The 144,179-nt window shown below is 42.7% G+C and overlaps 6 protein-coding genes across 16 annotated transcripts; 5 read left to right on the forward strand and 1 right to left on the reverse strand.

The window, feature by feature from the left end:
* The first annotated feature begins 1,047 nt into the window (after positions 1 to 1,047).
* On the forward strand, positions 1,048 to 51,198 carry LOC121586497 (protein MTSS 1). 8 transcript variants are annotated; one of them, XM_041903217.2, is made up of 16 exons: positions 1,048 to 1,539; positions 7,389 to 7,450; positions 9,622 to 9,695; positions 32,201 to 32,285; positions 32,528 to 32,619; positions 33,299 to 33,373; positions 33,904 to 33,915; positions 39,371 to 39,528; positions 40,121 to 40,228; positions 40,438 to 40,535; positions 41,063 to 41,273; positions 43,946 to 44,074; positions 44,450 to 44,701; positions 45,049 to 45,204; positions 47,993 to 48,152; positions 48,433 to 51,198. In XM_041903217.2, exons 1-16 carry the CDS (start codon positions 1,468 to 1,470, stop codon positions 49,065 to 49,067), a joined length of 2,379 nt encoding a protein of 792 aa, XP_041759151.1. In that variant the 5' UTR covers positions 1,048 to 1,467; the 3' UTR covers positions 49,068 to 51,198. The 8 variants fall into 8 exon arrangements, with proteins under 8 accessions (XP_041759151.1, XP_041759152.1, XP_041759154.1 ...); XM_041903218.2 differs by having other exon boundaries at positions 47,996 to 48,152; XM_041903220.2 differs by lacking the exon at positions 43,946 to 44,074 and having other exon boundaries at positions 1,049 to 1,539.
* Positions 51,199 to 51,384: 186 nt separating this feature from the next.
* Positions 51,385 to 59,516, reverse strand: LOC121586498 (NADH dehydrogenase [ubiquinone] 1 beta subcomplex subunit 9-like). The gene is made up of 4 exons (XM_041903225.1): positions 59,381 to 59,516; positions 58,857 to 59,049; positions 52,489 to 52,602; positions 51,385 to 51,824 (listed from the first exon to the last, which is right to left on the reverse strand). The coding sequence occupies exons 1-4, from the start codon at positions 59,467 to 59,469 to the stop codon at positions 51,693 to 51,695; spliced, it is 528 nt and encodes a 175-aa protein (XP_041759159.1). The 5' UTR covers positions 59,470 to 59,516; the 3' UTR covers positions 51,385 to 51,692.
* Positions 59,517 to 59,753: 237 nt separating this feature from the next.
* Positions 59,754 to 65,064, forward strand: tatdn1 (TatD DNase domain containing 1). The gene is made up of 12 exons (XM_041901908.2): positions 59,754 to 59,834; positions 62,293 to 62,358; positions 62,623 to 62,672; positions 62,949 to 63,012; positions 63,138 to 63,281; positions 63,442 to 63,484; positions 63,616 to 63,701; positions 63,792 to 63,832; positions 63,959 to 64,035; positions 64,140 to 64,210; positions 64,318 to 64,444; positions 64,686 to 65,064. The coding sequence occupies exons 1-12, from the start codon at positions 59,768 to 59,770 to the stop codon at positions 64,786 to 64,788; spliced, it is 939 nt and encodes a 312-aa protein (XP_041757842.1). The 5' UTR covers positions 59,754 to 59,767; the 3' UTR covers positions 64,789 to 65,064.
* Positions 65,065 to 66,409: 1,345 nt separating this feature from the next.
* On the forward strand, positions 66,410 to 71,020 carry rnf139 (ring finger protein 139). Of its 3 annotated transcripts, none has more exons than XM_041903226.2 (2): positions 66,410 to 66,786; positions 68,197 to 71,020. In XM_041903226.2, exons 1-2 carry the CDS (start codon positions 66,624 to 66,626, stop codon positions 70,044 to 70,046), a joined length of 2,013 nt encoding a protein of 670 aa, XP_041759160.1. In that variant the 5' UTR covers positions 66,410 to 66,623; the 3' UTR covers positions 70,047 to 71,020. The 3 variants fall into 3 exon arrangements, with proteins under 3 accessions (XP_041759160.1, XP_041759161.1, XP_041759162.1); XM_041903227.2 differs by having other exon boundaries at positions 66,411 to 66,555; XM_041903228.2 differs by lacking the exon at positions 66,410 to 66,786 and adding an exon at positions 66,797 to 66,973.
* Positions 71,021 to 77,204: 6,184 nt separating this feature from the next.
* Positions 77,205 to 97,280, forward strand: tmem65 (transmembrane protein 65). 2 transcript variants are annotated; one of them, XM_041903230.2, is made up of 8 exons: positions 77,205 to 78,436; positions 85,021 to 85,095; positions 89,071 to 89,115; positions 90,990 to 91,057; positions 91,527 to 91,581; positions 94,206 to 94,248; positions 95,535 to 95,640; positions 95,900 to 97,280. In XM_041903230.2, exons 1-8 carry the CDS (start codon positions 78,178 to 78,180, stop codon positions 96,014 to 96,016), a joined length of 768 nt encoding a protein of 255 aa, XP_041759164.1. In that variant the 5' UTR covers positions 77,205 to 78,177; the 3' UTR covers positions 96,017 to 97,280. The 2 variants fall into 2 exon arrangements, with proteins under 2 accessions (XP_041759164.1, XP_041759165.1); XM_041903231.2 differs by lacking the exon at positions 85,021 to 85,095 and having other exon boundaries at positions 77,210 to 78,436.
* Positions 97,281 to 127,873: 30,593 nt separating this feature from the next.
* LOC121585585 (piggyBac transposable element-derived protein 4) lies at positions 127,874 to 140,626 on the forward strand. The gene is made up of 2 exons (XM_041901909.2): positions 127,874 to 128,096; positions 138,863 to 140,626. Exon 2 carries the CDS (start codon positions 138,974 to 138,976, stop codon positions 140,123 to 140,125), a length of 1,152 nt encoding a protein of 383 aa, XP_041757843.1. The 5' UTR covers positions 127,874 to 128,096; positions 138,863 to 138,973; the 3' UTR covers positions 140,126 to 140,626.
* Positions 140,627 to 144,179: the final 3,553 nt, after the last annotated feature.

Below are 144,179 nucleotides of genomic sequence, written 5' to 3' on the forward strand. Positions count from 1 at the left end.
ATGTGTGCAAACCTGGTGGCCAACTACAAGAAATGTCTGACCTCTGTGATTGCCAACAAGGGTTCTGCCACCAAGTACTAAGTCATGTTTTGCAGAGGGGTCAAATACTTATTTCCCTCATTAAAATGCAAATGAATTTATAACATTTTTGACATGCGTTTTTAGATTTTAGATTGAGATTTTAGTCATTTAGCAGACGCTCTTATCCACAGCGACTTACAGGAGCAATTAGGGTTAAGTGCCTTGCTCAAGGGCACATCGACAGATTTTTCACCTAGTCGGCTCGGGGATTAGAACCAGCGACCTTTTCTGGATTTTGTTGTTGTTATTCTGTCTCTCACTGTTCAAATAAACCTACCATTAAAATTATAGACTGATCATGTCTTTGTCAGTGGGCAAATGTACAAAATCAGCAGGGGATCAAATACTTTTTTCCCTCACTGTAGGCTGCTGACAATGGCTAGAGGTTTATGGCTCTGTTTGACAGAGTTGTCTCTGGCTCAATCACAATACACATAGTTGTTGGACATGATGTAGACCAGGGTTCCCCCCAAGTATTCTGAGCATATATATATATATATATATATTATTGTTGGACATAAAAGACAGTAAAAACACCAGCAAATCAGCTCCAAGTGATTTTAATTTCAGCAATCTGTTCCAAAGTATTCCCACTCATAATAGAGAGATATATGTGATTGTATACAAATGTAAGCAAAGTTTGAAATGATTATGTTTTAGTCAAATATTATATATGTTTGGGCTTCTTGCAGTCAATTTGCAGTCTACAAATGATTTGTAATTAGCCTATGTTCCGGCCCCCTGATCATCTGCTCAAGAAAAAATCGTCCCAAGGCTTAATCTACTTCATGATCCCTGATGTAGGCAGGCCTACTGTGCGTTTATGATATGTGAAATCTAAATGTCACATGACATCTAAGGATTAGGCCTACTGTATAAAATATGATATCATTTTTTTTAAATCCATAGGCCTACAGTAGCCTAGTACTAGCCTCAAAAGGAGGGGCGACGCGGGCGCGCGCTCAAGATTTGCATGCTCGCGCGCATGGGTAAAACACTTGCAGTTCGCATGTCAGCTGTGGCAAGAAACTTCATGAAACCTCGACTATGCCGTGATAGTAGTCGAATTGTTTTCGTTTTTATCACACGTTTTTAAACAACTAGTATATTCTCTAGGATTTCATATTTGTATTCTTCTTTCAGTATGGTCTTAAACGCAAAAACATGGAATGTATGTCTGTGTGGAAACTAACGTGGGGTTTAAATCTCACCGCTGTTTTGCTTTCCATCGTTCGGGAGTGCTGCATACAGGATACTGCAGCAAGTCTTTGAAAGGATATTTGCCCTTAAAAGAGACTTTACCATTGAGTTTCTTTTTTCAGTCAGTATTGGAGGACAGAATACACATTTTTACTACAGTTTTGGCGAGATAATACATTGCTGAAAATGGAGACTGTCATTGAAAGAGAATGCAGTGCGCTCGGAGGACTTTTTCAAACAGTGATAGGCGACATGAAGGTAACACCTCGGGGACTAATTCATTAATTGTGTATTTTAATATTTATTTAGGCTTCGTAGGGTATTGTTTCTTTTTTATTTTCTATAGAATAATACGTTTTGTTGATATGGCAGTAGGTGCCCTTATATGTTTATACCTAATCGATGTTACATTGACTGTGATAGACAAAGGGCATGCAATTACATTTGATGTTGTAGAATACCATAACAATTCAGAGTGGCAGTCTGTCAAATTATTGTGTACAGCCTAGGCTACATGCATTGCTCATTTTACATTTAGGCTAGCTACTAAATTGCATATAATAGAGGTCCGCACGGTGGGTGTGTTCTGATTTATTGATAACAAACGGGTGCATATAAAAGGCTAAATGATCCAGGATATGGATTAGAATATAATGTTCTAAAACCACGTCAATCAAGTAGCAGTAAATGCATGTCCTGTAGGTTTCCCCTTGACTTTTGTTCTGGGGAGAGCAAGAAAATGTGTCACTGTTGAGATGTGGAACTCATTTAAGCTACGCATCAGTTTTATTTTGCTTTCTCATAAACTCAACAGTTGGAAATGAAAGAAATACTATTTTTGCCACAATGTCATCTCAGAAGGAAGCATGACAATTTGTATTTTCTATGCTTAGCCTATTAAGCAGTGATGTATTTTAGTGTGTGCATATTGTCGCGCGCGCCTCCAGTCTGGCCGAAAGTGGTGGAGCGCCTATTCACACCTGTTCCCACCTGTTCCTCTGACAACGGAATGCGGTGAAATGGTGGCAGGTGACTTCAAACGGGTGTGAACTGTGAAGGTTTGTCCTTTAGCTGTGGCAGAGCACAACAGATAGCCACCCATTTTGGGGTTTGTGGTGGACAGTAACAGTGTGTGGGTAAAATCAGAGGTGAAGCCAAGCCCTATGTGTTGTGATAATTGCGTTGTTTGCTCTATAACCGGTTAATTCACAAGCCTTGTGACCGTGATATATAGGCGTAAAGGCCGAGACAATAACAAGACACAGTGGCAGAATAAATTCAACCACACCTTTGTTTTATCACAAAACCGGATAGCAACCTCTGTCAAGTGAAGTCCACAAAGCATATTGCATGTACAGTAACAGATAGTTACATGACCTACAGCATGGTCAAGCAAGTTAATGTTTCCGACATTTTCGGACTACTAAACAACTATTGATTTAGAAGCACTGAGAGTTACCACAAGTCGCAAAGAAACAGGAGCTGCCTCAACTATTCCAGCACCATTTCAACTTCAACATTTCAACATCATCAAATCACCTCTGCTTAGTCTAATACAGTGACAACTAAAAGATACCAAAAAACGATTTAGTCCAATCAACGAAAGCTAAATATGATGTGGCTGTCCATGTTTCTGATTTCTCTGTGCGTGCATGTGTGTGAGTGCGTGTTCGTGCAAGTAGAAAAACATGTTGACTCACCCTACTTGTAGAGAAACGCCAATGCCATCCTTCTCTCTTTCATGTTGATGAAACAGTCTATCACTCTGTCATACAGTACACGCTTTAATTTTTTGTTGTCCTAGGCTACCTGGCTAAAATGCTTGCTCGCTAGCCTACCTTCCATTCATGGGCAACGTTAGCTAGTTAACATTAGCCTTCTACATCAAGCTACATGTTGAACTTCCATCCTCTCAGGCCAGGGGCACAACAATGTATGAATTAATGGTTGGATCAGAATCACCATTATAATCATTGGGCAGTACGGAGAATTAAGTAAAACCAAAAAAAGTCAAAATCCCTATCTCCATCCATGGGTAATTTAGGAAAGGGCCAATTTGAGCTAGCTGGCTATCTAGCCACCAGAGGACAACAACACAACGAGATGCAACAATTCAAGTTTTTTGTCAATGGAATTTGATAGGAGTGATGCCAAATCCAAACTGGCTTCCCTTTACACTTTTTTTTGGTGTGCCAGGACCATTCACAGTTGAGCTCGCTCAGTTTAGTTCAACGGTGAATGGCTAATTTTGTATATTTTTTTTTGTCAAGGGAGGCCAGATGCTCGCTGGCTTCCCTTCCCTTCAATGCTACTGGCGGCAACAATGTCTTACTCAATTGGACCAGACAGCATCAGATAGATGGCCTACACATAGAGAGACAGAGGGGGGCTATTTCGCTTGCTCGGATGCTTTCTCCGGTGAGATAGCCTCTTGCGAATTGAAGGAAAATTATGAAACACAGAGAGACTAAAGATAATTGTATTTTATTCAATTTTTTTGGGAAGCCTGGATTCCCTTGGCATCCATGAATACACGCTACTGGTGGTGGATAAATGTTTGATGTAGAAGAATATAGTTTTTTAGATTGAGATTCCAACCAAATGAAAACCATGATGTCCATGATCTGGTTTGAGAAACTTTTGCAAAGCCATGTGATTAAGTCCACTTAACAAAACATTTATTCTGAGAAATAAAGGGACAGACATTCAAAAAATAGGCTACTTTTGTAGATTCTGATGGCAACAAATGCTTTCCAATGGTCTAACATTAGGCAGAAATATGTTCATTCATGATAGCCTTCTACAGCCATTTCAGACATAGGTTTCTCTGGACCTGTGTAATAAGCCATGTTTGTAGGTGAAGGGCTTTTCCAAAGGGCACCATGAATTTCACTCTTGTCTGCTGGCTGTTGTGTATATTTGTGTGGGTGGGGATATTTGCTCGCCAATGTTTGTGCTTAAATTGAATCAGCGTGCTGGTTGGTGTGCGTGTGTGTGTGTTTGTGTGTGTGTTAATACAAAATTCATTTATATACTGTTAACACATCCCTTATTGTGTAAGCAGACATATTACCATTCATCTGTTTATCTGGAACCAATCCTCCATGCCTTTCCTGAGCTCCAAGTGTTCTTTAAACTGAGTAAAAATACTGCAGTATGAATGTCAAAAATCATGTAATTCAGTTGTAATTGAATAATTTCAGAATTTGTATGAACTTAAGGATCTATAAAGGTTTACTTTTAGGTTTTATTTGTGAGTTAAGCTACTTCATGGATCTGTTTTCTGGACACAAATTAAGCCTAGTCCTGGACTAAAACACATAGGCTACTCAATGGAGAGTCTAGGACTCGGCTTAATACTGTATGTGTCTGGGAAACCAGCCCATAATGCTTTATTGTTTACATTTACGTCATTTAGCAGACGCTCTTATCCAGAGCAACTTACAGTTAGTGAATACATTATTATTTTTTGTAATACTGGCCCCCTGTGGGAATCAAACCCACAACCCTGGCATTGCAAACGCCATTCCCTCCCCTACCCTGGGCCAATTATGCGCTGCCCCATGGGTCTCCCAGTCGGCAACGAAGGGGCCTGGATTCGAACCAGGATCTCTAGTGGCACAGCTAGCACTGCAATGCAGTGCCTTAGACCACTGCGCCACATGTATACATGTTTGAGCACCATTACATTATTAATATGTTGGCTTGAGGTTGAAGGTAATGCTATTGAGAGCATTGGATGTAGGCCTACTTTGGTTTATTAATCAGTATTTCTATTAAATCAGAGTGGGCCATCACTCTGGCTAAAATAATCCTCTCACTGGGGGGTTGGGGTGAAATTACTAGATGAACCATAGAACTGAAATTGATGGAAAAGATAACCAGATGCAAAGTAGAGCTCTAGGGTTTATCACCATAAATTGATGGATCCATGAGAAGTCTTGTTGAATATAGAGCCATGTTCTTCCTACCCATTTCATTTCTGAGATGAGCACCATGCATTAGAATTGCCCGAGTCAAAGCCTGATATTTTTGTTTGCATGATTCAATGCATTTAAATTAACTGCATTTATTCAGTCATTGCATTGAATCTGAAATGCCATTTACGATGTTAAAATGATGATCTCTCAATAGGAAATCAACACATAGAAGCCATATAAGTGAGTGGCATGGTGAATTCCTGCAGTGTATATTTCATATTATTCCTCACCCAGTGATGTAAATGATCTTGGCGGGTGCCAGGGAGATTGAAGTGCAGCGTCATTGCCTCAATCGTGTTGTCACGGTAACCAATGTGGAGGACTAGTGCTGTGGATGTACAAAAGGGGCTCAGTGAGGCACTGAGAGACGGCAGACGTCACACATATTCCTCCTCTCAGGGGCACTAATCAATCATTCAAGAAATATCACTTTGACAACAACAAGTCTGACAGTGTGCTATCTGGTTAACCCCACTGCCCCGTAATCTGATTGTTCGGCCCCATTATCAACTCATGGTTGTGAGCCTTTGCTATCACAGTAAAAAGGCCTACAGTATATATTACCTACTGTATTTTCTATGTTCAAAACAATAGGGATGGGGGCAGTTATTTGAATTGAATAGTCTATTCAGAGAATAAAGAGTGGAGGAAATTGAGCTGGAATTGAATTGACCCACCTAAGTGGTTTAACCCCTGTCTGTCTTCCTGTGCAGATCTCTTCATCAGTCATGGACACACTTATGCACACACACACACCTCTAAGAAGACACTTGTGTTTGTCCACTCAGCGAACATGTCACTCCCAGATAGAGGTCGTTCCCTGTTGATTTCCACAGTCTCTAGCCTTCCAGCTGTGGTGAGGCCTTGTTAGCTTGACTCAGACTGCCCTGGTGACAGATGTTTCCTGCATGGCCCCCAGACCATAGCTGGCTAGCTACCACTCTGGCCTTTCACCACCACAGCCCTGAATTTAGACGTTAGAGGCCTGGGAGGGGAGGACAAGGAGCTTCAACCAGAGGCCAACAGGTCTTTAGACAGGCAGGCTAACCTACAGTCACCTGCTTCTCTGTGATGGAGAAAAAACAAAGAGTAGTGTCAGTTCTATATGGTACATTTCAGGTCCCGTGTGGCTCAGTTGGTATAGCATGGCGCTTGCAACGCCTGGGTTGTGGGTTCGAACATGTATGCACTCTACTGTACGTCGCCCTGGATAAGAGTGTCTGCTAGAAATGACTAAAATGTCATGTAAAATGTTTAGGGCGGCAGGTAGCCTAGTGGTTAAGAGCGCTGGGCCAATAACTGAAAGGTTGCTGGTTTGAATCCCTGAGTCAACTAGGTGAAAAATCTGTCGATGTTCCCTGAGCAAGGCACTTAACCCTAATTGGTCCTGATAGTGGCTCTGGATAAGAGTGTCTTCTAAATGACAAAAATGTGCAATGTTCATGCGTCTCACACTGAATAAGCCTTCAAGGTCTTAGCACTAGCAGCAAAGGCAACTCTCACTCAATCGATGGGATTCTTATGATGTTTGAAGTCTATTTAAGCAATGAGGCCTGAGGGGGTGTGGTATATGACCAATATACCACGACTAAGGGCTGTTCATAAGCACAACGCAACGCATAGTGCCTGGGTACAGCCCTTAGCCGTGGTATATTGGCCATATACCACAAACCCCAGAGGTGCGTTATTACTATTATAAACTGGTAACCAATGTAATTGGTATACGGTCTGATATACCACGGCTTTCAGACAATCAGCATTCAGGGCTCGAACAACCCGGTTTATAATCCACTTTTTAGAACTCTTTGGTTTACTGTAGTTCAACTTTGCTCATGGTAGCCTACTTTCTCAACAGATATACCGCATTGCAGTATTGGGACTTTGAATTGAACCCAATTTGATCCTAACTGAATGCATAATGCCTGTGGGCTATTGTTTACATACAGTGAAAGTGAGAGTGGGGTCTACAATCTCAGTATGGGTGTATGGATTTACTTTATTGATCTCTCCCATTGTTGCTCTTGTATATCTGAGATTTATCAGACATGAGCTTGCGGACATGTTGCATTATAAATGTGTTTGTGTGTGTACGCCTCATCCTCACACTTTCTCCTTTTATCTCCTCAGAGCAGTTACCCAGTGTGGGATGACTTCATCAGCAAGGCCGGGAAGCTACAATCACAGCTCAGGTAAACAAACAAACAAACAAAGCAAACAAAAAATACTTACTGCACGTCTCTACACACACGCACACTCCATTTACCCAACCTCATCAAAAAAACAATTCCTCTTCTTCTTCTTGTTCCTCGTTACCGGTGTAGGATTTCACACACACCCCGCCCTGGTCTTGTCAGCATGTTTCTGGATCACAGTTGTACACAGCTGAAGGTCATGAGTGAAGGGAGATAAAAAGAGGAAAACTCTATTAACCTTTCATCAACTGAGATGAACGATCAAATCATAAACTCATTATCTCAGCACGGTAGATCAGCGCAGTGCGCCAGAAGCTTTTATTTTAGGCCAAGGGTTATACTGGGTTAACCCGCTGAAAAACATCTCTACTTCCTTGTCCCGCTGTGGTTTGTGGGAAAAAAGTGTTCCTGAGAAATCCTGCCACTGATGTGACAGAAGCCAGCTGGAAATGTCCTCCTCCTAGCCTCTTGGCCTTTTTCTCATTTAACAAGTCTTCTTGCATCCATAGCTCTATATTCTCACCCTTACTCTCCACAGGTAAAGCAAAACATGCAAACATTACAAACAGCACATGCATTTTTCTAATTTTCTAGTTGAATATTCTTCAGCTCTTTCTCACCACATGGTAAATGGTGTGTCTACAATAGCATGTGTGTGTGAAGCCATGTTTTTCATCTGTGTACTGCACTGTGCATGGACGTGCTTATGCGACATACACCTCTGCCATCTAGAACAGTAGCAGTGGCACGGTGCACCAACTACATGCGAAAGGGAGTGAGTTCCGGAGTGCCAAAGGGCAGATACCCATACCCTCTGAAGTGCCAATTGTGTGCAACCTAATCTGGGTGTTTTCCTAACACCATTTTAAAGGAGAATTTTGCTTTTTTTAAACGGCATGTTATAGAAGGGTCTAGACCCCTTTTTTAGCGATTCACTTCCTCATCCTCTTTGTGCAGTACGGGGGCTCTGAAATAAAACATGAATAAATGATCCGAAAACAGCCAAGTAAGTCCTTTTAGAGCCCCCATACTGCACAACAAGGATTAGGAAGTGAATCGCTGGTTGGGGTAAGTTTCTCAAAAACAAGTTAAATTGCTAAAAAAGTGTCTGGACCCTTCAACAACCTTCCATTACATCCAAAATAGAAATTGGGTGTAAAAAAGCAAAATTCTCCTTTAAATAGCTCATCTGAATTTAGAGTAGACATGCCCACTCTTCTGCTTTAAATAACTAAGAATGCATGCATCCACTTAGCCTTATGTTTTTCTGGCCTCAAATGAATAGTCGTTACTTCATTAAGAATAAGAGAAAAGCAACCTTTCGATTGCAAATTGTACAAAAGAGTACCATCATGCAGCATGTGTCTAAATTGCATTTCCTAACCTGAGATTATTTATGACATCAAATTGGTTGATAATGTCTACCTACTGAATTCAATTTCAGCTCAGTTTCTTGTCAACAAAGGTCAGTCTCTATTTTATACAATTCCAGGGAGGGCTGGAACAGACAATTTAGTAATGGATTTGTTTCTCTGGCTGCATGGTAATCTCAAAATGCAGAAATGCAAGGTTAAAAAAAAAGCCTCAACAATAATCCAGATTAAATCAACCGTGACCCGTTTATCCATACCTTTTTACCCCCATGCAGTGTGGTTGCTTATGGTTACCACCTAAGGGGGTTTGAAATGGTGTAAATATAGGGATGGTTGAAGGTTAACATTTTCATATTGTTGGATGGTGAATACTCATGAAGGAAATGCAAAAGATGTGAATCTAGTTGGATGCAACCCCAGTCTTTCCCCAAATTCAATTTCCATGCAGGGTGCAAAGGCCCCTAAAGCAACATCCATCCTCCATCCTGGCCCTCTGGCATCAAATTGTCAATTGAAACCAATAGAAGCCTATAACTCTTTTAGGTGGGGAGCAACAGAGCTAGATGGAGGGACCCACCTCACCTATACAATTGTAGGGGAAACACTGACCCAACCATGACCAGAATACTAACTCTGTCCTCCCCTTTCCCAAAGCATATGGGGCTACTAGTGAAGTGATTCAAACCATGGTAGATATGGGTGTTGTATGGTTGTATGCTTATGTTGTACATACTGTATGTTCTGCTGCCAATAATAATCAGAATGGTCACCAGCTGTGTCTTTCTCGTCTCCCAGGACGACAGTTGTCGCGGTAGCCGCCTTCCTGGACGCCTTTCAGAAAGTGGCTGATCTGGCAACCGGCAGCAGAGGTAAGCAGATGTACCTCATAGTCGGGGGGCTATGAAGTGTGTGTGTGGGTGTGTGTGTGGTTTGGAGGACGAATGACAGTGGGTTATTGTAGGGGCTGGTAGTGATGGTAAGGACAAATATTGACAGAGGAAATCACGTTTTCTCCTGGTTGCCATTGTAGTCTTTCATGTTCTATACATGTATAAGAGTCTGGTTGTCTTAATCATTTAGAATGATTTACAAAGATCCACATCACAATAATGTATATGCCCCTCTTTAGCCAGCTCTCTGCTTAGCCTTTCATTTGGACTTCAAAGAGCCACTAATAGTAATGCTCACTCACCCTCCTGTTAACTTCTAACCTCTAACCTGGCTTTCTGGCAGACACTTGAGCCTTGAGGTGTCCACCTCATTGATGGATGCATGTACAGTATATTCATATCTTGGAAACTATGTTTTATACATACCCTATGTTTTCTACATAGTGTTTTCGTCAACAAACAGCAAAATGTAAACATAACTGGAGCTGCCTTGTCATTTCTGAAGGCATAATACTACCTAACTGGCGATGTGGGGAATATTTTTGCCATACACACTTATATGTGGTAATAGTGAGTCTATTACATTTATGACAGCCTTACGAATGCTATATGAATGTCTTCTGAAGGAGTAGTCTCCCTCACCCTCAACAATCAGAACTGTCAATGTAATACAACGTCATGCTTCCATCAGCAGGATTTGTGGTCCTAATGTTGTTGACAGAGTGGTTGTAACATGCAGGAAGAGAGGGTTTGTGGTTAGGTTGGGGTTGGTCTGTCTGCCCACTACAGAGCGCTGTCATGGTCACGGACTGTCACAGGGACAGAGCGAGCCACAACCAGGCATTCACTCATCGCTTGGCTAATTTAAGGGTTAGTAGGTCAGTGGAGCTTTGTCATGTAATGTGAGGGGTGTCACATCTTAAAGTGGTTCCTAGAACTGTCATGTTCCCTCAAACACTTTAAGTGTTTCAAGTGTAAACATGAGAAGATGGTTCAAATACACGACCACACCTTCCTGGGCAGTTGAACCATGAACTGTGGTTGTTGTCGCTTCAGTGACGGTGCAGGTTTGTTTTGTGACTACTTTTATGTGGTGGGTTTACAGTTGAAGTTCACAGGGAGTGCATGTCCTGAATAGAATGGACTTCCTTTGGAGACTTTTGTCACTTGAAGTGGTAAGGTGTGATACATGGCAGTGGACAGAGGGAAGTGAGAACGGTGACCTCCTTTCTGCTCCTCCTTTTTCCCCTCCTTTCTCTGTCAGAGTCAAGGCTGTTTCAATAACATTTAGGCTCCTACCCACAGTGATTTCCAAGGTTTTAGGACATAACAAAGGAAACCCATAGGCCTTTATTATCAATATGTCAAATGTAAGCGAAAAAGCAGAATTTCTAATCTCCTTTGGCTTTCATTATAAAACCCCTCTGATTCTTCAGGAATATGATCTCATCCCTTCCAATCCAAATACATGCTTTTCAATACCTGAGTAATGACATATTGTAATGCCACACGCTTTTATTCAGTCCTATAATGGCTATTGGATCTGGCTGCCATAGATTTAGTTCAATCTTACGTACTGTAAGGTACATAACCCTATTTATACATTTCCGCATATTTATATCCTCTGCTGTATATTATCGCAGCTTGACAGTCAGACACTCACAACTCAAAGGCCACAGTGGGAGGCCTTTCAACACAAAGGATGAAAGGTCAAAATCTGACAATACCTTTCAACTGTGTAGGTGTATGGGAATATCAACCCAACACAGGGAGGAGTCACAGTGGAAATAGCAACCAGTGCTAAATAAAAGCATTTTCTTATTCTGAGCACCGCAATCCAGTTTGTCTATGTCATTTCTTAAACCAGGTAGAAAGTGTGTAGAAATGATAATGAACTTCCATTTTTAAATAGTTTAATCTTTGAACAATATTTCTTCAATCACATTCTTTTCAATATAGAGCTATTAGCAGCACTATTTTGATTGATTTTGTGGTCTTAAACCAGTGAGTTTATTAACATTCTTTATAAAGAATATGGGCAAAAATGTATTATTGACAGCGAAAGAGGTGGGAATGTTGTTCGCTTGTCATATAATTGCTACATTTAATATCAATATAGCATTAAACATAGTTTTCCCGATTGTATTTTGGCAATTATTTTTCGTGATGCGAGTGTTGGGTTGCAACTGAGACAACCTGGTTCAATTTGGGTCCCGAGGCAAAACCAGTTGAGAACCACAGGCCTAGGAGAGGAGGTTGAAGAATGAGATTGTCTGCCACAGCGTATGTATGTTTACAGATGTTTTTGTTGTACGATAGGGCTGTCTTTGCTTCATGTCAACATACATTGTCATATAGACATGAAAACGTCATTATGGGAGGTTCCATAGTTAGCCACACTGCACCGTTATTAGCCATTGGCTGTCTTTGTGTGCAAGTCCCTAGACAGGAGAGATTGACTGAGTGTAGGGAGGGCCATTTAAAATGGAGGACACCTAAAATAGCAGAGCTTTGCCCTCCTTTTCTTCTTCTCTTTCATTACTCGGTCTGACTGCCTGGGTGTGGTGTGAGACAGGCCGTATGATGACCATATATGGTCAGGTCCCAACACAATGTCCAGTCGGTTTTGTTTATGCGACACACAAGGCCACGAATGTTTGTCTCTTTTGTGCCCTTTGTTTGTGCCTTGTGTGTCTTTTGTTCCAATACGTGCTACATAGAGTATTATCCACTTACGCAGTCGCACAGCCTTTGAGTAACTATAAGGTTCCTAAAGGATAGGCCTACAATTGTCAGTGCACCGCCCAGATTGTTTGAACTAGCAACTAAGACAGTCACACTACTCCAGTCCACACCCCTATCCTTTATCCTTAATCCAGGATAAACACTATGCTATAACCCCACCTCATTTTCATATTAATCTGCGTCTCAAAGAGGCTGTCACGAACCGGTGGCCATATGTGATTGGCTCCTGTCCTGTCCTGTCCTTCCACACAGCAGCTAGTCACAGCCAGACCGGTGCTCATGGCAACAAGTATGGAAATCAGGAGGGCTGGTCTCACCTCTGGAGCCATGCTGCAGGAGTCCTTAGCAGCTCAGCAGTGGGAGACGGCATAAGCAATAGACAGGAGTAGACCATTATGAAGAGCAGTGCATGATATTAGTGTGTGATGACACCTGACATAGGACTTTGTTAATGTTGATGAACCCTTGTTCAGTGTGATGGAAATGTGATTTCAATTTCCAATGGATATGAACACAGTACAGTCTCAATGAGGTTTGCTTGTGTCAGATCATGTGATCAGCCCTTTGTGTTAATTAATGGACATTTGGCACTCAACTCTATGGCTAAATGCACCATAGAACTAGAAATTACAGAACAGTCATCACTGCCAAAAGCAAGTGTTAAACACGTTTGCTACTCTAGCACACTCACATTGATATTTCAGTTTGTATGCAACAAGCATTCAACAGCTAAATCCGTCCTACTTCCTCTGACACAGCACCGTTAATGTCTTTATATGAAAACCAGGAGACGCACTCATTCTGCCTACTCTATTTCTACATCCAGCACCTATTTGCTATGTATTGTGTGGCTGTGGTTGCCATGGCACCCCACTGCCAGGAAGGATTCCTTTCTTTAAGAGCTCGGAGTGTTGTGGCAGATGTCAGCAACTCTTCTGTGTTGCCTTTGAGAGAATTAGATCCTGCAGGTAAAAAGGGCTAGCCTGGTCCCAGATCTTTTTGTGCTGCCTTGACAGCTCACTCACGTGACAGTGAGTATAGGAGTTGTCAAGACAGTACAAATACAGTGGCGTAGTGCAGTTTCGCGGGGCCCCCCACAAGGTCCGAGCAAGGCCCCCCATGGGGCAGAGAGAAAAATGTGCAGTATTATAGCTTAACTCATGCTACAGTATTTTACATATTTTGCCATGAGGCTGAGAGAAAATGTTGCTGTTTTAGAGCTTAGGGATTCTTGAAAGACGGGACAATCTAAACTTTTTTCCCACAAATATTTGTCTTAATATTAACCCAAACATGTATATATATTTTGATAGACCAAAGCATCAGCTTTCAAACCATGTAAAGGAACAACCTTCTATTTTTCTTTATTTTATAAAATACAAGTACCGGTAAATTGATTTTTGTCAGCTCCATCAGACACCATGAAAGGCATTTCATTTTTATAATTATTGTCCAACAAGTATTTAAAGGCCTTAATTGTTTAATTCTAACATTAGATTATTCAAATAAGTAATTCAAATCTCCAAACTTATTTTTGTTTTGTTTTATAGCACTATTATAAGCTCCAGGGCAAATTAGATTTAGAACATAAAACAACATTTATAAAGCAAACATTATCCCTTAGCACAGCAAATTGTTTAAGCATATGTGCAGAACAGTTATTACAATATTTGTTCAGAATATGAAAGAAAATATATTGACTCCATCAGTGACGCAGTTGACAAGATCTAACGGAGTTGACAACATACTCAAAACAGACATTCTTGCCTCTAAAAGTAAAAGTTCAATACAAACATTTGTAAAATATGGAAAATGATTAATTTGAAAATCCCCAATAAAAACAACAGTTGACCAAATCTCCAGACACATCTTTTAGGAATCACAGTTTTGAGATACATATTCTTTAAAGTCACAAAGGGCTATTGCAAGAAACTACATAAGATCATTTTTCAGTTAATATCCATTATTGCCCGTTTTATTTATTTGTATACAATTTTTGGGAGTTTGAAAATGGGATCCTTTGTTTCCCCTAAATGTACATTTTATAAAGCAACAAAATCCATAATTTTCAACTATAAAAAGAAAGTTTCCCTGCCAGACAAGGATTGTCCCGACTTTCAAGAATCTCATAGGTAATTTCCTGCTATTCTAGCTTTGGGGGTTGGGGGCCGCCAAAGCTCGTGGGCCCCCACCTTGCGGGGGCTGTAGGGGTGTGTGCTACGCCAGTGCACAAACAGATCCAGGACCAGGGTCAGAAAGAGCCTGAATGTAGGTGACAGGTGAAAGGGTATGATGATTCACTAAGATATACTGTAAAATCAAGGGGTATGGAGAAATTACTGTTGTAGCAGGACTTGCATTAACGTCACATGCAGTGGCTAAATTTGGAGGGAATGTAATTCCACTTAGGTTTAGAGACGACTGTTAAAAATGGTCATTGAAAAACAAGTCCTACTGAGAATATGAAAATTAGAAAATTTGAATATCCACATCAAACCATATGCTAGGCCCCAATTGATGATTGTAAAATGTACTACAACATACATAAAACTTTACGTCAGATGATATGTAGTGATTATATAGATCAATTGGTGGCCCACGGTTTCAAAACCGACCCATGAGCCGATTTGATGTGGCCGGCCAAGGCCTTTTTGTTTATATCCCTTGGAGAACATGCAAGTGGGCAGATCACTAGAGGATGCAGCAGTGAGTGGTCCCCACACAGACAGAAGGACAGGCATGCCAGTCAGGGGGAAAGGCCTCAGTGCCATCAACTGTACAGATGGACTCCTTTGGCAGCTTCTGCTTTTATGATCTCATCTCTGCTAAAGGGAGTAATCATATTTACTGCATTGCGCAAGACAGGGCATTTTTATTATCTAAAGGGGTTGATTTGTTGAATTGTTTGTGCAAAGATAGCACCAATTATTTTCCAAAAGAAATATAACAAAAAGGGTTGATCAAAAGGTTTACTATAATACCAAAGGCTTATTACTAAGGGAATGCCTGAGACCTAAAGGTAAAATGTAAGTCGAGGCAACTTCATGTTCTAGCTTTGCTTTGTTTTTGTTAGGTTATTTTATATCAGTGCAACTTTTGAACTGGTAAATCGCATACCAGTAAATCACATTTTGTGGGTTGCTTTTGCTGAATCCACTTCCTTAGTAGCTAGCAGTGGTGGAAAAAGTATCCAATTGTCATACTTGAGTAAAAGTAAAGATACCGTAATAGAAAATGACTCAAGTAAAAGTGAAAGTCACCCAGTAAAATCCCACTTGAGTAAAAGTCTAAAAGTATTTGGTTTTAAATATACTTAAGTATCAAAAGTAAATGTAGTTGCTAAAATATAATTAAGTATCAAAAGTAAACGTATAAATCATTTCAAATTCCTTTAATTAAGCAAACCATTTTCTTGTTTTCTTTTAAATTTACGGATAGCCAGGGGCATGCTCCAACACTCAGACATAATTTACAAATGATGATCAGAGGCAGTAGGGATAACCAGGGATGTTCTCTTGATAAGTGTGTGAATTAGACCATTTTCCTGTCCTGCTAAGCATTCAAAATGTAACGAGTACTTTTGGGTGTCAGGGAAAATGTATGGAGAAAAAGTACATCATTTTCTTTAGAAATGTGGTGAAGTAAAAGTTGTCAAAAATATAAATAGTAAAGTAAAGTACAGATACCCCAAAAACAACTTAAGTAGTACTTTCAAGTATTTTTACTTAAGTACTTTACACCACTGGTAGCTAGGTCTGTTAGACAGAGACTTGCCTGGTACTTTGGCCACTGTCCAATTTTAACAACAGTCAATGCCAACGAATCCAGCAGCACCCTCAAAGTAAACCTCCCAAAAGTCCCCGCAGTCTCTTTTTCTAAGCCCACAGCTTCGCCTCAAACCTTTGTAGCTTTACGAAGCTCTACTCCCGTCCCGCCCACCACTACCCCGTGGGTGAAATCTACAGCAAAGAGGCTGTTTCTTCCTAATAATTCTGCATGAGTTGTTTACCACAAGGTCATAAAATATTAAATTAGAGAAACCTCAGTAGATTATATTAGATAATTAAGTCATGGTTGAGGGATAAATCCTAGGCGTTGCACTCGACCTACAAGTGTATTCTCCCTGCAGTTCACTGAAAAGTCGGTTTGTGGCAATGGTGTGGCCAGGTCTCTTCCTGTTGCGTGCCTAAACTGCCCTATAATGTCATGGCTGGCTCGTTCCCCCCTGAACCCATGTCCAATAAGGTACTCTGGGAAATACGAGACCGCTATGTGTCTACTCTACTCTCAACTCAGTGGCCACGTTCCAACAACTTATATATCCTCCTAACTTTGTCTCCTCTCCTTCAGTGCCACTGATCTGAAAGGACTTGTTCCAAACGGTATCAAATGTCCTCCTACCTTTGTCTCCTATCCTCTACTGCCACTGATCTGAAAGGACTTGTTCCAAACAGTCTCAAATATCCTCCTTCCGTCATCTCCTCTCCTTCACACCTACTGATCTGAAAGGACTTGATAGGTGAAAGCATCAAGGAGGAATCATATTCCATGCATTCACATGTCAGAGGCCACAAAGGAAAGGAGATGAGGAAAGAAAGAAAGTGTGTACCAATGTGTGTGGTCTGGCTGAGTTAATAGGTCAACGATCCCCACCTGTCCCTCTCCATATAGATTATACTGCCATTAATTGAGAGTGTAATAATATAATTACAAGCGGGCTGACATGGTATGCAGCATAGCAAAAGCCAGCAGAGTTACTGACGTCACTGTGCACTTGATCCACTGTTAGTATGTTTGGAGGAGAGGGAATGTGCTCTGCCTCTCTAGATGCATACATGAAATGCCTCCCGCAGATTCAGTGCTATGTGTATGATGCAATTTACCTGGTTGGCTAGGCTAGTAGAAGGAGTGATGGTAGTGGAGATCTGAGGCATAAAGAACAAGTATTCTCAGACTGCCTGTGATGTGTGAAGTGGTCATTGGTAGCCTATATGAAGGATAGGAGTGTTGACATAAACCCATAGCTTATGGCACCATATGATATACTGTAAGAGGGTGGCATAACAAGTCCTGTGTTGCACACTCTGTCTCTCTCTCGCTCTCATCTATGCATGCATTTAGCCCAATCCGGTTGTTATCATTCAATACCCTGAATTGTGACACCCCCAAACATGTTGCTATCTAATTCCCTTGCAAGCAGTGTGTCACGCCCTGACTTATGGGACTCTAGTATGTTGAGTCAGGGTGTGGAGTTCTATGTTGTATTTTCTATGTTCTCAGTCTAGGTGTTGTATTTCTATGTTTGGCCGGGTGTGATTCCCAATCAGAGACAGCTGTCGCTCGTTGTCTCTGATTGGGGATCATACTTAGGCAGCCTGTTTGCATTCATTAGTTGTGGGATCTTGTTCCGTGTGTAGGCTTGTTTTGTGTTTAGCCTGAGGACTTCACGTTACGTTGGTTTGTTGTTTTGTTTGTGTGTTTATCGTTGAAATAAACATGTACGCATTTCATGCTGCGCCTTGGTCTGACCCATCCTTAAACTAACGTGACACAGTGTGTGATTTTGGTAGCTGGCGAAGCACGCTCAACATATGTAACAAAACAGCGACTGTTATTCTTTGTAAACAAGCCGTTAGTGAAAATAGCTGAACACCTCAACTATTCACATTGCCCTTTCTCCTGTAGCGTGTTTGACTGTGTTCTCCCCCAGCTGACCGTACAGCCAGAGTACATGAATGAATTATTGAGTAGAATCACCCAGCAGGTGAGTCTCTGTGTTCTTTCATGTGCTTCACAACGCCCTCCCGTTTAATTAGTTATGAAGCCCTGCTCGTCTCTGCTTGTTAGCGTGAATCAAACAGCATAATGTACCGCCCTTGCGTCTGTTGATAACTACTTTATTGAGGGTAATTGTACTTACTATGAATGTGATATGTGGTTGTCTCACCTAGCTATCTTAAGTCGCTCTGAATTAAAGCATCTGCTAAATGACTAAAATTGTAATGTTAAAATGTTGGTCTGTTATCAAGGCCCAGTATAGCCCGGTACCTGTAGCCACAATGGAGTAGATGGTAGAAGTTGGTGATAGAACTGGTCCAGGGTCAGATATTATATTTAGGTTCCTAATGTTTGAGGTTAAGGTTGGGGGTAGGGGAATCTGATCCTTGATCTGTGGTTAGAGGTATAGATGTATGGGGAGCTCCATATCATGGTAATGAAAGAGGGAAGCACATTCCCCCAAACATGCCAACCTCTACAAGCCCTTACAATCACCATTGGCACTTGTCATGAAATGTGCAGCCCACATTTTCAGATACTACTACTTGTCTATTGTTTGTTGTCTGAAGCATGTAGTCACACAAAGTAGTAATCTACATGTGGAGTCCTATTGTGAAACAGCCCACAGAGAGGTGAGATGCCAGAGGATCCTAAGGGAAAGCTTAGTGGTCACCAGGGGAGCAGAGCATTTGGGAGCAGAGCATTTTGTAAATGTTGAACAAGTCTTCAATAATTCACACTCATATCATGCTGCAAGACTGACTCACAAAGACTCACAAAGACTCACAAAGCAGTAGTGGACTTGTTGGCCTTCTTGTTTTGCTAGTTTGTGACTTTTGAGTTGCGGGATGAAAAATAAAAAGTGATGTTGAATTTAGGTCAAAACAAAGTTGATAGTAGGTCACTGATCTCTTGATTGACTCCCAGTTTTACAAATATTTTTGCTATAACATGTTTTCATTGAACGGGAACTGGATGCACTGCTATCCAATGAACATAGTGCTTGGGTGGCGTGTAAAAGAGAGAGGCTACCCTCTACCTCAGAAACATTATGTTCCATTTATAATATGTGGGATTCGCATCCCACATTGGGACAGTTTACAGTAAACTCAGTACAGTGTTTGTGTTAACTCTCACGGGGTACCATTTCCTTGAATGCACTGTTGTTGTCTCACATTAGCCTAAATGCACAATGTGCCTAGAACACTGCTTCATAGCATTTAAAAATTAGAGTACCTCAGGGAGGGACACAGTTACTGTATGGGAGGGGGTAAGGTTGTCTGACGACCTTTTCTCAGTGCTTTGTTGCACACCACAGTACAGCCGTGTTCAAAAGTTTTGAGAATGACACAAATACTAATTTTCACAAAGTCTGCTGCCTCAGTTTTGATTATGTCCATTTGCATATACTCCAGAATGTCATGAAGAGTGATCAGATGAATTGCAATTCCTTGCAAAGTCCCTCTTTGCCATGAAAATGAACTTAATCCCCAAAAAACATTTCCACTGCATTTCAGCCCTGCCATAAAAGGACCAGCTGCCATCATGTCAGTGATTCTCTCATTAACACAGGTGAGAGTGTTGACGAGGACAAGGCTGGAGATCACTCTGTCATGCTGATTGAGTTAGAATAACAGACTGGAAGATTTAAAAGGAGGGTGGTGCTTGAAATCATTGTTCTTCCTCTGTTAACCATGGTTACCTGCAAGGAAACACGTGCCGTCATCATTGCTTTGCACAAAAAGGGCTTCACAGGCAAGGATATTGCTTCTAGTAAGAGTGCACCTAAATCAACCATTTATCGGATCATCAAGAACTTCAAGAAGAGAGGTTCAATTGTTGTGAAGAAGGCGCTAGCCCAAGAAAGCCCAGCAAGCGCCAGGACCGTCTCCTAAAGTTGATTCAGCTGCGGGAATCGGGGCACCACCAGTGCAGAGCTTGCTCAGGAATGGCAGCAGGAAGGTGTGAGTGCATCTGCACGAACAGTGAGGCGAAGACTTTTGGAGGATGGCCTGGTGTCAAGAAGGGCAGCAAAGAAGCCACTTCTCTCCAGGAAAAACATCAGGGACAGACTGATATTCTGCAAAAGGTACAGGGATTGGACTGCTGAGGACTGGGGTAAAGTCATTTTCTCTGATGAATCCCCTTTCCGATTGTTTGGGGCATCCGGGAAAACACCTTGTCCGGAGAAGACAAGGTGAGCGCTACCATCAGTCCTGTGTCATGCCAACAGTAAAGCATCCTGAGACCATTCATGTGTGGGGTTGCTTCTCAGCCAAGGGAGTGGGCTCACTCACAATTTTGCCTAAGAACACAGCCATGAATAAAGAATGGTACCAACACATCCTCCGAGAGCAACTTCTCTAAGTACAGTTTGGTGACGACCAATGCCTTTTCCAGCATGATGGAGCACCTTGCCATAAGGCAAAAGTGATAACTAAGTGGCTCGGGGAACAAAACATCGACATTTTGGGTCCATGGCCAGGAAACTCCCCAGACCTTAATCTCATTGAGAACTTGTGGTCGATCCTCAAGAGGCGGGTGGACAAACAAAAACCCACAAATTCTGACAAACTCCAAGCATTGATTATGCAAGAATGGGCTGCCATCAGTCAGGATGTGGCCCAGAAGTTAATTGACAGCATGCCAGGGCGGATTGCAGAGGTCTTGAAAAAGAAGGGTCAACAATGCAAATATTGACTCTTTGCATAAACTTAATGGAATTGTCAATAAAAGCCTTTGACACTTATGGAATGCTTGTAATTATACTTCAGTATACCATAGTAACATCTGACAAAAATATTTCATAACACTGAAGCAGCGAACTTTGTGAAGACCAATACATGTGTCATTCTCAAAACTTTTGACCACGACTGTACATAATAATTAAACCATTTACTACTTTTGTGGTACTTGGCGCACGAACAGCACACACCTCGTCTGACACAATTTCCACAAACAGCACCACGCTTTTACAGCTCAGGAGAAGACCCAGATGCAGACAGTTCGAAGTAACAAAAGTTTATTACAAAAACAGGGGGCAGGCCAACGACAGGTCTAGGGTAGGCAGAGGTCAGTAATCCAGAGCAGAGTCCGAAAGGTACAGAACAGCAGGCAGGCTCAGGGCAGGCAGAGGTCAGTGATCCTGGGCATTGTCACAAGGTACAGAACGGCAGGCAGGCTCAGGGTCAGGGCAGGCAGAATGGTCAAAACCGGGAAAATTCGAAAACAGGGACTAGAGAAAAAAACAGGAGTAGAGGAAACCCGCTAGTAGGCTTGACAAGACAAGACGAACTGGCAACAGACAAACAGAGAACACAGGTATAAATGCACTGGGGATAATGGGGAAGATGGGTGACACCTGGAGGGGGGTAGAGACAAGCACAAAGACAGGTGAAACAGATCAGGTTGTGACACACTCACATGTTGCAAGCCTTCAGGCAGCTAGCTAGAGAGAGCATGATTCTATAGATACTGCAGATTGCCCTAGATCCAAGATATACTAGATAGCTATACTAGATGCTATCAGCAGATCAAAGCCATACGTTTGGCAGTAGACGCCCAAACAGAGAGTGGAGCGGTGCCCAAAGCAGCCTCTGTGTGGTAAACATAATGCAACGGTAATATGAATCACGGTGTTAGCACAGGCCTCCCAGTCAGTTTTGTGTGTGTGTGTGTGTGTGTTTGTGTGTGTGTTCATATTGTTGTGGAAAATTTGATCCATAGATTAAGGCAGAGACTATTTAATGATCTAATAGAAAAATATTTAATACAAGCACAGGGAAGAACTCAAAGAATAAATGGTTACATGTCCCTTATACTGTACAGTGGGAGGTGATAGTACAATCATATTGTTTACACAACAGTTATTTCAATACAAGCAACAGTTCCGGAACACAATGGCCTTGTGTTAGGGTGCAGACATACCAGGAGTCTATGACAGGCATAACATCACAGACCAACACAGAACATATCCCTTGAGAAGTTACAACAATTCTGCCACCACAGTATTATCCAAGTGCTTTCTCTGGGTACTGGGTATTCAGAAAATCAGTTGAGTAACTTTGTATGCATTTAGTTTTCTTATTTGATGGGACTACATATAGGGAAACATGGTACAGTATATTGCTTCAGAGATACTGTAGTAGGGTGAATTGGCTACAGAGTAGAAGAGTAACTGAGTTCCTTTGATCCTGGGAGAGCCGTGCCTATAAGGGCATACATGTTGCTCTTTGCCACTCTATCATGCTCCCAATGTTCCTAATTTCCTAATTGTATCTGCTAATGTTTATGAAAGCGTTATAGAGCATGGCCTCAACAGGCTTCAACCATGCAGACCACACACACTTTGGCTGTGGCCCCATTCTCTTAATAGACATAAAAGCACTTGAATACAAACACTGCTTGGCAGTTATGCCCCCCCCTCCCCCTCCCACTCCTCTCTCTCTTTCTTTCTCTCTGGTCTGATATTATGAATTCATGATGGCCGGTTTGTTTAGTAGGCGTTTTACTTTCGTGGCTAGCCAGCGATCCAGAAGCCGGCCGGTCAGAAGTGTGTTCCACTCCGGAAATTGGGCCTCATTAAATCCATGCTACCCCGAGGGCACGATCACCCCCGATGCGCCAGCCTGATATTTCCATATCAGACACACATGCGTGTGTATGGGCATAGACACACTCATGTACGTGCTTGGAAACACACACACACACACGAACACACGTGCATGCGTGCATAGACACACATTAACACATGCATGCACACACAGACGCACACACACACTATGACGATGGGGCAGGAACTGATTAGGAATCTAGCAGTGCTGATTGGTAGAATGCCAGAGCGAGAGAGATGGAGAGATGGAGATGGAGAGAGAGAGATGGAGAGATGGAGATGGAGATGGAGAGATGGAGATGGAGATGGAGAAATGGATAGCTGGACGTGACCTACATCCCCCCTCATCCTGGTTCTCTGTCTAATTTCAAAGCCCCAACAGAATTAATGAAACAGACAGGAGGATATCTGGCTGCACTACAGGTTGAAGGAGAAGAGGAGGAGGAGGAGGAGGAGGAGGACGACGACGACGAGGACAGTGGCACATTTTTCAATGGATCCTCTAATAGAGCCGTTTCCATTGGGGGATTTTTGGCGTGTAACAAGTTGGCTGGTGTCTTCTTTGTGTCGGCGGGCCTTTTTATTTCTAACTCTCTGAGAATCACCTCAAGGTTTTTTCAATAAATTAAAGCTAATTAAAGGCGAGCGGCGTTCGGGAAGCGGCCCCACCGGTACCGCCACCGCCTCACTCACATTTCAAAGTGAATAAACATGCCAATTAACCGCCTCCCCAAAAATAAGCGCACCACGCACCAGCCCCAGCCCCTCGTGCGCCTCACCAAATAACTACGCTAATCACAGCTGATTACGAAGGCTAGGTACAGTACAGTGGCTTTGTCTCGGTAGTAAAAAGAACAACCTACGTTTAAATGCTCTCCTTTCAAACCTCCATTACTCCATAATCTTCAAGGCTGTAGCCTCTTTCTCCTTTTATTTTCTCCCTCATTTCATCACGTTTTCTCATCCACTGACTTTTATCTGGCTATAGCTCAATGTAGGCTTATCATCATAATGGTGTCCCTTCTGGTTCAGATTTGGCCTGGTAATGTGGGAAGGCCATAAAAGACTTGAGCAAGATGGGGATTAGGAGGAAACTTATTTTAGCCCCAGAGGCCTTTCAGCCGCGGCCCGGGTCGGCTCGCAACTAGGACTAAACGGTGTCACATTGTCGCGCATTAAGTCCGGTGAATAATCCCAGACCCAGATCCAGATATGTGTGTCAAAGACGGTGGGATGAAAAGAAGAGAACTAGGCCTCTGTGGCAGGGGGCTGGAAGACGACAAATGGAGTGGGAAACAAATGAAGAGATTGAAGAGAGAGGAGTGTGTGCGTATGTTGGATACTATGGGGCTTATTCGTTTAGCATTCAGCTGCAGCACACACACAGGAAACAGAGCCATGAGTGTAATGCCAATGGGTAGTAGTGACTGAGTCTGCCAGTGGAAAAGTGTTTTCCTGTCCTCACTGGGGCTTTAGCTACAGATTACTGAATTGATTTTGGTTAGAAACTAGTGACAAGAACTGGGTCATATTCATCAGGGCATGCCGTAGCAAAATGTAGCAAAAACGTTTTGCAACAGAAAACAAAAACTAGTATTTCTTATTCAGGTAATCGCTCCCTGTCCATTTTCTTCTATTTGGTGCATAATGAATATGACCCTGGAGTGAAATATGATGGGAGGGAGGAACTGGATTAATAAATGATGTTGTCTTCATTGGTTGACCCGCATAATTATATACTGCAATTCGGAAAATGTCAACAGAATCCTATTAACCTGAATGTTATTTTAAACCACACCCTAACTGCTGTACTTAACATAGATGGAATTTCATATTAGTTCCACAGTCTTCCAAGTGGCCTGCTTTGGTTTTCACAAGCCATGCCCTCACAGTTTGTCTTACGCTCACAGTTTGTGAGGCCTGTTCTGTCTCTCATAGTCATGAGCCATCCTCAAAAGCCCTTATGAGGAAATACCAAGAGGCAGTGTCTCTCGAACTCCTTGGCCCAGCCGACCCTACCCTTACTCTAGGGCTGTCTGTCTGCCTGCATTCCCATAGCCGTCCTGTCTACCACTCCTACTCTCAGCTGTCAGTAGTAATCCAGTCTCTATGCCCCCCCAGCCCTAGGCAGCTATAGGACCACCAGGTGCCAATGTACCTAATATAGAAGGGAGAGCCTTCTTCAATCTGATAGTCTGCACAGTCGCATAGACACCAAAACCTGGGTTCAAATAGCCTAATATTTGTTTTATTTCCTGAGCCTTGGATTGAGCCTGCGGGCAGGGTTTGAACTTTTGAATTTTTGGGACTAAGTACCATTGGTTCCCTTGTGCCAGATGAGCTCGATCAAGCTCAGCTTAAGTATTTGATAGATTTGTTATATTATTTGAACCCAGTTCTGATATAGACTGGACTGCAGTTTGTCTTGCAGATTCTGCACAGTCATACAAACACCACCTGTCTATGGCATGAAGATTGACCAGGCTCTACAGGGCTATAAGCTGGACTAATGGGGTGATAGGATGTGTGGGAGGGAAGGAGGTTAGGGGGTTCTTTGGGTCTTATTTAAAGAATCTTGGAGGAATGTGAAGACTGTGCCCCCACCCTTGAAGCTATTCGGAATGTGTAGTTCATTAGTTTCCGCCCTCAGTGTTTTGATGAGGAACACCCTGGGTAAGGAATTTTTAAAAGGAGTTAAGTTGACCTTGATGGCTGTAAAGAACTGATGTAACACCATGCAAGACTGTCGGAGTGATTTGATATCGACAGCTTTCAGATACTCCACCGTCTCATGATTGGGCCTGCCCATCGTCCCTCAGCCAATCAGAGCTTCCTCAGCAATAATTGTGACATGATCACAATGAGGTGTTTTTGTTGACTTCACAGGTTGTCACAACAGCGTAGCGGTGTCGCTGGCGATTTGGCAGTAGAATTTGCTAACTTTAACCTTCCTCAAATGTGAACTTCTTTTGGAAAAATAGTTATGTTTAGCTAAGAACTTAGAGCCTGTTTTTTACAGTGGCTCATATTCCTTACTTTGTCATGGCCCAGTTAACAACGTTAATAAAATGTCCGATTCCGAGGAGGAAGGGATTAGTACCACAGTGCTCTATCCATTTCCCTTGCTACAATAGGCCTCATGACAATTGACTCCACTTAAAAACAAAGTCAAAGCCAGACACATAAAATCTAAAAGAGTTAGCTTCATGGTGGTGCACTGAATCCAACCGTTGCCACGTTGTACCATCCTCATCATTTCCACTGTAAGCATGGGGTCTTTGCCGCTGTCTGGCCTCATCGCTCAGCCTCGGCCATGCCCTCATCCTCATCTGCTCCAATTCCCCGTCCCGGTTCTCTCCCTCCACCACAGGCCCCTGCGGCGCTGTGGCTGGGATGGCGCTAGCACTAACGTAGCGTCACACGCTAACACAGGCTAACACAGAGGGACAGGGACAGTTCTGCCTGCCTTCCCAGACTCCCGTCTCAGTAAAGGGTGATTGTAGGACACTGCTGTATCTAAGCAGATAGATAGGCAAGTGGTATGTTTCACTATCATAAGAAAAGCTGGGTTGTTGGTAGCTGAAATTTGGTGGTCAACAAGGAGATTATTTAGTCTTCAGTTTCAATTTCAAGTTTCCCTCCAATCAGAGCCTTCCCACTTTTACGCCCACTGACACCCACAACAATCCATTCAAAACAAACCACAGACAAAACAAAGTATACATGACTGTTTCTCATCTACAATATGCTCTTGACTCTGTTTGTATTTTCCTCCCTGAGTGGGCCTCTGACTGCCAGTAGCAGTGTGGTGAGTCTTCATCCCTGCGTTCTGCGCTTGTTTGTGGGCCCTGCCCTTGCCCAGGACACACACACTCACACACACACTCACACACTCCACAGTATCCCAGAGAGACACCACACATTCCTCATGCCCTGTCACATTTTGTGAGCAGTGGGAGAGGGAAAGGACAGCTCCATCCCTGTTACCTACTCAGGGGAAGGCTGATGCACTGACATATAGAGACAAGTGGTTGAATGGGCTTTCAGAGTAACCTAAAGAAATACATCGCAGATACTGTAGAACAACATTTGAAATAGCTAGAAGAAGAATGTGCCGTAAAGTATCACTCCCTCTGATTGTCCCATGGATCTTGATAAAGTAGTCAGTGACATACTACAATTTTATAGTAAGTAGTATGTAGATTTGCCTAATTATAAGGGCACTTCGCCATTTTTAACATCATATTCATTATCTCCAGCACCACACCAGTGTCGACATGTGAAAACGGCAATTTTCTACATTCTGTTGTCAAAAAGATAGGAAGTAACTGTCTGTTTAGAGTTAGCTAGCTATCACACGAAACATATTTGGTCACTGTGGTCACTGGGCCAAAAACATACATTAACATGCCTATCTACATTTTGCTGTCTTGTCTAGACCAGACAGAACTATGGCGACACACGTTGGTAAACACATTGGACTGTTAGCGCTGGTCTGGACAAAGAGGTGAATCGATCAGGCTGATTGTCATTAAAATGCCATCAACTCTGCTGAGGTCAATACGTGTCTGACAGATGTGGCCTGTTTGGCCAGAGGGCGTTGGCCAGCCTGCAAAGTCAGTATAGCATGGCAACACTAAAGTGTATCCAAAATGGCACCCTATTCCCTCTAGAGTGCACTACTTTCCATAGGGCTCTGGTCAAAAGTAGTGCACTATATACAGTGAGGGAAAAAAGTATTTGATCCCCTGCTGATTTTGTACGTTGGCCACTCCAGGACCTTATTGTGCTTCTTCTTGAGCCACTCCTTTGTTGCCTTGGCCGTGTGTTTTGGGTCATTGTCATGCTGGAATACCCATCCACGACCCATTTTCAATGCCCTGGCTGAGGGAAGGAGGTTTTCACCCAAGATTTGATGGTGAAGTTGTCCTGTCCTCTTAGCAGAAAAACACCCCCAAAGCATAATGTTTCCACCTCCATGTTTGATGGTGGGGATGGTGTTCTTGGGGTCATAGGCAGCATTCCTCCTCCTCAAAACACGGCGAGTTGAATTGATGCCAAAGAGCTCCATTTTGGTCTCATCTGACCACAACACTTTCACCCAGATCTCCTCTGAATCATTCAGATGTTCATTGGCAAACTTCAGACGGGCATGTATATGTGCTTTCTTGAGCAGGGTGACATTGCGGGCGATGCAGGATTTCAGTCCTTCACGGCGTAGTGTGTTACCAATTGTTTTCTTGGTGACTATGGTCCCAGCTGCCTTGAGATCATTGACAAGATCCTCCCATGTAGTTCTGGGCTGATTCCTCACCGTTCTCATGATCATTGCAACTCCACGAGGTGAGATCTTGCATGGAGCCCCAGGCCGAGGGAGATTGACAGTTATTTTGTGTTTCTTCTATTTGTGAATAATCGCACCAACTGTTGTCACCTTCTCACCAAGCTGCTTGCCGAGGGTCTTGTAGCCCAATCCAGCCTTGTGTAGGTCTACAATCTTGTCCCTGACATCCTTGGAGAGCTCTTTGGTCTTGGCCATGGTGGAGAGTTTGGAATCTGATTGATTGATTGCTTCTGTGGACAGGTGTCTTTTATACAGGTAACAAACTGAGATTAGGAGCACTCCCTTTAAGAGTGTGCTCCTAATCTCAGCTCGTTACCTGTATAAAAGACACCTGGGAGCCAGAAATCTTTCTGATTGAGAGGGGGTCAAATACTTATTTCCCTTATTAAGATGCAAATCAATTTATAACATTTTTGACATGCGTTTTTCTGGACTTTTTTGTTGTTATTCTGTCTCTCACTGTTCAAATAAACCTACCATTAAAATTATAAACGGATCATTTCTTTGTCAGTGGGCAAATGTACAAAATCAGCAGGGGATCAAAGACTTTTTTCCCTCACTGTAAGTAATAGGGTGCCATTTCACACAAACTCTACCAGCTTCCATTGCTCAGTATATTTCTAGCACTCTGAGAGCCTATACTGTAGCTAGCTATGTAGGTCTCTTTCTGGTTTGTAGTATATTGGAGTCATGCTTTATGTAGGTCCCTTTCAAACTAATCTGGGCCGATTGTTCCGCAACTAGATCAAAACCTTCCTTGTAAAAGCTTTCCATATGAAGTTTGTTGTTAGTGTCTGTCTATTAAGTTTATTAGCATTTGGTGAATAATTTGTAATCTACAAATGATACATCAGCATAAACAGTTACTATTTGTTTTCAATAGGAATAGGCTATGTCTATAGGTTTCTATTGAAATGCTATGTCATACTACAAAGACCTGACATATAGATATATCAGAGGCAATCTTCCTCCTGCATCAAAGAGGTGGAGAGAAGAGGTAACTCACAGAAGGCGAGTGAAGGGAAGTGGGAAGGGGCGTGAGGAGAGGGTGAGAAAGAGGGGAGGTGTTGCTGCAATGCAGTGTTCACCATACCACAGTGCCCCCATGTCACAGCTATTAATAAGGAGTGCTATTCCATACATCAGCTATTCAGGAGGGATCCTGGCAACCAGAGCCCCCGCACAAACCAACTGGGTTATTTATAGATTTGGGGGTCAGGAGATTTTTTAGAGACTGTCAGTGTAGGGGTGGGACTTCACATACTAGGAGTAGGAGCAGTGTGTATGTGCGTGTGTGGTGGGGGTGTGAAGAGATTGGTGTGCGTGTTTGCGTGCCTGCATGTCCACGTATGTGTGTGTGTGTGTGTGTGTGTGTGTGTGTGTGTGGAGCAGGAAATATGTCCGGAATTTTCCAAACCTCTTCTGGATTTCAATTAGATGTAAACAGACCACCACCAAAGTATTGTAGCATATAAACACTGCTCCTTATGTAAGATAGTGAACAAAGGACAGTGTAGAGAAAGATTTGAATTGTAACAACTGTGGCATAATGTGTTAGGGAGGAGCTGGAGCTTTATTACAGATGGATGCCGTTCAGCAGAGGAAGTCCGATACATTTGTTCTGGAGAGAGAGAGAGAGAGAGAGAGAGAGAGAGAGAGAGAGAGAGAGAGAGAGAGAGAGAGAGAGAGAGAGAGAGAGAGAGATTCATTCATGTTGACTGCTGCTGTCTCCATGGCAACTCTCGAGCATCATGGGGTGGAAAAATTGTATTTTCCCTTTTGTTGCTGTCTGGCCTTTTGCAAGAGACCTGTCATATTGACAAGGCACTGAGGTGCTTACATTAGAAAAACACAACTTTTCACTGCTTCTACAGCAATGCACAGATTTTAATGGCAGTGGAGCAAGTGCTAGGCTAGGATAGGATATAACTTTATTAATCCATCTGCAGCTAACTTCTGAGTTTGGCAGCATAAGCTCCTATAAGAGAAAAACCTTACAGTTATAGATCTGAATGTCCAGTGGGTACTTGAAAATAAAGAGCCCCATGTTACACACAGACATGGACGATACATAATAGGAGAGGGGTGAACAGAAATCCCCCTAACAATTGTTGAGCTAAAGGAGCACTTTACAGATGTAGGATCTTAATATGAGCCAGTTTGCTACAGCAGGAAAAACATCCTGCTGCAACAGGAAATGTGAATTAGTGGATTATAATTCATGGACATTTTTATAGGGGTTGATACATTTTTCGTAAGGGAAAATCAAGTCTGAAATTTCAAATTACAAACTTCAGAAGCCTTTTTAAAAGTGATCCTGCAACAGGCTGATCTAATTAAGATCCTACAGCTGTACATAATACTGTAACACAAAACCCCAACCCCCTTAAAATAATGTAACTCCCCCATTTTCAATTGCTTTACATGGCCAATCTCTGCAGATGGAAATATCGGTTAGAAATACCATACCATACAATAACATATGGAAATATCATACCATAGCACATTATTATATTTATTTTAATGCAATAGTAGATGGATGGTAGAGTGGTTATACAAACATAGTGATGACAGCCAGACAGCCAATACACAGAAACCTACTGAATGATGGATGAGGAAGATATGAAAAGGAGCTTAGAACTTGAGAAGGGATAATGTGAACCATGGCTGATGATTGTGAGCGCCAGTTCCTGGTTGGATGAATTGACATGAATGGTCTTTTAATAATTAAACGACTTAACCCTAGCTATGGATATTGAAATACTTCCTAGGAGATCAGTGACAGTCCGATTAAATGTATTTCGAGTATGAAATGGATTTGAGAAACATCATCAGAGCTTGTACTGAATTGGGTAAAATACTGTAGAAAAACTCACTTATTTTACAGTAATGACTAAATGCACAAGCTCTTTTCTGCATTGCCCACGGTTTGAAATGATGGTCATCAGCAGTGGATGCAAGTGCAGCAATACAATACAAAACCCAATAGATTAGTTACAGTGTGTCTGGCCATTCCATTGTCCACTGCACCATTGAATCACACACCCACTTGTTATAATGGGATGTTTCTGAAGAACTTCCTCCTCCATAGAGCAGCCTGGGTCTTTACTGATGAGGCCTGAAGTCCGAGGAACAATAACCCAGGAGGGAGTCTCTGTCTGGGGAGAGAGTGGCCATCTGTCCCCTGGTGCCTGCATAGCTATTAGGCACTGCTAGTCTGCTACTGTTGAGTGCTATTCAGTCAGTACAGGGGGGTCAGGAGGGGGTGTGGCTTTTTTACTGTCCCAGGGGAAATGTGGAAGATGACACAACTTTTTCTTCTGGCGAGGAATTTTTCAACACTTCGCACCCTCCTCTACTCCATCCTTTTTTTCTGGAGAGGTGAGGTCATAGGCTTTGTTTGCTTTTCACTAAAAACCCTAACGGTCACACTTAAGTGATTAGGGCTCTGTGTGTGTGTGTGTGTCAGTGAGTGATGCAATGAAGAGTGTGCTACCTCTCCCCCAGCAAGCTCCTCCTGATAGTCCTAAACTTAGACAGACCAGGCCAAATGGGACGGGTGTGTTTAAAAGTAGTAGCAATTTGAGAAACCTAAGTGATGTACGCTGACTGTCTTTTGACCCCTGTCAAAAGGACATATCACTGCCTCTGTTGCTTCAGCCTTCCACTGTGAAACTAACTCTCCTGTTGATGTACATATTTGGACACTGTAGGAGTCATAGACGGCGTACTGTTATGTTGTCCTCCACTGCCCAGGGATACAGCATCCAACTACTGTACGTTATGAGATACTTATATTTCACTTACAGCGTTTTTCACAGTAGCACTCTTACGGCTCTACCAGTTCTTTGAAACTGTAACACAAAGCGAATTACAATGGAATCGGTTGTAAATGTTCATACTTCTATGCATGCTCTGAATGTTTGTGATTTAGCTCACAAATACAGTCGTGAACCCTCTTCAACAGACTCTGCCTGACAGATTGTGTTGTTGGTCTGGTTTCAGGTGGCACCAGAGACATCGGTTCAGCCCTCACCAGGATGTGTATGAGGCACCGGAGCATTGAGGCCAAGCTCAGGCAGTTTTCCATGTGAGTCCCTGTCTCCTCCACCTCTCCATTCTGCCTTTTCTCTCTATTCCACCATTAGCTCATGTTGTGGAGAGAGTGAAATAAGCAGAATGAAATGAGGAGATTAAATTGTGTACATAGTGCCTAAACACACACCACACACCTAGAGGAATACACTAAATAATTAGTATTTTGTAGCAATTTCTCTGCTACAGATCGTTATTCTCCGCTCTGTTTGACTTGAGTTGTAATCCCAACCCAAGGGTTTTCATCGACTGCCTGATTAACCCTCTGCAAGACCAGATGGAGGAGTGGAAGAGAGTGGCCAACACTCTGGACAAGGACCACGCCAAAGGTAGGGGCTGTAACACACACACACACACACACACACACACACACACACACACACACACACACACACACACACACACAGTATACTACCTCCTACCACTACAACACACACATACACTTTCTCAAACCTCTCCATATTACACTCTATACTCCTTCACCCCATTATTGCCTGCAGTGCTACAGTATAATGGTTAGCTAGATATCTCCCTTTATAATCCATTTAGGTCAGAACACGCCGTTTCCCCTTCAGCAGGTAAACCTTCAGAGGCTCTCCAGAGCGAGCCATCAAATCACAAAGATACTAGTCTTTTATCAGTTCAAAATAAAAGCTTCCATTGTGTTTAAAGGCATTATTTTGCTTAGTCAACAGTTCAATAGTGCTTTTATGTGCTTCAACTAACCACCTCAAACCCAATCCCCCTCTCCGCTCAGTAATACCCAACCTAAGAGTTCAGTTCTCCACTTAGAGAAACAACGAGTGCTCCCTCGTTGCAGGGTTTGTTTCCAGCCACAGCTTATCATAATGAAGTTAAGATGGAAAGCGCGTCCCTCAGAACAAAGATCAATGAGATGTTATTCCTTTTTAGGAGTCGCCCCCATTTTGGGTGTGCACCGCACTTCAAAGCACTGACAATGGCAATGTGCGACACGTTGTGTCCGCTGTGTTTCCCTTCCTTCCGCAGAGTACAAGAAAGCCCGTCAGGAGATCAAAAAGAAATCCTCCGACACTCTCAAGCTGCAGAAGAAGGCAAAGAAAGGTACTGTGACTCTGAGGATGCCTGGTGTCTGGTTTGGACTTCTTATGACTGGAACTAGAACTTCTGAACTTGTGACTTTGACTTTGAAGCTAAATCCGATTTTGGGGTGGCGGAAGGAAACAAAAGTGTTGATACTGAATTCTACCAAGACACATCTCATACTGTCCCAGGTGACTTGCCAAAGGGCCAGAATAGTAATGGGTTGAGAGGCAGCTGAGCCACATATTTTTGGTAAGTTATGTGTCTGGATTTAAGGAGGGACTATATTGTACAAATAACAGGATAGGATAGAATAGTACTCCTTGCTGCATCTTAGCAAATCCATTGGATTTTATTACAGACTTTATGTCTTTACGATTTTGGGCCAAAATATAATATACTGGGCAAGATGATAAGGAACTGTGACCATTCTGCAACCTGTAGCCATTCAAGAACAGGTCCCCTTCTCCTGGGTCTAAACTGACTGAGATTTCTCCTCTCTGCTCCAACAACTGCCATGTTGCATCCGATCACGCCCCTGTTCTTTCCAGCTGACGTGTTCGGTAAGTCGCTGCCCCCTCTAGCTCCCTTTGTGTCACGGTTCTCTGTTGACCTGTTGACCTCCGTTGACCTTTCCCACCTGTGTGTGGTCTCGTCCCCGTCCCCCCACACCCTGACCCCTGTCACATTGTTTACTGGTCTGTTTCATATTGTGCGGTCACATTCCTCACTCAAGGGTTAAAAATCTCCTGAATGCCCAAAATAGTTCATCTCCTTGCTTCTCTTACTCTTCCGGTCTCCCCTGAGGTCCCCTCCCCCACCCACTACCCTCACTGTGTCATGAGTTTGGTCTGCTTCCAAATATACCTCACTGACTCCCTTGGGCTTTTGGCTGCAGCTTAATTTTGTATCATCAGGGGAGATCGGGACTGCGGCAAAGTCACTCAATAATTGTGGAGTTCATTATTTGTCTGGCTACAATATACAGGTAAATGCCAAAATAAAGGAAACACCAACATAAAGTGTCTTAATAGGGCGTTGGCCCACCACAAGCTGCCCGAACAGCTTCAATGTGCCTTGGCAAAGATTCTACAAGTATCTGGAACTCTATTGGAGGGATGCGACACCATTCTTCCACAATAAAGTCCATAAGATTTTATGGTGGTGGGAAAACTGTCTCAGGCGCCGCTCCAGAATCTCCCATAAGTGTTCAATTGGGTTGAGTGTTCAATTGAGTGTGTGTCTCTGGTGACTGACACCCACACACACACACTATGCTCCTTTGAGACCCCTTTTTCAAAGTCACTGAGATCTCTTCTTCTATCCATGGTAGCCAAAATAATGGGCAACTGGGCATTTTTATACATGACCCTAAGCATGATGGGATGTTAATTGCTTAATTAACTCAGGAACCACACCTGTGTGGAAGCTCCTGCTTTCAATATACTTTGTATCCCTCATTTATTCAAGTGTTTGCTTTATTTTGGCAGTTACATGTAGATCTCCTCTGAAACCCAGCCAACAATCAGGGCCTCTTCTTTGACAGCTCTGATATGATCTAGATTTGGGAGAAGTTTGTCAAGAAAATATCTTGTTGTTTAGAGTCATGTTTTGATCTGACTCCTGCACTGTCTCACCCTGGCCATATCCTGCCTGTTATGAAACCAAGTACAGCTTTTGATCTGACTCCTGCACTGTCTCACCCTGGCCATATCCTGCCTGTTATGAAACCAAGTACAGCTTTTGATCTGACTCCTGCACTGTCTCACCCTGACCATATCCTGCCTGTTATGAAACCAAGTACTGCTTTTGATCTGACTCCTGCACTGTCTCACCCTGACCATATCCTGCCTGTTATGAAACCAAGTACTGCTTTTGATCTGACTCCTGCACTGTCTCACCCTGACCATATCCTGCCTGTTATGAAACCAAGTACTGCTTTTGATCTGACTCCTGCACTGTCTCACCCTGACCATATCCTGCCTGTTATGAAACCAAGTACTGCTTTTGATCTGACTCCTGCACTGTCTCACCCTGGCCATATCCTGCCTGTTATGAAACCAAGTACTGCTTTTGATCTGACTCCTGCACTGTCTCACCCTGGCCATATCCTGCCTGTTATGAAACCAAGTACTGCTTTTGATCTGACTCCTGCACTGTCTCACCCTGACCATATCCTGCCTGTTATGAAACCAAGTACTGCTTAGTTTGTATCTTGTATTGTGATATATGTGTTTACAGAATTTTTAGAGTTTAGGAGTATATCATTCTTGTTTGAAGAGGTTTGGAATGTTGTTATATTCAATGTGAGAGAATGATACAACATTGTGAATGGTACCCCTTTGCATGCATTCGCCAAACACAAATAATTTTCAAGTACTATGAAAAACTAGACATTGGCCTTTTGAACCAGTCTGTTTGTCTGTTTTAGTAGCATAAAAGGCCTATTATGATTATAAACAAGGCCATATTATCCTGACCGTCAAAAGAGTTTGATTTCCAGCTTCAATCTCACCTGTAAGACAAAACAAACAGGACCGAGAACTGACCCCTGAGGAACCTCAGATGTGGTCAGAGCTCTCTGGTTCAATAGTCTCCCTAGCCTGTTATATAGCGCAGGGAAACTCCCCCAGTGCATTGCTATGAGTGCAATGAGAGCAATGGAGAGCGGCAACATGCCGAATGTGATCCTTCAGCGCACAGTAAATACTGTGGGAAACCAAACGTTGCATTCTGTGTCCCGTGAAGGAATTCGTCTGCAGTACTTTCCCTGGAAAATAAGAAGGGGTCTCCATCTATCTAGCCTTAACCACATAACTAGTACTGGCTCTTCTGAGAAATGTAAAACTTTAATTGCATGTTTATGTCCGTAAAGCCTACAGAGGAGATTACTGAACGTTTCTCTACCAGTTCAGACTAGAGTTCTATTCTTTTAGCACACAATGTCTTGATACATAATCTACTTTGATTGTGTTCTTAAAGGCCCTGTGCATTCAAAAACGTGATTTTCCTGTGTTTTATGTATATTTCCACACTATGAGGTTGGAATAATACTGTGAAAATTATGATAATGCCCTTTTAGTATAAGAGCTGTTTGAAAAGGCTGACCTAGAATTTCAGCCTGTTTTGGTGGGATGGAGTTTTGGCCTGCCTGGTGACATCACCAGGTGGTCAATTAGTTAAAAGACCAATATAATATATAATAATATAATATAATATGCCATTTAGCAGACGCTTTTATCCAAAGCGACTTACAGTCATGCGTGCATAAAAAATGTTTTGTGTGGTCCCGGGGATTGAACCCACTACCTTGGCGTTACAAGCGCCGTGCTCTACCAGCTGAGCTACAGAGGACCACAATAAGAAAGAGTAAGAAAGAGTTCCAAACAGGATTGGAAATGAACACCCGCTACCCGCCAAATGCGGGTAGATTTTATCATTGGCGGGTAACAATGTCTATTTCACCAGCCATATTGGCGGGTGGTCACACAGAGCATTTGGGAATTTATTTTGTAGAATTTTATTTGTTGGTCGAATTGACAAGAAAGGATACTAAAGTGTGACTTTGTCCTCGTGTTTCTTGGCCAGTTACATTGTTTTGTTCACACGCTAGGTTAGTTGCTGCAACTGTCTGCTGCTAGGAAGGCATCACAGTCAGAGATTTTTTTCATCACAGACAAACGAGTGCCCAAGTTATCACAGTAAAGGTCCGTCCCTTAAAGGGGCGGCTGGACATTTTTGTCTCACCGAATGGTTATGCTTGATTGAGCATGGATCACTCCTAAAAACATTTATTCATGAACTTTTAGTAATTTCTTATTATTAAAACACTAAAATACTTAAATTGTTCTCCTAGATTTATTTGTGTGCTTTTACATTTTTACTTAGTGATGTACTCCTTGTAGAAAACTGTCCACGTAGACCGTAGAGCCCTGAACTATAATAATGAATAAGCCATATCACTCAGCCTTTTGTGGCAGGGTTGGAACTCTGTTGATTCTTGATGATCGGTTGTAGAACTGTTTATATGTTTTTACTATTGGGGCGGCAGGTAGCTTAGTGGTTAAGAGCGTTGTGCCAGTAACTGAAAGGTCGCTGGTTCTAATCCCTGAGCCAACTAGGTGAAAAATCTGTCGATGTGCCCTTGAGCAAGGCACTTAACCCTAATTGCTCATGTAAGTCGCTCTGGATAAGAGTGTCTACTAAAAATGTAAAATGTATCTATACTGAACAAAAATATAAACGCAAGGTGTTGGTCTCATGTTTGATGTGCTGAAATAAAAGATCCCATACATTTTCCATACGCACAGAAAGCTTATTTAGCTCAAATTTTGCACACAAATTTGTTTATATCCCTGTTAGTGAGCATTTCTCATTTGCCAAGATAATCCATCCACCTTACAGGTGTGGCATATCAAGAACCTTATGCTGGGGAAAACTGAAGAATTTCTGCACAAACTGTCAGAAACGTCTCAGGGAAGCTCATCTGCGTGCTCGTCGTCCTCACCAGTGTGCGAAAGGTTTGCTGATGTCAACGTTGTGAACAGAGTGCCCCATGGTGGCGGTGGGGTTATGGTATGGGCAGGCATAAGCTACGGACCATGAACATAATTGCATTTTATCAATGGCAATTTGAATGTACAGAGATACCGTGACGAGATCCTGAGGCCCATTTTCATGCCATTCATCCACCGCCATCAACTCATGTTTCAGCATGATAATGCACAGCCCCATGTGCATTACACAATTCCTGGAAACTGAAAATGTCCCAGTTCTTATATGGCCTGCATACTCACCAGACATGTCACCCATTCTATTTTTGTTCAGTGTAAATTATTTATTTGAACATACATTGGTTTAAAGACACAGGTCATAACAATTTAATGTAATTTAATTAAGCAATATACCCCATTACTTTTTACTCGTAATACAATTTTTTTGTTGTTGGGAAAAACAGAAAGCATGCTCATCCATTTATATGTATATATTTTTTAGTCCTAGCATAATTCTCGCTTGAGAAATTGATCTTTGCTAAGAAGCTATTTTTGTTTCTTTTTGACCATTTTAATTGAAAACAATCACAAGTCATTGTTACCAATAAATAATTTGATATTGAGATAAAAAACGGCTGCATTGGACGTTTAAATAACAAATGTGACACTTTTATATTAAAACACGGCTAGATTTTTGAATGTCAGTAAAACCAAAAACACTGATTTGATACGTTTAAGCGGTTGAATTTGAGAGGGTAAAATGTCCAAATCAGAACAATGCTCCATTTTGTGAAGAGCGATTACTTAAGTGGGGGGGGGAGGGGGACAATATCCTGCTATAACTGTACCTTGCCTAGGGCAATGGTTCTTCAGTGTGTTCCTGAATCCTAAGTTTGTGTAATATTGTGAGGGTGTGACCCTGATGTAAACACCAACCGGTTCCACAGCATGATTTGATTTGTGCTTGAGATAGCACTGTGAGGATTGCACTCATAGATATAAATTGTCTATGATTACACTGACCATTAGTGATCAAAAGATTAAGCGTGAAGTAGTACAAGGGATTGGTGGGAATTGTAATTACAAAGAGGGTTGGGACTGTGGTGATGGTTATATCTATATTTTTACATTTTAGTAGACGCTCTTATCCAGAGCGACTTACAGGAGCAATTAGGGTTAAGTGCCTTGCTCAAGGGCACATCGACAGATTTTTCACCTAGTTGGCTTGGGGATTAGAACCAGCGACCTTTCGGTTACTGGCACAATGCTCTTAACCACTAAGCTACCTGCTATATATCTAATGATGATGATGATGACGACTGAAAACCACAATTCAGTTAAAACATATCTTTAAGAGTCTTTTCGTGCTGTTTTCACCTCAGAATTCCTTGTACAGTCCACACAAACATCTGGTTTGAGACTGAATGTAGATTATGCTGCTGTGTACTTAGCTGTGTACTTTGTCTTCCTAACCCTAAGTTAGCATAAAACTAACAAAGATGGTTGTTGTGTGTGTGTGCCGCAGGTCGGGGGGACATCCAGCCCCAGCTGGACAGTGCCATGCAGGACATCAGTGATAAGTACCTGCTGCTGGAGGAGACAGAGAAGCAGGCGGTCAGGAAGGCCCTGGTGGAGGAGAGGAGCCGCTTCTGCACCTTAGTCTCCATGCTGAGGCCTGTCGTGGTGAGTCCCGACCAACAGTCTGTGTAGTCAAACACACATCATTTGTTAGGGGGTTCTGGGCTGAAGAAAACATGTAGAAATGAAGTAGGACCCGCTTAACAATTGCTCCAACACATTATTACCAATCATGTTGTTCCAACAAATTAGTTCCAACCAATAGTGTATTTGTTTTGGACGTTAATATACAGTACACTTTGTGCGCCCAAACAACCATCTCATCCTTTAAGGTGAACTATTTGGCGATTTTTGATGAAGGTGTATGTGACCCAAATGTTGCATCTGAGTAAATGTTTATTCTGTAAGTATACACAATCTGCGGTAATCCATGCTGGTCAGTTTACTTTAGTTTTTGCTTCTCCCATGCACCTGTGAACGTGATTAATGTAGTCTATTCTAAGTTTTTCTATTGCCATTGAATCTTGCTCTCCAAAGAGATTTTGAAAATCCCAGTAGAGAGGGATGACCTGCTTCAATTCACTGAAGTCTAAAAGTAGAGCTATTGTCAATGGAGAACAAGCTCTAATTTTAAATGTATACCACATTTATAAGCTAGCACAAGCCCTTACAGCAACCCGCCATTCTTGTTCATCAGGAAGAGGAGATGTCGATGTTGGGGGAGATCACTCACCTGCAGACTCTCACTGATGACCTGAAGGCTCTGACCATGGACCCCCACAAGCTGCCCCCTGCCAGCGAGCAGGTCAGTGATTTGGTCCGCACTCTCAGGACAGGGCTAAAATAGTCCTCTTTTTGTCCTGGATAACGGTGAGTGTCTCTGTGTTACTGATTCACATGATTGGAGGTACAATGGTAAAGAAATCAATTTCCCTCTAGAAATAGGGCTGCCAATTGCTTTTTTACAAGATGTTTTGTTCATAAATTCCCTTGTTCTGATGTTCTTCCTCCAAGGTCATTCTGGACCTGAAGGGATCTGAGAGCAGCTGGTCATACCAGACCCCTCCTTCCTCCCCCAGCACCACAGCATCCAGGAAGTCCAGCATGTGCAGGTTAGTGAGCATGCCCAATAATCACCACTACTACACTACTACACCCAAACCTCTCAACTGGTTGAGAACATAGTAGGGATTGGGAGTGACGCATCAGCCTCGCATTCAATCCTCCTACGCCATCTTCTGTATTGGAGGTGGTACTGCAGCTTTGTCATTATTGCCATAATTGGGATGTTTACAAATGTGAGGCCGCAGTGGCCTTTCCGAAATGAATGAGTCAACTGTCTCAATACTTTTCGAAGAGGCGTGTTGTGTGAGGCATTAGGGCCAAAGAAACCATCCAATTTGTGTTCCAGGCGAGCTTGTTAGCGACCTCTGCTTGTGGCTGGCGCTGTAACATATTCAAACTGTAGCTGTTTGAAATTACCTAGTAACAGTCTTAAAAAACCTTAAAATGTAAATATTGTTTTGAATCAATATTTTTGTCATCTATTTACATAGTTTAACCAGGCATTTCAGTTGAGAACCAGTTACCAATATCCGTTAGTAACCAAAAGACGGTGTTCTCTCCTTGTCTCTCGCAGTAGTCTGAACAGCGTCAACAGCAGCGACTCTCGCTCCAGCGGCTCTCACTGCCACTCCCCCACCTCCCACTACCGCTACCGGAGCTCCGCCCTCCCTCAGCAAGGCCCCGCCCGCCTCTCCAGTGTCTCCTCCCACGACTCTGGCTTCATCTCCCAGGATGCCTACCAGTCCAAGTCGCCCTCGCCCATGCCCCCTGACACCCACCCACAGGTACTACAGAGAGACGAGCCTGAGAACAGGAACTTGTGGTGACAATATGACTCTGGTCACATTGGTGTGATGGCTGCTTTATCTACACCCCTCAAACAGACATATTACAGAAACATTAAACCACTAAGAAGCAGTAACATACTGTATGAACTAAAACATATGCACACACACAGTAACAGAGGCATTGTATTCCACCCGACACTTCAGACTCCCCACCTGGGCTCTGTTACTGGTCAGAGACAATCCTCCCAGGTTGCTAGGTAACGGGGCTCATTAGAGACAGCAGCGGTGGCATCACTGTGATGAGTCACCCTCACATTCACAGCCCCATTACCTTACATAGACCACTAGAACCACAGGGGTGAGCAGCTGGGAGCTAGCCCAACAGCCAGGCACCCTGCTCACAGACCCAACACACAGCTGGGTCTGATTGATTGCGCACCCACGCATAAACACAAAGTGTGTGTTTAGTCACTGATAATGTAAAGACCTTATATACTGTATACCTGTATGACAACTACAGTGTTGCTTAGATACAAGATAAGGCTTGTGTGGTCTTAGTGGTGGCTGGAAGTACACTACCGGTCAAAAGTTTTAGAACACCTACTCATTCAAGGGTTTTTCTTTATTTTTACTATTTTCTACATTGTAGAATAATACTGAAGACATCAAAACTGGTAGAGCACGGCGCTTGTAACGCCAAGGTAGTGGGTTCGATCCCCGGGACCACCCATACACAAAAATGTATGCACGCATGACTGTAAGTCGCTTTGGATAAAAGCGTCTGCTAAATGGCATATTAATTAATTAATTAATATTAATTAATGTAGTAACCAAAAAATATTATTCAAATAGCAACCCTTTGCCTTGATGACAGCTTTGCACACTCTTGGCATTCTCTCACCAGCATCACCTGGAATGCTTTTCCAACAGTCTTGAAGGAGTTCCCACATATGCTGAGCACTTGTTGGCTGCTTTTCCTTCACTCTGCGGTCCGACTCATCCCAAACCATTTCAATTGGGTTGAGGTCGGGGGATTGTGGAGTCCAGGTCAACTGATGCAGCACTCCATCACTCTCCTTCTTGGTAAAATAGCCCTTACACAGCCTGGGGGTGTGTTGGGTCATTGTCCTGTTGAAAAACAAATGATAGTCCCACTAAGCACAAACCAGATGGGATGGCGTATCGCTGCAGAATGCTGTGGTAGCCATGCTGGTTAAGTGTGCCTTGAATTCTAAATAAATCACAGACAGTGTCACCAGCAAAGCACCCCCACACCATACACCTCCTCCTCCATTCTTTACGGTGGGAAATACACATGCTGAGATCATCTGTTCACCCACACCGCGTCTCACAAAGACACGGCGGTTGGAACCAAAAATCTCCAATTTGGACTCCAGACCAAAGGACAAATTTCCACCGGTCTAATGTCCATTGCTCTTGTTTCTTGGCCCAAGCAAGTCTCTTCTTATTATTGGTGTCCTTTAGTAGTGGTTTCTTTGCAGCAATTCGACCATGAAGGCCTGATTCACAGTCTCCTCTGAACAGTTTATGTTGACATGTGTCTGTTACTTGAACTCTGTGAAACATTTATTCAGGCTGCAATTTCTGAGGCTGGTAACTCTAATGAACTTATCCTCTGCAGCAGAGGTACCTCTGGGTCTTCCATTCCTGTGGTGGTCCTCATGAGAGCCAGTTTCATCACAGCGCTTGATGGTTTTTGCGACTGCACTTTTTTCGTATTGACTGACCTTCATGTCTTAAAGTAATGATGGACTGTCTTTTATCTTTGCTTATTTGAGCTGTTCTTGCCATAATATGGACTTTACCAAATAAATTCCACAAATTAACTTTTAAGAAGGCACACCTGTTAATTGAAATGCAGGTGACTACCTCATGAAGCTGGTTGAGAGAATGCCAAGAGTGTGCAAAACTGTCATTAAGGCAAAGGGTGGCTATTTTTGAAGAATCTCAAATATATAAATATATTTTGATTTGTTTAACACTTTTTCGGTTACTACATGATTCCATATGTGTTATTTCATAGATTTATGTCTTCACTATTATTCTACAATGTAGAAAATAGTAAAAATAAAGAAAAACCCTTGAATGAGTAGGTGTTGTAAACCTTTTTACCTGTAGTGTATAGCTATGCTTGCTTTGTGGGTGCTCAATTCAAACAATGCCCTCTTAGTTCTAATTACCACTGAAATGGCTGTGCTATGTGGAAGGCTTTTAATGGCTGAAAAGCTCTGATGTTTTCTGCACTGTGTACATAAGCTCATAGGTGCTCACCCCGACCCCCCCACCTTAGACTCAGCACCTATGACTCTACTATTATTAATACAGTCCATTGTAATCTCTGCATCTGCATACTGTTAGCTGTTTAGTGTGTAACAAGTCACGCTTATTTGCATAACTTTCATGCTTTGCCGTAGTGCTTATAGCTTTTTCATGTTTTCCTTCTTATCGATGTTGCAAACCCAGAATGTTTTTCTTCTGTTCTCTTTCTCTGTACTTCTGTCTGTGCATCTTATCTTTTTTACCTGTCTCTTCGTGGCTGCTCTGTTTTCAACTGCTTCTTTACGTGTGTGTGTGTGTGTGTCTGTCTGTGTGTGTGTGTTTGTGTGTGTGTGTGTGCCTTTCTGTCCTGCTGCACGGCTTTGCTGTAGACCTCTGGCTCTTCATCCTCGGCCGTCTCTGAGACTTGCCAGCCTGTCAGTGAGGGCAGCTCCTCCTCGTCCTCCTCTTCCTCACCTGCCTCCTCTAAGGAGACCTGCTCCAGCACTATGGTGGAACAGGTGAACACACGCTTAAACACTCATAGACACGTTCAAAACAGGAGCAGAGTTATTAGGTACACTTTTGCTGGTTGATCAAACCTCCCTCATTTCTGTCACATAGACAGCTGCGTCATGTTCAGTGGGCCTCAAATACAGGAGCATTCTTATTGGACAAGTTCAAGTAGTAGCCTATCTTCTGCATTTGGCTTTGTTTCAAATTGTACCTACTGAACATGACACAGGTGTCTGCTACCATGATTTGATGTTATGATTCAATTCCATCTGATTTCAGTCGTGTGCATTATTTTGACCTTCCTTTTTCATCACCAGCAGCCGCCATTTTGAATTATGATTTCTCATTGTTGTGTCACTTTGTCCTCCACTCACATTCAGCTGTCAAACGGGTACGATCATCATCATCACGGGCCCTCTGCCGCCCCCTATCTGTCTGGCGGGGGCATGCAGGAGGTCTACCCCGACCTCCCTCCATCTTCCCCCTCCACCCCTCTTGCCTCGCCCTCCTACTCTCCCACCTCCCCCGAGTGGGAATGGTCGAGACCAGGTTCCGCCCTCCTGGTGGACTACCCCCCCTATTACGCCCTGGGACCGGGCATGATCCCCTCCTCCAAGGTCCTCACCTGGAAGGTGCGTCCGTTCTGTCATCGACCGCCTCCTCCTCTTCCTCCTTCCTTTTCTCCAGTCTCCTCTGTGGATGATCAGACACTGATGCAATCACTTCTCACAATCACTTTTCAAATCACAGGGAGATTGCAAACACTCTCCGGTTGCATTATGCAAGTATTTATATGTGAAGTCATACAGCATAAATGTAATTCATAAAGGCATGAATTCTATAAAAACACAATCAGTTTCAGTCCTTTTTCTTCCGTTTCTTGCGTAATGAACACAACAGAGCTATCAGAGCTACACAACAGAGCAGAGCTATTCTTGGCAGGCGTTGCTCAAGAGCTTTGTCTCTCTGTGTTTTGCAGGACTGGGCCAGGCCGGGGCCCTACGACCAGCCCATGGTGAACACCCTGAGGAGGACCAAGGAGAAGAGGGTGACTCCAGATCCCAGCAGCCCCCAGGCCACCACACCCGGGGAGGAGCCCCAGAGAGCCAAGGGCACCAATGCAGTTATACAACGGGTGGGTCTAATCCTGAATGCTGATTGGCTAAAACCGCATTCCAGCCGGTGTCTATTCCGCAAGTTATCACCAGCAAAATCTATTAAGTTAAATGCCTATTTACTCTGTTCCAGTAATGTATAAACTTGATCTCCATAATAAAAAGCATCTAGACATTATCTCACATTTCTTTTAGACTAACATTTAGTTTTCAACAACGGAGATTTTTATAAACCTTGCAGTCTGTCTCTCCGACATTGTTTTAACATTGTTTCAATATTCAAATGCGATCTCCAGCTGTCCCATAGTAATGAACATGTAAGGGTCGGGACGAGACAGACAGGCAGCGTTTCTCAGCAGGCTAAATCATGAATCAGCTGGTATAATTTTTATGGATATATACAAAGAAATGTAAATTGTAAAAAAGGTAAAACGAAACCAAGTGCAGCTAGTTTGCAGTCTTTCCAGCTTCAGTTTGAAGTGATTGTGTTAGCTGTGTTGTTGGCTAGCTTCTCTGAACAACAGTGTCGTGATGAGTGAGCACATTTTCTATGTCAGGCGAAATCGCTCCTCATTAGCTCATTGTTATGGATGTATCCAAATAAATGTCACTAGAAAACAGCTTAAACAAATGCAAATGCAGCTACTTTGCTGTTATTCTGGCTGTTATTTTGACGTGACTGTAAGTTAGCCGTAGTTGGCTAGCTAGCAAGCAAGGGATAAGAACGTTACCAGCCAGTATGTCATTGGAATATTTAGAACAAATGACTGGGTCGCGTCCATAGATACAGAACAGAAAGACTGAACGACTGGGTCGCGTCTCTAGCAACCGAACCAATAGAACGAACGACCAGCCGGGTAGCAACCCTAGATTTGTATCGGGACTATATCTTGTGGAAGTATGAAATAGTATGAATAAATTCATCAAAATAACGCTTTTAATGAAACTATGTCAATCATTATTTGAATATGTTGGTAACCCATTGTATAACAGGGATAATGCCCTCGAAGCCAGTGTTTGGAGGATATATTGGCACGGTTTGCCGGCCCGAGACAAACATATCCTCCAAACACCGGCTTCTCGGGCATTATCACTTAAGTAACTACACCCATAATTACAGAAACACATGGATACTTATACTTATATCCCCAATGTAGAGGTGTACAGTATATGAATGTGTTTTATGACCATGTGAATGCCATGTGTGTGTTTTTATTTTACAACAGACCTGTCAAATATTTACTGTATACTATAAGGAAAACTAAATCAAGCACAGCTCAAGTTTTTGAAAGTATTTGACCCAGGTCTGTTGTGTGGCTGTTAAATGCAGTTGTCTGTATGGTGTGAAAGATACATTTTAATGTATATTTTGCTGTATGCTTGCTGTTATAGGGCCTGATTCAGACATGAGATAACATGGACTTAATCAAATAAATTTGTATTTGTCACATGCGCCGAATACAACAGGTGTAGACCTTACAGTGAAATGCTTACTTACAAGCCCTTAACCAACAATGCAGTTTTAAGGAAGAATACAAAAAAAATCACACAAAAATACAATATAAAATAATACGAAATAAAAGTAACAAATAATTAAAGAGCAGCAGTAAAAATAACAATAGCGAGGCTATATACAGGGGGTACCGGTACCGAGTCAATGTGCGGGGGCACCGGTTAGTCGAGGTAATTGGGGTAATATGTACATGTAGGTAGAGTTATTAAAGTGACTATGCATAGATAATAAACAGAGAGTAGCAGCAGCTTAAAAGAGGGGGGCAATGCAAATAGTCTGGGTAGCCATTTGATTAGATGTTCAGGAGTCTTATGGCTTGGGGGTAGAAGCTGTTTAGAAGCCTCTTGGACCTAGACTTGACGCTCCGGTACCTCTTGCCGTGCGGTAGCAGAGAGAACAGTCTATGACTAGGGTGGCTGGAGTCTTTGATAATTTTGATGTACTGGGCCGTACGCACTACCCTCTGTAGTGCCTTGCGGTCGGAGGCCGAGCAGTTGCCATACCAGGCAGTGATGCAACCAGTCAGGATGCTCTCGATGGTGCAGCTGTAGAACCTTTTGAGGATCTGAGGACCCATGCCAAATCTTTTCAGTCTCCTTAGGGGGAATAGGTTTTGTCGTGCCCTCTTCACGACTGTGTGCTTGGACCATGATAGTTTGTTGGTGATGTGGACACCAAGGAACTTGAAGCACTCAATCTGCTCCACTACAGCCCCGTCAATGAGAATGGGGGCGTGCTCGGTCCTCTTCTTTTTCCTGTAGTACTTAGGTCAATTTTTTTTGACTTAAGTCCATATTAAAGGGCAACTCCACCACTTTTCAATCTTTTCAATCTCATTTTCATTATCTCAGCACAATACCATTGCCTACATACTGTATGTGAAAACGGCGCATTTCTACCCGATGACATCACCAAAATGTTAAAATTTTATTAACATTGATTTGCGAACACTCTTGAGATTCACGGTGACGTGGGGAGCAATAAAATATCCTCTCTCTGGCTAGAAACTCGTTGCAGGTTTTGAAATCACAATTTTGTAAAAACTTTTAATCCTACACTGTGATGTCACAGAGAAGCATTTTTTAGGACCTTTCTTCTTATCTTTTTAACCACAGATCATAGACCGTGCCGTTTTCAGATATGTAGAGACTGGTATGGTGCTGGAGATAATGAATATGAGGTTGAAAAGTAGCAGAATTGTCCTTTAAGTCAACTTATCTCAAGTCTGAATAGGGCCCATATTGCTAGGTATGATAGGTATGTATAAGCTATATGTCTTAATGTGTGTGTGTCAGCAGGAGGAGGCGGAGGCCCATGAGGAGCTGGCCCTGGCTCTGGCCCGGGGGTTGCAGCTGGATATCCAGCGCTCCAGCAGGGACTCCCTGCAGTGCTCCAGTGGCTACAGCACCCAGAACACCACGCCGTGCTGCTCTGAGGACACCATCCCCTCACAAGGTACTGTAATGTGTATGTGTGTCTCCTACTGCATGTTAGGGGTAATCCACATTAGTCCTTAATATATACAGTAGAAGGTCAATGTATGGATATTTGATAGGGGTCCACTCAATTTGAATTAGAGTGAGCAATAATAGGTGTTAGTCATGTTTTGACTAAGGATCTGAACCTCTTGTCTAATGGCATTTTCTTATCAACATCCATAGGGATAAAAAATGTGTATTTGAAGTGTACTGTATGTGTAGGTGACAATGATCCTCATATTATCTCGTCCCGCCAGTGTCCGACTACGACTACTTCTCCGTGGGTGGTGACCAGGAGACAGACCAGCCCGACTTCGACAAGTCCTCCACCATCCCCCGCAACAGTGACATCAGCCAGTCCTACCGCCGCATGTTCCAGGCCAAGCGGCCGGCCTCCACAGCGGGCATCCCCTCCACAGCCCCCTCCCCCGCCAGCATTGTCACCCCCGGGGTGGCCACCATCCGCCGCACACCCTCCTCCAAGCCCAACCTGCGCCGGCCCTCCGGAGGCCTGGGTCTGGGCCCCATCCCCATCAAGCCCCCCATGATCCCCGTCAAGACGCCCACTGTGCCCGAGCACCCCGGGGTGTTCTTCAGGGGAGAGAGTGAGGGAGGGGGACCACTGAGCCCCCGGAGCCCACTCTCTTCAGCGGGGGACAACGGGTTGGTGTCTCCCAAGGCAACCTGGGACACTCAGGTCCCCTCCGATCCGCCCACTCCCCCACCTCAGTCTGGTAGTAGGCTGTCGGAGTGGGACCGTGAGGCCCTGCCGGAGGTTCAGGAGGAGGAGCCCGGATGCGGCGAGGGGGAAGATGTGCTCTTGGCCATACGGCGAGGGGTCAAGCTGAAGAAGACGACGTCCAACGACCGGTCGGCGCCGCGAATAGTGTGAGAGGCTTAGCTTAGTGTGCGAGGTCTGGGTCTGTAGCAGATTGAATCACATACAGTAACTCAGTGTCTTCACCCATAGGTTTAAGAAAAGGGTGGGAGTCTAGATGCGTGAAAGTACGCGGGAAAGTTGGGAAGGAGGGAAACGGAGCGACAACTGCTTTGACTATTTTCAAATGACGAAAAATATCTAATATTTTATTTGTATGTACATATTTATATTTTGATGCGTTTGTATGTTGTGTTCAATGCACCTCTTCGTACTTTCTCCTTTTACCTGTCCATTGTCATGAAAGGTGCCAAAAGGCTTAGAGCTGAATTAACTTAAATTACTTTATTTTACTGAATATGATTAATCTTTTCTGTGATAACACATAAAAGGTAAAGCAAAACAATTGAATAATGGAGGGAGAAAGATATACAAGGTAAGATTGTGTGGAGAAGAGGGGTACACAGGGAAATAACCACAATGGAAAGCGGCATTTTACTTTCCTGTAATAGCAAGTATTTTATCTATTTTCTTTTATCATTGAAAAATTAATCAATTTGCATGTTCTACCCCAATTAATTGCGCCTTAATAAACTAGACCGCCAAAGATTCAGAAAGAGAATAAATACAACCCACTGTTAATAGGAAGCTTCTTGGTCAGCGAAGAAGGACGCAAGGACTTGCCACACTTGCAATCGTTAACAATCTAATGAGTGGTTGTCAATGGGTGTCACATCATTTGTCAATAGAAAGATGTTGCAAAGGTTTCGACCTTGAATGCAACTCAAGTGTCAGTGGAAGCACTCATTGATTGGTGGCTATAGAATAGGAGTCTTATTTACTTTCCTGTTTATCTCTAGAATTAGAGAAGAAAGTTTCCGTTACGTTGAGATTGATAATTTATTTCAATACAAGTGATGCTGTGCTAAATGGTATACAGAGGATTCATACGCAAATATAACTGGAAAACGTAACAAGTGCTCGTCCTGCTGTGAAAATACTTGTACAGACTCTGTGAAAGCTATTCTAGTGGTGATCACTGGTAACTAGAACTCATTCGAACGTGAAAACAAACTAATAGTATTAGAAAATGTTAAAAAAAATATAAAAAATAAAGGAGTTGTAGAGAAAGGTAACATAGTCGAGTTTGTGTTAGCTTGTGTTCAGCACCGTGAACTGAAGACAGAATTCAGTATTGCGACTACCTAAAGTATTTCACAAGATGACATGGCCTAATATGTATAGACATCCAAAACATTGTCATTTCTTCCATTATAATGTTTCATGAATGCCATACCTTAGTTTGTGGTGTAGAAGTTGTAGCCCAGCTGTACTGTCAAACACACATTTCAAGACATCCTGTTATATGAGATCGAGTAATGCATGGTGTTTTTAACTCTTAAAAGTGTTAAAGATAATTTTTATACTGAACCTATTTATCCCAATACATTTCCCCCATTTGAGAGCAGTTTGACTTTGTGCATAACGACTGAAGCCTGATTATTTTTCCAGTCAAGACAGGTAAGACAGGCGAAACTTAAGTGTGGCCGATGCAACGACATGCATATGACGCTGAAAATCCTATATAGCTCCCGACTCAATTATTCTAGACAATGGTCTGATATTGTCCATGTAAAACTTAGCTGTAATATACTGTAGTATTTTTCGAAAGTACAGCCGTTGGTGTAGAGATACTTTGCTAAATCTTATGTATGCTAAAATGGTTAGAAGTAATCGAAGTTAGTTTTTGGTCATGGTCAAAGACTCACTCCTTGCAAATCCGAGGTTTTGTCCCAATAGTCTGCAACGGTTTCGCCTACTTATATGTGACAGGTAAAAGTAATATGATGTAAACATATTGTTAATCTAATGTGTTAATCTTGAAGTTCATTAACATGAGGGAAAAGAGGCGAGCATTGGGCCGCAGATTGTGGGCTAGATTGACATACACTAGTACTCTAGCCTTGTGAGTCTGTTGCTGATGACCTAGAGACATGTTTGGACAGAGTTGACCTCTTTCTGTACCACTGACGTTCTCTAAGATAATTATTATTCATTTCCTGAATTCTGTCTCCTATTTTCTATGTAACAGTTGTTTCAGCTAAAAATAAAGATGTAGCAGAATGTGCGTCTGTTGAAAAAGGTTCTAGAAGTGTTTCTTTGATTTTCTGCTTTCTACATTTCTTATCAAAAGTCTTATCTTTGTTGTAGTATGATTTCCTGACAATAAGTGGAGATCATAAAATCGATATCACTTGCACAAGATACGCAACACTACAATGCCAATACTGCATATCAAAATACTGCATATCAAAAAGAGACACATGAAGCATTTCCCAAGAATTATACTCATATTTATTTAAACAGATGTCCTTGTATAGGAAAAGATGTACATCTACATTACATTTGAAAGTCACACACTTTTACAACTAAATAATTACTGTCAATTCACGCAGGGTGGAATACCATCTGACAACGCATACTGCAAATTGCGTACAACAACCTCTTCCAAAACAACTCCATTATATCATTATCTTTACAGTAATTCACAAGGAGGTGAATCCGCATGCTGTTGTGTGGTAGTAGGTACCGTGGTGAGCTGTTATGGAGTTATCACCAGGTAGTGTCATCCGGGGGTTCTTAGACGGGGCGCTCCCTGGGGCGGGTGACGTACTGCCACCACAGAGGGGGGAGGTCGCCGTCCTTGCGGGCTGGGGGGAGGGCCTCGGAGATGGGCCCAATGGCAGGGGTCTCTTCCTGCAGCTGCTGGACCTGAAACGAGAGATGACAACACCTTAGACTCAGAACTGTCCAAATTTCAACAATTCATGTAGATTGATTAATAAGGTGGTCTGAAGTGAGTATAATCAATTGATTCATACATTTAATTAATATGAATGTTTGTTAATCTGTCATATTTCTAATCCAACAGGAAGGAAATAATTAAAGAACTTCAAAGAAAATATGCCAGGTCCCTGATTATGCCTTGACCGAACATTACATAATCAAATGTTCCCAGACGTCCAACTCCTTTTTGGAGGATTTAGGTTCTTGGGGAGTGTACTTGTTGGCAAAGATATAAAAATAAAACAAATAAAAGTACCTTTCGTAAACTAACACTTGGCTTTCCCCCCCCTACTAGCACTGACTTTTCTGATAGCTACTTTAGAGGAAAAATGTACTTACTATGACTGAGGTATGTGGTTGTCCCACCTAGCTATCTTAAGATGAATGCACTAACTGTAAGTCGCTCTGGATAAGAGATTGTGCTAAATGACTAAAATGTACAGACAGACTCATTGGTGAACATCAAACCTTGCATTCTTTCTTAACTTTGATGCTTTGTTTAGCACAGAAAATGTTGTTACTGTCACAGGAACAAATGAGAATGGACAGAATTCTTCACTTTATGGAAAAGAGCTGTAGCCTAACCTACCTCTCCTGCCCAGCTCTGTTCTCGCAGCTTCTTCCACTGCTCCCTCTTGGCAAAGTAGTCAGGATACATGGCCTTCTCTGACGGATGCCAGTGATCTAGACACCATTCGGGGACCTGGAAAAACAGAATACAAGAAATCAGAAACAGCCGATGCATGGCTTCAGTATTGTAGCATTTGAGGGTCAACAGCAAAGAGAGGGTTGAATCAGCAGCCCAGTAGTTACAGAGCAGACACACTGCCTCCTGTACCGTAAGGTCCAGGCCTTTGGCAGAAGTCATAGTAGGCTACCATACTAGGTACTTGTGAAGCTCTAAAAAGGATTGGAAAAGTATAATCAAAGATTGTACAGTATGAATATTCCTATAAACTGCTTCTCCAATAGAATTCCCAGATCACGCTTGTAGGCGAAGTCATGGCGACGTTGGCTAGCTAATGCACAGAAAAACGTCATCAGGTCTAACGGTCGTCTCGCGCCGAACTGCGCATGTGCAGGTCGTCAAATCAAATGCATTCCTTCGATATCAAGTAGTTTTTTGAAAATGAAAATGTGTCAGTTTGTCATGTTCCCGATGTTGGAGTAATAACATGTTCAGCAGCAGCTACTTAAGACATTGGCTTGAATGTAGATTGTGCCTTTAGATTGAAAAAATTAACAAGGAAGAATTTTTCACTTCTCCCGTTGACTTCCCAAACCCCGGTCTGCTTCGAAGCGTTCCCGGAAGTATGCGACATTGGGCCTCTGGGTTTAGAAACTGTGGTATAAGTAGGGTGTCCATTCAAAAATGCATCTTTTGACCAATGGGTAAAGTAATATGTTAATTGTGTAGATAATCCTATAAGAAAACCAATGATACAAACCTCATGTCGCTATCTAAATCCGTTCAAAAGTTATTGGAGAGACATAAAGTAATCAAAAATCTGGAAAATTGCATTGCGTCAACTGGATTCTGTGCCAGAATGAAGGCTACTGGCTACTTGACAGGCTCACTTTCCAATTGAACTCGTCATCTTTCTTCTTGAATCCGCATGACATAAAACAATATAGAGGTAAGATGGATATTGATTTTGAGACATGACGACATGTAGTATTTTGATATTTTAGTATACGCTTCTCATTAGGGATGTGCATCTTCCCCTTTCAAGACGATTCGATACATGGGCTCCGATACAGGAACAATACGTTTTAGTTTGAAATTATTCGGTGCGATTCAATTTCATTAGAGCAGGGGTTCTCATACTTTTTGGGGCCGGTCTCAAACTTCTCATACAGTTTTCAAGCTAATTTCCTGCAATTATACAGATTTTGTCATGTGGCAGAGCAATTTTTTTGTTTGTTGCATCTTTAAAGCTAATATCCTGCAATTCTACACATTTTTCCATGAGGCAGAAAGAAACTTAGCAGTTTTAAAGCTTAAATTACAGTCCATTTATGTTTCTATAAAACATGGGGGGGAATACAAGAAGTAGTGAGGTGAAAAATCAATAATTGATGGCGTATAGGTCTACTGTGGATACCATTATCCCTGTGAGCCTTCCAGGCCCATGTTGCCCAGGGTTAAGAACATACATTGTAGATTAATAATATTATATTGTATTGTATTACACCCTCTAAACTTATTCCACGGATCCATTGGCCAATTTTTTTTTTTATATGTTATTGTTAGTAATATTATTATTAGTTTAATATTTTGTAGTCCCCGGACCCTACTTTGAGAACCCCTGAATTAGAGGAATGAATCGATACAATTCGGCTGGATGCAATTTGGTTGGATGCAATATGATTCAATGCACTAATATTTGTTGCATAAACACATCCAAACCTCTCAGATCTACACAAGTGTCTATGGGCTGGGGGTAGATTTGAGATTCAGGGGATTGTATCCGTAATAGGCTTGGTTGGTATACAGTATATACTGTGAGGGAAAAAAGTATTTGATCCCCTGCTGATTTTGTATGTTTGCCCACTGACAAAGAAATGATCAGTCTATAATTTGAATGGTAGGTTTATTTGAACAGTGAGAGACAGAATAACAACCACAAAAAATCCAGAAAAACGCATGTCAAAAACGTTATAAATTGATTTGCATTTTATAGAGGGAAATAAGTATTTGACCCCCTCTCAATCAGAAAGATTTCTGGCTCCCAGGTGTCTTTTATACAGGTAACGAGCTGAGATTAGGAGCACACTCTTAAAGGGAGTGCTCCTAATCTCAGCTTGTTACCTGTATAAAAGACACCTGTCCACAGAAGCAATCAATCATATTTCAAACTCTCCACCATGGCCAAGACCAAAGAGCTCTCCAAGGATGTCAGGGACAAGATTGTAGACCTACACAAGGCTGGAATGGGCTACAAGACCATCGCCAAGCAGCTTGGTGAAAAGGTGACAACAGTTGGTGCGATTATTCGCATATGGAAGAAACACAAAAGAACTGTCAATCTCCCTCGGCCTGGGGCTCCATGCAAGATCTCACCTCGTGGAGTTGCAATGATCATGAGAACGGTGAGGAATCAGCCCAGAACTACACGGGAGGATCTTGTCAATGATCTCAAGGCAGCTGGGACCATAGTCACCAAGAAAACAATTGGTAACACACTACGCCGTGAAGGACTGAAATCCTGCAGCGCCCGCAAGGTCCCCCTGCTCAAGAAAGCACATATACAGGGCCGTCTGAAGTTTGCCAATGAACATCTGAATGATTCAGAGGAGAACTGGGTGACCAAAATCGAGCTCTTTGGCATCAACTCAACTCGGCGTGTTTGGAGGAGGAGGAATGCTGCCTATGACCCCAAGAACACCATCAAACATGGAGGTGGAAACATTATGCTTTGGGGGTGTTTTTCTGCTAAGGGGACAGGACAACTTCACCGCATCAAAGGGACGATAGACAGGGCCATGTACCGTCAAATCTTGGGTGAGAACCTCCTTCCCTCAGCCAGGGCATTGAAAATGGGTCGTGGATGGGTATTCCAGCATGACACTGACCCAAAACACACGGCCAAGGCAACAAAGGAGTGGCTCAAGAAGAAGCACATTAAGGTCCTGGAGTGGCCTAGCCAGTCTCCAGACCTTAATCCCATAGAAAATCTGTGGAGGGAGCTGAAGGTTCGAGTTGCCAAACGTCAGCCTCAAAACCTTAATTACTTGGAGAAGATCTGCAAAGAGGAGTGGAACAAAATCCCTCCTGAGATGTGTGCAAACCTGGTGGCCAACTACAAGAAACGTCTGACCTCTGTGATTGCCAACAAGGGTTTTGCCACCAAGTACTAAGTCATGTTTTGCAGAGGGGTCAAATACTTATTTCCTTCATTAAAATGCAAATCAATTTATAACATTTTTGACATGCGTTTTTCTGGATTTTTTTGTTGTTATTCTGTCTCACTGTTTTATTTATTTTTTTCACCTTTATTTAACCAGGTAAGCCAGTTGAGAACAAGTTCTCATTTACAACTGCGACCTGGCCAAGAAAAACAACAACACAGAGTTACATATGGGGTAAACAAAACATAAAGTCAAAAATACAACAGAAAATATATATACAGTGTGTGCGAATGTAGTAAGTTATGGAGGTAAGGTAATAAATAGGCCATAGTGCAAAATAGTTACAATTTCGTATAATACTGGAATGATAGATGTGCAAAAGATGATGTGCAAATAGAGATACTGGGGTGCAAATTAGCAAAATAAATAACAATATGGGGATGAGGTAGTTGAGTGGGCTAATTTCAGAAAGGCTGTGTACAGGTGCAGTGATCGGTAAACTGCTCTGACAACTGACGCTTAAAGTTAGTGAGGGAGATAAGAGTCTCCAGCTTCAGAGATTTTTGCAGTTCGTTCCAGTCATTGGCAGCAGAGAACTGGAAGGAATGGCGGCCAAAGGAGGTGTTGACTTTGGGGATGACCAGTGAGATATACCTGCTGGAGCGCAGACTACGGGTGGGTGTTGCTATGGTGACCAGTGAGCTAAGATAAGACAGGGATTTGCCTAGCAGTGATTTATAGATGACCTGGAGCCAGTGGGTTTGGCGACGAATATGTAGTGAGGGCCAGCCAACAAGAGCGTACAGGTCACAATGGTTGGTAGTATATGGGGCTTTGGTGACAAAACGGATGGCACTGTGATAGACTACATCCAATTTGCTGAGTAGGGTGTTGGAGGCTATTTTGTAAATGACATCACCGAAGTCAAGGATCGGTAGGATAGTCAGTTTTACGAGGGCATGTTTGGCAGCATGAGTGAAGGAGGCTTTGTTGCGAAATAGGAAGCCGATTCTAGATGTAACTTTTGATTGGAGATGCTTAATGTGAGTCTGGAAGGAGAGTTTACAGTCTAACCAGACACCTAGGTATTTGTAGTTGTCCACATACTCTAGGTCAGACCCGCCGAGAGTAGTGATTCTAGTCGGGTGGGTGGGTGCAAGCAGCGTTCGGTTGAAGAGCATGCATTTAGTTTTACTAGTGTTTAAGAGCAGTTGGAGGCTACGGAAGGAGTGTTGTATGGCATTGAAGCTCGTTTGGAGGTTTGTTAACACAGTGTCCAATGAAGGGCCAGATGTATACAAAATGGTGTCGTCCGCATAGAGGTGGATCCGAGCGTCACCAGCAGCAAGAGCGACATCATTGATATACACAGAGAATAGAGTCGGCCCGAGAATTGAACCCTGTGGCACGCCCATAGAGACGGCCAGAGGTCCAGACGAACAGGCCCTCCGATTTGACACATTAAACTCTATCTGAGAAGTAGTTCAAATAAACCTACCATTAAAATTATAGACTGATCATGTCTTCGTCAGTGGGCAAACGTAAAAAATCAGCAGGGAATCAAATACTTTTTTCCCTCACTGTACCATATATCGGGGTATTTGGAAATAGCCACGGGATGGTTTTTCAATACCGTAAATTCCTTGAAACTATTTATTTGAATTTTTTCAATACATGTTTATATTTGTAGCTACTTTAAATAAATACCTGCAGTCAACTTGTGCAATACGTTCGGAGATAAAGCAGATCGCGTTCTTCATTTCACCTGTCACATTATGAAGCTTACCGTTGTTCCCCAGAACAGTTGAGCCAGTCACGTGTGTTTGTAAATAGCACAACGGCAGAAAGAGGGAGCAGGTGAGTCCAGCTGTATATTGACAGGGGTCGAGTTTTATATTGAAAGTCAGTGTTTATTTGCTTCAATAGAATGATAAGGGACGTACCACTATAGTTTTACTTCACAGAAAATACATTAGTGCAACACATTCAGCAGAAAATAGCTTCATTTTCATCAGATGACAACAGAAGTGCAACGCTATTTGGCTGGCAGCCACACAAGTAAATGAGCTTACATGAAAAAGCAAGGTCTTTTTTTAAACGATGCATGGCCATCATGTTTCTAATGTTTATCATAGAAAGAATGTAGCCAGCTACATTTCCAAATGTTTTGCTTAAAGTTAATCTTTAATTTTACCGGAGAAAAGTAAGCTGACTACACCGAGAAAAGCACAGGAGAAAACTAGCTACACATCAGTCAGAGTGTTGTCTGCTGATAGAATGCCCGTTCGTGAACTCTCATCCGAGTGGAGAAGTGCAACTGAAGCACAAAATTAGTGTGATGCCGAGCAGAAATTACAAGAACCATTTTAGATCTGGCAGAAAGATATTTCTTATGTGTTTAATAATTTTTTCCTGCGTAAAAAATGCTGAATTCTGCGTTAACGCAACCCCTAAGTTTAACTTGCAAGTTATCTAAGCAAGTGGCTGAATTAATAAGGTCACAAGGCATCATAGTGTTCGCTTCTGCCGTGTTTGAGAAGTCAATGCCCTTTGGATGAGTTATCTTTTTGTCCTCTCCATTCTCAGCCTGTCTGCTCCTCCCACCTGTTCTCTGAGCAGAGCAGGCAGGCCTGTTGCCCTAGCGAATCCAGACTCCACACAGACACAGCATGTGCACATGCTGCTTCAGAGCCAGTACTGTTCTTCCTTAGACAAGCATGTGTCAAAACTTTGTTCATTTGCACAATGTCTCTCATTCACATTCGCTTGTAAAATGTTCAAACTCCCCAAAAATGACATTCAGTAGCTCCTTCCTATATATGTATAACTTTAAGAGCTGAATTGCCTGTCTTTGTAATTAGTTTATTTTCACTTGTGCTCGTTATCATATTCAGATAGCAGCCTCTATGGAAATTCGCTATTAATTGTGCTAATTTTGTTTGCATTCTGGTAATAGACGCCCAATGCAATGGGCTTTTATGAGTCTTTTTGTTGCCCCTTTGTGTACTAAACTGGTAATACCGTAAATCCCGGGATGAGAGAAGGACCCTAATCCGTAACACACAATGCACATCCAGATGTTGGACAATCTTCTAATTTAATTACCTTGTACATTTCATATCTTTCATAGGAAGTTCCTCCTGGAGAGTCCGGGAAGAGGTAGGGCTGGGGGTGTTGGTTAGACCAGAATTCCTCTTCTCCTGCCTTCAGCATCATAGTGGCTTTGACCATGTCCTTCTCATCCTTGGCCTCATCGAAGCGTGCCCTCAGCATGCACGCGTAGAAGCGGTATTTATCCCTGTAAACCAAATAAGTAGGTGGTGCTGCGGTTAGTGTCAACAACAACAGGCTACACTGAGTGTGCGTGTATGATCGATAGCTATCGGAGTACAGAGGCATGCACCATCTTGAATCGAGCAGATAGTTAGCAAATATAGTTTATCCACCAGCTGGCTACTATAGCATGTCAGCGAGCGTATCGTTACGTTACTAACGTTAGCCCCACGCCACCGCGTACGGGGTAAACAGAGGGTGACCTAGCTAGCTAGCTAACAAGTTGGTTCCATGCAGTCGATAAGAGCATTGCACATTACTCAATAAGACTCCAAAACGAGAACTACTTTACTTACCTAAAAATACACCATGATTCAAGGTGCCTCAATGATTTTTTGTAAAGCCTCAAGACTTTTTGATGGTGAGTAAGGTACGCAGTTGCCATTTTTTCTGTCCGCTGTCACCTTCGGTGGCGATGAGGATTGTGGGACATTGGATGTCTGCGATTTGGCATTACATTTTACACCTACGTGATGCCCAATACAATTCTTACTATTTTAGCAATATTAATAATAGCAAAGAATATCTGATAATGCTCTAGAGTAACTGTAATAATAAACAATACATCATATTTCCTTTCGTCATTTTCATTTTTCATCACCTGAGACAAAGGTAAAGATGAAGTATGCGTATCTATTTGGTTATATATGGTAATTGTGTATGCCGTTGTAGAATTATGGGAAATGCTCAAAATTGCAAGTGGAGTTTCTTTCAGCAGGCTTGCAAGGATGGCACACTTAAAATGTATAGGTAAGACGTTACCAGGGATTGGACTGAGCAGTACTGCAAGCAACTATAAAATCATACGTTGTCTAAGTTAGGGAAATGGGTGTTGCTGAATGTACACTACTACTACTACTACTACTGCTAGCTAGCTAGCTTAGCTTAACAGAACCCACCACAATTGTCCGAACGACAGATATTCTAGACAGTTTTCTAAACTATGCCCCTAAATCAGTGGCGATTTTAGCATGTAAATCTCGGTGGGGTAAACAAAACATAAATTGTGGGGATGCATGCCAGTAAAGCCACTACATAACACAACACTAAACAATACATTAATTACACTATAACGGTGACAAACTGTGCCAACAAACTGTTTTGGGGCCTACATAAAGCTGTCACAACAGCAGAATCCCAACAGCAGTCCCAACACCTTACCACTGCTACACCTGGCTATCAGCGGAGCCTTGTCTGGCAGCGAAACAGTTCATTCAGCCTCATTTACTGCCTTGAAAAAAAACATAGCTGATATGGTTGACTTGCTTAAACAATTGTGGTTTCTACTGACATCTGAGATGTACAAACTATGGCATAAGGGGACAACAAGCAGATAAGAGGCAATCCGTAATTTCGATTAAGACATTAATGAGCGAGCTAGTATGGACGTAGTCAATATAACTATTTGTTCTGCACTTTTGAAATGTACAATGACAGAATTCAGAACATGGGCCGTTCTTACAGTGTTCTCCCAGTACACCATGTCTGAACAATAGGCTAAATAAAGGGGTCATTTAAGCAGACAATGAAAGCTCTTACAATATTCGATAATTACATTTCTCTAAAACAGGTTATAGGCTACATGTGCACCACCAAGTCAGAACAGTAGGCGAAATTAAGAGTGAAAAATATACCAAATTATTAAGGTGAGGCACATGGGCTACTAACAGCTTACTACACAGCATACAGTTAGTGTTACTTTCTTAGCTACAGTATACATATCTCCCTGGCATATTACCTCATTTATGCAGCAGCATACAGTACATTTTTGGACTCACCTTGTTGTGCAGTGCTCACTTGAACTCAGTCCAAATGGGCAAATGTCATCAAAGTCTGGCATTCTCTGGATTTATGGTGCTTTCAAGACAACTGGGAACTCGGAAAAAACAAGGTCGAATCATGATGACGTCAGTGATCTTCAGGTCGTAGCTCTAGAAAGAGTCCCGAGTTTCCGATTTATAATTCTGAGTTGGATGACCGTTCAAAGCGTATTTTCCCAGTCAGAGCTAGTTTTTTCCAGAGTTCCCAGTTGTCTTGAACTCATTGAAGTCAGATTTCCCAGTTCTGAGTTAACAGTTGTTTTGAGTGCGGCAGAAATCATGCCGGATTGACAGTATTGCCAATGTTGAATGTTTATCATTTTAAGCTTGGAAAAGAGACCCTTAAACCGAGAATTGGGACCACACACCCACTCCACTGAATAGCAGGCTAGTGATTGCTTTGCAATGCTTGCAGTTAGCCACTGATTCCATCCAAACCACTCATTGTTGAATGTGCAATTTCCAACTTGTTGTGTAATGTTTTTGTCGAATGGCCGATGAGCACCAATACGTGTTATCTATAATTTCTCTTCATTATTTCTCTTCATATGACAAGGGTTAGAAAGGATTTGCCAGTAGATTGTCGACTTGATTGATGATGACGACGACTGCTAGCTAAGATTTTGAAAGTATGATGTTGACATGATCAGTCAAATCAAAGCTACTGTAGATATAACGTGATTTGATGTCATTTTATCTGTGGCCAATGACCTTGAGCCTTCTTGGATGGGCACTTCTAATGTAACTCTATGGCAGCACCCAAGGGGCTTGAATTTTCGAGCTCTACCCTTAGATTTGGCAGTGATTTACTGTCTCCATGAGTGACAGAACACTGAGCCAATCACGGTGCAACTAGAGAACATTACCAACCCCTACGCTCCAAATTTTCCGCTGGCTGCCCCACCACCACAGAAAGCACTGAGCTAGGCTGAAACACCTGCATTTTGGAGCTGCCTTACTCAAGAAAGCAAAAAAGAGACCATGTTTGTATGGAGGCTTTATTAACTCAATGACATGTATTAATGCCAAAATAACATGCAAAACAGGTAACCCCCCTGTTCTTTTGCATAGAATGTGGGTCGCCACTGCCCTAAATGTAACAAGACATCATTACATTACATTAGCTGTGCATGGAAGCTTGTACAGAATCATCTACAGAATCAGAGATGATCTATTGTTACAGTGCCACTTGACAATAGCCTAACTTTATACACAGTTCAAAATAGCTGATGAGCTGCCTATTAATAGTAAAGCTGAAAGTGGATGTAAGGTTGTCTTGTCTACATTATGTATAGCTGCTTAGTACTTACTATAGACATTGATGCCTATAAAGCAGGGGATATATATGATTTCTGAGTTATGATGATGTATGCCATTCTCCTCCACAGATATTGGTATTAACCTAACAGACCCTATGTTTCGAGGAGTTTACAGAGGAAATCAAAAACATAAAGGTAGGTGTGAGTTGAACATGCATTTGGGCTACATAACACTGTCAAATGAGACATCTGATCTGATATGTGCAATATTTTTACATTTAAGTCATTTAGCAGATGCTCTTATCCAGAGCGACTTACAAATTGACAATATGCATCTCTGTTACATTTACTAGGCTGATTGGGAATGTATTAAGCATTTCTAACATATCTGTACTTCCACTTGACATTGTTGCCTAGTTCTAGACTCATACAAATGGTAAAACAAATGTTTTGGGGCAGGTGACTTTGATCAGATAATTGACCGTGCTGTCAAAGTTGGAGTCCAAAAGGTAAGATTTGTGTCAATGTTTAATTTCATGTCAACATCATAAATATAGTATTGTGTTAATAGCCTACATCAGGGCTATCCAACCCTCTTCCTGGAGAGCTACTGTGCTGTCGGTTTTCACTCCAACCCTAATCTATGGCACCTGATCCTAATAATTAGTTGGTTGAGAAACGGAATTAGGTTAGTTACAACTGGGGTTGGAGTGAAAACCTACAGGAGGGTAGCTCTCCAGGAACCGGGTTGGAGAGCCCTGGCACATGTTCCTTAACCCTTACAGTTCATGATCACGGGGGGAAATCTTGAAGACAGCAAGGAGGCCCTCAAATTAGCAGAGTCCAGAGGTAATGATGATGTATCAAAATGACTAGGATTAAAATGATTATTCACTCGTGTTTAATGCATTTTGTCAGCGCTATCAGAGTTATAACAATTTAATTATGGTCATACAATTCGTGTCTATGCACAGAGGAATTTTACAGTACGGTTGGATGTCATCCAACACGCTGCAGTGAGTTTGAACAGAGTGGACCAGATCAGTACTTCACATCACTTAGGGAGTTGGCAACATCAAACAAGGGCAAGGTGGTGGCCATTGGAGAATGTGGATTAGGTAGGTTGGCAGCCATATATTGTCATCATCTCCAACTCTTAACAGTCCCTGTTATACATGTATATTTTAGTGTTGTTTACAGTTTCAACATACTGGTACATGTACAATAAATGTGTCAAGTTATTTAGCCCACTATATGCCTCTACTCTCAACACAACAGATTTTGACAGGTTGGAATTCTGTCCAAAAGAAACTCAAATGAAGTGAGTTACCTTTTTATTTTAGAAGAATGTTTAGAGACTGCACCAATACAAATAATGTACTGCACTTAACAGAAGGAAAAATTGAAAAGTTAAGATTATAAATGCATCAAACCACTTTTTCCCTGTGACAGGTATTTTGAGAAGCAGTTCGACTTGGCTGAGGAAACCAAACTGCCAATGTTCCTTCACTGCAGAAACTCGCATACGGATTTCCTTGGTATGTTTGTTGTCTCACACATGTACAACATCGGCCTCTTGATTCCATGACAATGGCTAATGTTTTGTATTGTCATTTTTTTATTGGCAGACATCATGAAGAGAAACAGAGACAGATGTGTCGGAGGTGTGGTAAGGAAATGTCTCAGACGTTATTTTGTAGTTGGGAACCATTCATGTAATGAATACATTATTTCCCCTTGACCCCTAGAAAAGTTATAAATCAGAGTGTCATTGAATGCTTTTCAAATCTACCAGGTCCACTCTTTTGATGGAACTAAAGAAGATGCTGCTGCCCTTATTGACCTGGATCTATATATTGGCATAAACGGCTGGTGAGATCATTTTGAGATTGAGAAGTTATTATGCAGAATACGCACCTGTGTAAAAATTGTCTATTTCATTCCAAATCTTTGTTTTTGTTCTCTCACCATTTCAGTTCTTTGAAAACAGGAGCAAATATTGAAGCGATGAAGTCCATTCCCAGTGAAAGACTGATGATTGAGACAGGTTTGTGACCCTGCTGAGAAAAAGTGCTTATATTAATATGTGTCTCAGCTTGCTTCAGAACATTGGGAGAATGCTAGTTTGAGTGAATGCTCTCCTCACATTTCTAGATGCTCCATGGTGTGGGGTGAAGAACACTCATGCGGGGGCCAAGCACATCAAAACTACATTTCCCACAAAGAAGAAATGGGAGGCAGGACACTGCTTGAAGGACAGGAACGAGCCCTGCCATATCATGTATGTCAGTTGGTTCCTAGGTTGAAAGGGAATGTACAATATCTAGGGGTCTCGTTAGCATATAGTATGTTACAGTGATGACCCAATTTAGACTTGTTCATTCGTTCACGCTAATCTGAGCATAACCAGCTGAATTAACTGCTGAATTGAATTGATTAGCCCTGTGATAACTCATTGTGTTGTTGTTCAGGATGATTTGAGACTTTTTGTAATATCAATAACTTTTTTACCTTTGTTCCAGACAAGTGCTTGAAGTCATGGCTGCTGCAAGGAATGAGGATCCTGTGGAGATGGCAAACATAATTTACAACACCACTATGAATGTGTTCTTTACTGGAAGCTGATTACATTTCCTAAAATACATTTTCCCTGACCTAATTTGAAAAAGCCTTTTGCCCCTAGGGAAGAGCATTTCATGCTACTCTTCAAGAGTAGTTTATGTTTACACCATCTGCCAACAGGGTCCAACTGCTCATGTTAGCACTTGCTGGTATCAATCTGTGAAGTCCTCAGAAATGCCTTATCGCCAACTTTGCATGGCTTAGGAAAGTTCCTTCAATTAGAGTCAAAGAAGAAATAAAATACTCATAACCAAATAAAAAACGTTTTTTCATAATGAATTCAAGTAATCCCTCAAATCAGTATTTGCATTGACATGCTAGGTAACAGTTGACTGATCTGTGTGTGTGTGACCTGAATGTTTAGGTTGAGCAACAACCCCCTCATGCATTTAATTCTGTTACAGGAAGTGTTGGAAGTGAACCATCATTGATTGCACAAAAATATGAAAATGTTATTAGTGATTTACTGAAAGCTGCTGAAAGACAGATATTTAACAACTGTAATGCCTTGTTCAAAACAACTGGAAACTGGAATCTCCAACATCCGACTTTAGTGCGTTCAAGACAACTGGGAACAAGGAAAAAAACTAGCTCCTACTGGGAAAAATTGTTTTGAACAGTCATCCAACTTGGAATTCCAAGTCGGAAACTCTGGCATCTTTCTAGAGCTCCGACTTTCCGACCTGAAAATCACTAATGTCATGACTTGACCTTGTTTTTTTTCAGAGTTCGCAGTTGTCTTGAAATCATTTATAGAGCTCTGACTTTCTGACCTTAAGATCACTGACTTCATGATTTGACCTTGTTTTCTCCAAGTTCCCTATTGTCTTAGATGCTGCGTTTACATGCTAGTCAGAACTAGGAAACTCAGACATTTCTGACAAGAGTAGATTTATAATTGCTCATATTTATGAAGATTTTACCCTATCATGGAGAGATGCTTGGAGATGCTTGGATTCTTTACCTACCATATAAATCGTTTGAAACAATTGTATGTAATTTAATTATTTTGGCCAAAATTTAGTACTTTATGTTCCCCGTGTACCTTTTGTATTGAATTATTATTGTAATAAAATATAACGTTTCCTATTTCCGACTAGCACGTGAACGCGGCAGAAATCACCGTAAGGCCACATCTAGAACAATGCGACAGATATTTCACCAGATGTATAAATGTGAAGCATCCGGTTGGCGTTTCCACTCACTACCAAATGTGGTGATGAGAGGAAGCTCAGTGGCCGGCAATGGGAAGATGGAGCCAGAGGGATTTTGGCTGACATTCTGCAAATTTTCTCATCGATAAAACATTTGATCTCCATACAGTATTCTGTTTCCAAAACTCGAATATGTAACAAACAGAGTGGACTGCGTTTTGTAGACTTTACCCTTTGCCAAAGTTTCTAAAAGGTGCGTTGTTTAGAAGGAGTGCAAGGGCAAACTGAGTTATTGCACACGCGCACTTCACAGAGTGGGCGTTCCCCTAACGCAAATATGCAAATAAATGCTACAACGCGCCAATAGAATCTCACTATGATTAATTTACTCCCATTGGAAACGAAAGGCTCTGGTCTGGCTTGAGTTAGTTCTAAAAATCTTTAATAAGGCACATCGATAACGTCACAGGCCACACCTTTTGACGTCCGAAACGTCACGAGGGGTTACAAAAAAGTAGCAACTTCCGCGTTCTTTGCATAGCAACAGGAGTGCAGCGAAGATGGCGGATTGTATGGACCCCGTTAAATAACTTGTGGGAAGTTGACGCCGAAAGAAGTGAGAAGCTGGAGTTTTTAACTCTTTAAACGGAGTGACCGAGTCCTCCAGGACTTACGCCCTATGCCATGGCGTCAGCTAATGTCCGAATCGGCCAACAAGCCTTGACCGTGCTGGATGTGGCACTTCGAGTCCCTTGTATCTTTATTATCGACGCCATTTTTAACTCTTACTATGATCCTGGGTCAGGATGGGCCGGGACAGCGGGCAACATTTTAATCCGAGTCATGGGTAAGATAAGTATTAGCCACTGTCAACATCTTGACAGCTAGCTAGCTACTATTGCAGACACCAGTGTGGCTGTTCCGCGTCAACTGTCAACCGCGAAGGGCCTCGACCACAGTCCAATCCTTCCAAAGCCGTTTTACCAGCGATAACAACGCAAAGACCTTGTTTTGCGCAGTTGTTAGCCAGATAGGTAGCTATTAACCCTACCCTCACTCCTTCTAGGCTTTCTAGTACAGTTAGCTAGCCAACTAAATAACGCTAGCCAATATGTTGGTCATATGCATGCTCATCAGACAAATGAATACCAGCTAGGTGTTGTAAGATCATTTACCTCTGGCCAAGTAGCTACTTAGTAAAGTTATGAAGTATGGGCTAAACCTGTTTTGTCAATGCAGGACAAATAACTGACGGTGTGGCCTTCATTTTGGCCTGTCGATACTGTCACAGGCAAACAAACATGTTTAGATGTCAAACAAACACGTCTAGGTAGTTTGCTGACCTCAATGTGTGTTTGATCAGTTACTTTTTGGGCATACTTACTGCCCTGAAGTCCAACACTGTTTGCATGACCCTTGTCAAACAGCCTACCTACCCTGCAAGTTACCATCCTACACTCTCCTTGCAAACATGTCAATTGTTAAACTTAGACCTATGTAATGTTTTCAGACACATTTTTATATACCGACCCTACCTTTGCGCTTGTTTACGCTGAACAACACTGGGGTCGGAATGCAATCATGGTTACATTAAGAGCCAGCGTGAGATATGGGTCTGAAAATGTACCTTGATGCACGGATGGGATATGCCACTGTATTCCAAATTGTACCTTTATCCACACTGATACATCGAGAAGATTGAAATACTGTTCATTTTCCTGGAAAACTACCCTTTTCGTCCTCATACTAGCAAACAGTAAACACTGCAGCCAATTTTGAAATGGCAGCGTCAGCCATTCAGCTCCTTTGTTGTTCAACGTGACGTGCTTTTCCATAATGGCTGCTGTGGCTAGTGCTACCTACTATGAGGACGAAAAGGGCAGTTTTCCGGCAAAACTAGCAGTATTTAAATCTTCCCGATGGAGTAGTGTGGATAAAGGTAAAATTTGGAGTACAGTGGCATATCCCATCCCTGCATTGAGGTATGATTTCCGACCCATATCTCACGCTGGCTCCACTGTGTCTTAATGTAACCATGATTGCGTTCCGACCCCAGTGCAGCTCCGTGTAAACAAGCGCAACGGTAGGGTCGGTATCCACTGGCAAATAGTTTGCCTAAAGTAAGATACTGCCAAATGACTGATTCCTCTCCAGCTAAATGTAGTTCTAAACCTTATCATAAATCAATACCTTTTGTACAGCAGATGGTCTATTTCACTTGATGCTATGTTGACACTATGGTTTGAATTTGTTTCAGGTATCATGGTCTCCAGTGTGGTCCTGGTGTTGTCACAGAAGGCCCTATTCAAGTTCTACACACTATTCTTCGCTGTGCTCCTGGGAGGGGTGGCCGTTCTTATCAACTACTATGCCATATCTCACATAGACTTCTACAGCGCCTACTACAAAGCAGCGCTGGGTTTCAGACTCCTACCACGAAACGGGCCCACCCTATGGTTGGGTATGGCCGTGGTGCAACTCCTTTTCGGCATGGGCTATGTGGTACTGCTAAACATTCAGTCCGTGTTTGCTGTTCTTGTGGTCCTGGATATCATGATTCCGCTGTGGGGGCTCATCATCGAGCTTCCCGTGGACGTACGGCAACTGGTAGCAGTGGCCTCTGGCTTGGCTCTGGCTCTGAACACGGCTGTGTGCCTGGCCCTTAAGCTCAAGTGGTTCTACTATTCCTGCCGCTACGTCTACCTACTGTTGCGCCACATGTACCGCATCTACGGGCTGCAGCTTCTGGTAGAGGATACCTGGAAGAGGATCCGGTTCCCGGACGTGCTGCGTGTCTTCTGGCTCACACGCATGACAGCGCAGGCCATCATCCTGGTTTACGTAGTCAAGGTGGTACGGCACGAGAGCGGCGACCACAGCTACCTGACGTGGGACGTCTTCTGGGACCTGTTCAGCAACCTCATCATCAGCGGCTGCGACTCTACGCTGACTGTGTTGGGCATGAGTGCCGTCATCTCCTCCATCGCCCACTACCTGGGCCTCAGCATCCTAGCATTCATCGGCTCTACCGAGGAGGAGGACAAGCGGCTGGGCTTCGTGGCGCCCGTTCTCTTCTTCATCCTGGCCCTGCAAACGGGCCTGAGTGGCCTGGACCCTGAGGAACGGCTGGTGCGGCTCAGCCGCAACATGTGCCTTCTGCTGACTGCCATTCTGCACTTCATCCATGGCATGACAGACCCCGTGCTCATGTCTTTGAGTGCCTCGCACGTCTCCTCCTTCCGCCGTCACTTCCCGGTCCTGCTGGTATCGCTCTGCCTCTTCGTGCTGCCCGTTGTGCTCAGCTACACCCTGTGGCACCGCTACGCCCTCAACACCTGGCTGTTCGCCGTCACTGCCTTCTGCGTGGAGCTCTGCCTCAAGGTGGTGGTGTCGCTGACTGTCTACGGCCTCTTTATGGTGGACGGCTACTACAACGTGCTGTGGGAGAAGCTGGACGACTACGTTTACTACGTGCGCTCCACAGGCAACATCATCGAGTTTGTCTTTGGCGTCATCATGTTTGGAAACGGCGCCTACACCATGATGTTTGAGTCAGGGAGCAAGATCCGCGCCTGCATGATGTGCCTCCACGCCTACTTCAACATCTACCTGCAGGCCAAGAATGGCTGGAAGACCTTCATCAACCGCCGTACGGCTGTCAAGAAAATCAACTCCTTGCCGGAGGTGAAGGGTGGCCAGCTGCGCGACATCGAGGACGTCTGTGCCATATGCTACCAGGAGTTTGCCACGTCGGCACGTATCACGCCGTGCCAACACTACTTTCACGCACTCTGCCTCCGTAAGTGGCTCTACATCCAGGACACGTGTCCCATGTGCCACCAGAAGGTGTACGTTGAGGAGGAGGCCCGGGACAGGGCACCCTTCAACAACAACGGCTACGTGGCGCCAGGCAGGGACCTGGGCCAGTTTGCAGAGCCCGGCGGGGCAGAGGCCGCAGCAGCCGCAGGTGGGCCTGAGCCTGAGAATGAACTACTAGAGGATAATGACAGTATTGAGTATGATGAGGATGAGTGGGGGACAGAGAACGGTGAAACGCCCATAGAGGAAGACTATATTAATGATGACACAGACTCTAACGGGGACTGATCAGCATATAGAGATAAATATATTATATATAAGTTAAAAAAACATCTTAATTTTCTCAACATCAGGGATGTCACTTATTTTCACTCTTAAGATGTTTCCTTTTTTGTTTGTCTTTGGGTTAGCTCCTTCAAGGGCTTGCCGAGGTGTAGCTGCTATGATTGAGTGTGCCTAGGTGGTTGGGTGTCCCAACAGGTGCAGTTCCGTGTGAGAGACCCACATTGCTTGTGTTTTGTAGGGATGCCGTTGGTCGTGTGTTTGCTGTTTTGCTGAAAGAAAGTAAGCAGTGAGCCGAGAGGGGCTCCAAGAGCTCCGCACCAAGAAGAGGTTTAATTAAAATGTGAAGTTCTACTGTAATCGCAGATATACCTCTTATCATTACTACTGGTCTCTTGTGTGACCTTGCTTAATTTGTGTACGTTATTGTACATGTAATAAAAATACACTTTCCCTTAGAAAAGAGAAGGTTGTATTCAAATGAGTGTTTTGAGAGATGCTACTTTACTCAACTTCAAGATATGTTTGAGTGTTACCTTGAAAATGAAACTGCACCATGTTTTGCTCAGACCATGTTAATTAAGTGATCTCTGCACTTCAACTCACTCAGTTCAAATAGTTTTGTTAGTGATGCTTATCCACACTATTGCAGTTTTAAAAGGGCAGTTGATTTTACATTTTACAACTGAAATTACATTCTTTAGAAATGGTAACAGCTTCCAGAGCAACTAAAGATTACAATGTTATTTTCAATACAATAGTAATTATTGTTAATCATGGTAAATTGAAACTACTGAAGGTATCACTTGTCCTAATCAGGAATTGAGAGGCATCTTATTTGATTGAAAAGCTGTGGTTTCAGTTTGTTTCAGCAATGAAGGACTTTGATTATTGGTTTAGTTGTTTGCTTTTAATGAAAGGTAAAGCTGTTAATTTTGCACACAAAAAAAATCATGTAAATAAAATCATCTTTAATAGTGGTTTGTGGTTAAATGTAAATGTTTGGACAATAAGTGCCCAAGAAACACTACAAACACTGTAGTACACGGTAGTGAATGCAATAGAGCTAGGTTTCCATCCAATTCTGCATAAATAATGTTCGAATTTTACCACCAGAGATGTATTTTTCATTCGGTACATGTGAATTTAACAGCAAACGTTATTTTGATGTGCACTACGTCATCACGCACAGACTTTTATCCGCAATAGTTTGATCAAAACAAGTTAAATGGGTTTTCATCGCATTTTCAACCCTACTGATGATTTTGTCACAAAAACTGTTGCGTTAACGTTATATAGAAAATGTGCCCACTCTGATCTTGGCACGTGCACTCTAGCCAACAGCTCAACAGCTTGCAGATACAGTGCGGGTAGGCTACCTACATGATGAGATTATTATGGATAAGCGCGATATTATTTTTATTTGTCAAACGGCGGCCAAGCATCGATCATCATGTCACCAGAATAAGACCCTCGACATTTATTGGAAAGGAGCATCAAATTCATCACGTGCACTTTCACCACCCTGTGATGTTCATCATAATTTATTTCATCTGTAGCCTAATAAACTGCATGTTTTCCCGAGTCGTAGTGTGAGGACCACACAACATATTATCGCGTGATGGTTATTATATCAATATTTGCGCATGAAGGCGCAATTTCTCGCATAATTAATTTTACCGACACAAAAAGATCCCACCCTGTAAAACGAACAAATTGTCAGCATTTATACAATTGTACCGCATACCCTGTTTCCATCAACCGGTCGTGACTATTTTTATGCGTCAGGTAATTCATCAGCATGAAATAGTTGGATGGAAACCTGGAAACATTAAGCTGCTTTGACAAGTACCTAGGAGGAACTACCAGGGATTAGGGAACAACTACCTGCCCAACCATGCCTACAACACACAAACCAAATGTAAACCTTATAAACCAAATGCTGAATCCTCACATACACTATATATACATGTGAATGTGGACACCTCTTCAAATTAGTAGATTCGGCTATTTCAGACACGCCCGTTGCTGACAGGTGTACAAAATCGAGCACACAGCCATGCAATCTCCATAGACAAACATTGGCAGGAGAATGGCCTTACTGAAGAGCTAAGTGACTTTCAACGTGGCACCGTCATAGGATGCCACCTTTCCAACAAGTCAGTTTGTGATATTTCTGCCCTGCTAGAGCTGCCCCGGTCAACTGTAATCGCTGTTATTGTGAAGTGGAAACTTCTAGGAGCAACAACGTCTCAGCCACGAAGTGGTAAGCCACACAAGCTCACAGAATGGGACCGCTGAGTACTGAAGCGCATTCCTTGGTTGCAACACTCACTACCGAGTTCCAAACCGCCTCTGGAAGCAACATCAGCAGGGGGGGGGGACAACTTTTTACCTGTTGTAGGTAGGCTATTTAGATTGTAATTATGGAGACACCTATTTCCAACCCTTTTTCCATAAAACATTAACATGCTAGAACTGAAGCACATTAAGAAATAATGGAGACTAAGCACAGGAAAAGAGCACGTTACATCAATTTGCTCAGAGGAGGTTTAAACTGTATTCTAATGTTGACTTTGCTTAAAGAAAACGGTATCAAGCGAAGTGTTTAATGCATGCTTAGTTTTTGGGGCTAGGGGGCTGCTATGCATGCTCAGTTTTTGGGTCTCGGGGGCTGCTATGCATGCTCAGTTCTTGGGTCTCAGGGGCTGCCCGAGTGGAAATGTTAAATGGAAGTTCTGGAACTCCCTCGCATGGTCCTTTTTATGTGGAGAATGATATATTTGCCTCTTGGCCATCAAGTAGCCTATTAATTTATATGCTACTGTAGGCTACCATTTGATACAATAAATATGTTGAAATTACGATATCACTGGAGTCATTGCAAATCAATGTGCCGCTTGTGTAGCCTACCTGGGGCTGGCAAACCAATTTAATAAATAGCCTGTAACTTCAGTTTATTGTTGTGTTATTATGCAATTATTAATGGACATGTTTAGTTAATTAAATTGGAAGTTAACAAAGCTCTATCGCAATTGCCGGTCAGTTGTTAGAACACATTAGATTGAAGGTAACAGCAGTCAGATTAGGCAAAAAATAAATAAACTGGCTGTTGTTGACAAGCATATTCAGTTCATATACATATTATTAATATTTAATTCCAGGGGCTCAACTTTGTTTTTAGAAGTGGGGGGAACATATATATATAAACAGTGGATATAAAAAGTCTACACACCCCTGTTAAAATGCCAGGTTTTTGTGATGTAAAAGAATGAGACAAAGATAAATCATGTCAGAACTTTTTCCACCTTTAATGTAAAACTCACAATAACCTGGTTGCATAAGTGTGCACACCCTTAAACTAATACATTTACGTCATTTAGCAGACGCTCTTATCCAGAGCAACTTACAGTTAGTGAGCGCATACATTCTTTTTTTATACTGGCCCCCCGTGGGAATCAAACCCACAACCCTGGTGTTGCAAACGCTATGCTCTACTGAGCTACATCCCTGCCGGCCATTCCCTCCCCTACCCTGGACCAATTGTGCGCCGCCCCATGGGTCTCCCGGTCGCGGCCAGCTACGACAGAGCCTGGATTTGAACCAGGATCACTAGTGGCACAGCTAGCACTGCGATGCAGTGCCTTAGACCACTGCGCCAGTCGGGAGGTTAATACTTTGTTGAAGCACCTTTTGATTTTATTACAGCACTCAGTCTTTTTGGGTGCATCTGGCACATCTTGACGTGGCAATATTTGCCCACTCTTTTTTGCAAAAGCGCTCCAATCTGTCATATTGCGAGGACATCTCCTGTGCACAGCCCTCTTCAGATCACCCCAGATATGTTCAATTGGATTCAGGCCATTCCAAAACGTTAATCTTCTTCTGGTGAAGCCATGCTTTTGTGGATTTGGATGTGTGCTTTGGGTCGTTGTCGTGCTGAAAGGTGAACTTCATCTTCAGCTTTCTAACGGACGCCTGAAGGTTTTGTGCCAAAATTGCCTGGTATTTGGAACTGTTCATAATTCCCTCCACCCTGACTAAGGCCCTGGTTCCAGCTGAAGAAAATCAGCCCCAAAGCATGATGCTGCCACCACCATGCTTCACTGTGGGTATGGTGTTTGTTTTTGCAAACTTCAGCCGGGCTTGGATGTTTTTCTTTGTAAGAAAAGGCTTCCGTCTTGCCACCCTACCCCATAGCCCATTCATATGAAGAATACGGGAGATTGTTGTCACGTGTAGCACACAGCCAGTACTTGCCAGAAATTCCTGCAGTTCCTTTAATGTTGCTGTAGGCCTCTTGGAAGCATCCCAGACCAGTTTTCTTCTCGTCTTTTCATACATTTTGGAGGGACGTCCAGTTCTTGGTAATGTCTCTGTTGTGCCATATTTTCTCCACTTGGTGATGACTGTCTTCACTGTGTTCCATGGTATATGTAATGCTTTGGAAAGTATTTTGTACCCTTCTCCTGACTGATATCTTTCAACAATGAGATCCCTCTGATGCCTTGGAAGCTCTCTGCGGACCATGGCTTTTGCTATGAGATGCAACTAAGAAAATGTCAGGAAATTCCTACTAGAACAGCTGAACTTTATTTGTGATTAATCAGAGTCACTTTAAATGATGGCAGGTGTGTAATGACTTCTATTTAACATGCGTTTGAATGTGATTGGTTAATTCTGAACACAGCCACATCCCCAATTATTATAAGAGGGTGTGCACACTTATGCAACCAGGTTATTGTAAGGTTTTTATTTTTCATTTTTCCCCCTTGAAGATTTCAGTTAGTTTTTCAATTGAATTGTTCACACTATAGGTCACATTAACAGTGGAAAAAGTTCAGTCATGATTTATCTTTGTCTCATCCTTTTACATCACAAAAACCTGGCATTTTAACAGGGGTGTGTAGACTTTTTATATCCACTGTATATATACAGTTGAATTCAGAAGTTTACATACACTTAGGTTGGAGTCATTAAAACTCGTTTTTCAACCACTCCACAAATGTCTTGTTAACAAACTATAGTTTTGGCAAGTCGGTTAGGACATCTACTTTGTGCATGACACAAGTAATTTTTCCAACAATTGTTTACAGACAGATTATTTCACTTATAATTCACTGTATCACAATTCCAGTGGGTCAGAAGTTTACATACACTAAGTTGACTGTGCCTTTAAACAGCTTGGAAAATACCAGAAAATAATGTCATGGCTTTAGAAGCTTCTGATAGGCTAATTGACATCATTTGAGTCATTTGGAGTTGTACCTGTGGATGTATTTCAAGGCCTACCTTCAAACTCAGTGCCTCTTTTCTTGACATCATGGGAAAATTTAAAGAAATCAGCCAATACCTCAGAAAAGAATTGTAGACCTCCTCAAGTCTGGTTCATCCTTGGGAGCAATTTCCAAACACCTGAAGGTACCACGTTCATCTGTACAAACAATAGTACGCAAGTATATACACCATGGGACCATGCAGCCGTCATACCGCTCAGGAAGGAGACGCGTTCTGTCTCCTAGAGATGAACGTACTTTGGTGCGAAAAGTGCAAATCAATCCCAGAACAACAGCAAAGGACCTTGTGAAGATGCTGGAGGAAACAGGTACAAAAGTATCTATATCCACAGTAAAACGAGTCCTATATCGACATAACCTGAAAGGCCGCTCAGCAAGGAAGATGCCACTGCTCCAAAACCACCATAAAAAAGCCAGACTATGGTTTGCAACTGCACATGGGGACAAAGATCGTACTTTTTGGAGAAATGTCCTCTGGTCTGATGAAACAAAAATAGAACTGTTTGGCCATAATGACCATCGTTATGTTTGGATGAAAAAGGTGGATGCTTGCAAGCCGATGAACACCATCCCAACCGTGAAGCACGGGGGTGTCAGCATCATGCTGTGGAGGTGCTTTGCTGCAGGAGGGACTGGTGCACTTCACAAAATAGATGGCATCATGAGGAAGGAAAATTATGTGGATATATTGAAGCAACATCTCAAGACATCAGTCAGGAAGTTAAAGCTTGGTCGCAAATGGATCTTCCAAATGGACAATGACCCCAAGCATACTTCCAAAGTTGTGGCAAAATGGTTTAAGGACAACAAAGTCAAGGTATTGGAGTGGCCATCACAAAGCCCTGACCTCAATCCTATAGAACATTTGTGAGCAGAACTGAAAAAGCGTGTGCGAGCAAGGCCTACAAACCTGACTCAGTTACATCAGCTCTGTCAGGAGGAATGGGCCAACATTCACCCAACTTATTGTGGGAAGCTTGTGGAAGGCTACCCGAAACGTTTGACCCAAGTTAAACAATTTAAAGGCAATGCTACCAAATACTAATTGAGTGTATGTACACTTCTGACCCACTGGGAATGTGATGAAAGAAATAAAAGCTTAAATAAATAATTATCTCTACCATTATTCTGACATTTGACATTCTTAAAATAAAGTGGTGACCTTAACTGACCTAAGACAGGGAATTGTTACTAGGATTAAATGTCAGGAATTGTGAAAAACTGAGTTTAAATGTATTTGGCTAAATTGTATCTACAGTTGAAGTCGGAAGTTTACACACACCTTAGTCAAATACATTTAAACTCGGTTTTTTTGTATATACAGTTGAAGTCGGAAGTTTACACACACCTTAGCCAAATACATTTAAACTCAGTTTTTCACAATTCCTGACATTTAATCCTAGTAACAATTCCCTGTCTTGATGGAAGATGATCTGGCGAGTTTAATAAGGGTGAATTATATTTTCTCCTGCGACATATTCAAATTCCTTTATTATGTCATGTCATAGCTAGCAACAATTATTATTTTGAGGAAAACCGAATTTTTCTTCTAATGTCATTACAAGTTACTACGATATTCCTTCTTAAGTGGCTCGATAACGTTATGGAAAAAGGGTTTATTGTATAAATAATGCAACAAAAAAAAGGACTAGTTTCAGGCCTTTTGGGCCGGGTTTGAGTGCTCATTACCTAGAAATGTAACTTAACCTGGCAACCCTGGTCTGTGGTAACAATGCTTCGAAATAAATTGAGTAGCACATCCTGTTTTAAACCACAAGGTGGTAACATAACAGCCGTTTTAGTAACTTTGTTTTACAAACAGACAGCAGGGGATGATTCCTTAGTTGTTTAATTGTCCATTTAGCCGAATTTATGTACATTGGAAAAATGTATATTTTATATTTCTAATTACTTTAATTTGAATTGGATACGTTTTGTGTTGCATTTTGGAAAATGTGGTTTACTACTAGTACTCGGGGCGAATTTCAGTTATGATCAAACTTGGAACAACATATCTCCGGAGACGTGGGTAGCTAGGATCAAGAATAATTAATGTAGATGAATACATCTAAATCATATGTGAAATGTCAGCTCAATATAGTAAATGAAGATTGAGGAAGAACACGAGAGGAGAAACCATACTGTCTTTGGGAGAAAAAAAACTACATTGGTCGCAAGTGGAAGTAATCGAGGAACGCTTCCAGTCGACGACAGCTCATGACGTTGAGCTCAATTGTTTTGGTCCATATCAAGACTCTGAGGAATTGCACGGACTTTTACTATGAAATTGCTTATTTCTCAAGCCAAAAAGAAAGAGTGGACCCGCTAACGCCACAATAGTACTAGCAGGCATGTCAGAGTCTGGTCTCGTGCAAGTAGCTAGCTAACGTTACTGTGTTTTCCTTTCGTGAACTACTATGTCTTGCTAGAGATGTTTAGTAATGTGTTAATGCAGAAATGTAACAGGTGCCGACTGCAGTGCTAGCTACATAAAATTAGTATTTCCCAAATAATAGAAGAGAGAGGACTTTCACGTTACATGTTGGGCATTAGCTACAAGGTAACATTGCAACTTGACAATAATACTTAGCTAGCTTAGCTTTACTTGCTAGCGGACTGGTGACGTTTGGCTACTTTGACAGCTCTTATTACTATTAACACTTGCAATATTAGCTACTAACGTTACTACAGCAAAGACCTTGGTTACTTAGCTAACTTAATGAATTATCTGGTTGGCTGTGCTGTTGAGCGTTAAACTGGTGCCCATAATTATTATTTAAAGTTTTCTGATACACCAGTTTTTTTTATTTGTACGAACATATTTGCCCCCTTTTGCCACAATGTTCAAGATTTGTCTTAAGATAGCTCTACGGCCCACGGTCTCATCAAGAGCAGTGCTGGAAAGTGTCACGGTCAGAAATGTTTTGAAGGTGTCTCATTTGCAAAGTTGTTGGATGGGAACGCTCGGACGCAACGAGCCGCGGGAACCCCTGAATTCTCCAAAAAGAGCGAAAGAATTCATCTACAGCCTTCACCCCAAAGAAAGAACATGTTTGCTAAAAGAACTGCAGAGCTTTGAATCCATAGCAATAGCTCAAGGTAAGATAAAAACACAGATATTGCAAGCAAGTTGTGTTTCCTGTAACCTGCCCCCTCTCCCATTTTATAATGCTTGACATTCCCTCCCTCCCTCCTTCTGCAGGCAGGGTGACTTTGTTTTTCCTATTCAAATGTCGTGTCAGGAATGTTGAAACTTCCCACCCAAAGTTAGTCGCTATCGTGGTAGGAACAGTATCCTCCACTTTTATCTATTGGGATATTATGGGCAACATTTCAGTCATACATTTGTCATCTTTATTTTTCAATTTTTAATAGTCTCTATGAGGATGAATTAATTGCCGTTGTCAAATCGACTGACAGGCTACCATTTAATTAATTACATTTTTTAAAACTTGTTTGACCTGCACAAGTGTGGATGTGTTTTTTACTGAAGAAGTTCCTGATATTCTGTGAAAGTGACCCTCAGCAATGGTCTTCAAGTGCAAAAACGTAATAAAAGGCATCTGGCAGAAGTAAATTCATACACAAACACGCATATAATTGTGTGTATGTGTATATATATATATATATATATCACACACACACTACCAGTCAAAAGTTTGGACACCTACTCATTCAAGGGTTTTCTTTATTTTTACTATTTTCTACATTGTAGAATAATAGTGAAGACATCAACACTATGAAATAACACATGGAATCATGTAGTAACCAAAAAAGTGTTAAACAAATCAAAATATATTTTATATTTGAGATTCTTCAAATAGCCACCCTTTACCTTGATGACAGCTTTTCACACTCTTGGCATTCTCTCAACCAGCTTCACCTGGAATGCTTTTCCAACAGTCTTGGAAGGAGTTCCAACATATGCTGAGCACTTGTTGGCTGTTGAAAAACAAATTATAGTCCCGCTATGCCCAAACCAGATGGGATGGCGTATCGCTGCAGAATGCTGTGGTAGCCATGCTGGTTAAGTGTGCCTTGAATTCTAAATAAATCACAGACAGTGTCACCAGCAAAGCACCCCCACACCATAACACCTCCTCCTCCATGCTTTACAGTGGGAAATACACATGCAGAGATCTTCCGTTCACCCACACTGCGTCTCACAAAGACACGGTGGTTGGAACCAAAAATCTCAAATTTGGACTCCAGACCAAAGGACACATTTCCACAGGTCTAATGTCCATTGCTCGTGTTTGTTGTCCCAAGCAGGTCTCTTCTTATTATTGGTGTCCTTTAGTAGTGGTTTCTTTGCAGCAATTTGACCATGAAGGCCTGATTCACACAGTCCCCTCTGAACAGTTTATGTTGATATGTGTCTGTTACTTGAACTCTGTGAAGCATTTATTTGGGCTGCAATTTCTGAGGCTTGTAACTCTAATGAACTTATCCTCTACAGCAGAGGTAACTCTGGGTCTTCCATTCCTGTGGCAGTCCTCATGAGAACCAGTTTCATCATAGCGCTTGATGTTTTTTGCGACTGCACTTGAAGAAACATTAAAAGTTCTTGAAATTGTCCATATTGACTGACCTTCATGTCTTAAAGTAATGATCGACTGTCGTTTCTCTTTGCTTATTTGAGCTGTTCTTGCCATAATATGGACTTGGTCTTTTACCAAATAGGGCTATCTTCTGTAGACCCCCCTAACTTGTCACAACACAACTGATTGGCTCAAATGCATTAAGAAGGAAATACATTTCACAAATTAACTTTTAAGAAGGCACACCTGTTAATTGAAATGCATTTCAGGTGACTACCTCATGAAGCTGGTTGAGAGAATGCCAAGAGTGTGCAAAGCTGTCATCAAGGCAAAGGGTGGCTATTTGAAGGATCTCAAATATAAAATATATTTTGATTTGTTGAACGCTTTTTTGGTTACTACATGATTCCATGTGTGTTATTTCATAGTTTTGATGTCTTCACTATTATTCAACAATGTGGAAATTAGTAAAAATAAAGAAAAGCCTTGGAATGAGTAGGTGTGTCCAAACTTTTGAGTGTGTGTGTACGCGTGTGCACACACACACACACACACACACAAAAGTATGTGGACACCCCTTCAAATTATTGGATTCAGCTATTTCAGCCACACCCGTTGCTTACATGTGTATAAAATCGAGCACACAGCCATGCAATCTCCATAGACAAACATTGGCAGTAGAATGGCCTTACTGAAGGGCTCAGTGACTTTCAACGTGGCACTGTCATAGGATGCCACCTTTCCAACAAGTCAGTTCGTCAAATTTCTGCCCTGCTAGAGCTGCCCCGGTCAACTGTAAGTGCTGCTTTTGTGAAGTGAGAACATCTAGTAGCAACAACGGCTCAGCCGCGAAGTGGTAGACCACACATGCTCACAGAACTGGACCGCCTAGTGCTGAAGCGCGTAGCGCTTAAAAATCGTCTGTCCTCTGTTGCAACACTCACTACCGAGTTCCAAATTGCCTCTGGAAGCAACGTCAGCACAATAACTGTTCGTCGGGAGCTTCATAAAATGGGTTTCCATGGCCGTGCAATGCCAGGCGTCAGCTAGAGTGGTGTGAAGCTCACTGCCATTGGACTATGGAGCAGTGGAAACGCATTCTCTGAAGTGATAAATCACGCTTCACCAGCTGGCAGTCCTACGGACTAATCTGGGTTTGGCGTATGCCAGGAGAACGCTACCTGCCCCAATGCATAGTGCTAACTGTAAAGTTTGGTGGAGGAGGAATAATGGTCTGGGGCTGTTTTTCATGGTTCAGGCCCCTTAGTTCCAGTGAAGGGAAATCTTAATGCTACAGCATACATAGACATTCTAGACGATTCTGTGCTTCTAACTTTGTGGCAACAGTTTGGGGAAGGCCCTTTCCTGTTTCAGCATGACAACGCTCCGGTGCACAAAGCGAGGTCCGTACAGAAATGGTTTGTCGAGATTGGTGTGGAAGAACTTAACTGGCCTGCACAGAGCCCTGACCTCAACCCCGTCTAACACCTTTGGGATGAATTGGAACGCTGACTGCGAGCCAGGCCTAATCGCCCAACATCAGTGCCCGACCTCACTAATGCTCTTGTGGCTGAATGGAAGCAAGTCCCTGCAGCAATGCTCCAACATCTAGTGTAAAGCCTTCCTAGAAGAGTGGAGGCTGTTATAGCAGCGAAGGGGGGACCAACTCCATATTAATGCCCATGATTCTGGACTGAGATGTTTGACGAGCAGGTGTCCACATACTTTTGGTAATGTGTATATAAAATGAAATAAAATGCGTTTTCACGCATTTGATGATAGAATCAGAGTTTCTAAACCCAGAGGCACAACATTGCGAGGAACGCTTGCGAAACAGAACAAACACCATGCCGGGGTTTAGGGTTTGAGAAGTCCAATGAGAGAAGTGAAACATTCTTCCTTATTTCTAAAGGCACAACCTAGATTTGAGACAGTCTTAAAGGCCTAGTGCAGTCAAAAATGTGATTTTCTTGTGTTTTATATATATTTCCACACTGAGGTTGGAATAATACATTGAAAATAATGCCCTTCTAGTGTAAAAGCTGTTTGAAAAGACCGCCTGAAATTTCAGCCTGTTTTGGTGAGCTGGAGTTTTGGCGGCCTGGTGACAACACCAGGCGATACATTTAGTTAATAGACCAATATCAAAGAGTTTCTCTCTGCCAACAACAGCTCGTTTTCGGTTTTTCTCTCCCTACTCAGACCACTCCTAGACAGTCCTAGCAAAATTCTTGCTTGAGAAAATACTCTTTGCTAAGAAGCTATTTAAAAAAATTATATTTTTAACCATTTTATTTAAAAACAATCACAGTAAGGTTCTTAATTGTTACCCAGAAATGTGATATTAAAAATGTCTTTATTGGACCTTTTCAAGTAGCCTAGTTGAAGATGTTACTTATCAAACCTTGTGGAAGTGATAAACTGACACGTTTTCATTTTCGTCCAAAACAACTTTACATCGAATGATTGCCTTTGATTTGACGGCCTGCACATGTGCAGTTCGGCGCAATACCGTTTTTCTGCACATGAGCTTAGCTAGTCAACGTCGCCACGACATCGGCAGTTTCTGCCTATTTTCATACTGTATTGTCTTTGATACAATCGTGAAGCCCATTCAAAAGATTAGGGGACATGATACGGAAGTAAAGCGGAAGGGGTGGTTAATCAAATCAAATCAAATTTTATTGGCCACATGGTTATTTATTGGTTACTTTCGCAGGTTATGGCAGCTATGCAGTGCTTGTCCAAATGCTTATGCCGTTTTGTGTGTTTGGTGCTGCAGTGGTGTCTGAAGGCATTTGGAGTACCATAATATACTGTGGTGTCTCTGCAGCTAAATGTCTTCTCATTCCAAAGTATGCCACATCATATTAATTAGCAATAGACCTACTTCAGAGATTAAATCAGACTTTACAATGTAGCCTATGGCTCATGTATGACTGCCACACCATGTAACTCCCTGGTGGGGACTTGTTGTTCCATTCATCCTTGTGCAGTAATGTACAGTAGAGTTGGGCGATATTACGATAGTATCGGATATCGAAGATGATTGACCGCTATCGTGCCACGCAGTAAAGAGCTGACCGTGCAGCCCACAGCAGGGCAATGCCAAGTGGCCTGTTCCTTTGCTATAGCCTGAATAACCTATTTCAATAACTATGTTATAAACAATTTAGAGAATGCAAGAGAACAATGTAGACAGAGCTAAGATTTTCACCAAAGCAGCGCAAAATGTCCAGTCAGATTTTATTTTTGTAGCGGACATGTTTCTCTCCATTTGATATTAATATGACCCGCCGTGTTAATTCATGATAAAACAATACATTTATAAAACAGAGTTCTAGACTCTCAAAGTTTAAGCTGATCTGTTTTGGCTCTTATATGCAGCTATGATAATAGCTCACCGGTCTTGCTCATTTGACTTTATGTTGAATCCATGAAATGCACTTTTATTAGAATGGCATGCTCTTAGGACTGACTGATTGTAGATCCATCACTGGAGGTAAACTGTGTCCCTAAGCATATAGCTGGGATCCTGGTTATGTGAATAGTACAACCTCTTATGGTCCTACACATTTACTCTCCTCTCTAAAACTAAGAGCATTGTATTTGGTACAGATCATTCCCTAAGTTCTAGACCTCAGCGGAATCTGGTAATGAATGGTGTGGCTGTTGAACAAGTTGAGGAGACTAAATTGCTTGGTGTTACCTTAGATTGTAAACTGTCATGGTCAAAACCTATAGATTCAATGGTTGTAAAGATGGGGAGAGGTCTGTCCGTAATAAAAAGATGCTCTGCCTTTTTGACACCACACTCCTCAAAGCAAGTCTTGCAGGCTCTAGTTTTATTTGATCTTGATTGTCAAGTCATATGGTCAAGTGCTGCAAAGAAAGACCTAGTTAAGCTGCAGCTGGCCCAGAACAGAGCGGCACGTCTTGCTCTTCATTGGCTAAAAGTTGAGGAAAGACTGACTGCGTCACTTCTTGTTTTTATAAGAAACATTATTGTGTTGGAAATTCCCAATTGTTTGCATAGTCAACATACACACAACTCTGACACACACACTTACCCCACCAGACATGCCACCAGGAGTCTTTTCACAGTCCCCAGGTCCAGAACAAATTCAAGGAAACATACAGTACTATACAGAGCCATGAGTGCATGGAACTCCCTTCCATCTTATATAGCACAAGTGAACAGCAAACCTGGTTTAAAAAATCGAATAAAGCAACACCTCACGGCACAACGCCTCTCCTCATGTGACCTACTTGTTGTGTGTTTGTACTGAAATGTTTGTGTAACTCATAGATGCGCACACGCACACAACATGTTAATGTTTTTAAATGTATGTAAATTGTAAATTATTTTGTCTGTAATGTCTTTTTTGTAATGTGTCGGACCCTAGTAAGACTAGCTGTCGCCATTGGCGTCGGCTAATGGGGATCCTAATAAATCAAAACTTTAACCCCGGGAGAAATATGTGAGCTTGAAGTACAGTGACCTTTTCCAGAGCGCATTCCTGACCCTCCCTAATGCCAGCTGGTCTCTCTTGGAGCAGGCCTCTGACAGATGGGCTCCCTCCACCATGTCTCTGTTCTGCAAGCCTCTGGTAAATACCCAGGAAACCGCTTAAGCACTATTAGCCCTGATGCCTACTTGGTCATGCATTTAAATGGACAACCATCGTGCAATTCAGATTCTCCCCCTTTTCCCAGAAGTGTTCACTCTACATGTGAATGAGTGCAGTTGCGACTGAGAAGAGCCTAATGTTTTGCACTGGTGCTCATTATAGTTTCATTTTATAGTAAAATTGTAGACGGTGCACGAGGTAGACCTTCTAGGTGTTTATCTTCTTTAATTGTCCATCCAATGTCAATGCATTATGAGGAGCATTTTCTCTTACTGTTTGAACGTGGCGGTGGCTTTTATCTTTTGACATCAAGTACATACCGTACCCCATAACTTATTATTAAATGTCTACATTGAGAAGACACACCCAGTCAGGTAAGTTAAACTGTAGGTGAAGTGTGACAATGTACTTCAACCCTCAGTAGATGAAGCACTTTTTCCATAAAAGTCCCACTGAAACTACCTTTACACACCCAGCCATGCCCAACTTTTCTCTTTGTGTGCCCCTCCAGACTCTGAGGCGTCCAGCTGCACTAGCCAGTTGGGTGGCCAGAGTGAGACACCTGAAGGAGAAGTGGGGTTACAGGGTACAACAATGTGTGTTTTCCTCACTGACGGACTGCCAACATTTGCCTTGCCCGCTTTGAGTACCTTCAGTGTTTCCCCTAAGAACACGGGCGGGGGTCTTCCTGTTATTTTTTTCATTTTATCTCAATGACATCACCAGCCAATTCTATATTAACCCCAAAAATGTTTTGCTAGCGTAATGTTACTGTAGCTTAGCTAACAATTATTACATACTGTACATCTATTAATAGGGTTGGCTCATAGAGATAGAGGATGCAACATTGTATATGTCCCATTATGGCGTCTGTGAGAGTACATTTTCTTCTTACTATGAGTTGGAGTGTGTTGTTTGAACCGGTATAAAGCCAAGGTTGGTGATTTACTGCCACCTGCATTTATGGAACGTTTGCTCATGAGTATAATTCATTGGCTGATCCCTCCTGATGACCTGGATGGAATTATGTGATCCTTCCTTAACCCATAAGAAGGCCCACCCAGTGACTACTTAAAAATGGTGAAAGTCCTCAATGGCGCTGCACATGCGAAAACAGGCTTTTGGGCATGAGTCTTCTATCTACAATATCTCTGGGTTGGCTACACTTCCAGGATTAGAAGGTCTCGCTTGCTAGTTACCTTGGAGGTTTCTCGGACGATCTGATGAGAATCTGAGTAAGATATATAAGTTGTTGTAACTTGTCACTCTGATCTTGAAAGCTCGTCTCTGCAGAAATGTTTTTGTTGTTCCGGCAATGATTTAGCAGCAGCAGTGCGCCACTGCTAAATTAATATAGGGGAAACACTGACCTTACTCAAGTTAGTCCAGACTGTTGCCACATTGTCAGCTGGCATGATGCATGAAAATCCAATGCTGCTGCCTTGTTCCATGTTACTCTGTGTTCAACTTGAAATCCCCAGGAGAGTCATCTTTAAAGGGTTTATTTTCTTGTTGGTAGGCTACAGTCATTACATTTTAGCCTCAAGACAAAAGCAGAGTTGCTAACTGCATGTCTTCATCAAGTAATGTTAGCCTATCTAAAATTAACGATTAAACCTCTCATTTGAATATAAAGTACAGTAGGCCTACTTTACAACAAACCAGGTTTAATTTTTATCAATATCATGCAAATTATTACATGTGTTAAAAGCAAATTGCGACTGAAAACGTGGGTATAAGTGAATTCACTGCAACAAGCTGTTTTATATAGAAGCCCATGCCCGCCACCAAACATTTTTTATAAATTGCCTCATGATTTGTCAATGTGCACAATTAATCTGTGCTTTAGTCTGAGCAACTGTAGCTTACTGATAACAACCACAGCTGCAGGTAGCCTAGAGAAGCCTATGCGTTCTGATCACATCTGGGCCTGGCTAGGGGAAACGTAACGTCGTGTTATTATAGCCTAAAATAGGCCCATTTATTTGTTTTCTGTGAGAATGTGATCAAATTTAGTTTATATTCAAACTTCGGGTGGCTAGGCTACTTAGGCCTTTTCAATCCAGAATTATTGACGGGAATTAATCAATCAACACTAGTGATGACATACTCGTACAGTGTCATTTTATTTACAGATGCAAAGGCCTACACGATGCCACCCTGCATACATAGAGCTCAGCCCTGTTCATTTTATTGTCCAATTGCAGTTGTCTTTACACAGACAAAGGGTTTTAATGTTTTCATATTCCCTAGGGCCAGGTGTTTTTCTCAAAAAATATTTTTTTAACAATATGACCTGATTTTAGAAAAATAATCTGGTCCCATCATAGCCCATATAAAAACTTTTTTACAGTTGATTTATTACTATGTCATACGGGTCTGGAGTTGGTTAGGTTAGCCCACTACCAGATCAGGAAAAACTCTGGGCCCCAGGAAAACAATTTCCCCCCCACCACTCTTGGACCTGTGGTGCCATCTCTGAAATCACCACACAATTTTACAAATAAAAAAACATATCCTATTTGTATGATCTACATTTTACATATTTTTAGTGGTGGGATTGGGCTTCCATAGTTTTACGTGGCTTAGTGCAGCTGGCAGCTACTGCACAATTTCAGAATGCAGCAGGCTGTTACTGCAATTTCTAATAAAAACTCAAATATTAGGAAGATGTCTACGTTTCAGCTGTTTCAAAAACATTCCCCTGCTATTACCATTTATACTGTATGAGTGTTGGCTCAATGAGACAATTCTGTGGACACTGCCCAGCTTCAAGGGGGGCAACTGTCGGGCGAGTGTCGTGTGCTACCTCCGGCGGTAGCAGTCAAGACGTAGCAAGTACACTTTTTTATTTTTTTTGTAATATGTGTAGCCGACGGTATTTTTACAAAAAGTGTAGTAGGTGTGAATTGGCTCTAATACTATGTGCCAGGCATCATAATGAAAAAGGGATGATTGATTATGCACTTGGCACAATATCGGTTTGATGTCTATGCATTTTGTATGCCAATATACCAATACAAGTTAGAGAGGTCATAGAGGTGTGTTGAATAATTTCCGTTTTCCCCCTCAAAAGCCATTATGGCTAGTACGTTAAAGGTTCAAAATATTTGACTGAAATTTGAGTATTTTTAATAATTTAAAAAAAAGTGCAGCTAGAAGCTGCAGACAACCCTATTGTGTGGTTGCTATAAAAGTTGCCATTGATTTGCTTTTTGTATTGCTACGGTCCTTAGGTTGTTTGAGCAATATTATTTTATATTATAGAACATTTTCAGTAGTAGTTATTTTACAATCTATATGGAATCTGAGTGCACTGCCCTAACATTTTCACTGGTAAACAAAGCATATTGGCACATATTTCCTCTCCAATTTAATATGGGAGATATTTACATCCACTACTTGAATTATGGAGAATAAATTGGCCCTCAAAGGAATAGCAGACTAAAGACTAACACATCTCTCCAATTCTGTCCTAGCAGCAGGGAGTCCTACACTTCCCCTGTTAAGCCTTTCTGTTGTGTTGGGGAGAGTGCCAATTCCTCAGAACTGTGACAGCGGGCAGATGGTGGTGACGATTGCCACAGACAGTTCTGTAATAGGCAGTTTCACATGCACCGTTCCAGCTAACCTCAGAGGGAAATGACTCATCAGCGCTGCTGCCTGCTGTGACAGTTGTTGTTTAGAAAGGTAATATAGCGGGAGGGGTTGATATGGCTCTAAAATTATGCAGGCTAGGTCTCACCAATTATTCTGAAATTAATGAAGTCAAGGACATTGGAGTGGCAGATGACAAATATGTAGCCTTATGCTATTTATCATTTAACATCTTGTCTAAAATCTACTGGCTGCAGATTGCACAGATATCCATTTTGTCATCTAGAAGTTTTGGGATATATACTCATGAGCAGATTGACCTGCTGTTGTGATTAATTAGTATTCCATGACAGTCAAAATAGTATTTCCATTCCCATTTAAAGTAACTTCATCAGCTGGGGGTCACCTCACCTTAGTCTTGGGTTTCCCTTTCCAGAAATAGCACCCCAGCCCCTCTGTCTAAAGGTAGCGTCCTTGACCTTTCCAAACGGCATTCATATTAGAGGTGTGAATCTGTTTAGCACTGGGGTTTGTGTTTTTTTTTTACTGAAGTGTAAATGAAGGACCCAGTTGGGGCTAAAGGGATTTTCTTCCATAAATCACCCAGGATGCACCTGGCCACTGCCTGGACCCCCCCCCAAAAAATAAAATAAATAAATAAATAATAATAATAATACTACTACTACTACTACTACTACTACTACATAAATAAAAAAACAGGGAACACATTCACTTGGAACATGCCCCTTAGTTCTCAATGAATATCCTACCAACAATTTATGTTTCTCACATTACTATTGAATAGTCTGCATTATACAGTCAACATGTTAATATTTGTGCTCAACACTTTGCAGTTTACACCTCTGTGCCCAGCTTTTTGGGAGAGAAAGCATGAGGGTTGACTAGGATCTGAAAGTTCTACCCCAGTGCACATAATTTTTATGCTTTTGATCTTATCTTTCAGAGACTCAAGAGACTTCACCGCTTACTCGAGCTCAGATCAAATACGGTAAGATAAAAGCTCTCTCAAATTATGAATGTAATTTTCTTTATACCATAGAGATATTTATAGTTCAAAAGTTTTCTCAGTTGGATCATAAGGGTCTATGCTTCCGTAGTCACATTATACCCCTTTGAAAAGAGTCTCTCTGAACGAATTATGGGCATATCAGCTTTAGTTTCCCAGCAGCTATTTCTCTTAATGTAAATGAAAAATATACACTACCGTTCAAAAGTTTGGGGTCACTTACAAATGTCCTTGTTTTCCAAAGAAAAGCAATTATTTTGTCCATTAAAATAACATCAAATTCATCAGAAATACAGTGTAGACATTGTTAATGTTGTAAATGGCTATTGTAGCTGGAAATGGCTGATTTTTTTTATTTTTTTTTTGAATATCTACATAGGCGTACAGAGGCCCATTATCAGCAACCATCAGTCCTGTGTTCCAATGGCACGTTGTGTTTGCTAATCCAAGTTGATCATTTTAAAAGTCTAATTGATCATTGAAGAGATGACTCCAGGATGCTGACTTTCTAGGCAGAGTTGCAAAGAAAAAGCCATATCTCAGACTTCCCATCTTCATCTTTTATTTTTATTGGCCAGTCTGAGATATGGCTTTTTCTTTGCAACTCTGCCTAGAAGGTCAGCATCCCGGAGTCGCCTCTTCACTGTTGACATTGAGACTGGTGTTTTGCGGGTACTATTTAATGAAGCTGCCAGTTGAGGACCTGTGAGGAGTCTGTTTCTCAAACTAGACACTAATGTATTTGTCCTCTTGCTCAGTTGTGCACCGGGGCCTCCCACTCCTCTTTCTATTCTGGTTAGAGCCAGTTTGCGCTGTTCTGTGAAGGGAGTAGTACACAGCGTTGTACAAGATCTTCAGTTTCTTGGCAATTTCTCAGAACAAGAATAGACCGACGAGTTTCAGAAGAAAGTTATTTGTTTCTGGCCATTTTGAGCCTGTAATCGAACCCACAATTGCTGATGCTCCAGATACTCAACTAGTCTCAAGAAGGCCAGTTTTATTGCTGCTTTAATCAGCACAACAGTTTTCAGCTGCGCTAACATAATTGCAAAAGGGTTTTCTAATGATCAATTAGCCTTTTAAAATGATCAACTTGGATTAGCAAACACAACGTGCCATTGGAACACAGGACTGATGGTTGCTGATAATGGGCCTCTGTACGCCTATGTAGATATTCCATTAAAAATCTGCTGTTTCCAGCTACAATAGCCATTTACAACATGAACAATATCTACACCAGGGTTCTTCAATTCCGGTCCTGGAGGGCCGAAACACCTCTGTTTTTCATCCTCTCCTTCTAATCAGGGGCTAATTCAGACCTGGGACACCAGGTGAGTGCAATTAACTACGGCCCTCCAGGACTGGAATTGAAGAACCCTGGTCTACACTGTATTTCTGATCAATTTTATGTTATTTTAATGGACAAAAAAATTGCTTTTCTTTAGAAAACAAGGACATTTCTAAGTGAACCCAAACTTTTGAACGGTAGTGTATATTAGAAAGTCTGTATAATGAGGGGAAATGTTCATGTCAGCCGTTGAAAAATTACTGCAAGCTGTCACTGTCAGCTTTCAAGCAGTGCTGAGCTATAGTATTTTACCAAGCTGTCTGGCACTAAATACATTTGGTTTTTCCTCAATGTCAGTAGGACACTGCCCCCTTAAACATACAGTACACACAGGCACAAACAAGCATGTGTGAGTCACTTAGTGACAGGTGTGTTCTGCTGCCAGTCACTTCCATCACTCAATGGGAACATTTCTATTCACGTGCGGAGACCTAACTCCCAGGACAAGTTGATCTTAGCAGCAAATTATAAGAAAATGTTTGTTTTTATTGGTCTACCATCTTTGCAGTGCTTCTACACAATGCCATCCCCTTCATTGGTTTTGGCTTCTTGGACAATGCCATCATGATTGCAGCAGTAAGTGGTTTGACTTTTTCAGGTGGTTAAATGTACCTGTATTCATACCTGTTTGAACTAGCATTTAAAAAATGTATTTTGTATTTCACATTGTTCTCATTAGATACTGGCTGTGTCCGAATACCCGTACGCGTACTACATATTATGCAAAAAAATAGTTATAGTACTATTCGAAAATAGTGATTGCGTTGACTCCCGCCATTAGTTCATTTTGGTACAGCGAGTCAATTTATCTAATTATCAGCTGTTGGCAGACACGTGAGTCGGAAGAGACGAGTGAATTCTATTAGATCAAACGCCGAAATGAGTATGCAGTTTAAGTATGTAGTACACTAGTATGGGTATTCGGACACTGCCACTGTGAGGATGAAAGGGAGTATTGCGAAAAAATGTGGGTGGGAAAGTCAACATGATTGCTAGCACACCAAGAAACAAATGTCCACGTAATATTTCTGCTTTTGACTTTTAGGGAACCCAGATTGAGTTGTCTATAGGTGTCACCTTTGGATTATCGACCATGGCAGGTAAGACTGTTCAATTGTGATCTGAAATGTTCAAATTTAGCAGTAGCTCCCTCAATAAACATTGGTCAGAATACTTCTCTATTGCATTGTCTTTTACGCTGCTGCTACTCTCTGTTTATTATCTATACATAGTCACTTTAACTCTACCCACATGTACATATTACCTCGACTAACCTGTGCCCCTGCACATTAACTCTGTACCGGTACCCCCTGTATATAGCCTCCCTACTGTTATTTTATTTTACTGCTGCTCTTTAATTATTTTTTACTTATCTATTTTTTAATTAACACTTATTTTTCTTAAAACTGCATTGTTGGTTAAGGGCTTGTAAATAAGCATTTCACTGTACGGTCTACACCAGGGTTCTTCAATTCCGGTCCTGGAGGGCCGAAACACTTCTGTTTTTTCATTCTACCTGGTAGTTAATTGCACTCACCTGGTGTCACAGGTCCGAATTAGCCCCTGATTAGAAGGAGAGGATGAAAAACAGAGGTGTTTCGGCCCTCCAGGACCGGAATTGAAGAACCCTGGTCTACACCTTTTGATTTGATTCTCAACATAACCTTACAGGGGTCAAATCTTTTGCAATATAACAAAAGTCTAGCCAGCCTCTACCCAATGGGGTAGATTAACTGCTGCTCTGGAGGTCACATCAAAAGATACAGCATATTCGTCCTTATTTCGGAGCTAAACCAAAAGTACATATTGGGTTATCATCCAGTCTTGACAGTGATGATGGTACATTTTTGTATCTGTTACCGTCTTGTGTATTACTCATCCTGAATCCCACTGTGACAGTAGATAGCAGTCATTTTACCCTCACTATGGGGCCTGATGGATTTTGTAGGCTATGTTTTTGGAAGCATGTAGGCTTCTGTCCCTGATTTTAAGAAGGTCTTCAACTGACATACTTTATCTATTTGAGCCCTGCTTGTTCCATTGATGGTTACAGCAGCTATTCACATTAGACAAAGCCACTCCCAAGAATTGTGGGATGGTTTTGTTTAGGCTATATACTTTTGTTTAGAGTAGATATACGTTTCTCTCGTGTAGGAATTAGTAGTGCAAATTTAATCTGGTTTAATTGATTGGCCACTGAGCACATCTTCTCAGTCCCAAACAACTGCTTTGGCAAGGCTTCTGGTTGGTTAGAGATACTCACATACTTACTGTTAATGCTCCCGAAAATACTTTTTGGTACACTGAAGCTTTCTTTCTACAAAAGCCATGTAGGGATGCAACTAGGGCTGGGAATTGCCAGGGACCTCACGATACGATATTATCACGATACTTAGGTGCCGATACGATATGTATTGCGATTCTATATGTATTGTGATTTGATACTGTGATTGCGATTGGATGTTCCAAACAAATTTGATCAGTCATGGAAATATTTTGATCAGTCATGGAAATTTTGCAGCTATTTAAAGCTGCAATGTGTACATTTTTGGTCGACCTGGCCAAATTCACATAGAAATGTGAGTTATAGATCTGTCATTCGCATCGAAATCAAGTCTAAGAAGAGGTAGATATGTTCTATGTGTGCTCTTTCTATGCTTCCTGTTAAGTTTTGTTTTTGCATCTTTTACATTTTACATTTTAGTCATTTAGCAGACGCTCTTATCCAGAGCGACTTACAGTTAGTGAGTGCATACATTTTCATACTGGCCCCCCGTGGGAAACGAACCCACAAAGCTTTTATTTCGGTTTTGTACACCAGCTGAAAATACAATATTTGTGGGTATTGAAGAGAATTCACAGTGGTTTAAATGGTACAATGATTCTCTACACTAAACTGAAATTAGGCAAAGTATTTTTTAAATGTAGCAACCAGGAAATGGTGGAGTGATTTCTGCATATTGCACCTTTTAAAAAAGAATGTGAACAAGCTATGAAGGGAAAATACTGGAATTTTGGTGCAGGTACAGAAAACGAGCGCAAAAATAATATTTCTTATGCGATATATCTTAAAAAATGATATTCCGATATGTAATTGTATACATTTTTTTCCCCCCAACACTAGTATGTGGAACAGAATCCCTGGACCATTATAGTGCCTTGGGGATCACTTTTGAAATATCACCACTGTCCAAGGAATAACAGTTTGATCATTGAATACAAGAACATATAGATGCTTGCCAATTCCAATCCTCATAGTCAGTGCTGTCTAATGCTGGCACATATTAATATACATCCAAGATTTACCAAGTGCTATTAAATAGTGCCACCATACATCCACACTACAGTACAATTTACGGTCGCTACTCATCCCAGTGTGATGCACAAGTAGTGTTTTCATGATGCTTTCAGGGTTTATAGCAGTTGGATCTAAGCAGTTCCTTGGACCTGGTTCATATTTTGGCTGACTGCTGAGAGCTCACTGATGCTAATGAAATGACGTGATAATGCAATTCAGTACACTGATCTGATTGCAAACTGTAGAGACAGTGGCTGACCTTTTGAACGTTTGAAAAAGGAATCAATGTGGCTCAGCATGGTTTACATGTTTAAACAAAGAACAGGAGAACAGGAGCAGTTATATTGTATTGAAAAATGAACTGATTTCGAGAATCGTTTGGTTTAGAGACTATGCGTAAAATCTCATATTCCTCTTCTGTTACAGCTGCAGCTCTTGGGAACCTAGTGTCAGACCTGGCTGGACTTGGGTAAGAGGACCAACCACTCCTCCATGATGTGTAATATTTAGTCTGTGATAGAACTCTCAAAGCCTTGCAAGTATATCAGTGGTGGGGGTCACAAGTTACTGTGTAGACAGGTATGATTTTGACATACTCTACATGACCAAAAGTATGTGGACACCTGCCCGTCGAACATCTCATTCCAAAATCATAGGCATTAATATGGAGTTGGTCCCCCCTTTGCTGCTATAACAGCCTCCACTCTTCTGGGAAGGCTTTCCACTAGATGTTGGAACATTGCTGCAGGGACTTGCTTCCATTCAGCCACAAGCATTAGTGAGGTTGGGCACTGATGTTGGGCACTGATGTTGGGCGATTAGGCCTGGCCGCAGTCGCCGTTTCAATTCCTCCCAAAGGTGATCGATGGGGTTGAGGTCAGGGCTCAGTGCAGGCCAGTCAAGTTCTTCCAAACCGATCTCGACAAACCATTTCTGTATGGTTTGAGCAAAGGGGCACTGTCATGCTGAAATAGGAAAGGGCCTTCCCCAAACTGTTGCCACAAAGTTGGAAGCACAGAATCGTTTAGAATGTCATTGCATGCTGTAGCATTAATATTTCCCTTCACTGGAACTAAGGGGCCTAGCCCGAACCATGACAAACAGCCCCAGACCATTATTCCTCCTCCACCAAACTTTACAGTTGGCACTATGCATTCAGGCATCCGCCAAACCCAGATTCATCTGTCGGACTGCCAGATGGTGAAGCGTGATTCATCACTCCAGAGAACGCGTACCCACTGCTCCAGAATCCAATGGCAGCAAGCTTTACACCACTCCAGCTGATGCTTGGCATTTCAGAAGCAGTTTGGAACTTGGTAGTGAATGTTGCAACCGAGGACAGACGATTTTTACGCGCTTCAGCACTCAGCGGTCCCATTCTGTGAGCTTGTGCGGCCTACCACTTCGCGGCTGAGCCGTTGTTGCTCCTAGACTTTTCGCTTCACAATAACAGCAGTTACATTTGACTGACTGGGGCAGCTCTAGCAGGGCAGAAATGTTATGAACTGACTGGAAAGGTGGCATCCTATGACGGTGCCACGTTCAAAGTCAATGTTTGTCTATGGAGATTGCATGGCTGTGTGATCGATTTTTAATACACCTGTCAGCAATGGGTGTTGGTGAAATATCCGAATCCACTAATTTGAAGGGGTGTCCACATACTGTATGATTGTGATTTTTCTTGAAATGGAATGGTAATACACATGTTACATGACTACCATAGCTGCGTTTCTTATATTGTTCGTCTGTGGGCAGTCTTGCCGGATACGTGGAGGTCCTAGCCTCCAGGCTAGGGATGCAGGTTCCTGACCTGACCCCCAAGCAGGCTGACATGTGGCAGACCAGGGTTAGCTCCCACATGGTGAGTGATTTTAGAAATGATTATCTTTATGGGCTGGTCTACTCCTGGACTAAAAATCTTTAACTGGTTATGAGAAACTGGCCCTATAAGGTTGAGCTATTTAGAGGATGGCTGGTTTACTAGCTATCCATGTTCAAAGATTTATGATAACCTTAATAGCAAGATGCATAAGGCAGAATCCTGACTTGAGAAACATGCACAAAACTCAAACTGTGGAGAACTTCGCATTTGACATGTATTATTCTTCTGTTGTGTGCAGGGAAAAGGTATTGGAGTCACAATCGGATGCATTCTGGGAATGTTCCCCCTGTTATTCCTAGGGGATGATGATGAGAGCAAGAAAAAAGAAGCACAAACCAACACCACAGACTCTTAACAGCATGTGAACTATCTTTCTGGTCTCAGGGTCAAATACAACCTGCATCATCAGCATGATTTTAAGTTAATCTCTAACTCTGAAAACCTTTCTTCTCTATTTCATAATATAATATAATATATGTAATTTATCCAAAGTGACTTAGTCATGGGTGCATACATTTTACATACGGGTGGTCCCGGGAATCGAACCCACTATGCTGGTGTTGCAAGCGCCATGCTCTACAAACTGAGCTACCAGATAATCTTCCAAAAGTTTATGAGCCATTAGGCTTACAAAGTAGTTGCATTTGATGGCAAGTTATTTTCGTGGATGGATTTCGTAGATTAATTTGCCTAGGAGTTGAAAATGAGTTTGATATTAATTTAAACCAATGTTTCACAATCTTGGCAAAAGATAAAACAAAGGAACATGCCAACTGCTACCTCGATGGCATTTTATTTGTGTTCTGATTGAAACAACAAGAGTTGAACTAGATGCGTCTTTTGTTGAGGAATTTCTGTACAGTATATTATGCATCAAACTTTATTGATTTACTTTGTCAACAAGGAAAAAGCGATTACGCTATGATTTGAAAAAGACAAATGCTGTTTTTTAGCACTACCAACCCAGTTTTTCAGATGCATAATTACAAACATACCTCTACTATACGCACACTAAATTGAGTAGGCGTAATGCGTTGGGTTCCTAGCATGTCAATCTTAAATTGCCTATCTATTATTCTAACTGTTGATCCATGTCTCTTAGCTTTCACATTTATTTTAGCAAAGCCAATTTTCACAGTCCAAACCATAGAAGTGCCTCAATTTATTTTCATCACATCACTCTAACCAAATGTCTCTTTATTACCTTTTTAAAAACAAGCACATAGATTTTATTTTGTGAAGAAGTATTTAACTTAATGTTTGAAAGAACGTCATTGTTAGTCTGTTAATCTGCTGTATTTTAAAGAAATTAAGTTCATGAAGTGAGCTAAACAATAGAGTAAGACTGCACACGCGCTGTTTCTTAAAATGCAATTACAGCACCTATTATTCCGTTGCCAATATTATGGACAGATTTAGTTTGTTCACTGATAGACAACCATTTGCTTATGGTGGCCTAAATCAGATTTATTTTTATTTTTTATAGATTTAATCAAACTAGTCATTTATTGTGTGAAAGGATATTCTTTGTTTTCTGTCTATGAATATCGGTGTTCGTTTTTCCGTTTTGCCTTTTCGGATTACAGTAAATGCAGTACTTCAACTGAAATTCCCCTCAACACACTGCTGTATTTCTCATGAACTGTGGTGAATGTTCATAATGACCCTTATTATTTAAACTATTACTGCCAAATGCAGTTTTTTGTCACCGAAGTACTTGGCTGTAAAAACGGCATATTGCAGCACAACCAGACTGATAAGAAAATGGGCACTAAGGTGTAACATAAATGCTTTGATGGTTTTGTTTGAAAGCAATGGAAATGTTCTGTTCTGGGTGAGTAGTATTTCTGCAGTTTGATCTTGATCTCACTCCATCCTTCTCTTAGCGCTCATAGAAGCAATGCACTTGTTCGTCAACTCCTCTGCCCTCTGGTGGATGGCGACAATTTGTATCTGCCCCAACTCATTCTCCCTACAGCTATTCCTCCTGGCGTCCTCTGGTCTTGCTTGTTGCACCACTGTTCTGGGCTTGCTGGAGACTCCTGGTCACATGTGCCCTTCAGCTGTTTTAGGCTCTACAGATCCAAAGACACTTGAACCACACACGTCTGCTCTGTCCTCTTCTATTTGGTGTTTGTCTAACACCACTCTATTGGTCTCTTCATCTCCTTCTCTATAGACTCGGAAATCCCAGACCTACAGTACCAGTCAAAAGTTTGGACACACCTACTCATTGTAGAATAATAGTGAAAACATCAAAACTATGAAATAACACATATGGAATCATGTAGTAACCAAAAAAGTGATAAACAAATCAAAATATATGTTATATTTGAGATTCTTCAAATAGCCACCTTTGGCCTTGATGATAGCTTTGCACACTCTTGGCATTCTCTCAACCAGCTTCACCTGGAATGCTTTTCCAACAGCCTTGAAAGAGTTCCCACATATGCTGAGCACTTGTTGGCTGCTTTTCCTTCACTCTGCGGTCCGACTCATCCCAAACCATCTCAATTGGGTTGAGGTCGGGGGATTGTGGAGGCCAGGTCATCTGATGCAGCACTCCATCACTCTCCTTATTGGTAAAATAGTGTGTGTGTTGGGTCATTGTCCTGTTGAAAAACAAATGATAGTTCCACTAAGCCCAAACCAGATGGGATGGCGTATCACTGCAGAATGCTGTGGTAGCCATGCTGGTTAGGTGTGCCTTGAATTCTAATTGAATCACAGACTGTCACCAGCAAAGCACCCCCACACCATAACACCTCCTCCATGCTTTACGGTGGGAAATACACATGCCAAGATCATCTGTTCACACACAGTGCGTCTCACAAAGCCATGGCGGTTGGAACCAAAAATCTCAAATTTGGACCAGACCAAAGGACACATTTCCACTGGTCTAATGTCCATTGCTCGTGTTTCTTGGCCCAAGCACGTCTCTTCTTATTATTGGTGTCCTTTAGTAGTGGTTTCTTTGCAGCAATTTGACCATGAAGGCCTGATTCACACAGTCTCCTCTGAACAGTTGATGTTGAGATGTCTGTTACTTGAACTCTGTGAAGCATTTATTTGGGCTGCAATTTCTGAGGGTGGTAACTAATTAACTTATCCTCTGCAGCAGAGGTAACTCCGGGTAATCCATTCCTGTGGTGGTTCTCATGAGAGCCAGTTTCATCATAGCGCTTGATGGTTTTTGCGACTGCCCTTGAAGAAACTTTCAAATTTCTTAACTTTCCGTATTGACTGACCTTCATGTCTTAAAGTAATGATGGACTGTTGTTTCTCTTTGCTTATTTGAGCTGTTCTTGCCATAATATGGACTTGGTCTTTTACCTAATAGGGCTATCTTCTGTATACCCCCCTACCTTGTCATAACACAACTGATTGGCTCAAACGCATTAAGAAGGAAATAAATTCCACAAATTAACTTTTAACAAGGCACACCTGTTAATTGAAATGCATTCCAGGTGTCTATCTCATGAAGCTGGTTGAGAGAATGCCAAGAGTGTGCAAAGCTGTCATCAAGGCAAAGGGTGACTATTTGAAGAATCTCAAATATAAAATATATGTCGATTTGTTTAACACTTTCTTGGTTACTACATGATTTCATGTGTTATTTCATAGTTTTGACGTCTTCACTATTATTCTACAATGTAGAAAATAGTAAAAAATAAAGAAAAACCCTTGAATGAGTAGGTGTGTCCAAAGTTTTGACTGGTAGTGTAGGTCGGAACATCTTTAATGTGGAAGGCAACCCATCTGCCTAGGGATATACCATCTCTTGCAGATTTTCTCCTGCAATCTTCATGGGATGTCTCCATCTCTTCTCTCTTTCGCCTTAACACTTTTTTTTTCTTTCTCCCAAACATGTACATCAAGTTTTCTTCAATCTCGTTTGGTCTTCTGATCTCCAGTTTGATTCCTGTGGTATGGTTCTTTGATTTTGCCTGTTTTCCCATCTGTATCTGAACCTCAATCTCCCCGTCCTTGCAATCCAACTCTTCTCTCTCCCTTCTTGGCTATTGGTCCACCATGATAGTTTTGTCCTCTCTCACCATGATATCCCAGCATACCTCCATAGTCCTATCCTGCTTTCTCTTTATTTGTCACCATTAATGAACATGCTAGAAAGTCTGGCATGGTAATAAGAACTATTCATTTAAACAAACATGGACTTATCTAATGCTCATCCCCACTACCATGTAAACAACAGGCACATAAAATGTATCTATGCTGCCATGTTTGCATTTTAAAATGTATACTTATGCCAACTGATGACATCCATAGAAGAGAAAATACTTGTGTAAAAATACTGTTTGATTGCTCTTGTATTTTGCAACAATGATTTAATAAAACATGCAAACATAATGTTTAAAGTTCTGTATTACTTTTAATAAAAAGGTTAGTTGCATGTCCCTCCTCCCCATCCCTCTCCTTTGTGCCTGTGCAAATGCAGGCTGAGCGGATAAAACAGTATTGTAGCGACCTTAATCCAACACCTAGCGACCTCGTTAAGGGTCATTTGGTGTAACGGCTAAGGTGTTTGGTTGAGAGTCGCTAGACCCAGGTTTGAGTCCTGGTCGGGGCCTGGTCCAGGTTTGAGTCCTGGTCGGGGCCTGGTCCAGGTTTGAGTCCCTGAATTCGCTACAGTATTTTACAGGTGCTTAGTAAATACAAATGACAGAGAATAAAAATAAACATTTCTGTAACAATCCTTTATTAACATTTCAACAAGTGAACAGATAGCTAGACATGAGTTCCTTCAAAAATATACCTTTGGGAACCAGGTTTTTCTTTAAACTAGTATTTTGTTTTGACTAACATCTCATAACAATCTTTAATTAATTTAACATTTCAACAGGTAGCTAGACATGAGTTCCTTATAAAATATTCCCTTGGGTCACGATTTTTCTTTCAACTAGTATTTTGCTTTTATTACTGGTATGAGCCGGTCAAAGGCACTGGTGGTGCCAACACATACAGGCGCATCTGTCAATCACACCCTCGGGCGTCCTATTGAGTGAAGGAAAAGTTTAGAATCAACCAATCGCTAATATCAATTCACAAAGAAAATAGCAATGGAACAGAAGTGGGAGGAATGAGACTGAACAAGTAGGTACAGTATGCTACAGTACAGGTTGGTCTGTGAAGTATGAGATACTAGAATGGTTGTGTGCCTGGTTTTTCTCCATGAGAAAGAGGTAGACATACTAAATGTCTTGTTGTAGAGGATCTGAAGCTTTAAATACATTTCCAGTGGGATCTGTGGAAAAATAGATTATTTGTATCCAATGTTGGGCATATTCCAAGACACAAAAATTCAAACAAATACTATACCAGTAAAATGTTGACTAAAGCTCCTGAGCATCCAGGAACTCCTTTCCATTTTGCTACCAATTTGATGCACTGGCTTGTCCAGGTCCATGGGGTTGTAGAGGAGGATGGAAGAGTCCACCCCCAATTTCTCAAACTGGATGATCTTGATAGAAGCCATGGGATTAAGAAGATACTTTTTGTAATGTAGTGTATGTGGACACCTGCTCGTCGAACATCTCAATCCAAAATCATAGGCATTAATATGGAGTTGGTCCCCACCTTTACTGCTATAACAGCCTCCACTCTTCTGGGAAGGCTTTCCACTGGATGTTGGAACATTGCTGCGGGGACTTGCTTACATTCAGCTACAAGAGCATTAATGAGGTCGGGCACTGATGTTGGGCGATTAGGCCTGGCTCGCAGTCAGCATTCCAATTCATCCCAAAGGTGTTCGATGGAGTTGAGGTCAGGGCTCTGTGCAGGCCAGTCAAGTTCTTTCACACCGATCTCGACAAACCATTTCTGTACAGACCTTGCTTTGTGCACGGTTGTCATGCTGAAACAAGAAAGGGCCTTCCCCAAACTGTTGCCACAAGGTTGGAAGCAAAGAATCGTCTAGAATGTCATTGTATGCTGTAGCGTTAAGATTTCCCTTCACTGGAACTAAGGGGCCTAGCCCGAACCATGAAAAACAGCCCCAGACCATTATTCCTCCTCCACCAAACTTTACAGTTGGCACTATGCATTCGGGCAGTTAGAATAAGTATTCAAAGGTTATTGGATGTATTTCTGTAAATACATTTCTTCTTCAAAACATGGGGTGTTTATAACTTTTAAAGTATCTCTATGGACCTCTAATATTTCACTGCACAGTATGTGATGCGAGTCCCATCATTGTACACTTTCTCACTTTTGAATGCATTGATTTAATTTTTCCTTTTACATTCATTGGTCTTTCTATTTTCATTGAGGTAGTCATCTGAGTGAATGTTAACTTTTCCTAAAGGTAACTGGAGGTCTTGTCCCAAAGAGCAAAGGGCAACTGAATTAAAATGTTTAGGATAAAAACACAAATATACATTTTTCATGAAGTCACTCCAAAAGATATTGTAGGCTGTTAGTCTTTTACTTGTGTGCAACTTCTTTTTAGTTGCACACATTTTGGTGCCAGCCACGGCCGGCCCGCTCATTAGGCAGGATTAGGCAGTAACCTATGGCGGCAGATTGAGGAGGGCAGCATTTTCTGAGCTAAACACCTCCAACAACAACACATACTGTAAAACCTCACATAATTCTGCCCCAAAACAATGACACTTTCTCTCACCGAGTGGCACAAGGGCTTTTTAGGTGAGCGTTGAGGCCGCCCTGTGACAAGCAGTGGCCACTTTGTCAAAGGCAGGGGAGCAAAATATTTTGCTTGTGCATTCCCAGCGGGCATCTCCAGCGTGCTGTTGGAGAGACACATCGCTGCGGCGATGTAGCAGATATAGGATATGGTAGGAAGAGTATCTGGCCTTTTCTGACGCCTACAGGCTGGAGATAAAATGTAATGAGATGGACACTTTTTACATCATGCAGGTTTCTCCGATCAAATAGCCTAACCTAAATGGCGCCCAATCAAATAAAAAATGCGCATAACAGGACAGGTCAAAGTAAAATGGACAATATGGAATGGAAAATCACAACGGTTGTACAGGAGTTTCACCCCATTGTCATGATCATTGGTTCCAAGTTTGTATCAGTCAATTTTTGACAAGCTGATCATAGCGAAAAATAAAATACTTCTGCATTTCCTGCTGTGTAAACACATTGCAAATACAGTGAGGGGAAAAAAGTATTTGATCCCCTGCTGATTTTGTACGTTTGCCCACTGACAAAGAAATGATCAGTCTATAATTTTAATGGTAGGTTTATTTGAACAGTGAGAGACAGAATAACAACAAAAAAATCCAGAAAAACGCATATCAAATATGTTATAAATTGATTTGCATTTTAATGAGGGAAATAAGTATTTGACCCCCTCTCAATCAGAAAGATTTCTGGCTCCCAGGTGTCTTTTATACAGGTAACGAGCTGAGATTAGGAGCACACTCTTAAAGGGAGTGCTCCTAATCTCAGTTTGTTACCTGTATAAAAGACACCTGTCCACAGAAGCAATCAATCAATCAGAATCCAAACTCTCCACCATGGCCAAGACCAAAGAGCTCACCAAGGATGTCAGGGACAAGATTGTAGACCTACACAAGGCTGGAATGGGCTACAAGACCATCGCCAAGCAGCTTGGTGAGAAGGTGACAACAGTTGGTGCGATTATTCGCAAATGGAAGAAACACAAAATAACTGTCAATCTCCCTCGGCCTGGGGCTCCATGCAAGATCTCACCTCGTGGAGTTGCAATGATCATGAGAACGGTGAGGAATCAGCCCAGAACTACACGGGAGGATCTTGTCAATGATCTCAAGGCAGCTGGGACCATAGTCACCAAGAAATAATTGGTAACACACTACGCCATGAAGGACTGAAATCGTGCAGCGCCCGCAAGGTCCCCCTGCTCAAGAAAGCACATATACAGGGCCGTCTGAAGTTTGCCAATGAACATCTGAATGATTCAGAGGAGAACTGGGTGAAAGTGTTGTGGTCAGATGAGACCAAAATCGAGCTCTTTGGCATCAACTCAACTCGCCGTGTTTGGAGGAGGAGGAATGCTGCCTATGACCCCAAGAACACCATCCCCACCGTCAAACATGGAGGTGGAAACATTATGCTTTGGGGGTGTTTTTCTGCTAAGGGGACAGGACAACTTCACCGCATCAAAGGGACGATGGACGGGGCCATGTACCGTCAAATCTTGGGTGAGAACCTCCTTCCCTCAGCCAGGGCATTGAAAATGGGTCGTGGATGGGTTTTCCAGCATGACCCAAAACACACGGCCAAGGCAACAAAGGAGTGGCTCAAGAAATAGCACATTAAGGTCCTGGAGTGGCCTAGCCAGTCTCCAGACCTTAATCCCATAGAAAATCTGTGAAGGGAGCTGAAGGTTCGAGTTGCCAAACGTCAGCCTCGAAACCTTAATGACTTGGAGAAGATCTGCAAAGAGGAGTGGGACAAAATCCCTCCTGAGATGTGTGCAAACCTGATGGCCAACTACAAGAAACGTCTGACCTCTGTGATTACCAACAAGGGTTTTGCCCAATACTAAGTCATGTTTTGCAGAGGGGTCAAATACTTATTTCCCTCATTAAAATGCAAATCAATTTATAACATTTTTGACATGCGTTTTTCTGAATTTTGTTGTTGTTATTCTGTCTCTCACTGTTCAAATAAACCTATATTTAAAACTATAGACTGATCATGTCTTTGTCAGTGGGCAAACGTACAAAATCAGCAGGGGATCAAATACTTTTTTCCCTCACTGTACAGTACATTTAGAAAACATGATATGTCACAGAACCCATGGCAGATGTCATTGCTAAAAGCTCCAGCTGGAGGAAGGATCCAGAGGGGGGAGCTCACTCTTCAGAACACTGGTCTCTCCTCAGTGTCTCAGAGAGTGGAGACTAGGAGCCCTGGATAGCCCCACAGAGCCCACCTTCTTCCACTGGTCGACAGGGTACTTCTTCAGCTGTAGTGGCCGTCCTTCTCCAAGACCTCAGGGCTCCCGGTCACCACCCAGATGTTGCTGCGGCTGCCGTCCACCTTCCAGCTCAGCTTCCAGTCTAAAGGGAAGCCCTTGATGGCAAGGCACATAATAGTGGCCTCCCACCCACGCAGGAGGACGGCAGGACCGTCAGGGTGGGGTGAACGTCACCTAAGAGGCAGGAGGCCAGTTGAATCAGAGAAATGGACAGTTGAGTTGACAGGTATCAGTCAACCACCATGCTAAAACAGATGTTTTATGTGGTTAACCAGTCTCTGTGACTCCTTCACTACCCTTTGAGTATCTCCTGATGCATGACTACACTCACTCAATCATTATGACAGGAAAGGCATTGAACTTCAAAACAAAGTTTAAAACAAGGTATGAAATGTTAATTACAGCATGTTTCTCCCTTTTTGGACTTAAATGATTGAAAGCAAATTACATTTCATTGATAATAGTCACAGTATTCAAGAGAAGTCTTGAACCACTTTTCAAAGGTGTATTAATTACAAAAACCCATTGATAATAGGCAGGGGTAAAATGTGTACAGTTGGCGAATCTAACAGTTAATCTAATCTAACATAATTTACATGTGTTAGTAAAAGTCTACTTTCAAACATTTTCAGGATTATGAAAAGAAAATTCTTAACCGAAAATAATCCAACATCCAGTCTAGCGCTGCCACCAAACGTGTACCACAGTAATTCAACGGCAGTACAAAAACCTCTGACACTATATATAGAGACATGGCTATCGCTCTTTGTAAAGCAAAATTTTGCCAAACCACTGTCAGATTTCATACAATAACCCTTGCCAGATGTTTGAAATTAAATAAAGATCGATACATACCTCTTAAATGTAATGGCAGAAATGTAGATTTCCGCCTAAATAGACATACCCAAAAGTAACTGCTATTCATGTGTAATTACATGATTCTGACATGCAAAAACTTGGTATATTTGGAAAAAAGACATCTGGGAGATTATGATGAAATGATCAGAAGATTGATAGGCATTACATAGTTCAGAATACACAAGATCAAGCACACACAAAATAACCAATTGTATGTTTTTTTATTTTGAAAGTCATCTTTAATTGACAAGCTATAAGTATATTACTGATTGCTAGAGCTGGAAACACATCAGATGGCTTCCTCAACATGTGAACAATATCAGAGAAAAAAATGGGATTGATAGACCTAACAACTAGAAAAGGGCAGATGTTTTAGTAAGTGGTGTCAGGTGTGGTCACGGGATGTTTCCAAGTGTCCCTAAACCTATCCAAAGTGGAATATGTCTGTAAATTAGATCATTCCAGTGCTATTACATATTTGCAATCCCTAAATGCTATTTGTTCAGTATAAAAACACAATTTCTACCATATCAACCTCACTAAAACATTGTGGTGGTGTTATGGGGTATCCAGGGCATATTCAATTGTCCTTTCAACCTCTCCAAAGTGTCCGAATGTGGTAATTGCACTGTTTCTGCACACTGGATGTGCCTAAAAGTTATTGTTCACTATAAAAACTAAGGTTCTACAACACCAACCCCTCTACAACATTGTGGTGGTGTCGGGGCACAAAGATATAGTCACTCGGTGGACATTCTATGTTGCCATTAAGTCATACATCATCAGATAACATTGACAATAGGCTAGATTTGTTCCCACCAATCTAAGGATTAATTTGATACCCCCTATGTAGCTATAGCTCAAACACAGACCAATCGAAGTTTACCTTGTAAGATGTTTGCTGTTTGGTGAAAACATTGTGTAAAATCAACATTTTGACTCTCGGGGCTGGTGATCAATATCGGTGGGTCACAGGCAGACAAATAAGATATCCTCATGATCTGTGGAGTCCCTGCTTTCGGTGTGTATCAACGTATTCTGTGTTTATTTCATTAATGCTTCACAACACTAACCGGAATGTAGGTAGCAGCCATCTTGAAATGAGGTCATCCGCTCGGCCTGCCCTTATAAATCCGTATGCCCATATATGGTAGTAAGTCATACCAAAGGTTTGAAGGCACCGATCAATAGCCATGATACTCAGCTTTCCGCAGACACCCTGCTTTTGCAGATAGAGGCTACTGTTCTCATACCAGACTCAATTGAATAAAACAAATTGAATAGGGTCCCCAAATATGGGGACTTTACATTTAAGAGGATATTATCTAAATAAAGGACTACAGGGAGTTAGGCTTGGCAGTGGCTTTAAATCATTAAAGACTATTTTTTAACTCAGGTTTTCCGTTAATAAAGGAAAATAGTATTTTTAATTCTTGAAATGAAGAATACATAGGCCTAGACATGGAATTAACAGTTTTCAGTTATTGAGTATTTCCAGTTTAATTTACATTTCAGAAGTCAAAATCAAGTATTGAGTACTTACTTCCAACACTCAGTTTGGTCTCTTCACCAAAAGTCCACCACAGTGATTGAGTCTGATTGACTTGCTGTACAAAAACCCCTCAAACAGACAGACACAAAGCATGGAATGTTTAAATCAGGGACACAATGCTATCTTGTGACTGAACCCCCTCTGCTGGTGCACAGTGGAACTCAAAACTGATGGAATATATTCAGAATAACTTAATAAAACCTGTAATAAGCAGTGGTGTAAAGTACTTAATTAAAAATACTTGAAAGTACTACTTAAGTAGTTTTGTTGGGTATCTGTACTTTACTATTTATATTTTTGAGTACTTTTACCTTTACTTCACTACATTCCTGAAGAAAATTATGTAGTTTTTACTCCATACATTCCCTGACACCCAAAACTATTCGTTACATTTTGAATGCTTAGCAGGGCAGGAAAATGGTCTAATTCACACACTTATCAAGATAACATCCCTGGTCATCCATACGGCTTCTAATCTGGCGGACTCACTAAACACATGCTTCGTTTGTGAATTATGTCTGAGTGTTGGAGCGTGCCCCTGGCAATCCATAAATTTAAAAAACAAGAAAATGGTGCCGTCTGGTTTATAAGGAATTTGAAATAATTGTAGACTTTTACTCAAGTAGGATTTTACTGGGTGACTTTCACTTTTACATGAGTCATTTTCTATTAAGGTATCTTTACTTTTACTCAAGTATGACAATTGGGTACTTTCTACACCACTGGTAATAAGGGCTGTCAAACATTGGAATATCCCACTTGGGCACACACTGGTTGAATCAACGTTGTTTCCACATCATTTCAATGAAATTACATTGAACCAACATGGAATAGACGTTGAATTGATGTCTGTGCCCAGTGGGATGGTATCACCCCAATAACATTACACTAGTATGGGGTTACTGTATTATTGTATAGTCTGCAATGTAGACATATACCTCAGCAGTGTAGTATGGAACATTACTTATGTTGTTGAAGGGACTTTTGCAGATAACACAGTAATTATAATAACAGTAAAGGTGGATGGAATTCGTTTGATCACTACAGAGGTCACAGAGGTCAGAGTAGTGATCATATCACTTCTTGGAGATTCTGCAGGAAGTGTATTTTTATAGAGAGACACTTTGCATTGGCAGCACATGCTTCAGGGTTCGCGTCACCAAATAATATTCCTGATGTTTGTGACACCTGCTGTTTGGTGAGACGTAGACCCGGTGGCAATGGCGAGACTGAGAATACCATGTCTGCTTTGACACAGAATTTCTACCTGATAAGGTCAGGTTAGGTTATATTTGCTATTCTGTGAGGGCCTATGTACCGTACTTTAGGTGCCAGGAATTCGGACATGTTACAGCAGTCTGTAGAAGGGAGATGTGAGAAATGTGCAGAAGGGTAGAGAAAGCACTGTGTCAACTGTGGGGGCGCTCATGCAGCTGGGGATCCGAAGTGCCCTGTGAGAGAGACAGGTTGAGATTGCCAGAGTTCGAGTGGGACAGAAAGTTTCCTATGATGAGGCAGTGAGGAAAGTAGAGGATGATGGGCAAAGGGTGAGGGATCACAAGAGAATACCAGTAAGAAGTAGGCCAGGACTGAGTGACCCGAACAGTTTGTGTTTTAGCAAGGTTGGTTTCTTGGCGTTCATTGCTATGGTAATTAACTGTACTGCACAGATGGAATGGAAGTCACAGAAGATAAAAGTAGTAGTAGCAGAAAAGTTATTGGGAGTGAAAGATCTTACGGCAGAAGAGTTACAGGAGGTGTTGAAAGAAGGAGTCCCGTCCTCCTCGGATGGTGGATAGGAGTAGGAACGGTTAGGGCAAAGTAGTGGGATAAGAGGGGGGTTTTGGGGAGTTTTGGTTTTATAAGTGCAGGGTTAGGAGGTGTTGCAAATGTTATTTTTCCCTTTCGTATTTCCGTAACTTTTTTTTCTTCTCACAAATGTGACTGAGAAAGGCAGCAATAAGGCAAAAAGCATCTATAGTCTGCAGGAAATTCACACAAGAAGAAGAAGTAGTAATCAGTGTGGCAGATCAAACCTTTCAGTTTGGATGTGTTTATTGACCACGTACATTTTTCTTATTTCTTGATTTATATTATCATTTGATTGAACATTTACTGTTATTATTTTATATAATAGATGGTGCGATTTCCCCTTTTTGGTGACAAAATGTGCAATTCATACTCCGACCTGTGAAAGGCAGCATTACACAACACAGCGTCTAGTCAGTTTGTTGGTCACAAGAAAGGTTCTGTTTTTCAGGGGAGGGAGTACAGGGTTTAGCATAGATTTTGGCTTGGAAAAGCTGAATATTTTTTATAAGGAGTCGGGTAATTGGTTAAGGGAGGAGGATTTTAGGGAAAGCGAGAGGAGGTTGAAAAGACTGAGGGAGGCAGAGGATGGATTTGAATCTAGCAATAACAAGGGAGAGGGTATGTCAAGGAAGATTGGTGTCAAGTTCAAACAGAGTGAGCCGGACGCCAGTTCGAGTTCTGGAGGTGAAATGGAAGGGGTAGAAGGTGTTGTGATGAGCTCGGAGCCCGAGCCTTGCATTGATGGACATGGTTATGATAAAGATACGTTTGGTCCAGTAGGAGTGACATTTTTGGAGAAAGTGGATCCTTGCCTTTTGGCGGATCCATTAAATGGTTTCAGGGTGGGTGGGAAAGGAGTTGGGTGCAGTTGAATCAGTGAAGGTAACCTGTAGTGGACTCCGTGTCACGTAACTTGGGTCAAGATCTGTTTCTTGCTTTGCTCTTAGGAACAGGGCACCATTGAAAGGAGTGATTTCTGGGGTAGCGTTAAATGTGGAGGTGGAGCAATTGAAGTAGAAGATTCCTGGTGTTTGGTGGGACGCAGACCCGGTGGTGAGCGTGGTGAAACAGATGAGTCACTGTCAGTCCATTTGAGATTTGAGTCAGAGTCTTTACCTGACAAGGTCATATTAGGACATATCAGTTATCCTGTTAGAGCTTTTGTGGCGAATCCACTGCGCTGTTTCAGGTGCAATGTTTATGGTCATGTCACAGTAGTGTGTAGGTGGACATGGGATGGAGGATTGTGTAGTCTCAGTGGATAAAGTTGTGTGTGTCAACTTCCGGATCGGAAGTGTCCGGTGCGAGAGACGCAGGTTGAGGTGGCGAGAGTAGCGCAGAAGGTGTCGTATGCTGAGGCAGTGAAGAAAGTAGAGGAGGATGGGTCAAGGGTGAGGGATTCTGAGAGGATCCCTGTGAATAGTAGATCTGTGCCAGCACAGAAGGATAGGCCAATGAGTGACATATGCTTTAGTAAGGTTGGCTTCTTAGCATTCATAGCAATGGTTATCAACTGTACCGCAGAAATGGAACGTAAATCACAGAAAATAGATCAAATCAAATTTTATTGGCCACATGCGCCGAATACGACAGGTGCAGACATTACAGTGAAATGCTTACTTACAGCCCTTAACCAACAGTGCATTTATTTTTAACAAAAAAGTAAAAATTAAACAACAACAAAAAAAGTGTTGAGAAAAAAAGAGCAGAAGTAAAATAAAATAACAGTAGGGAGGCTATGTCACGACCGTCCAATGAGGGTGACCAAAGCGCAGCGCGTTGAGCGAACATGACTTTATTATATTAAAGTATAGAACACCAAAACAACAAACAACGACGATACGTGAAGTCCACAGTGACAAAGACTGATACGGAACAAAAACCCACCACCACAAGGTGAAAACACACAGTTTAAATATGGCTCCCAATCAGAGATAACGAGCCGACAGCTGACACTCGTTACCTCCGATTGGGAGTCATTTGAACAACCAAATACAACAACCTAGAAATAGACACAACAGAACTACCAACATAGAAATAAACACATAGAATGCACACACCCTGGCTCAACATAATGAGTCCCAGAGCCAGGGTGTGACAGTACCCCCCCCTAAAGGCGCGGACTGCGACCGCGCCTCAATACGGGCTAAACAAGGGGGGGGCGGGGCGGGCATACCTCCTCGGCGGTGGCTCTGGCTCCGGCCTTGATCCCCACCTCCTCTGCAACCCCCCAAAGTACCCCTGGTCCTGTCTAGCCCCGCTGGCCGGAGCCGGACTGACGACACGCGCCCCTGGCTTGGTGCGTGAAGGGACGAACGGGCCTTACCAGGCTGACGACGCGCACCACTGCCTTGGCGCGGGGAGCAGGAATGGGCCGGACCGGGCTGACGAAGCGCACCCTTGACTTGGTGCGGAGAGCGGGACCGGGCCGGACAGGGCTGACGCAAACGCACCACAGACTTGGTGCGGGGAGCAGGAACGGGCCGGACAGGGCCGACGAAACGCACCCTAGGCTTGATGCGTGAGCCGAACGGGCCTCCCCAGGCTGACGACTCGCATCCCTGGCTTGAGTGCGAGTAGCAGGAGTGGGCTGGATCAGGCTGACGGCTCGCACCCTTGGCTCGGTGCGAGTAGCAGGGACGAGCTGAACCAGGCTGACGACTCGCACCCTTGGCTTGGTGCGAGTAGCAGGAACGGGCTGGACCAGGCCGACGACTTGTACCCCTGGCTTGAGTGCGAGTAGCAGGAACGGGCTGGACCAGGCTGACGACTCGCACCCTTGGCTTGGTGCGAGTGGCAGGAACAGGCCGGACCGGGCTGGCGACGCGCACCGTAGGTTTGGTGCGAGTGGCAGGAACAGGCCGGGTCGGGCTGGCGGCCGCACCGTAGACTTGGTGCGAGTGGCAGGAACAGGCCGGACCGGGCTGGCGACGCGCACCGTAGGTTTGGTGCGAGTGGCAGGAACAGGCCGGGTCGGGCTGGCGACGCGCACCGTAGACTTGGTGCGGGTGGCAGGAACAGGCCGGACCGGGCTGGCGAGCGCACCGTAGGTTTGGTGCGAGTGGCAGGAACAGGCCGGGTCGGGCTGGCGACGCCGCACCGTAGACTTGGTGCGGGTGGCAGGAACAGGCCGGACCGGGCTGGCGACGCGCACCGTAGGTTTGGTGCGAGTGGCAGGAACAGGCCGGGTCGGGCTGGCGACGCCGCACCGTAGACTTGGTGCGGGTGGCAGGAACAGGCCGGACCGGGCTGGCGACGCGCACCGTAGGTTTGGTGCGAGTGGCAGGAACAGGCCGGGTCGGGCTGGCGACGCACACCGAGGTTTAGTGCGTGGAGCAGGAACAGGCCGGGCTGGGCTGGCGACGCACACCGTAGGTTCTGTGCGTGGAGCAGGAACAGGCCGGGCTGGGCTGGCGACGCACACCGTAGGCTTGATGCGAGAAGCAGGAACAGGCCGGGCTGGGCTGGCGACGTACACCGTAGGCTTAGTACGTGGAGCAGGAACCGGCCGGGCTGGACTGGCGACGCACACCGTGGGCTTGGTGCGTGGAGTAGGAACAGGCCGGTCCGTACTGGGAACACACACCACTGGCCTTAACCGGGGATCAGGAACGGGCCGGACCGGACTGGTAACACACCTCAGTCTCTCACGCCGTGCCTCAACTGCTTCCCTCCCTCTACTCGCCAATGGCTCCCGTAATCCCGGTAGCCTTCTCTCCACGTCTCCCTGTGGCAGCCTCCTGCTGCCCAGCCGCCCAAGCCATGTGACCCCCCAAAAAACTTTTTGGGGTTGCCTCTCGTCCCTCCGACGATGGCCCTGCTGAAGCCGTTGCTCCTCTCTCGCCAGGGCCTTGATCCTCCCCCAAGGTCCCTTGCCCCCGAGCATGTCCTCCCAGGACCACGATTTGCCCACCTGGGCCATCGCCAGCCTCTCGATCTCCTTACCCGGCGCTTCCTCCCATGTCCAGTCTCCTTGCTCCTGGACACGCTGCTTGGTCCTTTTTTGGTGGGTTTTTCTGTCACGACCGTCCAATGAGGGTGACCAAAGCGCAGCGCGTTGAGCGAACATGACTTTATTATATTAAAGTATAGAACACCAAAACAACAAACAACGACTGATACGTGAAGTCCACAGTGACAAAGACTGATACTGAACAAAAACCCACCACCACAAGGTGAAAACACACAGTTTAAATATGGCTCCCAATCAGAGATAACGAGCCGACAGCTGACACTCGTTACCTCCGATTGGGAGTCATTTGAACAACCAAATACAACAACCTAGAAATAGACACAACAGAACTACCAACATAGAAATAAACACATAGAATGCACACACCCTGGCTCAACATAATGAGTCCCAGAGCCAGGGTGTGACAGGCTATATATACAGGGGGGTGCGGTGCAGAGTCAATGTGCGGGGGCACCGGCTAGTTGAGGTAGTTGAAGTAATATGTACATGTGGGCAGAGTTAAAGTGACTATGCATAAATAATTAACAGAGTAGCAGCAGCGTAAAAGGATGGGGTGGGGGGGCAGTGCAAATAGTCTGGGTAGCCATGATTAGCTGTTCAGGAGTCTTATGGCTTGGGGGTAGAAGCTGTTGAGAAGTCTTTTGGACCTAGACTTGGCACTCCGGTACCGCTTGCCGTGCGGTAGCAGCGAGAACAGTCTATGACTAGGGTGGCTGGAGTCTCTGACAATTTTGAGGGCTTTCCTCTGACACCGCCTGGTATAGAGGTCCTGGATGGCAGGAAGCTTGGCCCCAGTGATGTACTGGGCCGTACGCACTACCCTCTGTAGTGCCTTGCGGTCAGAGGCCAAGCAGTTGCCATACCAGGCGGTGATGCAACCAGTCAGGATGCTCTCGATGGTGCAGCTGTAGAATTTTTTCGAGGATCTGAGGACCCATGCCAAATCTTTTCAGTCTTCTGAGGGGGAATAGGCTTTGTCGTGCCCTCTTCACGACTGTCTTGGTGTGTTTGGACCATGATAGTTCGTTGGTGATGTGGACACCAAGGAACTTGAAGCTCTCAACCTGTTCCACTACAGCCCCGTCGATGAGAATGGGGGGCGTGCTCAGTCCTCTTTTTTTCCTGTAGTCCACAATCATCTCCTTTGTCTTGGTCACGTTGAGGGAGAGGTTGTTGTCCTGGCACCACACGGCCAGGTCTCTGATCCCTATAGGCTGTCTCATCGTTGTCGGTGATCAGGCCTACCACTGTTGTGTCGTCAGCAAACTTAATGATGGTGTTGGAGTCGTGCCTGGCCATGCAGTCATGGGTGAACAGGGAGTACAGGAGGGGACTGAGCACGCACCCCTGAGGGGCCCCCGTGTTGAGGATCAGTGTGGCAGATGTGTTGTTACCTACCCTTACCACTTGGGGGCGGCCTGTCAGGAAGTCCATGATCCAGTTGCAGAGGGAGGTGTTTAGTCCCAGGATCCTTAGCTTAGTGATGAGCTTTGAGGGCACTATGGTGTTGAATGCTGAGCTGTAGTCAATGAATAGCATTCTCACGTAGGTGTTCCTCTTGTCCAGGTGGGAAAGGGCAGTGTGGAGTGCAATAGAGATTGCATCATCTGTGGATCTGTTGGGGCGGTATGCAAATTGGAGTGGGTCTAGGGTTTCTGGGATAATGCTGTTGATGTGAGCCATGACCAGCCTTTCGAAGCACTTCATGGCTACAGACGTCAGTGCTACGCGTCGGTAGTCATTTAGGCAGGTTATCTTAGAGTCCTTGGGCACGGGGACTATGGTGGTCTGCTTGAAAAATGTTGGTATTATAGACTCAGTCAGGGACATGTTGAAAATGTCAGTGAAGACACTTGCCAGTTGGTCAGCACATGCTCGGAGTACACGTCCTGGTAATCCGTCTGGCCCTGCGGCCTTGTGAATGTTGACCTGCTTAAAAGTCTTACTCACATCGGCTACAGAGAGCGTGATCACATAGTCATCCGGAACAGCTGGTGCTCTCATGCATGCTTCAGTGTTGCTTGCCTCGAAGCGAGCATAGAAGTGGTTTAGCTCGTCTGGTAGTGAATCCTGGAAGTGAATCTTGCAATGGTATGATACCTCATGAGCTGTGCTAAGCAGTTTGATATTATTCCTGGTCAACAGAAGCTACTGTTGCATGTAGGTCTAGATTAGTTCTGGATTGATCATATGGGTAACGGTGCTTTGAGGGTGACTGTTGTCGATGTGTGCAGAGGGTCCCTGGTTCAAGCCCAGGTAGGGGTGAGGAGAGGGATGGAAGCAACACTGTTACATTGATGCTGTTGACCCGGATCACTGGTTGCTGCGGAAAAGGAGGAGGTCAAAAGGGGGGTGAGTGTAACCGGTGTGAAATGGCTAGCTAGTTAGCAGTGCGCACTAGTAGCGTTTCAATCGGTGACGTCACTCGCTCTGAGACCTTGAAGTAGTTGTTTCCCTTGCTCTGCAAGGGCCGCGGCTTTTGTGGAGCGACGGGTAACGGTGCTTCGAGGGTGACTGTTGTCGATGTGTGCAGAGGGTCCCTGGTTCAAGCCCAGGTAGGGGCGAGGAGAGGGACGGAAGCAACACTGTTACATAGACATATCAAAACATTCTTCCAACAACTCCAAAGCAATTGCATGTGACGTCAGAACCACTGACTCGCTGCATTTTTCTATTATCAAGACACCTGCTGGTAACTCTTAACTGCTTAGCACAGCTCATGAGGTATCCTAAATATCTGTCGACTAGGTGTGACTCATGACTAAAGAGGCTCCATGCATAGCTTTTATTTTTACCTATAAGTGTAGGAGTAAAATGTCTATTCTCAGCGCTTACGACCAATGTTCTACTCTGAGACACTTTGTGGATACAGGCCCTGATCTGATTGGTCGAAATAATCTGAACTGTCCTGTCTGTGTAAATGCAGCCTGACAGATCTGAGTCCATATTCAGCCCTAGATGTCTTACAGAGCCAATAAAAAGTCTACACACCCTTTCAAAATCTTCACATTTTGCCTTATAGCCTGGAATTAAAAAACATTCTTGTTTTTCCCCATTGATCTACACAACCTACCCCACAACTTCCAAGTGGAAAAAAATATTCAGATTTTTTTTGTGTGTGAAAATCAATCATTGAAAAATAAATACAAATAAAGACTGAAATAGCTTGGTTGGATAAGTGTCCACCCCCTTGTATTAGCAATCCAAAATTATTTTGGGTGTAACTAATCACCATCAAAATCACACACCAAATTAATTGGCCTACACCTGTGTTAAATTGTAGTGATTCACATGATTTCAAGAGAAATTCAGAAGTTCCTGTGTGTTCCTTCTGCTGGGTAGTGAATTGCAAAGTAAATGCCAACCATGTGAGCACCAAGGAGCTTTCAAAAGAACTCCGGGACAAAGTTGTGGAAATGCACAGATGGATATAAAAATATTTAAAAGGCCTTGAATATCCCTTGGAGCATGGTCAAGATTACTATTAATAAGTGGAAGGTGTATGACACCACCAAGACCCTGCCTAGATCATCCCTCCAAACTGGATGACCGAGCAAGTAGGAGACTGATCAGAGAGGCTATCAAGAGTCCAATGGCAACTTTGGAAGTGCTACAGGCTTTTGTGGCCAACAACAATATCCCAAGCAGTCCCCAAATATGGCATGTAGGGTGGCAAGAAGGGAGCCATTACTCAAGAAAGCCCACCTTGAATCCAGTTTGAAGTATGCAAAAAAACACTGGAGATTCTGTAGCCATGTGGCAAAAAGTGTTGTTGTCTGACAAAACTAAAATTGAACTTTTTGACCTAAATGCACAGAGTTACGTTTGGCGCAAACCCAACACTGCACACCACCCAAATAATACCATCCCTACTTTGAAGCATGGTATTGGCAGTTCACCTTTCAGCATGACAACGACCCGAAGCACACAGCCAAAGCTACTGGGGAGTGGCTAAGGAATAAAAAGGTAAATGTCCTTGAGTGGCCCAGTCAGAGCCCCGACCTAAATCCAATTAAAATTAGTAATGACTTGAAGATTGCTGTCCCCAAGGAACTTGACAGCTTGAACAGTTTTCTGTAAAGAAAATGTGTCAAATATTGCCAAATCTAGGTGTGCTAAGTTGGTAGAGACCTATCCCAACAGACTCACAGCTATAATTGCTGCCAACGGTGCTTCCACCAAGTATTAACTCACTTGGTGACTTATCCAATGATGATATTTCAGTTTTGTATTTTCTATATATATATATTTTCACAAAAAAGAAATTCCCCTTAAAAGTGTGGAGTATCGTGTGTAGTTAAGTGAAAAATATTGTTTTAAATGCATGAAACTGAGGCACTGACAGAAAATGTGCAAAAAGTTCAAGGGGGTGTATACTTTTTATGGGCACTGTAGATAGTTCTTGTCTTTTTAACCTTCACATTTTAAAGTGAACTGAAGTCCAATACCGATGGCTCAATTGAAGTGTTCATTTTTTATTTTTTATTTTTTCCTGAATTGATAATTACTCATGTTTATCTTCATAGTGTTGAAACTGACCAAGATGTAGCCCCACTGCCGATCACCTTACATCCAGACCAACAGCGTAGCCCGTCAGCGAAGTTGTCAACAAAAACCCATTCCCCACGTAAAAGAGTGCTGGCTTCACCCTCACTAAAGTCCAAAGTACCACGGCTCTCAACCGCAAGGAAAACCTCTCGCTTACCACACAGAACAACCTAGTCAGATCAGCCATGGAAAACCGAGGAAGACACTGATGAGGGTCCTAAACCTTTGAGATTTTTTCCAAGTAGAACTCCTGGACCTCAAAAAGATCCCTCAGCCATGTACTCACCGTTAGATCTATTTCAAAAGTTTTTCACCAAAGCCACGGTCAGAACCCTTTGTGACAATACAAATAGACAAGCGGCTAGAAACATTTGTAGAGGCAAAAAGTTTAAGTGGATAGATATAACTGTGAAGGAGTTTTACAAATTCATTGGATTGGTCCTCTTTACTGCGCTGATTAAGACGAGAACTATCAGCGATTACTGGATAACAAACTCCATCTTCTCGATTCCGTTTCCAGCTACTGTGATGAACAGGGATAGATACAGAATCATATCATGGAACATCCACATGAGTGACCCTGATGAGGATGCTGTCAATGACCGTAAAAAGGGCACACCTGAATATGACCGGCTATTCCGACTCAAACCATTAATGAATGACATTCGTCATGCCTGCATGTCCTGTTTCCACCCACATAGAAACCTGGCTGTAGATGAACGGATGGTGGCATCAAAAGCAATAAATGGGTTGATTGAATATATCAAGTCAAAGCCCACTAAATATGGCTTTAAGATTTTTGTGTTAGCTGACTCCAGCAATGGCTATACAGTGGACTATGCTGTGTATATGGGCAAGAACGTGTTCCCCATTGGCTTTGGAATGTCTTACGATGCAGTGATGTCATTCGTAAGGCCCTCTATCCTTGGCTCAGGTTACCATGTGTACCTTGACAACTACATCTCCAGCCCAAAACTATTCAAGGACTTATTTGACATGAAAATGGGAGCGTGTGGTACCATGCGGGAAGGCAGACTGGGCTTCCCAAGATCAGAAGAAAATGCACTGACCAAGAAATCCCCAAGAGGATCTTTACGATGGATAAGGGATGGCTCCCTGCTCTTTGTGAAGTGGAAGGATGCCCGGGAAGTATCGATGGGTTCCACCATTCATCAAGCTTATGGAGGGGAGCCCATAAAAAGGAAACGCAAGAGTAAGGATGGCAAATGGTCTCATGAGTCAATTCCAGTACCCACCCCGATTCTAGAATATAATAAAAACATGGGCGGCGTTGACTTATCTGACCAACTGATTACGTACTTCTCAGCCCACCGCAAAACAATGAAGTGGTACCGCACTTTGTTCTACCATTTTGTGGACATAGCGACTACTAACAGCTGTGCAAAGTGAACAAGATACAGCCCATGACCCACAAAGAATTCACGCAAATGCTTGTGGCCCAGCTTTGCCAGGTTTCCATTGAGACTCAGTCCAAGCCAAAGAACACTGGACACACACCTGTCCCGATCAAGTCTGTGGCAGACAAAAGCAAGAGAAGCTCTGCAGGACGAAGGCGCTGCGAATTCTGCAAGAAATCAGGTCGGAGTGACAAGGACACTCCCTGGAAGTGCAATGAGTGTGGGGTAGCACTCTGTGTCATTCCAGACAGAAATTGCTTTCATGATTGGCACAACCTTGAGGGAATGGCCCCAGTTGAGTATCTGTCTTCTGATTCTGAGTAAAGCTGTAAGGCTTGTGCAGCTACAGTACCTTCAGAAAGTGATCATACCCCTTGACTTATTCCACAATTCAAAATTGATTAAATATTTTTTTTTTCTCACCCGTCTACACACAATACCCCATAATGACAAAGTGGAAAATAAAATGGTGCACATTTATTGAAATACAGAAGTATTCACACACTTGAGGCAATACATTTTAGAATCACCTTTGGCAGTGATTTACAGCTGTGAGTCTTTCTGGGTAAGTCTCTAGGAGCTTTGCACACCTGGATGTAAAATATTTGCCCATTATTCTTTTCAAAATTCTTCAAGCTCTTTCAAATTGGTTGTTGATCATGGCTATATTACCATTTTCAAGTCTTGGCATAGCTTTTCAAGCAGATTTAAGTCAAAACTGTAACTCGGCCACTCAGGAACATTCACTATTTTCTTGGTAAGCAACTCCAGTGTATATTTGGTTATTGTCCTGCTGAAAGGGGAATTCATCTCCCAGTATCTGTTGGAAAGTAGACTGAACCAGGTTTTCCTCTAGTGCTGTGCTTAGCTCCATTCCTTTTCTCTTTTATCCTGAAAAAATCCACTGTCCTTATCGATTAGAAGCATACCCATAACATGATGCAGCCACCACTATGCTTGAAAACATGGAGAGTGGTACTCAGTAATGTGTTGTATTGGATTTGCCCCAAACATAACACTTTGTATTCAAGACAAAAAGTTAATTGGTTTGCCACATTTTTTGCAGTATTACTTTAGTCCCTTGTTGCAAACAAGATGCATGTTTTGGAATATGTTTATTCTGTACATGCTTCCTTCTTTTCACTCTGTCAATTAGGTTAATATTGTGGAGTAACTACAATGTTGTTGATTTATCCTCCAGTTTTCTCCTATCACAGCCATTAAACTCTGTAATTGTTTTAAAGTCACCATTGACCTCAAAGTGAAATCCCTGAGCGGTTTCCTTCCTCTCTGGCAACTGAGTTAGGAAGGACGCCTGTATCTTTGTAGTGCCTGGGTGTATTGATACACCATCCAAAGTGTAATTAATAACTTCACCATGCTCGAAGGGATATTCAATGTCTGCTTTTTTTAATTTTTACTAATCTACCAATAGGTGCCTTTTTTTTGCGAGGCATTGGAAAACCTCCCTGGTCTTTGTGGTTGAATGTGTGTTTGAAATTCACTGCTCGACTGAGGGACCTTACAGATAATTGTATGTGTGGGGTACAGAGATGAGGTAGTCATTCAAAAACCATGTTAAACACTATTATTGCACACAGAGTGAGTCCATGCAACTTATTATGCAACTTGTTAAACACATTTTTACTCCTGAACATATTAAGGCTTGCCATAACAAAGGGATTGAATACTTATTGACTCAAGACATTTCAACATTTCATTTTTTAAATTAATTTGCTGAAGAAAAGCAGCACATGAGTTAATAACAAGTTATTTACAAATATTATATTTCAAAAATTATTATCTGTAACTTTTTTCCTACTCATTCAAACTTCACAACCGCTGCCATGTCAATTTCAGGGACAGACTAATTTCTGGCCTGATATCATTATGTCTACAAACATAATTCCACTTTGACATTATGGGATATTGTGTGTAGGCCAGTGGGACAAAATCTCAATTGAATCCATTTTAAATTCAGGCTGTAACACAACAAAATGTGGAACAAGTCAAGGGGTGTTAATACTTTTTGAAGGCACTGTATAGCCTAACCGTCACAGATAAGGAGTGCTGTTAGGCCTGTGTCTTATTGGTAATTTTTGTGTATTTCAAAGCCTTTTGTAAGCGATTTCAAAATTTTGCTAATCTTCAATTTTGACTTTTGATATGATGAATAATCATTGTGTTTTTCCAAGATAATGATATCAGGCCAGAAATTAGTCTGTACCTGAAATTGACATGGCAGCGGTTGTGAAGTCTGAAAGAGTAGGAAAAAAGTTACAGATAAGAATCTTTGGAATATCATATTTGTAAATAACTTGTTATTAACTCATGTGCTGCTTTTCTTCAGCAATGTTGTGTTCTGGTATTCTAGTGTGTTATTAAATCCTGCATGACTGTATGCACACACCTTCACACTATTGCCTTCTGTTTGATCACAATTTATCTTTGTCAGATTACATAGGCTGACTTTTTCCACTGATGTAATAGCTACATTTACTGGTCAATGGTGTGGAGTTTAAACATGTGGGGAGGCTACTATGAATAACAATGTATTTTCAGCTGTGTGAAAGAATCGACCACAAAAGAACCCAGGTTTTCTCACTTCATTTTACCGTGTCATTCTTGAAAAAATACAATTATGTAAGATGAGTTACAAGAAACACATTTACCTAAGATGAACCAACCTTGTGTATTATTTGTTGAGTTACTCTTTTCTACTGTGTAGTAATGTTTTTTGTTTTCTTAAAGATTAACAGAAAAAATGTCAACTGCACTGGATTAAGTAAATAAAGTAAACCTAACAGACTGTCCCCACTTTGTTGTGTACCACATGGCTGCTGCAAAGTTCATAATATAAAATAACTTTGAAGTAAAGGTATGCTTGGTATGAGTACATTTATGACATCAAATACAACTGTTATGTAATATTCATAATATCAACTAGGTTTAGAATTTATAAGGAAAGCGATACTGTGATGCCCTCCTGTGATGAGCCTATGTAATGGCAGGTTGTTTAAGGGCTAGATCAAAAGTGAGTCTTGCATATTCTTTCTCAACCACTCTTGTGAGGTCAGGTAATCCCTTTTTTCAATAGCTTGAGCCAACTGCTGTATTGTGTCACATGTACAGACCTTTCATTCAAAGGACTTGAGGAGAATAGGGGTGCAGGTGTGTGTCACTTTGACAGGGAATGAGGGAGATTGATTAGACTGAACCGGGGTGCACAGGGCTATGGCCCGTTATGTGACCGGGAAAAATATGTGAGGGAGGAGGACCCTTCTCAAATCTAAAAGTAATCTGCGCCGCCTGGTCACAAGGCAGCGTGGTGCATCGTTCAGCAACATACATGTCTTTTCCATCAAATATGTTAGACTAAGCAAACACTTAAGCATGTGAAAACGTATGCATGTGAAAGCTCAGAATCCTAAATCATTACTTAATGTGCTTGACATACGTCACTTTGTTTTGAAACGACTTCGCCATCGGCTTTGAATGGGCACTCAGCTCATGCACGGGAGGCAGCCCTGTTCTAAAACAAACGCCACATAGTATCTAAACCCAGAGACCCAACATCGCCAGACTTGCTAGACCAGACTGGGGTTTGGGGTTTGAGATGTCTTTGGGCTTGTTCGACATTGCAGCCGACGGTGCCGGCGACTGCCGACTGACTGATCTAAATTCATTAGGCCCTAATCTATGGATTTCACATGACTGGGCAGGGGTGCAGACATGGGTGGGCCTGGGAGGGCATAGGCACCGCCAATCAGAATTGAGTTTTCTCCACAAAAGGGCTTTATTACAGACAGAATTTGCAGGGATTTGTAGTCTTGCATGATGTCTAATTTGAATCATTTTCAAATGAGAGTAAATAGAGCCCCATATATTGTTAAAAGTCACCTTGTCGAAGAGAGATTTACACGGTTATCAAAACGTCATGCCAGGGTAAGCCTACACAAAACACTGCCCTTATTTTAAGTGTTTAGCAATTATTTTAAGTGGAAAAACGATTATGGGTATTATGACATGTCCACTGTGGGGCTCTATATTAAACTGGGATAATGTTTTAGGTCACACTGGCAAGTATAAGAATATATGTCTTTTTGAACACTATAATTTATTTGCAAGCAAGATAGCTGTACTTTTAGTTTATGATTGACACAGCTGGTTTGCCAGTAGCCAATCAGCGTTTCTCAACGAGTTCAAAGCATGTGAATGCATCCAACTGGTATTTTCTACTTCACAACTGGAAAGGAAATTACCTCCTTCCCTCTTGGTTATGAATGCAGCATAATGTCACCAGATCAAAGTGGGTTCAGGAAAGGCAGGTGAACAATGGATCCTGTACTGTGCCTTGTGTCAGTCATACGGAAGGAACAGGCAAACAAGGAGGTATTGGTAGACATTTTCTTTGATGTAGAGGCTTATGATATGATGTGGAAGGAAGGCCTACTTATCAAGCTGGATATCATGGGGGTTGGAGGAAGGGTTTTTAACTGGATAAAATATTTTATTTTTGGGCGATCAATACAAGTGAGTGTGGGGAGCTCTATGTCAGAAAGCTATGAGGTGGATAATGGTAGTGTCATTAGTAGTTTGTTGTTCTCCATTATGATTAACGATGTATTCTCCCAGGTGAGACCTGATATTGGAGGTAATTGGCAGCAGAACATTATTCCCTACGTAAAATAAAGTTACCCTCACTGTAGTCAACCTCAAAGAAGAAGTTTCGCTCACTACAAAGGATAAGACAGCCATTCAAGTCTTGGAGAACTGAGAAGGATCATGACGAAGGCTCTGCCCCTTTGAATATTTTTCCAGACCGGTCTCCGGGAGTACAATAAAATGCTTCTGCCACGTACTCACCACTAGACATCTAAGGATGTATGAACATTTTAAGGAAAAGCTCACAAAGGTGGGCTTCAAGCTTTTTTGTGTTGACTGACTCCAGCAGTGGCTATACAGTTGACTATATAGTATACACAGGCAAGACCACGTCCCCTCTGGCTGTGGAAAGTCTTACGTTGCAGGGATGTCACTCATAAAGCCATCCTTCCTCTGATCAGGTTACCATCTATACCTGGACGACTTCTTCTCCAGTCCAAAACTATTCAAGGACCTATTATATGGAGCCTGTCTCAGAAAGCGGGGCGGCCGAAGAGGCTTTATGAACAAAAGGCACTGACCAAGAAATCCCCAAGAGGGTCATTCATATGGATAAGGGAGGGCTCCCTGCTCCCTGCTCTTTGTGAAGTGGAAGGACCCATGGGAGGTGTCTGTTGTTTCCACCATTCATGAGGTGTATGGAGGGGAAGAGGCAAAAAGGAGACTGAAAAACAAGGATGGCAGCTGGACCACTGAGTCCATTCCAGTCCCAACGCCGATTGTAGAATACAATAAACACATTGGAGGCATTGACTTATCTGAGGAACTGATTTCGTGCTACTCAGCCAACCGCAAGACATTCAAGAGGTACAGCAGTTTGTTCTTCAACTTTGTGGACATAGCGACCACAAACAGCTTCCTGATTCACAAGGATCTGTGCAAAGGGAACAAGATCCAGCCTATGCCTCACAAAGATTTAATGGAGAAACTCACAGCACAGCTTTGTGAGGTGCCCCTTGAGATTCCCACCAGGAGGGGGAAAATTGGACACACCCATCCGTATCAAGGTGACTGACGACATAAGCAGAATGGCCTCATTTGGACGCAGGCACTGCGAAAACTGCAAGAAGACGAGAGGTTACCTGCAAACTCCCTGGATGTGTAATGAGGCCATGTAACACTCTGTCTCATCCCTGACTCCCTGGATGTGTAATGAGGCCATGTAGCACTCTGTCTCATCCCTGACTCCCTGGATGTGTAATGAGGCCATGTAACCCTCTGTCTCATCCCTGACTCCCTGGATGTGTAATGAGTGCCATGTAACACTCTGTCTCATCCCTGACTCCCTGGATGTGTAATGAGTGCCATGTAACACTCTGTCTCATCCCTGACTCCCTGGATGTGTAATGAGGCCATGTAACACTCTGTCTCATCCCTGACTCCCTGGATGTGTAATGAGGCCATGTAACACTCTGTCTCATCCCTGACTCCCTGGATGTGTAATGAGGCCATGTAACACTCTGTCTCATCCCTGACTCCCTGGATGTGTAATGAGGCCATGTAACACTCTGTCTCATCCCTGACTCCCTGGATGTGTAATGAGGCCATGTAACACTCTGTCTCATCCCTGACTCCCTGGATGTGTAATGAGGCCATGTAACACTCTGTCTCATCCCTGACTCCCTGGATGTGTAATGAGGCCATGTAACACTCTGTCTCATCCCTGATATAATTGCTTTCATGATTGGCACAATCCAGACAAACTCCTCTACAGACTCTGATGCAGACAGACAGAGCGCTAGTTTTGTCTCAAAGCTGACAATGAAGCTAGCTCAAAACAAAGTGGCGTATGTTTAGTATGTGAAGTAATACATTTGAATGCTGTGTGAAGGTGTTTGCTCTTGATTTTTTAAAACACAGGCTACATTGTCACTTCATATGCCTTCTCAAGGAAAACTACACTGAACAAAAATGTTTCATGAGCTGAAATAAAATATCCCTGAAATGTTCCATACACACACAAATCTTATTTCTCTCAGATTTTGTGCACAAATGTATTTACATCTCTGTTGGTGAGCATTTCTCCTTGGCATTTCTCCTTTGCCAAGATAATCCATCCACCTGACAGGTGTGGCAAATCAAGAAGCATGATTATTACACAGGTGCACCTTGTGCTGTGGACAATAAAAGGCCACTCTAAAATGTGCCGTTTTGTCACACAACACAATGCCACAGATGTCTCAAGTTTTGAGTGAGCGTGCAATTGGCATGCTGATTGCAGGAATGTCCACCAGAGCAGTTGCCAGAGAATTGAATGTTAATTTTTTTTAACCATAAGCCCCCTCCAACGTCATTTAGAGAATTTGGCAGAAAGTCCAACTTGCCTCACAACCGCAGACCACGTGTATGGCTTCATGTGGGCGAGTGGTTTGCTGATGTCAACATTGTGAACAGAGTGCCCCATGGTGGTGGTGAGGTTATGGTATGGGCAGGCATAAGCTATGGACAATGAACACAATTGCATTTTATCGATGGCAATTTGAATGCACAAAGATATCGTGACGAGATCCTGAGGCCCATTGTCGTGCCATTCATCTGCCGCCATCACCTCATGTCGCAAGGATCTGTAGACAATTCCTGGAAGCTGAACATGTCCCAGTCAGTTCTTCCATTGCCTGCATACTCACCAGACATGTCACCCATTGAGCATGTTTGGGATGCTTTGGATCAACATGTACGACAGCATGTTCCAGTTCCCGCCAATATCCAGCAACTTCGCACAGCCATTGAAGAGGAGTGGGACAACATTCCACAGGCCACAATCAACAGCCTGATCAACTCTATGCGAAGGAGCTGTATCGTGCTGCATGAGGCAAATGATGGTCACACCAGATACTGACTGGTTTTCTAATCCACACCCCTACCTTTTTTTAAGGTATCTTTGACCAACAGATCCATATCTATATTCCCAGTCATGTGAAATCCATAGATTAGGGCCTAATGAATTTATTTCAATTGACTGATTTCCTTATATGAACTAACTCAGTAAAATCTTAGAAATTGTTGCATGTTGCATTTATGTTTTTGTTCAGTATAGTTTGAACAACAAGGTGACAGGGCTGAAAGAAACTTCTGCCTTCTATCTGCTATCACACCTTGACTGGGAATTTTGTAAAACTCAAATCTTGTACCAGTAATGTTTTCCCTAATGTTGGGTGGCTATGGAGGGCACAACTTTGTGTTTTTACTGCAATGTGTGTGGTCTACCTTAAAAGCTAAACCAAGTGTATGCCTTGGATTTTATTTAGTTGGCCTTTTAAAATTTGTTGGATGGGGTTGTGGTTGCTTTGTACAGTCAGCGGTGAAAAGTACTTAAGTCGTTTTTTTTGGGTATCTGTACTTTACTATTTTGACAACTTTTACTTTTACTCCATTACATTCCTAAAGAAAATAATGTACTTTTTACTCCATACAGTGTCTGTGACACCCAAAAGTACTCATTACATTTTGAATGCTTAGCAGGACAGGAAAATGGTTCCATTCAAGCAATTATCAAGAGAACATCCCTGGTCATCCCTACTTCCTCTGATCTGGCGGACTCACTAAACACAAATGCTTTGTTAAAGTGTTGGAGTGTGCCCCTGGCTATCCCCCCAAAAATGTGATACACAAATCATGCCTTCTGGTTTGCTTAATAAAAGGAATTTGAAATTATTTATGCTTTTACTTTTGATATTTAAATATATTTTAGCAATTACATTTACTTTTGATACTTAAGTATATTTAAAACCAAATACTTTTAGACTTTTACTCAAGTAGTATTTTCCTGGGTGAGTTATTTTCTATTAAGGTATCTTTACTTTTACTCAAGTATGACAATTGGGTACATTTTCCACCACTGTGTACAGTAAATGTCTAAACCCACATTCCTTTTCTACCACAATATGCTGCCATTATAACCTAATACGAGTGTGACATCAATAATGTAATGGGACCATTTGGACAGATTTGACTTGGGACAGATTTGTCAGGGAGTGAGTAAGTGCACACTTCTGAGTGAAGGAGAATCACAGCCGTTTGTTTTAAACTAATCATGGGCTCCTGCTAATTCATGTTTTTATTGCTGAAAAACGAAAGGACACCATTATTAAACGGTTTAAGGTTTTATAAAGGTAAGAGAAAGAATAACATGGCTATGTAACTAGTCCATTATTAGCTACCGCTTGCCCTAAAGTAAACAAGACCTGTCTCTTTCCCTTTTAAAATGATTTGGAACACCATTTTGAAGGCCAATTGACATTTGCATTGAAATATGTTGGTTTCCTCTCAAAATAGCCATTTGGCTCAAGTGAGATTTAACTTTTCTATGTAGATATATTTAATTGAAATGTTAATTTATTTTAGATCCAATTCTGCGCAGTGCATCACTGTGCTCAATGCTGACCCTCGTGAACATGAACCGACTCAGGTGTCCAATCAGCACGCTCGACTAGCTCTCAGCTGCATCTAGTAAACAAAACGTGAGGAAGAGAAACTAGCGTGCAACGACGGTGTTGTAGGGCAAAACAATCATCATTTGCAGAGTGATACTTTCTCATATATCCATATTCTAATACCCATTTACTCAATGGAACTTGATACAAGCGACAGCGGATCGTATGCATCGACAAATTACCCAGACGACTACTATCAGGAGGGGCTGGATCCATTTGAAGACATGTAAGAACTATAAGCTGTTTTCATTTGACTGCAGTGTGGTACTCTTACGAAGATGGGCTAAAGCTAGGCAATAAGGCAAGATATTTAGGAATATTTCGCCATCGTTTGAAGAGTGTCACCTAAATGGGATATTCAAAATTCAGTTATCATGAAAAAGATACACATTTCTTTAGGCAATTCTATACGGGTCCCAAACATTTTCTCTAAGCGGCCACATGTGGAAAATGTAACTAGCACCAAACCAAAGATGGTGGTATATAATGATCAAAGGCTTTGCCTCGTTCTCTCTGCTAGGACCGGCTGCACGGAAATGTAAATGAATGCTAGAAAACAATACTGTCGGTGCAACCAAACATGATGTTGAATAGTTTACCAACCACTTATCTTGTTCAAAATCACAATTTATTTAGAATAAAATAACGCTTTTATTAACCATAGTTACAATCTTTCAGGTTAAATTAAAGGCCTCAAAGTTATTGGAAAGTTCAGAAAATCTTTAGGCAATTATTTTCCCATAGTGTTCACATACAGTAGGCACTATGGTGTAAATCAGGGGTTCCCAAACTGTTTCACTCAGGCCCCCCTTCCAGCATTAGGGAACATCAAACATTACAACAAAATCAATGGGCTAAAAAACTTTAGCTGACATGGTCTAGTTCAGTGGTCACCAACTCGTCGATCATGATCGACTGGTCTATCTCCAAGGCATTCCTAGTCGATCACCAAACATTTTTGTAAAAAACCCAACAATAGGTAAAGCCACAGATAGAACAATGAGAGCTATTTCACCGGATGTATAAATGTGAAGCATCTGCTTGGCGTTTCCACTCAAATATGGTAGTGAGAGAAAGCCCACTGGCCAGCAGTGGGAGAAGATGGAACGAGATGGATTTTGGCCGACATTCTGCAAATTTTCTCATCGATGAAACATTTGATCACAATACAGTTTTCTGTTCCCAAAACTAGAATCTGTTATGAACAGATTGGACCAAGTTTTGTAGACTTTACCCTTTGCAAAAGTTTTTAAAAATTGCGTTGTTTAGGAGTGCAAAGGCACATTTTGTTATTGCACACGCGCACTTCACAGAGGAGGTGTTCCCTAACGGAAATATGCAGATGTATGCTAGAACGCGTGAATAGGATCTCGCTAGCTCGTGTTTGGCTCTGCCCACTTTCTTGCTTGTTCTGCCTACTATGACTCATTTGTTACCGTTGGAGACCACAGCCTGTCGTTTATCTTGGTTTAGTTATAAAAAATCTCTGATAAAGCCTTGCATTTCTTTTTTTTTGCGTTTCGTCATGTTGGTCGTAGGTGCGCTTGATTCAGCAGCCCTAGTGCTGGGAAGGCAGTGTTTTGAACCATTTCATGTGTCTGAAGGTAGAACTCCGCCTACCCGGCAGGCCCAGAGAACAAATCAAGTGCGCCTACCGCTGGCCAATCAGATAGCTCAGATCACCATGTATGCAGTTTCCTTGAGCAATGGACTGTAAAAAGAAGCCTTGAGCGCACAGCAAAGTTGATACTGTGAGATTTCAAAGCATTTAAAACCTTGACTAGAGAGAGACTCAACGAAGCAAAACAGTTGTTATTCAGCACTGTCAACACGTTGTTCAACACTTTTATAAGCCATAACATGCGCTACAACCAGCACTGCAGCTGCAATGAGTGTGTTTCGATATTGCATTGTTATTATTAGCGGCTTGTCTCTTTTTATTTTATATCGAATAATATTTAACTTTATCTGGACATCGGATCAACAACATGAATTGGTGCATGAGGCAAAAATAATGCAGTGCAACTTGAATTTTGCCGTCAGCTGGAAGACAGTGTACCCTTTTCTCAGCGGAGGGAGGGACAGTGAGTCAGGTGAGAGGCAGCCTCACCGCTGCTCTCTCCTCCCCTCAAACTGACCATCAGATGCAGGCCATCAGTCCAGTATAATTTAAAAAAGCAAATTATTATGCTCAGCTGTGCCTCAAAAGTAATACAACACATTAACTATTACAAGTGTGATCATATATGCTACCTAAAATGTTGAAATTTAATTTCAAAATGGTCTGAGAAGAATAACATTGGCAGAGCAATTAAAGTATAGCCAATATGCAGTTATAATGTATTGGGCATATAGCCTACTGCAAACCTCATTGCAACATAACAGTTTTTAATAGGTTAATGTTGCATAGGCTTATGTTTTTTAAGTAATGTTTAAAAAATCTGAGCAGTATATCTCTGCTTGCATTTTGACTCCAAGTGATCTTGACTCAGAAAAGGTTGGTGACCATTGGTCTAGTTGATCTGGACATTTCGGACAAGTTATAAATAGCTCTCTAAGGTCTGCAATGACTGACATGACGAGGAAAACTGCTGATGCACTACCCAATTTCGAAATTGCACCTTGTGCATTATACTATTACAATTTTCCTAAAAAAAAAAAAGAGTTTGGGAACCACTGCTGTAAGTCACTATTACCCCATTTCCTCAACCCAAGTTTTTACAACCCATCCTATCAGTAAGCCCAAGAGCAGCAGAGAGAAATACAAGGGGCACTATGAATTGAGCTGAGAATCTTCTATTTAATTTAATGTGTTCAATAGCCATAAAGCCCCCTTCACTAGATTTGCAAGTCCTACAATAAATAGCGTGACCTGTGTGCAGTACTGAGTTCCTACTGCTGATTGCCAAATCAAGTGGTAAACTCCCTCCATCTGGGACGTGCTGCTGTGCAAATCAAACACACTTCTAATTGCGCAGTGCGTTCCCAGTACCCGTAACATTAACATTCAATTAAATGTCTTTCTCCAATGTTTTTAATTGCTAGATGCAGTATTTTAACTGTATTGACTATGATTTAGTTCTATATCGTGGAGCTCCGCCCCATAGGGGAGCTCTGCTCCTATTGGTTTACCCACTGCCCTAAGGCAGTATCAGCCTGAGACAAAATTATGCACACACCTGCAGCCAATAGGAGTACAGGTGTCCCTATAAGAGGGGATGCCTCCCCTCAATCAGCCTCCCTTTATCTTCAGCGACTGGACTAGACTGAAGAAGCCAAGAAGAGATGAAGAGAAGACTCAGGACGAAGAAAACGCTGTTGATTTTCCAGATCATTGACGTCGTCCTACAATGAGCACACCAAGCTTATCCATAGGGTAAGTATTAAACAAAAGCTATTTTCAGAGCTCAATGTTGCTGTTCCCCTTGGCGGCTGTCACCCCCCCACGACATATGTTTCGTGGGTTGAGGGACACAGCACGCCAGGGACGGCCTCATTAATCCCCCACTATGCGCCAGCTGTGCCCTCCTTTTTTGAAGGAGAGGAAGCAGCGTTGGGCATTTTTAGGGAGGATATTCCTCTTGAGGATGTGCTATCAGTGTTAGTCTCAGCTTCTGAGGCATCATCTGAAGGCGCTGACTCAGGAGATGACAGGGCTATTGGGGAAGAAACGAATATTCTATTGGAACAATTCATTACACTGACCCAGATGTTTAACACCCCTTTTCCCTCAGGAAAGTGTGAGGTCATTTACATCCCTGGATGATGACGCCACAGCCTCTCTGTGCTCTGAACTTTTCAGGTCTCATTGAGTGGGCTGCTAAACAGCGGGAGATTAGCTGCCCCCCATTCCCTCCAACCCGGAAGTGGATATGATGGAGGGCGGCCGTTACTCTCGCTACAGCTTGGCGTCAGACGGCGGCCTCCAGCAGCAAGGGAGCAGGCCTCGCCCCCCTGCAGCGCCAGAGGTGCCGGCGAGAGAGGTCATTAAAGCGTCATCCTGGCATCACTGAAGGGCGGCCAGAAGAGACGATGTTTATGACACGGCGAGGGGGAGAGAACGGAAGACGGCGCAGCGCCTGCTGTGACCGAGCCCACTGTCCCCCCCCACCCTACCGTTGAGTGTATGGAGGAGAATGGTTTTTGTTGATGTGTGTAATAAAGAGTTGGCTCTACTTGACTCTGTCAAAAAAAGAGCCCCTTTTCCATAATACATCCGAGAGCGTTCGACCTTCCTCACTCTCGCTCTCTCTCTTACCACTATGAGTGCAGCTCAGCCCACGGTGCGTTGCTGAGCGCACACATAAGGCAGGTATATAAAAGGTATTAAGTTTAAGGTGTACCTTATAAAGACCTCACTTTACAGACTCCTAGGAGTGCTGTAGTGAGTGTCTCACATAGCAGGCTGCAGTCTCAGCCAGATAATGGCATGATGACGCGACCGCTATTCGGGACGGCGCTCTGTCTCAGGCTAACGCCTCAGTCAGTGCAGTTCAGACCCGTGCTGCGTTCACGGAGGGCCGGAATACTAGAGTTACGGATGTAACCAACGTATCGGCGCCCCCGTTTTTCTCACAGAACGCGCTCATGTTCACCACTCTTGAGTGTAGCTCAGCCCACCAGGGGTGCAGAGCTGAGTACACACAGGAGGTGAAGATAAAAGGGTATCAAGGCGCCGCCTTATGTTACCTCATAGAGACCTCATGTCACAGACTCTTAGGGGTACTGTAGAGAGAGTCTCACACAACAGGTTGCAGTCTCAGTCAGAGGATGACATGATGACGCGACCTATGCATGGAGAGGGCGCTCTGTCTCAGGCTAGTGCCTTAGTCAGGGCGGCTCAGAACCGTGCTGCGTTCAAGGAGGGCCGGAATACTAGAGTTACGGGTGTAACCAACGGATCGGCGCCCCCTGTTCTCACAGAACGTATTGATTCTCACCACTCTGTATGTAGCTCGACTCACCAGAGGTGTGTAACTGAGCATACACAGGAGGCGAATGTGAGGAAGGTATTAGGGCACAGCCCTGTGTTACCGAGGAGAGACCTCATGTCACAGACTCCTAGGAGCTCTGTAGAGAGAGTCTCACACGACAGATTGCAGTCTCAGTCAGAGTATGACATGATGACGCGATCTGCATATGGGGATGTCGCCCTGTCTCAGGCTAATGCCTTAGTCAGTGCAGTACAGACTCATACTGCGTTCAAGGAGGGCCGGAATACTAGAGTTACAGGATGTAACCAACGTATAGGCGCCCCCGTTTAACACAGAACGCAATGATACCCACTACTCTGAGTGTAGCTCAGCTCACCAAGAGTGCGCAGCTGAGCAGACTCATGTGACTAGTGATAAAGAGGTATCATGGCGCCACCTTGTGGTACCAGTTAGAGACCACACTTTGCAGACTCTTAGGAGTACTGTAGTGGATGGTTCTCATGGCAGGCAGCAGTCTCGGCCAGACAATGGCATGATGACGCAATTGCTATCCGGGGAAGGCGCTCTGTCTCAGGTTGACACCTTAGTCAGCGCAGCTCAAACCCGTGCTACGTTCACGGAGGGCCGGAATACTAGAGTTACAGACGTAACCAACGTATTAGGGCCCCCGATTCTTTCAGAACGTGCTGATATTTCCTCTCCCTTTCGAGGGGGGCCCGCCTTGGGGTGTTCCACCACCTCAGTGTTGGGGAATAGCGGCGGCAAGGGCCATAGAGGAATACAGGTCCTTCCTACTGAATGTACCACAGCTTCGCGCGCGCCTGCTTTCTCTGCATTGCTGGCAGTGGCAACGAAGCTGTACCCTCTCACGCTGGCTAGAACAGACGTTGCAGAAGGGTTATGCCCTCCAATTCCATCGAACCCCACCCCCATTCAGGGGAGTGGTGGAGACAGTGATGAAAACGGCAGAAAAAGTGGCCGCTCTGATGTCAGAGATTACGGAACTTTTGGCGAAGGAGGCGGTCACAGTAGTTCCCCGGGAGCAAAGGAACAAGGGGCTATATTCACCTTATTTCCTAGTGCCCAAAAAGACGGGGGGAGTGAGGCCGATATTGGATTTACGCACTCTCAACGAGAGCATAACCAAATGGCCCTTCCGAATGCTGACGACAAAACGTCTACTGGAATGTGTCCAGAAAGGAGACTTTTGTACAAGCATAGACCTAAAGGACGCGTACTTTCATGTGCCGATACAATCGCGCCACAGGAAGTTTCTGCGATTCGCCTTTCAAGGGGTGGCGTACGAGTTCACGAGGATGCCATTCGGGTACGCCCTGGCACCTCAAACGTTTTCCAAATGTGTGGAGGCGGCATTGGAACCGTTGCGTCGTCAGGGGATACGGCTATTAGCCTACCTAGACGACCTACTGGTTATCGCCCGTCAGCAGAGCTGGCGTTCACTCACACGACACAGACAGTGATTCATCTCACGCGTCTGGGGTTCGCTGTGAATTGGAAAAAAGAGCACGCCCTGGCCCAGTCATCAGATTGTCTACCTGGGGATACAGCTAGACACTGTAATGATGAGGGCTCTAATCCCCCTTAAGATGTTATTTTGAAGACACTGCTGCTCGCTTTGACCACTGCTAAACGTGTCAGTGATTGTGGGCTCTTTTCGACGAGATCCGACTGCTTGGCCATTTATGGCGATTGAGCAGGACGGTGTTAAGTCTTTACCCGGTATTTATACCTGAGGTTATTAAGAGCTTATATAAATTACAGAACGTAGAGCTGTGGGCCTTCTCTCGCCAGGTTGAGAGGAAAGAGGAACGGCTCTATCGCCTGTGCCCAGTGCGCGCCTTGGCCCGCTACGTGGAGCGCAAGGCGATGATTAGGTCATCGCCTCAGCTGCTTTTTGTGTCACGGTGCGGCTGCACTCAGTAGACCACATTATAAACAGCGTCTGTCTCATTGGCTTTGTAAGACATTGAGACGGTTTATGAGGCGGCAGGGCGGCAATTGCCTTTGGGTAGAAGAGCCCAACCCACTCGTGGAGTAGCGGCTTCTATTACCTTTTCAGAGGAACATGTGTAGAGGATAATTGCGCAGCGGCGTCTTGATTGTCACCGTCTCCTTTTATCCATTTCTACCTGTTAGATATGTCTTCTAACTCTCTGGTTCAGTCTGCACTCAGTGTAGCTGATGGAAGGACTTGAACTAAGGAAAAAGATGCAGGACCAGGGGGCTGGGTTCCCATTAGGCCGGCTTTTTTCTGAGAGAGATATGACTCCTGACTGAGGTTATCAGTACAGTAGAGGTAATGTATTTTGACCTGCCCACCAGTGTATAACTGTGTTGGAGCGGGAAGATGAGGGAAATAGTTTTTGTAACCTTGTATTACTTACCGCGGTAGCTAGTGGTTAAGAGGATTACCCTTGACAAACTTAACCTAATTGCTGTAGTACTAAATGACTATTATTATATTATTATTACTATTAAACCAATCTTGAAGTAACATTAGAGCATTATTACTGTCTGAGGGTTCAGTGCAGTGTTTGCTCATGTTTTTGTATATTCCTTTACCCAGCAATCATCGGGTTGAAGGTGGTGAATTGCTGAATACACAAGTTATGATAGCACCTTGGGTTATATAACTGTTGTGTCGGTGATGGAGAGGACATCATATTGTTCCCGCTGCCCACTAGTCTCTGGTTAGCTTTAGACTGAGTGAGGCGGATTTACTGATAACACGGTCGAGGGCGACACCTTGTGACGCCTCACTGTAAGATCAGTTGTGTGGGAATATGGAGATACAGACTGTCTGAGGGATCAGAACAGTGTGGTTTTATGTCCTGTTATCTGCCCGCTAGCCTTTGGATTATTCTGTAGGCTGGCTGCGGCGGTTTTTTACTGACGACACCGTGGGGGACGACACTTTGTGTCTTATCACTGTTGAGAGTCTGTTATTAAAGGAATATTAGAGCGGTAATTGTCTGCTTGTGCAGTTCAGTTGAGCTCAAGTATTACGTTCCTGCCCACTAGTTTTGGGTTTCCTTGAACTAGGGGCGGCGGGTTACTGAAGGCACAGTGTTCAGTGACACTTTGTGTTGCGACACTGTAGTACCAGTAGTTATAGGGATATTAGAGTATTAACTGTCTGCTGTGTTCAGTTCAGTTTTTAGCTCATGTCCTCAATTCTAGAGATGTCTTTTAACTCTCCCGTTCAGTTTGTACTCAGCGTAGCTGATGGGAAGACTTGAAATAAGAGAAAAGAATGCAGGACTGTAGGGGCTGGTCTCCATCAGGTCCGCTCTTTTTCTAGGAGAGAGACATATATGGCATGACTCCTGACTGACGTGTTTCAGTACAGTAGTAGGCATGTTATTGATCGGCCCACCAGTGCATAACTGGGTTGGGGCGGAATGATGAGGGAAATAGTGTTTGTAACTTTGTTTACATTACTATTAGACCGGTCATATATATTGACGGAATTGTGACGTCATTTATCTGCTTGTTCAGATTAGTATGGTTCATGTTCTGGATACTACCCACCAATCTTTGGGCATCCATAGATTGAGTGTGGTGGGTTACCGTATACACATTGTAGAGTGACACTGTGTGTCACTCCATTAGTGGGCGGTATTGTTGTAACAGGATATCTGTGCAGCGGCGTCGTGGTCGTCACCGTCTCCATTTATCAGTTTCTATCTCTTGGATATGTCTTCTAACTCTTTGGCTCGGTCTGTACTCAGCGTGGCTGAAGGGAGACCTTGAGCTAGAAGGAAAGGAAAAGCAGGACTGTGGACACAGGTTTCCATCAGGTCCGCTTTTGATAGAAAGACATACTTTTGGCATGACTCCTGACTGACAGGTTCAGTACAGTAGAGGACATGTATTGATCTGCCCACCAGTGATTCACTGGAGTGGGGCGGAGTGATGGGTGATAATAGTAGTAACTGGGTTACGATACTATTAGACCTGTCATAACAATGTGATGGAATGTGAGGTCATCTATCTGCTTGTTCAGATTAGTATGACCCATGTTCTGTTTTCTGCCCACTAATCTATGGGGTTCCATTGATTGAGTGAGGCGGCCTACTGGGTACACAATGTAGAGTGACACTTGGTGTCATTCCATTAGTGGTCGGTAGTGTTTTCACAGGATATTGAGGCACATCTATCTGCTAGTACAGATTAGTATGGCTTCTATTCTGGTGATCTGCCCACTAGTCATTGGCATTGCCATTGGACTAGGTGGGGCGGGTCTTTAACCGATGACGCAGTATATTGTGACGCCCGTATGGGTATAGTGGTTGCAGTACTGCGGGAATTGGTTGCAGCCATTGCTAGGCCTGACCTTTTCATTTGATGGGAAGTGTTGGGCTCGGCAGGGAGTACATTTTGGAGCGCTACGCTCCGCCTTAAACCAATAGGAGCAGAGCTCCCCTATGGGGCGGAGCTCCACGATATAGAACGATTAGTTACCGGAGTGTAACTCCAGTTCTATGAGTGGAGCGGAGCCCCATAGGACTTAAGGCCCTGCCGACCCTCTCTAGTCTCGCTGAAGATAAATATCTCGGGAGGCTGATTGAGGGGAGGCATCCCCTCTTATAGGGACACCTGTACTCCTATTGGCTGCAGGTGTGTGCATAATTTTGTCTCAGGCTGATACTGCCTTAGGGCAGTGGGTAAACCAATAGGAGCAGAGCTCCCCTATGGGGCTCCGCTCCACTCATAGAACTGGAGTTACACTCTGGTAACTAATCGTTCTATGTTGACAGCCTGGTCTCAGAGCAAAACGTATTATATTTTACTAAAGGCCGTACCGCTCCATTTAGTATATGTTACTTTACGTTAGGATACATTACTAGACATAACATAGTAAACGTAATAATGTAAATCCGTATAACGTAAATGTCTAGCAACCCAAAGGTTGCGTGTTTGAATCTCATCACGGACAATTTTAGCTAATTAGCAACTAATTATTACATTTGAGCTACTTTGCAACTACACTAAACAAAATTATAAACGCAACACGTAAAGTGTTGGTCCCATGTTTCATGAGCCAAAATTTTCCATACGCACCAAAAGCTTATTTCTCTAACATTTGTTTATATCCCTGTTAGTGAGCATTTATCCTTTGCCAAGATAATCCATCCACCTGATAGGTATGGCATAATGAACACAATTGCATTTTATCGATGGCAATTTGAATGCACAGAAATACCGTGACGAGATCCTGAGGCCCATTTCTTTTTAAAGGTATCTGAGACCAATAGATGCATATGTGTAAACTCCCGAGTGGCACAGTGGTCTAAGGCACTTAGCTGTGCCACTAGAGATCCTGGTTCGAATCCAGGCATGGGGCGGCGCACAATTGGCCCAGCGTCGTCCAGGGAGGGAATGGCCGGCAGGGATGTAGCTCAGTTGTAGCTCAGTTGGTTGTGGCAGGGATGTAGCTCAGTTGGTTGTGGGTTCGATTCCCACGGGGGGCCAGTATGAAAAAATAAAAAAATAATGTATGCACTCACTAACTGTAAGTCGCTCTGGATAAGAGCGTCTGCTAAATGACTTAAATGTAAATGTAAAAATGTGTTCCCAGTCATGTGAAACCCATAGATTAGGGCCTAATGAATTTATTTCAATTGACTGATTTCCTCATATGGACTGTAATCCAGTCAAATCTTTGAAAGTGTTGCATTTATATTTTTGTTCAGTATACTTAGCATGTTAGTTAACATAACCTTAACCCTTCCACCTAACCTTAATCCCAAACCCTAACGTAACAAATCATACTTAAGCAGTCGAACTTAATATATATCATACTAAACGGGTCAAAGCAGGCTGGTGTGATCAAGACGTAGGATACTATACATCCTACAATTCATATTATTTTATACGAACCACTATTACATTGGTAGGCCAATGTAATGTAACGTAACGTAAAGTAAGATATCATACTAAATGGAGCTGCACAGATTTTAGTGAAATATAATACGTTTTGCTCTGAGACCAGGTTGATTGTGAAGTAACTGCATGTCTGCTTGTCTTTTTTTAGTGTTGAAACTGAAGAGGGTAAAGAGCCACCACCTCAAAGTGTCATACCTGCAGACCAAGAGTGTAGCATGCCAACAACAACTGCGGGAGAAAATGGAAATGGAACATTCACATGAGTGATCCTGATGAGGCTGCTGTCAATAACAGGAGAAAGAGAAGACTTGACTATGACAGGCAGTTTCGAATCAAACCATTAATGAATGATATTCGTCGTGCCTGCCTATCCAATTTCCACCCACGGCGAAACCTGTCTATACACGAATGGATTGTTCCATCAAAAGCTAAAAAAGGACTATTGGCAGAAAGCAAATCGAAGCACACTAAAAGGGATTTCAAGATGTTTGTCTTGACTGACTCCAGCAATGGTTATACTATGGACTATGTTGTTTACAGTGACAAGACCACTTTCCCGAATGGCTATGGGTTGGCTTACGATGCAGTGATGTCACTCATGAGGCCCTCCTACCTCGGATCAGGTTACCATCTGTACCTGGACGACTTCTCCAGTCCAAAACTATTCAAGAACTTATTAACCCTGAAAATGGGAGCGTGTGGTACCATGCGGGAAGCCAGACTGGGCTTCCCAAGATCAGAAGAAAATGCACTGACCAAGAAATCCCCAAGAGGATCTTTACGGTGGATAAGGGATGGCTCCCTGCTCTTTGTGAAGTGGAAGGATGCCCGGGAAGTGTCGATGGGTTCCACCATTCATCAAGTGTATGGAGGGGATACCATACAAAAGGGAGTGAAAAACAAGGATGACAGCTGGACCCGGAAGTCTATTCCAGTCCCTACGCCGGTTATGGCATACAATAAACGCAAGGGCAGTAGTCTCATATCTGATCAACTGATTCAATACTTTTCAGTCCAACAGAAAACAATGAGGTGGTACCACTGCTTATTTTACCACTTTGTGGACATAGCGACTACGAACAGCTTCCTGATTCACAAGGAACTACGCAAGGAGAATGGGACTGAGCCAATGACCAAACAAGCATTTATAGAGAAACTTACGGCCCAGCTTTGTGGGGTGCCACTGTCCGAAGTGCATCCATCCAAAACAAGGAAAAGTAGACACACACCAGTCACTATCGCAAGGGTGAGGAGAGATGGATCAGAAGAAAACAAACGAATGCCTTGCCAACAATGCAAGAACAGTGGGAATGAAGATATAAGATCTAGTCAGTGGTGGTGCAACGCGTGCCAGGTACCACTCTGTGTGGGGATCAGGGATAGAAACTGCTTTTATCAATGGCATAAGTGAATCCATGCCATCTCCCCAGACCTGCATTTCAGTTATGCAGCCTGGGCTGGCACGAGCAAAAATAAAAGCTAGTGACACGTTTGTATGACTGGAGTGGGATAGCACTATTTTGTACGCGGGAGCTGTTTGCTTTAATGAACCGGTCATTGTAAAACTGTTTTAGAAAGAAGCTGACCTTGGTCTACCAACAGACCAGTAACGCCCAAACAGCGGTTCTACATTTACTTCTAGATAAACATTTAAGCCCCCCTAGGGGAGTTGTATTAAAGAACTACTTTCTTTCCCAATAATGTAATGGGCCTGAAGGTAAAATGTCACTGCTGGCCTAAAGAAAAAGTAAAAGGCCATGATGGTGTCTTGGTATCTCACTGTATCTTCCAAACACAAACAAAATGTACTGTTTTACTGTAAAATGCAACTGGGGGAATGATCAGTGCCTTCAGAAAATATTCATACCCCTTGACTTATTTCACATTTGTTGTGTTACAGCCTGAATTTGAAATGGAATAAATAATTTTTTTCCCTTCTCACCCATCTACACACAATAGCCCATAATGACAAAGTGAAAGCATGTTTTTGTATTTTTGCAAATGTATAAAAAAATAATAATACAGATCTCATTTACTTAAGTGTTCACACCACTGAGTCAATACTTTGTAGAAGCATATATGGCAGTGATTAAGTCTCTAAAACCTTTCCACACCTGGATTGTGCAACATTTGCCCATTTATTATTTTCAAAATTCTTCAAGCTCTGTCAAATTGGTTGTTGATCATTACTAGATAACCATTTTCAGGTCTTGCCATAGTAGATTTAAGTCTGAACTATAACTCGGCCACTCCGGTCTTCTTGGTAAGCAACTCCAGTGTAGATTTGGCCTTGTGTTTTAGTCTATTGTCCTGCTGAAAGGTGAATTAATCTCCCAGTGTCTGAACCAGGTTTTCCTCTAGGATTCCTTTATTTTCCGCTAACTCTACCACCCCTCCCCTAATTGGTGTAAACTAATGGACAACAACACTTTGACCTGGATTTGGCGCATGTGAAGGACTTATGTCCTTCCTTCTGTAGAAAGGCAAGTGAAACACAAGGCTGACAGCTGGAGCTGTACATCTATTCCAGTCCCTATGCCGGTTGTTGACTAGGATATACACAAGGAAAGTGTCAACTCGTCAGATCATCTGATTCAATACTTTTCAGGTCAACAGGAAACAATAAGGGGGTACAACAGCTTATTTTACCACTTTGTGGACATGGAGACTACAAACAGCCATGCCATTCATACGGAGCTGTGCAAGGATGGGACTGCGCCCATGACCCACCAAGCATTCATAGAGGAGCTTACAACCCAGCTTTGTGGGGTGTCTGAGCTACCAGAACAATTTGAAGGCGAGAAATACACAATTGAGGGTGAGAACTAAACACATACAGTGAGGGAAAAAAGTATTTGATCCCCTGCTGATTTTGTACGTTTGCCCACTGTCAAAGACATGATCAGTCTATAATTTTAATGGTAGGTTTAATTGAACAGTGAGAGACAGAATAACAACAAAATAATCCAGAAAAACGCATGTCAAAAATGTTATCAATTGATTTGCATTTTAATGAGGGAAATAAGTATTTGGGTCATTGTCATGCTGGAATACCCATCCACGACCCATTTTCAATGCCCTGGCTGAGGGAAGGAAGTTCTCACCCAAGATTTGACGGTACATGGCCCCGTCCAGCATCCCTTTGATGCGGTGAAGTTGTCCTGTCCCCTTAGCAGAAAAACATCCCCAAAGCATAATGTTTCCACCTCCATGTTTGACGGTGGGGATGGTGTTCTTGGGGTCATAGGCAGCATTCCTCCTCCTCCAAACACGGCAAGTTGAGTTGATGCCAAAGAGCTCGATTTTGGTCTAATCTGACCACAATACTTTCACCCAGTTCTCCTCTGAATCATTCAGATGTTCATTGGCAAACTTCAGACGGCCCTGTATATGTGCTTTCTTGAGCAGGGGGACCTTCACGGCGTAGTGTGTTACCAATTGTTTTCTTGGTGACTATGGTCCCAGCTGCCTTGAGATCATTGACAAGATCCTACCGTGTAGTTCTGGGCTGATTCCTCACCGTTCTCATGATCATTGCAACTCCACAAGGTGAGATCTTGCATGGAGCCGCAGGCCGAGGGAGACTCACAGTTATTATGTGTTTCTTCCATTTGCGAATAATCGCACCAACTGTTGTCACCTTCTCACCAAGCTGCTTGGCGATGGTCTTGTACATTTACATTTACATTTTAGCAGACGCTCTTATCCAGAGCGACTTACAGTTAGTGAGTGCATATATATATATTTTTTTGTTTGTTTGTTTTCTGTTATTATTATTTTTTTTTATACTGGCCCCCCGTGGGAATCGAACCCACAACCCTGGCGTTGCAAACGCCATGCTCTATCAACTGAGCTACATCCCTGCTGGCCATTCCCTCCCCTACCCTGGACGAATTGTGCGCCGCCCATGAGTCTCCCGGTCGCGGCCGGCTGCGACAGAGCCTGGATTCGAACCAGGATCTCTAGTGGCACAGTTAGCACTGCAATGCGGCGCCTTAGACCACTGCGCCACTTGTAGCCCATTCCAGCCTTGTGTAGGTCTTCAATCTTGTCCCTGACATCCTTGGAGAGCACTTTGGTCTTGGCCATGGTGGAGAGTTTGGAATCTGATTGATTGATTGCTTCTGTGGACAGGTGTCTTTTATACAGGTGACAAAATGAGATTAGGAGCACTCCCTTTAAGAGTGTGCTCCTAATCTCAGCTCGTTACCTGTATAAAAGACACCTGGGAGCCAGGAATCTTTCTGATTGAGAGGGGGTCAAATACTTATTTCCCTCATTAAAATGCAAATCAATTTATAACATTTTTGACATGCGTTTTTCTGGATTTTGTTGTTATTCTGTCTAATTAAAATTATAGACTGATCATTTGTTTGTCAGTGGGCAAATGTACAAAATCAGCAGGGGATCAAATACTTTTTTCCCTCACTGTACCTATCCCTGTTGAAACGTCTATCCCTGTCAAGAAGCAGGGTGTTATAAAAAAAAAAGGTCAGAAAGAAGTGCCTACAATGCAGGAAGTCACTATGGATTGTCGATTTAAAGTGCCAGATAGCACTCTGCATCAGGCCTGACAAACTGCTTTCATGAATGCCACCAGTGAAGCCCCTTTTGAATTGAGCGGAGGACAGCAGTAGAGGAAATGAGGTTGAGATTTTATATCTGCCACAAATATATTTTGAAAGAGCAACTTCTAGTCTTATTTTCATAACAGATTGTTGTTTTTCTGGAGGTGGACAAAAGTATTTTGAATGTGATACGTAAAACTGTCTTGACGACAAACTGACCAGAAGCGCACATTTACTACGGAGTATGGAAAGAGTACCACAGAGTATGGATATTCAGCGCCCCCTATTCAAATACTTTATTTGGAGCAAATAAATGTACCTGTCACGACTTCAGCCAAGGCTGCCTCCCCTCCTTGTTCGGGCAGGCTTCGGCGTTCGTCGTCACCGGAGTACTAACCACTGCCGCCCCAATCATCATCACACTTGTCTTGTCAATCACACACACCTGGTTCCTATTCCCTAATTAGTCTGTGTATAAGAGTTCCTTCTGAGAGTACGTAGCTCGGTGGAGCTACTCATAACATTGTGTTGCCAGGGTAGATTTTCCCCCTGTGCCTATGTATTATTGGATTCCGTTACAGTGTATTGCCAGGGATGTTTGTTTCCCCTGTGCCTGTTTCGTTGATCGCTATTTGAGCGCATGTGTGTGTCAACGAAGGAATAAACTCTGTATTCGGTGATTACCCTCCTGCGCCTGACTCCTTTCACCACACTCACCACAGTACCTCAGCGACGATAAATTGTTAACCACAAGCAGGGCAGGCTATGTTCAAACAAAGCTTTGTGTAGGTTTAACAAATGTACTGATGTAAAAATGTACTTAATAAAAATCATGTTTGGTTAAGCATCGGAGCGATTTTGTTGTGTAAAATACCTTGTGTTAGCAGAGTATTGTAA

Source organism: Coregonus clupeaformis, chromosome 17 (assembly GCF_020615455.1).
Source record: "Coregonus clupeaformis isolate EN_2021a chromosome 17, ASM2061545v1, whole genome shotgun sequence".
Classification (NCBI taxonomy): Eukaryota; Metazoa; Chordata; class Actinopteri; order Salmoniformes; family Salmonidae; genus Coregonus; species Coregonus clupeaformis.

Coding starts and splice junctions, on each gene's coding strand:
- tatdn1 (XM_041901908.2), top strand. CDS start 59,768: ATGCTCAAAATTGCAAGTGGAGTTTCTTTCAGCAGGCTTGCAAGGATG. Junction 59,835..62,292: donor GGCACACTTAAAATGTATAG/GTAAGACGTTAC, acceptor TCTCCTCCACAG/ATATTGGTATTAACCTAACA. Junction 64,036..64,139: donor TATATTGGCATAAACGGCTG/GTGAGATCATTT, acceptor TCACCATTTCAG/TTCTTTGAAAACAGGAGCAA.
- rnf139 (XM_041903226.2), top strand. CDS start 66,624: ATGGCGTCAGCTAATGTCCGAATCGGCCAACAAGCCTTGACCGTGCTG. Junction 66,787..68,196: donor CATTTTAATCCGAGTCATGG/GTAAGATAAGTA, acceptor AATTTGTTTCAG/GTATCATGGTCTCCAGTGTG.
- LOC121586497 (XM_041903217.2), top strand. CDS start 1,468: ATGGAGACTGTCATTGAAAGAGAATGCAGTGCGCTCGGAGGACTTTTT. Junction 7,451..9,621: donor AAGCTACAATCACAGCTCAG/GTAAACAAACAA, acceptor CTCGTCTCCCAG/GACGACAGTTGTCGCGGTAG. Junction 48,153..48,432: donor GGACACCATCCCCTCACAAG/GTACTGTAATGT, acceptor TCGTCCCGCCAG/TGTCCGACTACGACTACTTC.
- LOC121585585 (XM_041901909.2), top strand. CDS start 138,974: ATGAGTGATCCTGATGAGGCTGCTGTCAATAACAGGAGAAAGAGAAGA.
- tmem65 (XM_041903230.2), top strand. CDS start 78,178: ATGTTCAAGATTTGTCTTAAGATAGCTCTACGGCCCACGGTCTCATCA. Junction 91,058..91,526: donor ATGCCATCATGATTGCAGCA/GTAAGTGGTTTG, acceptor TTTGACTTTTAG/GGAACCCAGATTGAGTTGTC. Junction 95,641..95,899: donor CCAGGGTTAGCTCCCACATG/GTGAGTGATTTT, acceptor TGTTGTGTGCAG/GGAAAAGGTATTGGAGTCAC.
- LOC121586498 (XM_041903225.1), bottom strand. CDS start 59,469: ATGGCAACTGCGTACCTTACTCACCATCAAAAAGTCTTGAGGCTTTAC. Junction 52,603..58,856: donor AAAGATATGAAATGTACAAG/GTAATTAAATTA, acceptor CTGTTTTTCCAG/GTCCCCGAATGGTGTCTAGA. Junction 51,825..52,488: donor AACAGAGCTGGGCAGGAGAG/GTAGGTTAGGCT, acceptor CTCTCGTTTCAG/GTCCAGCAGCTGCAGGAAGA.